At 45.8% G+C, this 141,133-nt stretch overlaps 1 protein-coding gene across 3 annotated transcripts; it reads left to right on the forward strand.

Annotated features, from left to right (window-relative positions):
• The first annotated feature begins 59,005 nt into the window (after nucleotides 1–59,005).
• mvb12ba (multivesicular body subunit 12Ba) lies at nucleotides 59,006–120,724 on the forward strand. Of its 3 annotated transcripts, XM_088940526.1 has the most exons (12): nucleotides 59,006–59,284; nucleotides 66,967–67,089; nucleotides 72,674–72,781; nucleotides 76,217–76,313; nucleotides 77,213–77,342; nucleotides 78,075–78,203; nucleotides 91,144–91,238; nucleotides 103,122–103,177; nucleotides 104,142–104,201; nucleotides 118,171–118,381; nucleotides 118,644–118,695; nucleotides 120,618–120,724. In XM_088940526.1, exons 2-11 carry the CDS (start codon nucleotides 66,979–66,981, stop codon nucleotides 118,670–118,672), a joined length of 1,026 nt encoding a protein of 341 aa, XP_088796652.1. In that variant the 5' UTR covers nucleotides 59,006–59,284; nucleotides 66,967–66,978; the 3' UTR covers nucleotides 118,673–118,695; nucleotides 120,618–120,724. The 3 variants fall into 3 exon arrangements, with proteins under 3 accessions (XP_088796652.1, XP_088796653.1, XP_088796654.1); XM_088940527.1 differs by lacking the exons at nucleotides 118,171–118,381; nucleotides 118,644–118,695; nucleotides 120,618–120,724 and adding an exon at nucleotides 111,175–116,075; XM_088940528.1 differs by lacking the exons at nucleotides 59,006–59,284; nucleotides 118,171–118,381; nucleotides 118,644–118,695; nucleotides 120,618–120,724 and adding exons at nucleotides 59,458–59,511; nucleotides 111,175–116,070.
• Nucleotides 120,725–141,133: the final 20,409 nt, after the last annotated feature.

The following is a 141,133-nucleotide window of genomic DNA, read 5'->3' on the forward strand; positions in this document are numbered from 1 at the left end:
TATGTTGATTGATGAGATTTACCCCATCAAAGGGACATTCTTATCCTCCTGGGTGAACGCTGAGCGTGTACGCCAGCACCCCTGACAGGCCAGTCAGGATAGTGCCGGACAAGGGCCATTTGCCCTCCAGAGAGTTCCTGGCTGGAATCCCTGTGTGTGGTGTTGGAGTTATCGGGGGGGTGTCCCGGCTCGGGTCCTCCTGGTAGTGAGGTGCCTCCCCTGCTGTCCGGCACTGCTGCAACACTCCTAGCCTGGCTCTGGGGCTCCAGAGATTATATGGGGCAAATACAAACCTTGAGAAAAGCCTAGATACCGTATGTGTGATCCAGGAAATAATGAGGCTAATTGTTTAATCGACTACTCGAGTTGGAAAAAAAACCCAGAAGATGCTGGGACAGGGTTCGAGAGCCCTGGGATAAAAACTAACTGCGCACTGGACTTGAAGGCACCAGGCGCTACCAGCAGTGCAGAGGTCTTACTCAGCCGGAAAGCAGACTTGCCAGCGATTCCTAGCATTTTCCCTTCGGCTGATCTTGGCTTAACAATCTTAAGCAACAATCTTTTCAAAACACAAACGATCTTAGCCAAATGAAGCCCCTGCACATGGCCTTCCTGGAGCTCCCGCCTCTGCCAGTGAGCTTGCCGAGGAAGACGAGTGCGGGTTGTGAATGTTAAGTGAGCTCCTGCAGATGAATGTAACCTAGGACTCCAGGAGAAACACTTAGCAGTATGCTTGCAGCATCACACGTTTCATTTCTTAATTTTAAATATTCAGCCGCAGTTAGTAGCCAGAGATCTCCCACTTTTGCAAACTGTGCATAGCGAGCAGAACGCACTGCATGTGTAGTTATCTTCCTCTGGTAATGGGCTCCAGCTGTAACCATGCCTTCTGGCTCTGCCACTGGGGGCTGGGGGCGCGGCTGAAGAGTGGCCAAGTTCCTCAGGTCGCTAGGCAGCCGCTACAGAGCTTCATCCACCACAGAGGAAGTGAAGGAGCTGGGGGCAGCTCAGGAGAGTGGAGAGGAGGCCTCTGGCTTCAAACTGACCCATTGGCCGTGCTGTGGTCAGCCCATGCCTCAAGTCAAATACCATACACCTGGGGCATTTAAAACCCTCACAATGTGGTTTCTGTAAAAGAAGGACTTTTATTCATGTACTTGGCTGTAACCCAGCAGCCCATGTGGGTGGGGGAAGTCAGAACGATCAAGGTATCGCCCCCCGTTACTGTGGGAATGGTGCTGGGAAATGGTCTCATTCAAGAGCAGGTTCTGACTGCGAACCGGCGGAAACGGTTTCACCTGCTTTCTCGTTTCAAAGTGCGCAGTGTTAGTTGTTCGCCCAACGTGCACAGTTACTGTTTAATTTTCTAGACCGTACCATTGAAGACGAGCAAGGCGACAATGCAAAAAGGAAACCCAGAAGAGAAGCTCAGACCTGAAAAGGTGAGAACAGAGGTTAAATAAGTCCCGTGAAAACAAACAACACATCTGTCACAACCGCTCCGGCTGGGCTTTCCCCTGGATTCCACAAGAACAAGTTCTGTAAATTAACGCCGCCACTTCTGACAGAGAGGTCTGGATTTATTATTTTCACAAGATTCTAGGGTTACATATCTGTACAAAACGAAGGAAGAACACAAATCCTAGCCAGGGAAAGGCGAAGATCGAACACAGAGCGCCGATCGAACACTGTCCCATCGCAGGCGATCGGAGAGGAGTACCTCGGGCCTGGAAGTGCCTCTGTATTCAGTGACCACTCTGCTATTTCATCTTCTCTCTCAACTATTTTTCTAGTTTGGGGAAAACACTTTCTATCAATGTCAGGTACTGCGAGGATAAAAACTCCCGCAGCAGGATTAGCTGTCGAGGAACTTCACTGCAGCCCCAGAGTAATAAAATACTAGGAGCAGGGGATCCGCCACAGACTCAATTGCACTTACTCTGTAAGTCGTTTTATTCTATTTTTTTTCCAGGACTTTAATAAACTGCAGACCGCTTGTGTTTATTCATGTACCTGCGTGAACCGTCCCCCTACAGATCACAGGGATGAAAGTGGACAGGGCCCTGATTTCCGAGGGGTGTCCAAAAAGCCCGAAACAACGGCACACACACACACCCTTGTCTCGGCGCTCGCTTGCGGCGTCACAAGAAATCATGAGGCGCTTAAATCCCGTTTCGAGAAGCCCTGCCGTGTTTGGTTTCCGCTGCCGCGGCGTTACGTTCTCATCTGTGGGCCGGAGCACGTTACGGGGCCAGACGTGCAGCGCCGCTGGCGATGACAGACGACCCGTGTGCGCGCTGATTGGCCCGCGGTGCTGACTGGGCCTTCCTGGTGCTGGAAGCCCGGCAGGAACGAGGCGGCGGCAGAATATTCCGCGCCGGGGTCCGCAGTACGGCCAGCCGCTGGGGGTCTCTCTTAGGTCCTTCCATTGCGCTCTGCTAAACGGCTTGTCATCGATTTCCTCGGCGCGGGGCTGGTGTCTGGTTCTGTACCGGACACGAGGCAATGCGCGGTGTGGACTCGCGTGGGCAGCAGCATGGCCTGGCACTCTTGGAGGAGGAGCTCTCTCAGTGCCAGCGCGTTTCCTCTCCTCTCTGAAGGAAAAGCAGGTTCGGGTTTGCCTCTTTCCCAGGGGCGTGACCGGTACCAGTTACCAAAGTACACCAGAACCAAGCCGGCAGAACCCCATATCGGCGCACGAAGGGCCTAACGCCTGTCCTGGCGATCTGTTACGACCTGCGGACCCCTGTCACCTGGGGGAAGGGGGTTCGAGGCACTGTGTGGGCATGAGCCCCGAGAATGAAGGAGAATGCCCACACGATAACTCAGCTCCCGGCCTCCGCCTCCACAGAATCACAATAGCACACAAGCAACCCAGAAAGCCACACATATATCAACACACTTTAAGCAAATGAAACCTTTATACATTAATTTGGCCATACATACATTATTTTTAAAAAATATCCTGTTTGCAAAATCCCCAATCCTCTGTTACAGAAGCGAGAGGCTCATTCCTTTATGCACTGAGCCTCAGCCCTGGAGCCTCCTCAGGTTTAGAGTACTAATACGCCCGTTCAGAGCCCATCTTTCAGTGCCGAGTCTTCAAACAGAATTAAACAAATTCTCAGGACTTTGTTGGAAATATTTCTTGCTGTTTTATTTTCAGGCTCGTATTTTTTTTCTCCTCTGACGTACGTAGGAAACATGAAAACGCAGAGAACAGAAACAGACATGAAAAGCTTCAATCTCTTTAATTAAGACAGCTTGGCAGAGGCACCCAGTTGCTGAGTATTTAAGTTAATTACAGTATTAATTACAGCATTAATTAAATGACATAATTGCCATTCAAAACAATGACTCCTGTGATCCTGGTAAGGTAAAGGGTTAATTTACTAAGGAACCAGCCATGCATTATTTACACGGTCTAATGAATAATACATTTAAGTAGTAGGCTAATAAATTTCAGAACACAAAGCAAAGCAAAGCAAGCAATGATTTAAATATATGCCTGTGATGAATATTACTTGAGTTATGGTTATGGCTCTGTGGGAGACCCGGGTTCATTTTTACACCTCTGTCTGAAAAAAAAGGAGAGTATAAACTTCATTTGTTTCATTTAACAAATAGTGGGGAAGTTTGTGTTGGTTTAAAAAAAATGGCTGGAAAATAGTGCATTTGTTTTGAGATTTGAATTCAAAAAGCAATTTATTGATATGTTATAAATATAAATTTGGAAGGTATGTTTTTTTCATGAATTATAACAGCATTTATCATTTACTTGATTAGGAACAAATTAACGTCGAATAACTTTTTGCCTTCAGTAGCTACTACAAGAAATCTGATAATTTTTTATTAAATTGGGAAACGCTTTCTTAGAATACTAGATTGGGATGTGATTTTTTGTTAAAAATGTGTTGCTTTTGTAAAAAAAATAGAGTAACGTACAGGGATTTCAAATGCATTGGTTTGGAGTAAAGAAATTAATCTTTACTGGGGAAACATAAAAATTAAAAATGTACAAACTCTACCATCATCAAACACTGTATGAATTCCTAAAGTGGTGCAAAACAAGCCCCAGAATTCTGAAAAACGACCATTGGTGCAATTTTAAAAATATTTATAGATGTAAAATTTGTAAGATCTCTCTTTGGTGTTTTCTTCTTTTTTTTTCACGCTCACATTCAGAAACATAAATTTAAAAAATCAAGCAGAAGAAAAAGAATAAGCGTTCAAATATTAAATTTTACAAGGAGAATCACAGACAACAAATGACCCTTTCAAAAAGATTCATTTTTTGATGTGGTTTATTTACTCCTCCACTGTAGCCCCTCTGTGGTTTGGGGTGAAGACAACACTCTCAGAGGCGGGGAACATTTACCCTGCTTCAGGCCAGACAACATCATCCAAGTGAAGTAGCTGAATTTTTGGAAAAATTGTAGATTTTGTTTTTTTGGTTTTGTTATGAAACTCTAACCTCAGGAAAAACAGGCAGGGCTCAGAAATTATATCCAAACTGAGCGATCTGTGGAAAGTCGTTCAAGTGACACTGGCCCTAAAAATCTAAAAAGTGCAATAAGACATCCAGCTGGCTTCTTCCGTGAAATAATGTGGAACAGTTTTAAGCAGATCGGAGAGTTTCTAGAAGAAACAATGTCCCCTCGGCTTTTGGAGAAATGCAGCCGAAGTCGGTAGCTGTGAAGTTCCGGAAGTGTTGTTCCTCAAGAAAGAAGGAAAGGGAGGAGAGCAGGCAAGAGCATGTGTGATGCAGCAACACTTTCAATTTCCCAGCCCCAGACATCTGAAGAAAAAAATTACATTTCAGGCTGACGAGTGACTAATCAAGGCGAGCGAAATGGTGCTGCAATAAATTACTCCACAGCGAAATAAACCACACAAACAGACTGATGATAATAAATGTAAATTATTTCTCCGAAGAAATTTTCTTGGTACATGAGTAATACGAACCATCAGGAAGGAGTCTTCCTTAACATTAATTACAGAAAATGACAAGTGAGCTGACAAGTAGGAAGGCTCATTATCTGAGAACATATTCACAACTTCGCAATTTGCGCGAGATGGACTCGAGCTAAATTAATCTCCCTTCTTTGCATGAACCCCTTCTAATTTTCATGTTATTAACAGGTTTGCAGTATCACTCAGTGCTTGTCACTCTAATCAGGTTTTCGGCGTGTTCGAGAAACCGTGGTGTCATTTGAAAAGGATCAGCCCTCATAATGTGCTCCCTTTCACGTGCGCAATTCTACAAGGTTGCTTTTAATAAGGTTCTTTAATCATCTCCCTTTACCCGACTTTTGGCCTGGTTGTTTTGTCTTTAGGTTTCTTTTCACCTTTCTTATAGAGAAGAGTCATTAGGTGAGACTGAAGTTCATCAAGATGAGAGGAAGGGATGGTTTTGGGCTCAGTGTGGTCGCCTGCCTCTTCCCTCTGCTTGTCAGCTGGGTGTTGTGTCGAAAGACAGAGTGCAGAGGAGTAAAAACAGAGTGCAGTGGAGTTAAGACAGACCAAGTGGTAAAGACAGGGTACAGTGGCGACTATTCCCATCAATTCCTAGGGAACGAAAAACAAAACAAAACTGCCATATTTGCCAGGTAAATAAATGATACGAGAGGAAGTAAATACGAAAACTCTGTCCCTTGAACTGGTGGTAGTGCTATCTCCTCTCCAGTAGGTTTCAGGTTCAATTGTGCCGTTCCGGTCAGCACCACGTGTCGGTAACCAAAGCCTTCTTCTTTATGGCTGGCCTCTCCGCCATCTATCCATCACTGACTCCTACTGACCCGGGAGGATTGGGTGATGGCGTTCGGCTTCCCCGGAAGGGCAGTGGAATGGGGGTCCCGCGACGTGGATCTGAATGACGAGGTGTCAGAGCGCCTGGATCTTCAATGAGGGTCAGAGCTGCTTTTCTCCGAGGGTCTTGCAGCTGTTCTCCCAACAAGAACTAATGCTCTTCAGTTCCATTTAACTTGCCCTCACCTGTAGACATGGGGTCTGGTCCTCTCTGTCTGGAATAATATCCTCAGTCTAACAAAGAGACACTGTTTGTTATTTATCACTGAGTACTTACTCATCCCAGCTAGCAGTAGGTCAGAGGTTCTAGTGGGTGAATTAGTTCATTTTTCTCATTTCAGAGACTATGGACATTTAATAAATAAGTGTAACTTGACAACCAGTACATATTAAACCTAACGTCCAAGAGAATAACTTTTTTTACGTACAGGCTGCTGTAACTGTTTCTGTTTCTTAACAATGCAAGTGATTATTCAGCAGCCGCAGTGAATCCTGGGTGAAGTGAGAGGAGGAATGTCTCTGCGAAACTTTCATTGGCACTAATTCGGCAGAGCTGTCTCGCTGCAGGCTGCGTGCTTAAACAGCAGCAGCATCTGAGCTGGAGTATGCAGCTTCACCTCTGTGCAAAATGTTAATGGGAATCGAAGGCTTGTTCCAGCCAGCTGCTCCGTCGATGGCATCCAGTAATCCAGATGCAGACATTCACCCCATGTGCGGAAATGTCCTGCGCTGTGGTAGACTGCATGATGGTTGTGTGAATGCCTTATACCCCTTTGATACACAACACACAGAGGTAGCCCTGGATGACTGTCGTGGCTCAGCCAGTCCAGGTGATGGCATGGGTCACAGGTTGCACTCCAAGACTCTGATTCCCGAGTTCGAGCCTTTCTGAGCCACAATTGAAGTCCAGTTTAGCTTGGCCTCTCATTAAGCAGGGGAGGGGCTGTGGTGAGCTGGTCACTTCTCCCACCAGTGTGGCTCCTCCCACCAGCACAGCCCCTCCCCCCATCAGTGTGGCTCCTCCCACCAGCACAGCCCCTCCCCCCATCAGTGTGGCTCCTCCCACCAGCACAGCCCCTCCCCCCATCAGTGTGGCTCCTCCCACCAGCACAGCCCCTCCCCCATCAGTGTGGCTCCTCCTACCAGTGCGACTCCCCCTGATGAAGGGGACGAGTCCATGTGGGTGCAGGAGTCCCTCCTGGAGGTCTACAAACAGATCGGGTGGGAATATAATAAAAACTGGTTGTTTGGTCGAAATGAAATTAAATAATGCGGACGAAATCTGCAAGTGATTATTGTACTCACTGTTGCAAGAACGGCAGAAGTTGAAGGTGCTTGTGGAAGTGAAATTCACCTATAACAGTGTGGAGAATTTGCAAGACATTTTCTTGCTATTCTCATGCCTCTGCATGCCTCTCATGTTTTCCTTGTCCTGATCTCTTGTGTTGTGTAGCCCTGTGGGCCTCACCATGTTTTTGCAATGATTTCAGGCTTTGCTCCACGTTGTGAGGAGACTTTGTGCTTCTTATGGGAGCTCAAGATTTGCTATTATCTGTCATTTTGAGAACAACATCCCAAAGTTAAAACTATGGCAATGTTTCCATGGAGATTTGCCCCAAAGGCAAGCCACCGTTCAATCTGGTTATTGCTAAATCATGCTAACAATTCTTGACCTTTACGATTTCATTTCGCTGGGGGCGAGATCTGAAAAAGGTAAGTATAAATAACGTGTTCGGAAATAACACCTTCCTCAGGAACACAGAGCATAACATTGCTCACATTGACTCTACGGCAGTACAATAGCGGTTCTTTAAACTCTTTGAAGCTGTTAAAATGTCCCAACATCCATTAACTTCCATGTTCGTGGTGCAAAGAGAGGTGTGTGATCGCTGTCGGAAGGGCATTCCATTAGGAATGAGAGGCTTTGGCATAACAGACTGATGGATGGATGGAACAGCATCTTCATTTTATTCTATACTGTGATCTCAGGAAGACACACAGACTGTGCCCCACTGTTGAGGTGTGGTGCAGGCAACACAGAGATAGATCTCGATATCTTCACTGGCTTTTATAAAATTAGTGAAAAATCACAACTTGCATCGATGCAAAAAGCCCACAGTCTCCCGCTCACTGGTGACCCCTGCAAAGCAGCACTTCAAACAGTAACTGTGTTCTGTGGTGTACCGTGGTAAAACCACAGCAGCTTGCGATAATACCTCAATGATGAGAGAGGATCGAGAGGAGTATAGCAGAGTCTGACCAGACAGAAGCAGATAGAAAGTGAACAGTTCCTCAGCAGGTTTGGTGGCAACCTGTCATGAAGCTGTGCTCTGCAGCAACATTTCAGTTGGACACCAGCCTGGGAGAACCCTACAGCTTCCAGTAGCCGGAACCCCAGTTTTGAAACTGTGCTCACCTTTCGTCTTTCAAGTGTGCAACAACCACTTATTAATGTGTAATAAACTCGTAGTTGATACTGAAGTATTCGTTTGCATTGCTTTAATTTAAAAAAACAGGAAAAACCTCTGGAGTTTTAATAAGCCTGTGATTCTATGCATCTGTCTATTGATAGATCTTAGTTACAGTGCCTGTTTTATTTAACTGTCAATCTATTCATCATTGGAAAATCACATTCTTATATCCATTAATATAATTCCTTCTTTCCCGTAGCCCGGCATGTGGAAGAAATGCAATTGTAACTGATGTTGTGAGTTTTGTTTTGCTGGAATTAATAAATCACAGAGCATATGAGATATCTGCATGTCTGAAATGTAATCTGCGAATTTGCTGTATATCAAACCCTGTTTAATTCGCAGGTAGCCTCATGATAGCTGATGCAGAAACGCAATATGTCATGCAAAATTAGTTCAGAGAGAATAAGTTTCAGGGGAAAGCAAAATATTACAAGAGGGAGCCCATAATGGCATCGGCTGCCTTATCTGAGCCTCTCTCTCTTACTCTGTCTTTAATTACATTTCACAGATTGTACTGCTACAATAGCTGCTTGTAACCTTTAGAGAATGTGCTTTTTAATAAATGCAAAGTACACATTTTCATATCTATTTTTTTCGACACAGTTCCCATTTATTAATTTGGCGAACATAATAAAAAAAGAATAGCAGTGTCTTTGCTCAAAGGACACAGACAGAGAGAGGAAATGGAGAGTCGATTTGTTACTTCTTATTTCAAGAGTTCCAGCTCTTCTAGAATCCTTGTCAATGTGCTGAGCATTTCAGGACTGGTTTAAACGAGTGAACAATTAAAAAATCCAGACACCACTTCACTATACTGACAAAAAATACATTTTAGAAAATAATATCTAAACTTAGAACAATACATTCATCTTTAAAAACGCCACAGGACCCAATATGTTATTGATTATAAATGCACGTTACTTGGCAAAAATTCTGTTGTATTGACGTAATTTTCAAGGAAAGCAGACAGTCTAAGGTACAAAGGAACAAGTAATAGGTTTATTCCATGCTGAAAAAAAGAAGAAAGAGAACACAACGTTTCGGCCGTGGAGCCTTCTTCAGCATTTCCTGAAATACTTTTAATCCTTAGGAAATCACATGGAAACATATTGAATCATAAATCAAACATATTTTCTCCGTAGTCTCTCTTACTTTTCACAGACGCAAAAACATCCCCTCTTCTCTGTGAAAAGTGCAGATTTGATATCTGCACTGTGGTATCTTGATGAATCTAACAATGCCAAGTCAGCATTCACCACCTTTTATTTGGTAGTGATAAAAAGACATTCTGTTTTTCAAATCTCCAGTTAATGGTACATGCTCTGCTGTTCTTGCCAAATTCCAAACGATAACTAAAGATCTAAGACCTAAGATCTGAGACCTCTCAAGGTCTTAAGTGCCCTCACGTGCTTCCTGTATGGCTAAATCCCAACAAAGACGTTGTTCCCAGGGTTAAAAAATACACAGGAATTTCCATCTCTGGAGAATTCTGTTGTGAAATCTAAATAGTTTCAGAAGTGTAATAGAGGAAAGGTAGGATTCGTGTCAGTAAGCCAGTCAGCTTTGAGGTCATACAGCTTTCTTGAATGTTAAGTATGCCTCTAAATAGGTACTGTGTGTTCGTTACAGACCACATTCAAAGCATTCCTAAAAAAGCAATGACAGTAAAGGCTACCACAAACAAACTGAATTGCTTTTCATCACATTCTCATGTAGAACGGCGCATGCAGCCGCCAGCTCAGTGTTATCATACAGGATTCTGGTACAGGCCTTAGCAGGGCCCTCCTCCAACTCACACGAGGTCTCTGTGGCAAAGACACGATCCAGTATAAATTCACCCCACTGCCAGGAGCGACCCCCAGGTTAGGCAGGATGAATCCCTACCAGGGTGAATCCTGCCTTGCGCTCTGATGCTTCCTGGGATAGACTCCAGCTCTCCTGCCACCCTGAATTGGATGAAGCAGTTAAAAAGAGGGGTGATACCAGAGATCTTTTTAGCACTACACTTAAAAGATAAGGCTTTACAATTAGCCTCTTAAGTGCACAGTAAATGCCAACTTTATTTCTTTAATGAGGATTATACTTTTTAATTTAGCTGGAAGGTGATTAATTTGCTGGCAGTGGTGACCTTGGCAAATGCGATGTGGTCTCAGCAATTTAGGTGAACTTTCCTGCCCTTATAACTGATGCTATTGAACTGTCTTTTTTTCAGATGTGTCAGGTAGGAACAGAAAGTTCCCTTAAAAAACCCTGACTTGTTTTCATTACAATGGGAATAAATGTGTGGGGGGAAATAAGTACAATTTTCATGGCATTTGAAGCTTAACAATACGTAGCGTACTTTTTAAAGTTTTTTAAAGAATATAGGTCTGGTCCGTACGTTGCACAGAACAAATTGGAACCTGAAATCCCCAGACAAATGCTCCAGATAAATGGTATTTCACAACACACTTGCTCAGAAGGATGCGGAAAGGCTAGCAAGGGAGTTGCTTGGTGCTTTCTGTACGCATGTAACCCAGACACTTTAATAGAGAAAATTAGTAAATTAGAAGTGCATAAAGGCAATTTGCAGGATTTTACTACTCAGACAACGCCACCTTCGTCGGTGGTGTAGAAAACCTTACCAGCTCTATGCAGCGCTGAAAATAAAATATATTCTCTCCAGGAAACCTGACACACCTGCCAGCTGTGTAGGGTGACACACATAAGTGACAGCGGTGATGTCACATCACATATGTTACAGCCCCAGTAGCAGAGTCTTCTGCAGAAATGTCGAGCACAATACTTGCCTTATAGTTTGGGAGCTAAAAGGAATAAAATGCATTCATGCCCTTTATATTCTCCATGTATAACTGAGGACGGAGAAGCCGGTGAGATAAAGCACTGTAGCTTTCCTGCTATCTCCTTGATTTTGTTTTTCATTTTGTTTTCCTGTGGTCCAAGGATTATTGTAAGTTTGGGCACAGTTTGAAAAGACTGATGACATCATTGAATGTGATCACATAAGCACAATAGAACGGTGCTCTTTTCTCTCAGGATATATGCCTAGGTGATACACATTTGAGATTGCACATTTTTGTGGCGCAGAACGGTAGTAATCACAGAGCTGTGCTTTAAAATGGCATGCAAGTACAAACACAGTGTACCATTTTGTCTGTTCCATTTTCTCTGTAACAGCACATTGTCTTGGCTTTTCAGCTCCTTGATCATAAAGAGTTTTAAGGAAATGCATCATGGACTTGCAGCGATAATGAAACAATCGAACTCCCCCCATAGCCGTGAAAACTGTTGTCTGCCTCAGCTTCACAGCATTTAAACTTGTCTGTCTTCCCTGATGGGGAAACTGCTGCCTTTTTCCCTCCTTCTCCCTTGTGACTCTGCATTCATCTAACTGTGTGCGAAAGGTGCATTTAAATGTCAAAACTTAAGTAGCGAAACAATAGATCTTAAGTGGTTTAACAACCTTAACAGCACACTTCAACCAAGGGAATGTGCACAAAGTCGAATAGGACTTTTCTCCTCTCCATTAAATGAAAAATACACAAACAATTCTAAAGGGAATGAAGGCTTTTGTCTGTTTTTTTAAAAAGTGGATGCTTTCTCTGTAAATATTAAAACAAGAAAGAACCCTTCTCGTTTTCATAATGCAGTACATCTAGGAGACAGTCTTTAAGGCTTATAACGAGCCTAACATTCTTCAGAAAATCTTTTTTGAAAAATATTACCTATAGTATATGTCATTTAAAATGAGGAACATGTTTGCCTTTTTTGCGAATTCTGCATTTTCATTGATTTCTCGGTTTAGTCTGTAAGTGCTTCACAAGAATAAAAATGCTTGAAGTATTTTGGAATAGTTTGTTTATAAAATACAGAACCAATAAGGCATTAGAGTCAGTGATCTAACTGACTGTTTAATAAACAGACCGCCCACTAAGGATTTTACAGGCTACTAATGAATATTTAATCAGTAAAGATCTATTGTACAGTTTAAGTTAAAAATCCTGAAATGAAAACTAACAGCCCTTGTAACTGACAGGATCACACATTAGGCTGTAACAGTAACTCTAGTTGATGAACTCATGACTTGTTTGTAACTCGTCTGTATCTCAGTAACCTGGTGCGTCTGCTACACTTCATTATTTAAGACTTTTTTGTCGCCTAATACGTAAATTAAGAGTGTTTAACATTTCTTCCTGTATCCGGCAGCTATATGTTTCCTCATGTTGGCACTTGGTGATATGTTCATCTTGCAAATAAAATATTCAGTTGATACAGATCATCCATGGTAGCTGCTACAAGGCCTTTTTAATTGAATGATTATTGTATTAAATAGCTGCTTTTTAATGGAGCGTGCACCTCTACAATTATGTCCGCTTAAAGATGTAGAATCGCAGAGGGTCATTCAAGCCAGAAACCTTCGCTCTGCTAGACTGCTTGTCTCATCATGTCTGTGATGTGTGGCCTTCACTGTCCATACAGTCACCTGTCCATCTCCTGCTGGACACTCCCAGCATGCCCTTGTGCAGGCACGGTGCTGTCATGCCCTCTGTCCCTCTGTTCAAATTACTTTCAACACAGCAGACCCAGGAGATGGGATTGTTAAAGCACACCTCATTGTTGTGTCCTGCTTATTGTGAAGCCTGTCAATAGACCACACATCTTTACTCATTCCTGAAAAGGCATCACAGCACAAAAACCATCAAATGAATTATTGTTTCCAGAACACGGGTCCAGGCAAGACCATATGAAGCTGAACTAATTTCCAGCTTGGCCAATTAATAAGACTTCTCCAAGCGAACTGATAGAGAGTGAATTGCTCTTCCTCTTTTTAAGTGTTGTAGTATTAATTCTTCCTCCTCGTCGTGATCTGTCTATCCATTATGGCCTTTTTTGGGGTGCTTGTACCTGTTTCCACAGTGGACCCCAAAATAAAAAAGATTTAGATTTTCAAGGGATTAATAATGAAAAAAAACATATACTAGAATAGTATCCAACAGATTGTTTTGGCTGTTTCAAAACAGAACAGTACTGTTCTGGTTTGAATTGCAAAGGACTTTGGTATCCATTTTCCTCTGTTTATATACACATTTAAAATGCTGCATATTAGCTGAAGGTACAGCACAAGGATAGATGCCATATGAGAGACAGAGAAAGCAGCAGATCTCGTTCTGAGTGTGCTAAGAGCTGAAGAGAGACAGAGAAAGTGCTGAATGTAAAACTGGGGTCTTGTGACTTTAATTAGGTGCTGCACCCCTGCTGCATGATAAGCTGCTCCCTGTTCAGTCCTGAATGTCCTGGACTTCTGGAAAAAAACAGTGGCAGGTGGCAGGGCTCTCAGCGGGTTAGACAGGGTGCCCTCTTCCTGCGCCAGGTCCCTCTGCCCAGCAGTTAAGGTCAGGCCGCGGGTGGGGAGAACAGCGCCTGGGTGAGCTGCCTGCCTTCACAGCTCTCCTCTTCCTCCAGCAGGCTGGCGGGCGAGAAGCTTCTTCTGCTGGGGCTTTATCTAAGCTCGCAGGCCAGTGTTTCAGGCTGCCTTGTGCCGGGCAGAGCTGACTGCTTGCGCTTTCTGCCTGTCGGGAGGTAGCAGAAAACTAGGCAATGCTGTGGAGGAGATTGTCATATACAGACAGATTATGGGAACTGAACCTCTTCGGGCTCGAACTGTAGGGACTGAGAGCAGAATTCTGTTCTAATGTCCACTTACAGAATTGCATGATACCAACACCATGTGTCAGGCAAGACCTAGAACCATTGATCCCAATATCCCAACCTATGGAATGCACATCACACATGGAAGAAAAACATCTGTGCATCTCTATACCCATCAAAACATGTGTTTAAAAACAAGAGGCTCACAGTCTGAGAAGTGTGTCTCCAGTTCATCTGTATTTGATTCGGGTGTTGCTTCCCGACGAAGGGAATTGCGTGGGGAAACCAATATATCTGTCAGTAGCAGAGTGGGGTAGACACAGCGGGCAGAGAGGGAGAAACAAAGAGAGGGAAAAGACATTAACCACAGACAATATTATTTCCTTCCTCTCGCTCTCTGGGTCAGGCAGGACCCATTTCCCTGTCTTTTATTTAATAATAAATCCATACTCTGGAAAATGAGAAACACAAGTGATCGCTTTCTTACTCCTGGTCCCTGCTGTCGCTGCCCTCTCCTCTCCCCCCCCCCCCCACCGACGTGCTCTCGCGCACCCCCCCCCCCCCCCCCCCACGGTGCCCCCCAGCCCTGAAAGCACCAGTGGGGCTGCAGCGAGCCCACAGCCACCCGCCTGGTCTCCCAGGTGCCTGAGCACCACTGGGCCTCAACCGCGGAACGCTTGGCTGGGATGAAAACCTGCACGAAATTAAATTCTCCACTTGGCTGGGCTCAGGGTGACTCGTCCTGCTCCGCCAGCCCCTTCCTTCATTATTCCTCGGCCGATAACTGACTTGCCTGGATGTCTTGTCTGTTTAATGCCAGCTCAGCTGCTTCATGGGAGGAACGTGCTTGTCATTCTCCGCTATAACACACTGTATTACCATCTCCACTTCATTTATTTCACACTGATTTCACGGGCTTGTGCAGTCCTCGTCTTCCTGGGGATGCTCGCCAATTTCCCCGTCGTGCTTTTTTGCTCCTTTTAGCTGTTTAAAGCTACAGCGCTGTTCTTAAGAAAAGATAAAGCAAAACTGCAGAAACAAAGTAGGGCTGCTGAAAGTCTGAGATAAGAACTCCTGGAGTCCCCTGTCTGTCCGTGACAACTTACTTTCTATTGCTATAAAAATGTGTCCCTTTTTCTTGGGCGGCAACTTCCAACTGCTATATTAATTTCGGAAGAAACTGAGACAGGCCTAGAGACCGACTAAGATACATTTAACCAGGTGTTGCGTGTGGGCAATTATTTGTGAAGTCAAATATTAGCTCTGTTTCAGGCTTTCAGAGCCGTTGTGCCTAAATGTTAGTGTGGGAATTCAGGTTGTTTCCAATCTCTAAACACGGTCTTGCGAGGGATCTTTGGCAAAATCGTATTATAAGTCCAAAACAGTGGTTTCAGCATATATCTCGCTTTTAGTCAGGGGGAAAATGACTCCACGCAAACAGGTTCAGCTGCTGACACCTCCCTCTCCCGGGAGTGGCGAAGAACAGGCAGTTTCTGCATGAGAAGACTCCATGATTGAGTGTCTGGGGATGAAAGTGCCTGTAGTCTCCTATCGTCAAAGACGTGCCTCGTACTTGACCCCCAGAGCACTCAGCGTGCACCCCAGCTCACACCAGTTGAAGAAGTGCTCCATTCTCCGGCTCTGTCGTCTCTCCCCTTCAGAAGCTCTTGAGAATGTAAATGAAGAAATCCAGCCCTTTTGTGAAGATGCAGATTGGACTTAACAGCCATGTCAGGAAGGCGTTTTTGGTGATCTCTTTCTTTCTGATAGGAGCTAAAACGTTTCTGAGGGCTGAAAATCTCTCTTTTTTCCAGTCCGCTCCCCAGTGTTGGTAAACATTTAAATCCTCATCCCCAAAGCCTATCTGATTCCTTAAAAGACCAGTGCAGAGGCTCACACACAGTAAGACAAGCTATTATTCTCGCACAACCCTGGCACAGAGCCAACTCGCAGACACGCGCCAAGGAACAAATCATTTCATTTCGGAAAACATTTCTTAAAATCAAAAGGGGGCCTGATTTTCAATGTCCTTGTGTTCGCATTACAGCCTGAATCACAGTGCAACGTGATGTTAAGAGAATTGAACCTTTTTTCCTCCAGATTTTATTTGAAAACATTTAATCTGAGCCAGGTGAAACACGTGGTCCATGCCTCCTCGATCAATAGCGTCAGGCCAGAGGACAGAGAGAACAGTAACAATTTAGAATCTAAGAAATAATCACAAGGAACAAAACCAGTCAAAAACAAAACCAAGCAAAAAAAAGCCCTGAGAAAGTTTCTGTTGCCTGTTGTGTTTAGCCAAAGCAGTATACTTTCACAGTTTTATTCCAAACTTGTGTTGTTACCTCATTCTCGGTTCCCTGTTCCACGTACTGTTCAAGCCTAAAACTCAACTTCTGAAATTCGGGACATTCCATGGAATCAGGGAACCAGAGTGACACATGCAATCAAGAGTATCTGCTCCTTCTGTTAGCCCCTCTGTATTTTCAGCATTGTCATGATGAGGGGCATACCGTATGTACAGGGTAATTCTGTGGCAATAAATAAATTGCTTATAAAAAAAAATCTGATTTGCCGAATGTGTCCATCTTCTACTTTTTTTTCTCCCTTTGCTGGTAAAGCGCATGAGTCAAATTTATATTTGAGCTCAAACTGCTCCTGAAAAGGAAGTAAGAACAGAAGAGGTGGATTCGATTGGACAATAATCTCCAGTATTTGCTATCCCTTGTGCGCCAGCACGCTACTGTCCCATTAAACAGAATTGGCTCTTACAGTAAAAACAATTCAGCAGCAGAGTAATTGCGCATTTGGAAGTCATTAAACTCCCAACACTGACTCACTCCGTGTAGCCAAAGAGCCAATAGCCTTGTGAAACAAAGTGCTTTCTGATGTGACAACTGATTGCCTTTCGAGGCAGTTGTTGGTTGATTTCATAATTGGTATAATTTTTCACAAGTGCCCGAACGTCAATCGAAGATGGGCTCAGGAATTCGTGCCCTAATGCAGTGCCCTTCGGTTCAACCTCAGATCAATAACGTATTAAAACCGAGTGCTTATTAAAATAATAGAGCCTGTTGCCTGATGGGCTTTGGAAGAGAGCGTCCAACAGAGGAGGCTGAAGCAGACATGAGGGTGTCGTCACAGTGGTTTGATGGCGCTGTTGCTGTTGCCCGTTCAGTAATAATCCCCAGGTATCTGAGCAGAGAACGGTCTGGGCTTCTGTTCGAAGTGTGAAAATCGAAGCCCACAGGCAGGAGCTGAAACGGAAGCCTCACAGACGCCATGAAACAGCAGCTCTTGGGAGGAATTCAGCAGTTCCGGAAAGAGAGCGCGTGGCAGGGATGAATAAAGATGCAATTCCAGGTTAACGGAAAGGCAGAGTCTTCCCGCATTGCTCTGTTTTTCGGGATTGGACAAAACAGATGATCAGTGTGGAGTAATGAACAGGGCCAGATTTTGGTGTTCATAGGCCCCAGGCACTTTCACTCCTATTAACTATTATATATATAATATACCTGTATAACTATTCTAATGCAAAACCACGTGATTGATGGAGAGATTCGAGCAACCATCACTTCGATACCTCTAGTTTCTAGAACAGCCGCGGGATAGAGTGTGATTATTGATTTGGAGCACCAAGAGTTGATCAGAAGCATGTTGTTTCAGCTCGTTTTTCATTAGTCACTAGTGTTTCCCTCCTTTGTAGGCGCTAAAAATTTAGTAGGATGGGAAATCCGGCACTGGTCATGGAAGAGAGTCTGTCGGCGCTGTGAGCATGACTTCCCTCTGGTATGACTGGACACAGGAATGCAGGCGTGTGTCAACACCTCAGTGATGGTGTAGGAGAGAGACCCACAGAACAGACAGCCTTTCCAGCGGATGTACAGTAATACCAATCCTGAAACTGTTAACCTGTAGTACACTCTCTGTGGCAAACTTTGAAATGTGATACTAGAATTATTAAGGATCACCAAGGGGGAAAAAAAGTTTAAATTCAATCATTATTCAATGATTTATTTCAGGAGGTCTCAGAGAAGAGCCCTTCTGCGGCTGTTTGGAAAGAAAGTCTTTACCAACAGTTTTCTGCAAGGTGTCTTTTTTCATTGTAAACCAGTACTGAATGATTTTTTGTATTCATTCAAAGCCATTGGCACCACATGAAAACTTCCTTTCTTTTTCAGTCATTTATCTGTACATTGTTGTAGTACAGTAGGTATGTTCTCTTCCCTGTCATTCGGTCAGGCTGTGTCTATGTCAAAGGAGCAACACCCCCTCTCGTGTTTAACAACCTGAAACACCCCGCTTATGTAACATTGGTGAGAGAGAAATAAATTATGTGTCACCCCAATTATAGAGTGAGGATAGGCTGTTCTGTCTAGACAGAGAAAGATCTGCTTTAACACTCTGATTGTGCAGTTAAGTGAAATATTCCCCAATTTATTTAGAGCTTCATCTCAATGCATCATAGAAACAACTGGCGTTCCAAAATGTTAATAATATGGAAAGCGCCTTCTACATGGGAGATACTCTACAGGATGAAATGCTGCCACTGTGTATCAGTAATTCAAGATTTGCTAATTACTTTTAGTTGCTAAGATGTCAAGAAATGTGTCTGCTTGCATATTCTGAGGTGGCACAGGGTTTAATTAAATTACGCAAGGCATTCTAACGTGGTGATGTGCATTCAGTCGTAATGCAGAAATCCCGTTTGTTTGTGCTCAAGCACAGCAGTCTTCACTGAGAGGGCTTTTCAGCTCCTTCTTGCTGGGTGAAACGTGAGGTGTCTGCTGCGCATTCATGACTTGCACCGTGGAAATTAATAAGGGCCGCACTCCATAATAACGCATTTCATCATGGAAGCATTGCAAGCTGTCTGGGGTGGTGCTGGTGAGGGGGTGATCAATAAAATTAATAATGTATGTTTCTCACAGGGCTTCACAAAATCTCCACTGAGCTTTATTTGAAGTTCCAGTGAAGCCTACAAAAATCCCAGCCCTTCCACTGTGTCCTCTCCTGCTGACTGTCTGAGGAAATACAGTTATTCTGCTTTTTCTTTGCCTACCGCACTGTACATATCCATATCACTGGAGAAAACTCTGCTTGGAGTGAAGTTTAGCCTTTCGGCACACCTCACCACTAACAGCCATGACTCTCTCAGCCTGCAAAAGGACAATCAGAGCTTAAAAACCGCCACTCTTTTTTTCTTTCGCATATGAATCAACAATTTTGATGTTGTGAAAATGCCTGTTACGCACGTCTTAGCTTAAAACTGAGGTGGAGATACAGTAACTCCCTTCTGACATGCATTTCTGGATCAATAAGTCTCACAGCCAGGAGTCCCTCCATGATTTCAAGAAGTGGGCAGTTTTCAGATGCTCCTGCCATCAGAGAGTTGTTTCAGCAGCATTGCATTCAAACAAAGATGTAAATCTGATGAGCAGCTTCCTTCTCTCCACAGTCATTTTACTTTGATGTCGCCCATTTCTCTTTGACAGTCAACTTTGTTTTTGATCTGGGTTTGATTTTTTCCGACAGATCTGATACATGTTATTAAAGCGATACATTCCCTCTGAAACGCGTTCGAAATCTCTGAGACTTTGTCGTCTCCGGAATGGGGAGCAGGGTATCACTTTTCCGCATTTTTCCACATCAGGCATGAAATCTCCCTCTCAGAATCATTTGAGAAGCACTTCACAAACTAAAATTAGTTTGTAAAGTTCTTTTTTTAAACCTTCTGACAGGCAGGTTATTTTTCAAAATCGTGTCAGTAATAGACAGAGGGCGAAAAAGAAGCCTATAGGAAAGAGGAGAAAAATGTGCCCTTATTTTTACAACAAAGGGATCAGAATTTAATTCTGTAAAGGAGCATAACAGAAGAGCAAAAAAGCAGACAACAGTTAAAATCAAGGCCAAATAGGAAGGCTGGTTTGAAGTGCAAAACTAAAATAATACAATACTTGTTACATCTCTGTGACAAGTAATGACATCAGATCCCATCTCTACAGCATAAATGACAGAGTTCCAAAAGAGGGTTCCGACCAGACCTGTAACAATTCATCCGATTTCCCCTGCTTACACGTCACGCCATGTTCAAGCACAGAACCCAACTAACTGCTTAAAAAGCAATATTAAAGCACTGAAGACTGATGATAGCTAATAGCTACACGATAATAAAACTGTGAAGTCATTACATAAAGTGTATAATGCTAGGTATTTTTGTTTTGTCTTTTTTTTAATTGCTTTCCCAGAAAATGGTAATATATCTAAAAAACAAATCCATCAATTTTAAGTATCCATAAGCAGCCCCAACAACAAAGTTTTCTCACGATATAATGGAGCTCAGAGGAGATCACAATTCCCCAAATTGTTGAATATTTTACAGACCATCACCATTCCTTGCTGTTTGGAAGTCAAAATATGAAACTCTTGGTGGTCATTATAAGTTTTATGTAAATCCGGCCTTTAGCTAAATGCACCTTGCAGTGCCTTTACTGCGGTGCTTGGTGTGTTTCTGACCGTTCGCATATCGATACCATGCACTCTGCAACACTACAGACATTCACACTTGGAATGCACTATAGAGAGAACTGCAATCAACAGCCTCTATTATTATTATTATTATTATTATTGTGGTCATCGCTAGCCTTGTGCTGGTTGTGATTATTATGAAGAAGAAGAATAGCAGGCGTAGCCCCTGCTGTACAGAATGTGAGGAGGTTGGGACCGGAACCCGGGGCCAGTTCCCTCCTGCTGTTCCCTGCAGGGAACCACCGCCAGTTCACACTGACGGTGAGGGCAGGTGCAGCCGATCGAAACCTTTCTGACAACCGAAAACAGAGACATTTCTGATTCAAGTGGTCTTCCGTGCATCCATTCCCATTCAGCTCAGAAAGAACCGGCCGCTACTTAAACCAGCATTTTCTTTCCTTTGTTTTCAATATCTTTTCACCCCGAGAGCATCTTGAGGTTGTGTTTTCCAGCCGTCAGTGGACTCCGGGGCTATTGTCGTGTGTGTGTGTGTGTGTGTGTGTGTGTGTGTGTGTGCTGGGCAAGAGGAGGGGCTCTTTCCTCTCCATGACAGACCTACGAATTGAGCAGAGCTCTCCTGACAGCAGTGGGAAAAGGGAAGAAGTCACTGTGCAATTTTCCAAAAAGCAGCGAGAGCGACAAATATGATTCCTTCTGTCCTGCTGCTGAAGACCAGTGAAGATTCATTTCCTCATCAGAATTCGGCGGGAGGCCCATGTGATCTTTGCTGTAGCTTCAGCGTGTGACCAGTCCAGCGCACGTAACAGCACACTGATGCTGGCCTGACCAGTCTCCTGTCTCTGCCTCATTACCAGATGCAAATGAAACTGGTGTACTTGTTCAATATTTAGTAGCCATGCAAATGTCAGGCTTGCATGAGAAGGAATTAAACAGCACTGTCAGCGTATGTGAACCTGGGGCTTTCTCGGCTATTTCACTTCATATTGAGTTACTGTCACAATTTATTTCACAGCAACGGGGTGACTAGTGTGAAAATTCTCAGTGATGCCTTTAAGGAAGGCTATGGAAGGAAAATGATTGTTCTGAAGTGGCTCTTTATTTATAGAACGCTTTAGTTTAGCTAATCCCGGCGATCCCAGTCTCATAACACAGTGTCATCTGCACCCACCAGTGGACTCACAGAGCTGTAGCACTATAATTTAGGTCAGATGGCTTTTCTGGTTGAGAGAGCCCTGATGGTTTGGCAGTAAGCCATTCTCATCCGCAGATATCCCGAGCATGTATTAAGATTTATTTTCTTTTGTATTTAAAACAGACCCTAAACATGATTGTATTTGAAAATGATGACATTTGTCCTCTGAGGAATCTCTATAGAAATTGCAGAATGCTCTCTAATGTTTCCCCCATAAAGATACCAGCACTTACTTAGATACCGCAGTCATAACAATACTGTGCATGAGTCGGATTTGACAGTGATAGGCTGGGAAGCAGAGATAAAGGTTTATGCTTATTTTAATCAGTGAGAGGCTCTATTGGGACTTAATTAAACAGGCTGGACTAGGAAGTGCATTAGAAAAGGGGTTTCTATACACTCTCCTGAGCTCTCCTGGAAGTTTCTAGAAGGTTTTCTTTCATTTTATGCCTTGTTTTGTTTTATAAATTGTTTCTTGTGTCCAGTACGCGTCTGGCGCTGTTTCATTAACGCCCGTCTGTTTTGTGAGTTACATCACTGCGGTGGGGGGAGGGCGGAGGTGGGGGCTCATTAACACTGATAAGCCTTCGTCAGAGAAGATCGCCCACTGCAGCGTCTCTCTCCTCCTCGTCTGTTAATTAAGCTGATGAGTGGGCGGCGCACTCGGGGAAGAGGGCTCCAAGTTCGCCCAAGGCTGCCAAACACCCTTGTTATGCTGTTAACTAAGTGCGCAAAGCTGTGCATGCACCTTTCTACAGGCACGCAGGCACAGCTAGCGAACCGCGCCCCCGTGCTGGACTGAGAGCAGCCCGGGGGTCTGTCGCTCGGCCCCTGCCCGCTCCCCGATCTGCCCCCAGACTCCAGCGCGTCTCCCACTGAAGTGCAATCGCAGGGCTTTGCTAAGGCTGGAGAAAAGAGACACGGGGGGGACAGGGTTCGGACCGAAGCCCAGCCACGTGGGCTTGACTTCGCCCTCCCGGTCAGTTCTGGGTGTGCAGGTCTCGTCAAAGAGACAGCTTCCTGCCAGGTCCAGCTGGAGCGCGCCCTGGGCTGCAGCCTTCGGGCACGCTCAGACGTGCAGACACATGTGTGTTTGTGCTCATCATGAAGAACATCCCAGTGGGAGCTACACAAAAAAAACTCTCGAATTAACCAGCTTCAAAACACCTCACAACGAAGTCCCACTGAGTGAACCTCTTTGGACAATTTAGAGTTAAAAGATGCAAGCATGCTGCTGGCACCTCTCACATTACATGGGGCTGAGATTCTACTATGAGCACAGCTGAAAACCATGGTTCCTCTCGATGCCATTTTAGGTCACCCAAGTTGTTTGAGAGCGACCGGCTGCAACTGAAGGCACACAGGTTCATCAGGGGCCCTGAGTGCAGCCTTCTGATCGATTACCAGCCCTCCACAGGAAGACACCGGGGAGACAGGAAGTGAGCATGGAAGTGTGGTCACACCACCCAATCAACAGCATCCTCCTGGAGCTCCCTCTGACATGGAAACCACACAGCCCAGAAACCCAAATGAGGCTCTGACCTCATGAACCCATTAGCCAACTCTCTTTCAGTGCATCAAATACTGTAGCTCAAATACAGACAATAACAGTTTCTTGCTTTCAAACAATCAACCAGCTAACTGCAGGCCAATCTTGACACTCTTGTTCTGCTGTCCAGCACTTTATACAAGTAGTAGAGCCTCAATTAATTTAATTGACCCTGTTGCTGAATGACAATTAAGCAATTAGGGAGAGGAGTGGGAGAAAGAATGGCAGTGGACTGGAATGAAAGTGCCAGGAGCTCATCTGCACTCTACAGCAGGGGTGTTCCAACAGCAGGCCTTCCAGTTCATTCTGAGACACACATTGCAGAAGAACCAGTGTCTTAGTGATGTGACTGGGAACATCATGAATCAACGAACGACTCCATAACCCAGGAAGGCTGCAATCCAGCAAAGGAGCAAATTGGAATATCCAATTCACCATGATTGGAGCTGTATAAGATGAAGGAAAATGGAATTTTGATCACAAGTGAGTTGATGAAGGTGCCACTTTTCTGGAGCGCTCCAGGACCCAGAGCTCTGAGGGATAAGGGCACAGGAACTGGATCTCATGAGTCTTGATCAGGGAAGACTGCAATGATACCTGATTCAAGTATTCCAAAGGCACGGACAAAATCGACCCAGCTGACCTCTTCAGTACTAACAGTGAAAGCACCAGAGGGCACAAAAATGGAAGCTACAGGGAAGTGCATTTAAAACTGAGAACAGGAGACACTTCTTCACACAAAGGCTTGTGAGAGTCTGGAACAAGCTGCCCAGCCAAAATACCAGCTTCTTCCAAGAAACAGATGGATGAGATCCCTGGATCATTTCTTATTTTTGACTTTCTTATGCTCTTATAGAAAGTTTCTACATCTGCAGCTATGGTTCACAACAATGATGAGCTCTTGTAATGAACCAGACACTGCTCTCTCTGTAAAAAAAGGCTTGCTGGATTATTTGGGGGGTGTCAATGCACAGTATGAGCTCTGGCCTCTTAAGATAAGTATATTTTGTTGATTAAATCTAACAACATGCTAAATAATCTGAACTAAATTGAACAAATTATTGGGAAAATGAAACTTTAAAAGTTTGTAATTGAAAGGCAGTTGGCAACCTCCAATAGCCTGGGAAATGATATTAACATTTTATTATTCTAAGGTGAGCGTTTTAAAACAGAATTTTAAATGTTACCCCGCTGTTCAAGATCATGAAAACCTTTAATTTTATGCAAATGAACAGCAAGGAGCAGAGAGCTTAATGTAAACGAATGCTTCTTTTGTACGGGTGACGAGGAAGGGGGGAGAGGGGAAGAGGGAGAGAGAGATAGAAAGAGAGAGAGCCCAGAAAAAAATTCCCCAGCATTCTTTAATTGCTGTCTGAAATTATGTAAATCCCTCTGCTAGGCAGAACGCAATTATCCTGCGCCGCTCACTGCCAGCTTTACTAATGTCTAACAAAATATCGGTGGGTGACATTTAGACGAGGTAATGCAAATGAGAATTAATTTTTCTTCCAAGACAAAGGGTAACTAAAAGATCACATCATTCCTACACAATAAGAGCAGAGAAAAGGAGAGTCCTTGTGGTGGAAAGCAAAGAAAATGGCAGAAAAAGAAACGAGTGAGAAAACCTAAAGGATAAGCCACTAATGCAACAGCCTTCAGATGGAGCCAAGCCTGTGATGATCTAAGAGCCGCACTGATTTAGTGTGTAGAACAATCAGGTGTACATTCACTTCCCTGATGCGTATTCATCAACCTCTGAAGGTTTTGATGACTTTTGATATTACATATACTGTATATAACTAGAACATTTGTCAGAGAAGTTCCATATTCATTTACCGGCTCATCTCCTGTCGCCTTTTTACATTTTTAATCTTCTCATGAGGAATATTGGACCTCTCCTCCGAATCAGATAGTCTCCAGCAGCTCCTGCTCACACAGCCACCGATCTGCTGCCTTCAGACCACAAATGTTCTACCCGAGACCAGGAGTACCAGCGAGGAACACTCTTTTTTATGGTTGTTGTATCACTGTCCAGGCCTGAGCTTCACAACACAAGACACGTTTTCTGGGCTACAGTAACCTGGTCAACTTTACAGTCCATCAGTTCCTTCCTCAGCTCTGACTGTGACACCAGAACCAGAGAACACAAGTCAAACCAGAGTAGAACACCTCCATTTCCATTGAACTCCTCTCTCAGCAGACACGAGCTGTGCCTTTCTGCTCCTGACACACATGGTGAGGCTGTTCTGACACAGTCTGCATGTCATCCAGCTGCACCATGTCATTTCTTGCTACACTGCTTTGAGTTCTTCTCGAATGGTGCTTCTGCAGTTGTTGAATCCTGGTCATGCCAGAAGTTACTAAAAGTTCTTCTAGGGTGTGGATCATTACTCTTAAACACTTTTTCTAACACATGCACAAATACATCTTTGCTGATGAAGTTGTACTGAGAGTTTTGATTATACGTTCAACCACCTTTCAAAACTAAAGACAATCAAGGTGTCTTCCAGAAGCTTTGATAACCGTTCTGAGGCTTTGTGAAACTAGCAGGCAACTAAAAGGCCTTAGAGGGGTACATTTACAACACCTGTTTTCAACAGAGTTACTGGGCATGAAAACATTTGAACGTTGTGCTTTTACAAAGGTGTGATTATCTTTTACAATTATCCTGTAGCTGCATTCAGTATTCATTGTCATGCATGAAACTGAAAACTCTTGATGCACACCTGAATTTTCTTTACTAAATCAGCATTTCCCCATAGCTCCTCAAGAGCATAAACAAGTTGATGCTGCTCTCATTACAATGTGTGACAAAATACAGGCTTGAATCAGTTGTGTTTGATACTTATATTGGTATCAGTGTTCAGAAGAAGACAATAGCCATCTGGTGGGCAGAGTTGAGACAGGTAACATGCCTGAGTGAACCCTGTGTCAGCCAACAGGCAGAAGAAGAAGAAAACAAAACTGAAGTACTACCACACATACAAAATTTCAATGAACCAAAGAGAAGACATTTTGTTGCCCAGGAATCCGAAGTGAAAGGGGGGATGAAGACAAGAGGAATGAAATAGGATTTTAAAAACCGTGAAGAACAAAACTCCAGCTGCTTCAGAGTCAGCTTAAATCCAGACCCACAGCTGGAAGGCAGCACTGCCTTGCAGAGCTCAAGAAAGGTTTGTAAGAACGCTCTTGCTAAGGAAGTGATGGGATACCCCAGCAGACCATTGTGCTGAACTTTCCTGCTGCTGCCACTTGGAGCTTAAACTCCAGAGTATGCAGATAAACAGATTTAAACGCAAGCTTTTACAGCACGAAAATGAAATTTTAATGCAGGCGTCTGCACGGGAAATCTCCCCGTCTGAAGCCTCTGCATTTTAACCAGACACTCTCAATCCATAAAATTTCAGGTGAGTGTCACCTCCGCGTGATTCATAACTACTGCAAAAGAGCTTAGTGTTACCGGTATGCACAAACTGTAATGGGGTCATCAATCATAATTCTTACTGAGGGTGCGATATCATTCAGCAGTGAAATGCCACACTGGTGGCTGAGTATCAAGTGTGCAGTGGGCTCAGTGTGTGTGGATGAGTACAGGGCTGATCGGCGATCCCCCGGTGGCGCTCTGTAAGTGAGCAACACAATTCAGTGGCTCGAGCGAGCAGACATGAGCCTCCGAAACAGAACATTGGAGAACTGCAGAGGCAGAGTGGGATTAAAGTCACAAAGTGACAGGCCACAAAACAAGTATCATCGCGGATATAACAATGTAAGGACAAAAGAAAGGCCAAGAAATAAGAGGAGGATGATCCAACTTGTTTAGGAGCTGATCCGAGGCTGTGAAAGGAGCCTTGGTATCTGATTCAACAACACAGCTGGGCAGCTTGTTCCACACCCCACAACTATGGCCAGCAGCCATATCACCCACAACTCACCACTGGCAGCCCCACTGGAGCTCAGCAGCTGTGAGCCTGGTCAGTACCTGGAGGGGAGACTCCTGGGAAAGCTGAGGCTGCTGCTGGAAGAGGTGTTAATGGGGCCAGCAGGGGGCACTCACCCTGTGGTCTGGGTGGGTCCTAATGCCCCAGTATAGTGAAGGGGACACTATAGTGTAAAATAGAGCCATTCTTCGGGTGAGATGTAAAACCGAGGTCCTGGCCAAATTTCCCATTGGCCCTTACCAATAATGGCCTCCTGATAATCCTCATCTCTGAACTGGCCTCATCACTCTGCTCTCCTCCCCACTGAGAGCTGCTGTGTGGGGAGCATTCTGGCGCACTATGGCTACCATCACATTATTCAGGTGGGGCTGCACACTGGTGGTGGTGGTGGAGGGGATCCCCATTACCTGTAAAGTGCTTTGAGTGGAGTGTCCAGAAAATCGCTATATAAGTGTAAGCAATTATTAACTCTTTGTGTGGAAAAGCCTCCCGTTCTCAGTTCTCCATGCACTTTCTCATAGTTTCTACCTGCAACCTCTTGCTTCTATTTGGCTGTTCATTCTGGAGTGACTTTGTCAGGGCCTTTGAGGATTCGGAATACCTGTGTCAGGTCCGCTCGTAATCTCCTCTGTTCAAGACTAAGCTCAAAGAACTGCAAAGGTTTCACAGGTCCAGTTCTTGTAACTCGTCAGTGCAGGATGCACTGTTCACTCTTTCTGTATTATTTCCAGCTTGTAATATGGTGACCAAAATGCCAAACACTTGTTTATACTGTTTGTGTTGGTGTGAAGTTGACATAAACAGCCATTTTCTTACACTTTCTCGTGTTGTACATAGGGAGTGGCAGTCTAGCCATGCGAGAAGGGCAGTATAAGAATACCAAACTAGGACTTACAGTGATAAGCTGTCTGTATAGTTACAGTAAGTGCAGTGTCAGAGAAAACATACTGACACTTCATTCAGAATAGTCTTACTGGCTGCTGTTTAGTTAAATCTGTTCTAGGTGGCTGCATTGGGTTTTTTAAAAAAACATTTGGGGCACTGCTGACTTATAGTGGCAAAGTACAGCCACAGGAATACATACTGGCTCCCACATCTGAGACAAGTTTGTCCACTGATTTCCTCAATTCAATAAAATTGATTGCTAAAGTACACTTGACATTGGTCATTTATCGAACCCTGATTCATCCTCGCTAATGGCAGTTGAAGGTCTTGAGGCCGGTCAGGGCACTGAAGACGCAGGGCTTGCTGACCAAAGGTCTCTCGGTCCCGGGCAAGAGGGCAGGTGAAGAGCCCCGCACAGCCAGGACTCTCAGAGACGCATAAATCACAAGCCATATTGCGCCTCACAGCGGAATAAAGCACACAGTAAAAAATCAAAAATAAAATCAATAACCTAACTAGAAATACATAAAAAGGGATCGTGATTTTTCTCCTCTGGAGTCCTGTAAAATATTTAAACCTGTCTCAAGTATTGCTGAAATCCCAAACTGCCTGAAAAGATTGCCTGCAATTTCCAAGGCCCATAAAATAAATAGATTTATTCCCCCTCCGATGTGTGAATTACATGAAAATGTATAGCGGCATAAAAACCGAGGGCAAATTTGGGTTGTATTTACGGTACTGTGTGTGCACATATGTAGATGTGTAAATATATACAGTTCCTCTATAATCTGCAGCCTTTGGACTGAAGAGTTCTGCTCTATTTTGCGTATTTATTTAAAAGCCCCACATACAACCGGATTGTACACACGCACAGAGCTCAAACAGCATGTCTTCAGGAGTCCTGTTCTGTAATGTAAGGCAAAGGACCGAGCACTGTTTTGCTGGCAATATTTTTGGAGAGCAGACAGAGCCTAAGAAAACGTTGTTTTTTTTCCTTTGTGTTAGTGCAGCCTCGCCAGTTAGCTGGAAGAGCATCAGGCTTGTTGCAGCAGTGATGTCGGGTCCAGATATTTAGCTCCATAACGTTGTTTTTTTTCTTCCTGGGAACACACAGGAACAGCATCGAGTACTGCTGCAACCGCCCCCTGAGGTGGGCGCGTTCCTCTTGCAGAGACACGATTGATGTTAAAATATGCGTTCTGTATCTCCCTGCTCCAAAAAATACACACACACACACACACACACACACACACACACACACACACACACCCGCCGGATCTCCCTTATGTGTTTCTAATGCCTGAAGTTAGTCAGTCCTACTGCTGTTTGTCAGGAGGAAGCCTGGCCGAGCCTGGAGCTAAAGGCTGATCAAAGTGGAATACACTCAGCACTGACCCGGCGTTTAGCCTTTTCCAATAAACATTTCCAGAAAGGTCAGTAAATGCCTTGTGACAACACGCAGGCACAAGTCCCTCTCTCTGCTCCCCGGTGTCCTACCTCTTAGATCATGTCATCCGCGCGGCTTCTCAAAAAATTTTACTTAATGAGGCCGTAAAACTACATCACAGCACAAGATGATTAAGGTACTACAGGATGCTGTGTCTGGACTCGTTTCTGTCAAAGCTCCGCTCCCACGGCTTGACATTTTTTTTCCCAGTGTGTGAATTTAGACGTGCGTCTTTCTTCTGTATCTCCACTACATCGGCTTGAAGTCGCGGACACTGATACTGCTTATTAGCGCAGTCTGGTTGTCTGGAGAGGAAGATAAGATTTAAATGAAAGGGATTTTAGCAACACGACAAACCAAGCGAAAAGATATTTCTGTTGTTATTTTACTCTGTGGAAACTCTGACGAATCCGCCCGCTATGTCACAGAGTCACAGAGATTACCTGTGCATCAGTAGTGGCTTCAGTTCTTTGTGTAAACGCGCAGGCACGACGGTGCTAAAAGACTTTAAAACACTTAAATGTCTGTGACATTTTTTCCTGCATTGACATTCTGGAAATGTTCAAGAAACGGCATCAAACGTGCCTGGAAATAGGAGCGGTGTATCCAGTGCAGTTTCATGCTAATATCCGAGAAAACCTCCGCTCTGCAGGTCTCCTATTCATCAAACCCTGTTTGCCGATTTTTTGGTCCGTACTGAGTCGGAGCAGCTTGTCATCTTTTGTAAAAAGCCCTTGCGCTAAAAGAAAAGACAAGCAGATATAATGCGCAATTCATTAATGTCCTCCACAAAAAGTGAGATAGTGTAACGAGAGGCACCATTGTGCTGCTCCAGATATGAGTGTGTAATTAAACAAAAGCTGCTAATATTAACCTAATCTGCTGTGATGAGCACAATGCAGTCCGCGGCGCTCTCTCCTACCGTTTCCATTTCAAATTGAATTCTTGCCGCATCTCGAGTTCAGCCTCTGCCGGCTTTTGAAGCCTGGAACCGAGCGGGCAGGGGTGCGATCTTTCTTACACGAAATTATTGTAAATGAATTCATTCTTCGTTGTGGTAAAGCTAAACGGTTAGTGCTACAATTACGATCTGGGGCAATAACTTTAAAAAAAAACCATCCGAATGGAGTCTGAGGCGGTTTGAGTGCAGTCCGTGGCTTGCGTTCATATCACATGCTACACACGGAAAAAATGGACATGCACCTAATTCACTGGAGAAGCACTCAGCATTTCAAATGGATTGGTACCAAGGCTCTTCTATAGCGTAGACGAAAGACTGGTCTCATTACCTAAAGTGATGTTACCCGTGTACGTCGCTCTACAGCTCAGACTCAAAAGTCACGCTACAACACGTGCTTCAAGTTGCAGTCCCGTCTTTCTCCTTTCTTCTAAAATGCGCGTTTCTGAGCGCAAGTTTTAGAGACACCTTTCAATCTGGACCAGATTCAGACCTGGAAAAGAGCGGATTGGTCTCCTTCTCCACTTCATGGGTGAATTAAGTCATTAAAGTCTGAGGTGAACTCAGAAGTGCAAAACTAGGGGGCTTGGCATCTCTGTCCGGGTGTGTTGGTGCACCCATCAGCGATGCTCCTGCCACTCTGATGATCAATGGAAACCCAGCCCTCTGTTCTCTCAACACGACTTCCCTGCCTTTGAAACCTCATCTCTCCGTCTCTACCTGTCAGGCCCTACATCTGATCTTTAAACGCCTTTAAACACATCTAACATGATCGGAATGATCACAGAAACGAGGCGATAGCTGTTTTCAGTGACTTTTCAGGCCCGTGTGAGTGAAGGCAGTGTGGGTGGAGAGATTCGTTGGAAAGGTTCTAATTACAATCCCTCCTTGACACGGATCATGGTCATATTGTTCCGAACAACAGGCGTTGGCTGTGTCACCCGAGTCCCTAAATAGAGCCCGCTTGAGCGTTACTGCTGAAGCAGCAGCCAGTGCAAAATAATAAGGGCGCATTTCGGTATTGGCGTAGGCGTCAGCGCGCTGTCCTGGAGGAAAAAGTTTTCCGGAGTGCAGTTGCTTGTTTGTGCGCCACCTTTTCCAAAAGGCACGACTTTCCTACAGGGAAAGAAAGCGCCGGCTGGTATTTGCTCTTGCCCGGAAGGGACAGCAGTCCGGGCTGAGAAGTCACAGCTCGGGCGACTCGGGCGCCGGGCGGCCCCGCTCGGCTCCGGCCGCCACCGGGCTGTCACGTTGCCGGGTCCTGAGGTGGGGGGGAACCTCTCTTTGCCTCGTCTGCTCGGAGGTCGCTCCCGCTCCGCCTGCGCCGGCGTCAGGCCCCCTCCAGCTAACGCGAGCAGACAGATCATAATAACAGTAAGAGGCCTTTCCTGTCCTGTGTCATGCTTGGAAAGATTAGTTCCTCTTCACAAAACCGAGGTAATTTTCTTCCCTGAAATACATTTGTAGATGGCACAGCTCGGGTTAACCTCCACACGCGTCCTATCCTTCGCCGTGCACACTCCGTACACAAGCAGTCGATCATTCCTCCTCCAGCATAGACCACCGCGGTTTAATAAGATTTTTTTAATCACACACTCGTGTTATTCTCATTTGTGCAGTACATAGTTTATATATTTGAGTGGGTTTCCTTAGACTGTATATAATTTATTTATGGTGTTTTTATTACATATTTCCCTTCTGCTCTTCACACACTGTGTACAGACAACAGCTCAAGAGACTAAAAGACAGAAAATGACCAGGGGCTAAAATCCTTGTGTTCTCCTCATTAAAAACCATGTCCAGAATTTAAAGGAAACATCTTACCTGTTTAGTAGGTCATGCGTATTTCTAATAGGAATACGGTTGCAATGCATAATGGCTGATTCGAGCACACAACGGGAAATTTCATTTTTCTTTTAATAATTGGACTTTAACTGTAAATCGTGACTCAACTCCAGTCTTTCGGAGGGCTCTTTGCAACCTATTATAAAATACCAGCCTATAATTCGCATTCTGAAGACGTAGCAATGCAGAAACGTACTTTGAAAACGCAGAAATGTGCTTTGCTAAGAATTTTGCAGGCTTTTTTTGTGTAAGATAGCATCTGGTCTTGTTGAAAACCAGTAAAACAAATCTGAACAGTAAAGCAGGAGCAAATCACTTGTTTCAGTGCCAGTTTCATCTAATACAGTCAGTACAGAACCTATATCAATAAATAATAATTATCCAAATGGATTATGAATAATCATAATATCCCAGTTAAAACAAACAATAAACAGTTGGCACAAACATTGTAGCAGTTGCAACTTGTGATGAAGATGCTCAGATGTACTTTTTTTAAAATAAGGACTCCTTCTGAAAAAAGCTTTTTAAACTGCCTTCGGATTGGTCCTATTTTAATTAGATGCAGCTGTTCATGTTAAACAGTACAGTGGTTTATATTTTAATGTTGATTATTGGCTTTTCAAAAACTCTGAGTACCAAGGAATATGTCTTTCTTGTTTTTGAGGATGTCAGTCTTCGTTTTAAATCTGGTATCATGTGAAAATCCTGGATAAGGAACATTCCATCAGACTGTGGAATAAATGTATCTCCCTGTCCAGATTAAATCAGCCCCTGTCAGTGGAGCCTGTGCTTGGCTCAGGTTAGATTCAAAGGAATATTTTTTAACTAGATTTTTCCACCCAGAAGGTTGTGCATAGAGTAACAGGTTCCTTGAGATATGCAATGTGTTTGTGAAATGTGAAAAGAACATCTCCAAATTAAAATGATTGTTGTAAAATACAGTTTGGTCAAATTAAACTCACTTGTTCTCTAGTGAATTAAATGCCTGAATTCTGTAATGAGTGAGGAAAGATGAAAATTCCAACGACATTTAATGGGCAAGAGACACAGAGATAGATATTTTCACCAGACAGATGCACCAGTAAAACAGATCGAGCCGTTTTACTGATCTTTAGCAGTCCAGCACTCTGAGGGTAATAGTTTGCTTTTTGCCCCAAGCAGGAGAGGAGACCTGCCCACTCCATGACACAAGAGGTCAAACACGGACACATAGTTCCTACAACACTCTGAAGTCTGAAGACCCTCAACAGGCTGACGTGAAATTATATCAGAAGGGGTTCAAATCCAATTACAATTTTAAATATTTGAATGTAACTGAGATCACCATTGTGGGTTAATATTCATGTGGGAAATTTTTAACAGATCAAAAATATTTTTGGAACTGTTTTTTTTTTAATTTACAAACACTCTCAGGAAAATCCCCAAAAAGAAATTAATGATTTTGGCGAATCGAGCATCACTATGAAAGTGGCCCTTAATTTGTAAAGCTGTAGCTTTTAAATCATATTGTTATTAATTGCTGCATTCACAACATACTACTGCTACTACTACTAACAATAATAATTAATCATGATTGTTATTATTTTATTTTATTATTATTATTCCTTGGTTCACAAAGGAAGCTGCTCAGCAGAGAGACAGCAAGAGCTTTTGTTCCTTCCTTTTAAACGGTCTCTCACTTCATGAAAATATACATGTTTATTTTAATGGATCCTTAAACGAAAGGCGATATGTAAGTGCCTGGGTTTCTTGTGCCGCATATTGAAACCGAATGCTTTATTTCATTTTCCTTCCCGTCCGTAAGCAATGGGAAATTACAAGTCACATCCTAAAGCAGTCTTTTCTGTTATTGTTTAGAGAGCAGTTAGCATGCTGGGGATGTTCCAAATACAATTTTACATCCACTTATGGAAATCCATTGTTCCTTGACCATTTCCCCATACAAACCAATATATGCTCTTGTAAAAGGTCTGAGACCTCAATTACATCAAAGGCAGTTTGTCCCACAGCGCTGACGTTCTCCGGAGCCTCCGCACAGCTGTGTCAATACTACCCCCTTGTGACGAGAGGCGTGCAGGAGCAGCTCCACTCCGGGAGGAAAGAGAGAGCTCCAGGCGCTCCGCCTCGCTTCTCCTGTCACCGCCACAGCGCAGAAAAGAGCCCAGCCGCTTTACCCACAAGGGAAATGCTTTGTTTGTTATTGTATTTCTCCAGGATGTTTGCATAAGAAATGTCTGAATCTGCCTGACCTTTTTAAATGGAAATATTATCTCTTTTGATGTGCATTTGCGTGCCAGCTGTGTAATTCAGATTAGTCCTGTTTAACAGTTGCAAATAGGTATGAGCCAACTGAATGTGCTGACTACAAGTACCATATATACTGTATAATATACTCATATATGCACAAATGCATATATACACAACATGAGCAGGAGCTCTTCTGTGATTTAATATGTGTGCAATAGCTCCTTAGTACAGTTTACACAAAGCCTAGAGAGGCAGATGTTAGTGTAATATTCTATGTTGATGCAATATATTTTTCTAAGGCAATAAGCAGCTACACAAACGTTATACAGCAAGAAACACAAAGAACAGGAATGCTATTCTGAATTACAAAGCTGAGTTAAATGAAAAGGCGAATGCCATATATATGTTATTTGTTGAAATTATAAATTTGAAATTGCAGTTTGGCACCTTAAGCCTGTCATGCTAATATTCAGGGACCTATCTCTGAGAGACAGGCTGGAAAGAGGGGCTTTTCTGGACTGCTCTCTTTCGGCTTTTAAATTATCACCAGTCGGGAGCGTGCAGCCCTTCATTGTGAAAAGAAGAAAAGGAATAATTAGACTCACACAGATCTAATTTTGTTCCGTAACACAACTAGCTTGTCAAGAAGAGAAACAGCTGAAGAATCCTCAGAATCCCAGCCTGCCAAAGGCCTTTCACTCGGCTGTCTCCGTGCCTTCAGAGCTTTCAGCGTTGCGAAAAGTTCTGTTATTTTCTTTCATTTTTTTAATAGCACTGCATTAAATTCCTAAGTATAAATACTTAGGAATTTATATATAATACCTCATGAACACTAATAACAAAATGCACTAAAAAATAAAAACTCAAAGCCTCAAATAAATCTTTGGTCCTCTGGGTTTATCATCACTAACATGACCGTGACGTAGGAGGTGTTCAGCGCAAAGATGCATACAGTATGTATGGAAATACGCAATTTTGATATCAGCTTGAATTTTTCTTATATAAGAGTGGAAGAGAGCTGGATCTCCTTAGATTTCACAACAGAAGCTGTGATAAGATAGGAATTGTCCTTTCTTGTGCTGAATTTTGGCTAGAACAGCGCCACCCCCAGGCCCTCGAAGGGCAGTGCGGTGTGTGTGACTCCTGGCTCTATCAATCATGCACACGGGGTCTCTTGACCCTCCCTCTGCTGTCTCACTGACACTTTGCATTGACTTTTATTCAGGCACGTCAGCCGACCTAAACCATTTCATTAAGCGGTACTGTGAGCTGACCCTGTAACGGACAGGGTGATTTGCGATCTTCAGTGAGTCCCATTACACAGAAGACTCCTACCTCCTTCCGTATTTACATCATACACCCCCCAGAGCCATAGCATACGGCTGTCATAAACCAGCAGCGTTGGGCGTGACTCGGCCCGACAGGAACCACAGATTAGTGGTCAAGAAGACTCCCCGGCTCCTCCCACACAAACAGCTGGATGACATCATCACGTCCAGCAGTCGCTGGCCACCCTCAGGCCCTGGATGTGCCGGCCGGCCTGCTCCGGCGAGCCTTCACAGTGAAGACGCGTTCTTTCCAAGTCACCTGAAGGTCGGATTTGGGCCTTGCCACATGGAGAAAGAGACCGTTCCAGCTTGGTGGTGTCACTACGGAAAGAGAGGAAACGGAAAACAGCAGGACCAGTAAAGTCTACCTTCAGCAAAAGAAATGAGGAGGTTTTCTGCAGCTCCCCTCGAATGTATTTTTCCAAAGGATACCAAGACACACACGGATGGTACCTCTTCCATGCACGCTAGCTCAACAGTTTCTGTCACTCCTCTTTATTTATGTACAGTAATCATCCAAAACCCCAGAGGTACCCGGTGCAGATATACACATGTAGCCAAAATACATATTGAGATTTATTTGCCTCCAACTGTCCAATAAAATATATCTGGCTGTTCTTTCCTGATCACTGGTCCCTCTGGGACTTGGAGGCAGGAAGTGGTACAGTCCAGTACTGTACTGGTGCTTCTGTGCTCAGAAAGCCCGGCTTGGAGCTGCACTCAGCGCTTACCTGACGAGCAGCTTCTGCACTTGCACGGCACAGGAAATGGGCTCCGTCCCCAAAAAGCCCCAAGGGGCTCCTCTGCCAAGCCCCAAGTAACGTGCAAACATCCCAGATTTATCACAGGCTGCGTGGAACTGCATTACTCCCAGCCTGTCCTCGGTCTCTGTGCCTCGTGGAGAAGCACAGACACGAGCAGGCTTGCTGAAGTGATGCCTATTATTAAGCTGCAGGACTGTCAGGATCACATACTTTTTGTCTTGCAGTTTTTTTCCCTAGGTAATGCATTGGAGATGAATAACTCTGGACTTGTAAAAACACGGGGAAGCCAGTTCTGCAGGAGAACTGTGGGTTTAACACGTGTTCCGTCTGAGCATTTTACCCATACCTGAGTTTTCACTTCAGTATTTTCCTGCTGTATCGGTAGTGACAGGGTGTGTGTACAGTATGTGACATTAGCATTAGTGTTTTCCCTTGTTTTCTGTATTTGCGTTGTTAGATGGACAAGATTATGGACATTTCTGTTGAATCTTTTTTTTTTCCACTGTGTTCCGGCTAGCGTGCTGTAGGCTCTTGCAGTGGAAAGGCATCTCAGAGTTATTTAGTTTTTGCAGGAAACACAAATACTACAAAGCCATTATTAGCTCAGCCATTATCTCACAGCCCGTCACTATCCAATGGTTTCAGCGCTGAGCAACATCTGGACAGGAAAATGTGCAATTTATTGAACACAGCGACTGAAAGGCAAAAGGTTGCACCAGATTGCATTCTGGGGGGATTTCTTCTGCATGCTTCGCTTCTTTCAGCCCACGCCCAGTCTGTGGCGGCTTTTTTTGAAATTCTGGATCGACTGACACTGCCGGAAGGATTCCAGGAGTGTACTTTTGAAGTTGCAAGGGGGTTTTCTTTCGAAACAGAAAAACCTCTGGGAATTGATCAATGAAAAACTCTTTCCGACAAGAGCCCCGCCCAGGTGTGGCACAGCATGATGAAAGTGCGATCCAGGGCGTGGTGGCTCGTGGGAGAGCTGCTCCATCACTACGGAAGGAGCACAGTCTCTCTCCACCCTTCCTCAGCAGCCTCACGAGGTCCTTCTGACTTTCGTTTCTTCTGATTTAGCGTGTTGGGATGTGTGTCGGGTTTTCCCACAGGGAGATGGAAAAAAACGGGGCACAGATTCACACACCGGCTTCGCGGGCAAAAACAATGTGACAGTTAACTGCAGATGAACTGCAACTATGCCACCATTCCGGAGCGCAAACTGAGTTTTTTTACTTTGCCATGCGTGTTAGTTTGGGGATATCTGTGCCTATCAGGGGTTTCATAGTGATTAGACACAGTAACTGTTACTGTTTGTTAATGGTTGCAAAGAATCCTTTTTACAGTTTCTTTCATAATTGCATGGGGGGGGAGTTCCATCAGGGGAGACCCTGAAGTTGGCATCGATTAGATTCAGTCCTTTCTCTTCTGACCTGCTGCTGCTGCCCGTGACTCATTCGGTGCAGCTCAAGTCTGGAGCCGGAGTCTCTTTGCTGGCCAGTGAGGTGGGTGATGAATGCCAGAGCAGGGAGGAATTGTCCACAGCCCAGAGGGGTCCGACTAATGGGGGGATAAACAGATGGGGTGTTGTCAGAAAGCCTGGGGTGATTCCAGACCAGGACAGTCTGAGTCTCTCTGCTGTCCCTCCACAAAATCACACAGACCCTTAATAACTCCCTCTCACCAGTCTGCAGGACGATGAGCTACACGTTGTTCTGTTCTGATGGAAAGGAGAAAAGCTAACCTGGTTCCTCAGAGGTCAAAAAAGAACCTCAAGTCTTTTCTTACATTTCTTTAAAAAAGATACAATGTCAGTTTTTCCACAATCAGGAGTTTTCTTCTCCGCTCCTCTTTGGAGCCATTTGAAACTTTTTGGGGACTGGGGAAAATAGAGGGGTTGTGCAATAGATCGATCAGATTGGGAGGTTGGGTGGGGGGGGGGGTGCTTAGCATTGTACCAGCAGCCCCCCGAAACAGGTCCGCGCTTCTCCTCAGTCACCATTGGAAAAAAACTGGCGCTTCGCCTGTACAGTTAATTGAATCAGATGGTAGGTGTTGCAGTCGATGTGTCCTCTTCCTCTTGTTTTATGTAAACAGGCCCTTTCTTTAATATTACCTGTCAAGGCTCTGGCAGCGTGTCAAGTCGACATTTAGCGCTGCCTCCTCCTGCCTGTGCCGTACCACAGATGTCATATCCTGAAACGCCTCCTCCACTGGGTGCAGACAGCCCTGAGGGAGCTGGACCTGTGGCTGGTCCAGAGAGGGGGGAAATTCCTGTGTTCGCCCGGCTGGCCCACTGGGCGTCAGCACACCTGACCTGTTCCCCCGGAGGCCCAGCGTCTCCCAGCTCCGGTCCTGTCTCCGCCGTGTGCGCCGGCCCGCAGCCCGCAGGGGTTTGCCAGCTGCGCAGCGAGCTGATAAATTGATGTAATAATATGTAAATTGAAGATCAATAGGTGCTCGATAGGAGGCGCTCCAAAGAAAAGGCAAAAATCAAAACATACTCCGCCAGAGTCATTTCACCATCCCTCTGGTCCTCGTGGGCTTCAAGCATTATTGATCGGATATTGCATCACTATTGACTTGTGATTTGCACATTATTGGACCTCAGCAGGACAGGAAAATGGATGGCTGGCTGGGTAGAAAGACGTCAAAGGTTAACTTCACCGAAAATACTGAATAAAGCTTTATCGAAGACAGGCCGAGAGGTAAACATCCCTTACTCTCCAGGGTTTCTCTGTGCGCCAGAGGCAGGCTGACACTCCTGGCACCAAGAGGAAGGGGGCTCAGCTCTGGCGGCCTCTGCACTCCTCTCCTTTCTAAAAAGCCGTGCCTGGGAGAATTGAGGACCCCACAGCTGGGGATTGTCGGGGTTCTCTCTTTTGCTGTGGAGGCGTCGAAGCTGATGGGCTGGGGGGACGAGGGAGCGGGGACGTCGGGGGGAGATGTCAGGTGTGGGGCAGGGAGGTGCTGCTCTTAATCATGTGGTTATTTTGTGTGACTGTGCATGAAACAAGCATGGTTACAGATGCAGAATGCAGGGGAATAAACGTAAAGAAGGGAAATGTTCAAATTGCACAGATAAATTAACAAAACATCCTTCTGAAATTGCACTGCTGCAGTGACAATTTTATTTTAACAATACTGTTCAGTTGGGTTTAATAGATTGCACGAATAGAACGTGTTTTTTTGTCATATAGCTAAATACATCCTCTTCTTTTACCACAACTGTGCACATTTTCATTTTAGAATGTCTCAAATGAATGTGAAACTTGCTGCCTAAGTAAGTGCATTTTTTTTAGCTTGAAATAATATCCCAGTGATGCACATTTAAGTCTCTGTAATTGGAAAGTTTCTGTCTCGGTTGTGGTTCAGTGACATCTCGCTGATAACCGCATGTGCACTGTCACGCCCATTTATAGCCTTCTGTTAAAGCACACTGAAACAGCTTTAGGAATACTCCATTTAGCTGCCAGAAACAATGCGACATGTCACTTTTGTGTCTGGTTTTGATTCGATAGGATTCAACACACAGATAATTTGCTAATGTGATGAGGGCAACCCATTAGAGAATACAAAAACACAAACCAACTGTAAAAAATTCTGTGATAAACTACAAGATAATTTGCCCTCAGCCTCGTGGCTCCAGAAGTGGGTGTGTGCAGAGGAAAAACAGTAGATGGTTCCACCAAGTGGGAGGAGAGTCTTGTTAAGGGATCTCTGAACAGGGCAGAGCAGGTGCAGTGGAACCACTCATTAGAAAGATCAACAATATTTAAAAGAAGGCGTGCAGAGAGCAGCCCTGCACTTTCACATACAGTACCATACTTCCTTTAGAAAGAGAGAAAGCAAATGCAAATAATTTGAGTTGTTAATGTCTAAGGATCCCATGTATATTTAGGGAGAAAGGGGAGAGGTATCAGACAATACTATATTTCCACTTGTATTTAGTCTTTATCAGATCGTTGGCATTTAGTTTATCAGCAAAGGTGGAAGTGCTTTGTGGGACATTTCATCTTCTCCCTCGTCAGGCCATGTGCAATCCCAAGAGATGTTTCCTCACTAGCTAGGGGTCCCCAGCCAGCGTGTGATTAGGAGCAATCACCGAAGATTGTCAGCTTGTACTAAAGACAATTGACTTCGCATCGCCCCTGATAAACGGTCAATTAAAGCGATCGGGTCAGTGTCTCTATTGGATTTGAAGCAGCGGTGATAGGCTCTTCAGCCTGCGAGGTACAATTCGTGCATTCCTACATGATTTAAGAAGACAGCGTGCAAGCAAAGGGCCTCACTTTTAATTTAATCTCCCGTGTAGTCATGCATTTATGCAAGAGTTAATGAAGGGAGAGTCTGAAGCTCGGATCAGAAGAATTTGATTTATAGTTTATGTTGGAAGGGTGGATACACAGATTTTTTTTGTTCACTTTTCCCACCATCAGGAAAAGATCTCAACAAACTATGTGCTACACCCTCTGTTACAGTTCTCAATAATACAGAACAGTATCATCCATATGCTCATCCTTATCTCCAACAGAATCATCCATATCCATAACTACTGCGATCCAGGAGCTGCGCTGCTCTGTGGTGCAGTTTCAGTGTATCAGTGTAAACTGCAGTCACTGGGGTCATACCTCCGCCAGGGCATTGCTGTATCAGTGTCTGACATTAGCACAAGTTTGGTATTATTATTGTCAGACTTTCTGTGCAAGTCCTTGTTAATCATTACATCGTACACCGAATCCTGCTGCCCATGTGTTTCACCACCCTACTGTATTATTAACTCCATTGTTGTCAAACATACCTGCCTGGGCTTTTCAAAATGGCTTTCCTTAAAATTATATGCATTGGTGTGCTGTACCAGTGTTTCTCTGGGGTATACGGTGCTTTCCCTGGTCTGGACTTTGTCCTCTCAAAGTCACTTTCAGTCTGGAGTTTTTTGCTTGACAGGAAACATGCTCGCCTATTTTCTGAGCACAGTGTAACAGTAAAACGCATAAGGTCAGAGTTAAAGGAGGCGTGTAAACAGAGAGAAGATTAACTCGATTTTTTTTCTCTTAAAGGTCTGGATCATTGCGTATTTGGCAATATATAAAGTGAAGCAATGTTTTTGTACAGGAACACATTTAAAAGTCCTCTTGTGAGCACCAGGAGCAGAGATTTGGCTCAAAATGTAAAAAGAAGTGAAATAAAACCCCAAATGCCTGTTCCTGTTTATTTGTTAAATCAAGGTCTCACCCATAGTTATGAATAAAATGACAATAGTCCATAAAATGGATTGCGATTCAATCATGGTGCCTCTTCTGAGGGCCAAAGGTTTTCTGCAGGATGCAATCAAATCTCTTTTATTAAAATGTGTGTCGATAATCTAACCCACCCCTGTGAAAAGAATGAAAACATTTGGACTTGAGGTCAGAGCGTGATGTTGTGATAAATGAGACGGTTATGTATGGGTTGACAGACTGTTCGCACTGCCCACAGGAGTCTGGACAGCTCAACCCCTGAGCGCCAGTCTGTCAGCACTCAGCCACACCCTGCGATAACTCCCACACTGAACTGCACTACCTACAGCAGTCCTGCACTGGGGAATGTCATTCACTGGAAGACACATGTTCTGGGTGTGTGCAGCGCGTTCCTGCTTCATAAGACCCCGAGACAACACCCCATCACTCACCCTCCCCTTCAGGAAAGACCATCGTCCTCGACCACGGGGGTCAGCTGATGACACTCTTGCACATTTCGGCATCTTTTCATTCTGTTTTTGTGCCGCACCTGCATTGCGCTTCTGATAACAACGTCACTACAGGGTGTACTTGCTATCAGCCACATCACCCTGCATCTCACCACTGGCAGCCCCACTGGAGCTCAGCAGCTGTGAGCCTGGTCAGTACCTAGAGGGAGACCCCTGGGAAAGCTGAGGCTGCTGCTGGAAGAGGTGTTAGTGGGGCCGGCAGGGGGCGCTCACCCCACGGTCTGTGTGGGTCCTAATGCCCCAGTATAGTGACGGGGACACTGGACTGTAAACAGGCGCCGTCCTTCGGATGAGATGTAAAACCCAGGTCCTGACTCTCTATGGTCTTCAAAAATCCCAGGGTGTTTCTCCAAAAGAGTAGGGGTGTTACCTCAGTGTCCTGGCCAAATTTCCCATTGGCCCTTACCAATCATGGCCTCCTAATAATCCCCATCTCTGAACTGGCTCCATCACTCTGCTCTCCTCCCCACTGAGAGCTGGTGTGTGGGGACAGTACTGGCGCACTATGGCCTCCCAGCACAGCCAGTTAAGTTAAAAATGACTAACATTTATAACTGATGGGTCAAATCTGCTCTGGCCAGGACATTGATTTCTCCACAGTCTGGCCTTTGAGGGACATTGGTCCTGCTGGGCGTCTGCTTGGAATTCCTATTCTTATAGGCGCACGGGTGAGACTCTGAGCAGGTAATGTCTGGAGGCCAATAGTCTTTTTTTTGTTGAGCCAAAGTCTCTCTCACTTCTTTTGCTGTCTTTAAAAAATCCCATTGCTGTTGCATGGAGGCCATTTTCCACACAGTCAGACTATTCCAAAGCCACCGAATCGCAGTGCAAACCACCAGTGTGTGTTGCTGAGGGTGGGGCTTGACCCCGCTGGCTGAGAGTGACGCAGAGGGGACCTGCGCAGTCCTCTGCCCCAGTCCTCTCTTTCCACTACTCCACTCTCGTGTCAGGAGCGAGTTCTTCCAGCATCCTCAATGAGATGCGGACCGGGCTCCGGATTCACTTCCTATCTTCGCCACATCCAAGGCTGTGTTTCTGGACATGCACTCTGAAAGCTCTGCACGCCGTCCCGATTCCCCTGACAGGACTTTATGCTGCCGTGTCGCCCTGATGGTCCGTGGGCAAGTGCAGCCCACTGAATGATTTGTTCTAATCTTCCGAAATCTAGAATTCATATCGAATTAAAAAGATGTTTCACTTTCATTGCAGCCACACTGTTCTTGTAAGTGCTGTAACAGTCTAAAGAGCTTTGACATTGTGCTGTAGAATCTAGTTTTGCAACTGAGCACCAGCAGTGCTGCTGATGAGTCCAGCACCAGTGCGATGTTATGAGATCACTCCTAGTTATCTCTGTGCTCCAGCCTTGTAAGATGATAATCCAAGCCTAGCCCACTGACAGACTACAGCATGATTCACTTGGACAGTGACTGACTGCACATCCAATTTGTTTCAACTCCAGAGCACCAGCTTATTATCTGAAATGCATGAGTTGTCTGCAGCGAAATCTATGATCAGCCTGGATCTGCTGGGGCTGGTGAGAAAGTAATCAATAAGGAATTGTCTCTTGTAGTTTAGCCGATGTGTTATGACAGTGCTGAAAATTAAACAGGCACATATTAATAATAATGGAAATCAGTGTGGAGGCTACTTTGGGAAAACAGAACTGTGCCTAAATCCCAGCCTGGAATGTGTGCAGGAATGTGTCCTTGTTGCTCGGATGTACTGTAGTACCCAGCTTCTCAAATGCACAGGCTGTTCTGGTAGGGTTCTCCTGGGGTGTTTCAGCAGCCCAGAAGAACATTCCAAGTACTGTAAATCACACAAACAATGAGGGCATGCCAAAAATTGTTGAGTTCTGCTTGTGGCATTTGATTTTCACTCGCCTTTTTCTTACAAAAAAAAAGACCCTTCAAAAAAATATGTGCCTGATGAAGGTGCAAATGAAATTGTTCATTTACCCATTCGCGTGTATAAAGTATTCACATTTAGTTTTGTTTTTGTAACATGTTTCGTACCCCAAATGTAAAGTGTTATAAAGTGCCTTAAAACAAAAGCAGGCCCTGAAACACCTTCATATTGAGCTCACGAATTAAAACCACAAAACGTGCCGAAGTTTATTTGTTTTCGTTGGCTTTCCACTGCAGTCATTACAAAACAATTTCCCCCTCCCCTCGGAAATGGCGAAGATCGCTGTCTTGCGGAATGGCCCTGCGTGAGCCGGGGGCTTGGGCTCTCCAATGGTCTGTGCTCACTTCTGAAGAGCCGTGGTCTGTTTCTCTCCATTATTCCCCATTCTTTCCAATTTGGCTGAGGCTCAGGCACATAAACCCGAAACAGCTTCTGGAGAAGAATGCTTTGAACGTGATGCCCAGGCTGCTCTGACAAGGGGCTCCGTGTCCAACAGTAATCAAGAGGCAATCCTGCACACATGGTGCCGAAGGAGCCGTGCTGTTTACTTTGCTGCAGCTGCTATTATTAAAACGGAATGCTTGCTCTGTGCATAATTTGATTTAAATTAAAAAGTAATAAGACAGAAAGGGCCACGCACAGCGGAGTGGCCTGACAATGGGGGACAGACCGAGGGGGCCGAGTGTGGGCACGCTCTTTCCCGGCTGGGCTGCGGCACTGGGGTGGGTTTGCGAGTTGCAGCAGTTAGAGGAGGAGCAGTGCTCAGAGGCTCAGGGCTCCAGGCTGCAGCTCTGTGACTTCGGATCTTGGGTGAGACTCCGCTGTGGTAGACCAGGGCGGCGGGCTTCACTCAGACTCCATATGCAGACGGGCACAAGCAGAAGTGCTGCTGAGCTTGAAAGCATCCGAGGAGAAAACGAATGACTGATCGTGTAGCGTTTTTAATGTGCCGGTTTCAGTTGAAAGAAGTGGAACACTGTCCACGACGTCTCTTTCTCCATCCACCCAAAGTCCCCGCGATAGTAACATGCAGACTTAGACCTCCAAGTGGCGAAAATATATTCAGCTTCCCACCTGCTTACGGTCGCTGCTGGCGGACGGACGGACATGTGTACTGTGTGTGTTGGCGGGGGGGGGAGGTCGTGCGTGGCTGGTCGTCGCTGTATTACAAGGAGGATTTTTCCCATAAATATCGTTCCTGGGATAAAAAGAGAGACGTCGCGCCTGGATCCAGCGTCCTGCGACTTCACCTGAGGCTCCGTATGTGACAGCCTGGAATTCAGTGAGCGGAGCCGTAATGAGAGCCGCTTTGAGCTCATAAAAAATATATAAAAAGAATAATAATAAAAATGGAAACCAAGAGATATTATTTTACAACCTCCTGCTTGCCGGCTCCCTGCAAGTTTTTTTTTCCTTAACCTATCGTTCTTGTGGGAGTTTAAGCAAACAGCATTACAGGCAATTTGGAGTTGCCATGTCATTGATTATTTACGCCCTTATAAAGCTGTGGGCTCCCTGGTGAAGCGTGCTTGTCCTGATAAAGGGCCTGTGCTAAATCACGCGGCTGGTGAAACTACGGTATATATTGCATGTATATATAAGACAGAGCGACAAAACCTCCTGGTGAATATTCTGCCACCTCTGCCTCTCAGCGTATCATCTGCTCCGTTCGGTAAATCAGGCCCGTTCAGGGCAGCCGGTGTTCGTATCGCCCTGGCCTCTTATTAAACTAATAACTCAGCCAACATCTTCTCTCTGCTCTCGCACGCGGGGTCGTCGATAGCGGGGCCTCGTCGGGGCAGCCCGGCTTTCCTGGCAGGACTCTGTAATGAAAGATTAGTCTAATTGCCTGAGCTGCTGCTCTGGGAGGGACGCCTGTCTGAGCGATAGCAAACCCAACAACCGGGCGACACGCCGGGCTCCCCACTCCCACCCTGGGCGCAGTGACTGAGGTCACGCCTCTGGCTCTGCACACACACGCACTTCTCCCCCTCGGCACACGACTTCGAGCGGTGTCTAGGAAAAAATGCAATGCCTGGTGTTTAGAGGTATCAGGGATTATTGATCATGGGGGTGTCTGCTGTTTCGCACCCGGTCGTGCATTTATACTGCGGACACTTTCTTTACAATTAGCTCGGAGTTAGTTCGTAGTCGTTTGCAAAAACTATCCCGGTCCACAGCATCTGGAGTAGCTGCTGGGGAGATACCCCACCTCCGCCAGGGACTTAATCCTTGAGTGATGTGCACGTTTCGCACCGAGCAACCGGCTGCTCAAAGCACAGAGCAGCCATCATTAAAATTGGACTTTAATTGTTAGAAGTAGTGAAACATCGCTCGAGTCCGCGCCGCTCGGATTACAGCTGATTTATCAGCTCGGCCTGGCTCCAGACACCGAACACTTTCCAGACATGCCTCCCTGTCTCCCATGTCCTCCTCCCTCCTTTCGATTTCCTGCTGCTCGCTGGGAGCCTCCGTGGGCCCCAGGAGCAGGAGAGCTGCCCGTTCAACACGTGTCTGGGCAGTGGAGACGGCAGGCGAGAGCCAGAGAAACCAGACACGGACAGGACAGGCAGTGCCCCAGTAAAACACGAGCTCGTCATGCAGATCCTGTCTGCGGCGTTTCTTTCATTTCCTTCATTCCGTTAACCCTCTGTAAAATAGAAGCCATTTGTGTTCCTGTAACTAGTTATCATTTCAGTTCATTTCTACTGCCCTTTAAACTTCGTTAGTGGACGAGCGCGCTGTAGCAGGACTAATAGAGAGGGTCTGGATCTGCTTCAGCCCCAGACGACAAGCCAGTCTTCATTAATTAATATTGATTGCCCCCCCCCTCTAAAAGCCTTCTTTTGTCTTAAAGACATGGACTGTAATTTAGGGCAATATTACCATTACCATATTGCTTTAAAGGAAAAGTTCGATTTATCTCTCATTTCCCTGCAAACAGTCCGTCTTCATCTGAGCAGAGTGTTATACTTCTTGTCTCCTAATGCAGAAGAATGGCAGGTGAGCTCCAGTGCCCCTTAAGTACCCTGCCTGGCACAGGGACCCCCCCCCCCCCCCCCCGCCGCTTTGCACTGATACCCCGCTGCCAAAGGACAAACACGACTCCTCGAAACTCGTTTTCACAGGTCGGCTGAATGTGAAACGATCCGTCTCTGCGAAATGAAATTTTTGCAGATTGGAACCTGCTTTTATTGGGACATTTTTTATCTTTGTTTTTTTTTTCCTACTCAAAGAAATTGCACGGCATCAGTAATAGAGTTCATTTCCTGCACGGACAGGCCAAAGTGGCGGATTGGGTATCAGCAGGAAGAGCAGAGCTGCGGGTCAGGAGAGCCGAGATGCTGCTCCTGTGTTCAGGTCCCTGCTGAGGAGCAGAGCAGAGGCTGGAGGATGTAATTAGAAACGTCCGAACAATCTGGAAATGTCTGCTCTGTTGTGCCTTTGGGCTGCAGCTCCGGCAGGAGGAAACTTGTGTTTTTAGCCTGTAATGTAATTTGGACCCGTCGATGTTTAGGCAGAAGGGGTGGCGTTTTGTGACTTACTTTCAGGGATAGGAGTTTCTTGCCTGAAGAAAAGGGAAGAGCTTGGTAGTTCAGTATCACAAACTGGAAGTGTTTGGAGTTTTTGGTAGATCTGCCTAAGCTGTTCATTCTAGCACTGTAAGCACAGGGGTTTTTAGGAGGTAAACAAGAAACTAAGTCTCTCTGTCTGGGTAGTTAAATACCAGAGTAGTCTTAAGGAATAAGGAAAGGGATGCACAGTGTTACCCACCAAATGTTTTACAAATGATGTCTTAGGCCGTGCTTATTCAGTGATCTCTTAACAAGCGGTTCTGGTAACAGGTTGTCTCCCTCTGCCCTTCAGGGCTGCTCCAGCTCAGGCAGAGCCTGCAGCCCGGTCCGGCCCGGCCCACGGCTCGGCCTGCGGACGCAGGGAGTCCGAATCCGGACTGCAGGATGGGGACGTCTCTCTCGGACACTGGGCTGGTCGACAAGCCTCCCGTGCACAAACTGAGAGGAGTCGGAGTCAAGAGCTGTCTGACACGGGCTGCTTACTTCAAGCCCTGGTTTCAGGGAACCCAGCGGGTCGCTAAACAGCGTGTCCTGCCCAGCACGGCGCAAGCACTGCCAGAAGCAGGGGACAGGCTGGTGCAACAAGCAGCCGCAGACAGCAGGGGACGTCTAGCGGCTTTGTCTGCACCCTGCTCGAGCCCAACAGACCCGAGCAGACCAGCGCTTCGCTGAGGGCGTTTTGTATTTTCAGCAAGATCTATCTTCACCTGCATTTCACGCGAATACACCCACGGCTCGTTCCTGTGTTTGTAATGCTCTCACTGTTCTTTCCCCCCCCCCCCGGCTATGGTAATACCGCAGTTTACTGCAGCAGAAGTTTGCAAGGGCACTCCCTGGAGCTGCTCGTCAGTGTCTGGTTTCAGGCAAGAGTAAGGCAAGACTAACAGATGGGAACCGTGGCCCTCGTGCAAAATGGCTGCTTTACCCCTTCTGGAGGGGCAGCAGCAGAGTCTTTTATGTTACCCACAAATTTATTATCTTCATATCTAAATCCAAGGGGAAAAAAAACGGTGCCCAAACCCCCAAAAAAACCAAGAAAAAAACAAGCAAGAAATGGAGCTTGTGCGCCGGAGCAGGCGGTGCCGGGGAGATGGCGCCTCTCCCTCCCTCGTCTCCCGGTGACAGGGTCTAACTCGAGCTGTCTCCCCAGCCACGATGTTGATAGAGCTACAACACGAGCCGTCTCTGCGGCTGCCGCAGCCAGTCAGACGTACACGAGCGCCGGGAAACAACTGACACTCGCGCGAGCCGCACGCCATTGTGACAAACGCTCACTAGAAAATAATGAAGTGGCAAAATAATTCCGCATCGGACACACTTACCAGAGCAGAAAGAGTCTGAAGAGGAAGACAACATCTTGTATCATCTATCTTCCTTAAATACCTAAGCTGCGACAAACTGGAATGAGAAATTATGATAAATGATCAGATCTATTTAGTCAATACCTGGATTTCTTTCTCTTCTTTTCTATTTCCCTTTTTTTTTTCCACTCTCCAAGTGGGTCTGTTTGAAAGAGAAATAAATGAAAACATCCCCAACCCCCGAGCCCACAATCTGCACCCCCCACCAAAAAAAATATTTAGCATCTCTCCTGTGGAAGTCTTTATTGCAAATTAGTACTTCATTTTCATAAAGCCCGTAATGAAAGCCCATATTGTGATCTAAATTAAAATGGGCGCATGATGGGTCAATATTATGGTCCCTACACAGAGACAAATCACCAAAGGGCCCTGTGCAGATTCTTGTATCTCATTTACAATTGGGTTTTTTTAAAGTACATTTTCGTATGGCAAACTAGCACAGCTTCGCTTCCTGTTCATAACCGGCCTCCTCTCATTTATTTTACTGCCTCATTTGAATATGATGAATACGGCAGTCATTTATTTGTTCACAACAACCAAATAATTGTGGATCCATGGATTTCAACGCAATTAATCACGTTTTTCCTTCCCCCCCCCACCCCCCCCGGCGGCGGTCTGCCCAGAGCTGAACAAAAAAAAGTGCATTAACCTTTGCATTTTAAACAAAGGCTCTGTTTATTCACAACCTGAGAAGTTATTTGTAGGTATTCATTGTAATCATTTGGAGCCGCCAGATGTTTATGAATGGAGGTGTCATCTTGTTTCTGTTCCTCTCACCCGCGAGCAGTGTGTGCTCTGCTGTACACAGTGTGGGAAACGCAGATGAGCTTTACTGGAAAAAACGCCACCTTCCCGTTCCTGTGTATGAAACAGCAGGGTAGCCTTGATAGTAGGTGTCATTTTAAGGCTCCAGAATGCCAGTGAAATTCAAAGACAGCTGGAATTTCACAGGAAACTCAATTAAGGACACAGTGCTCAGATCTTCATCTCCTCGTGCTGGGGGCACCTGTTTGGGATGCCAACGGTCCCGATTCTCTTCCCGAGAGATTTTTCCGGCCACACCTTTTAGACCTCTTAGCCCAGCTGGGGATGATAAGCCTGCAGAAGGTCTTTTTTTTGGGAATCTTGTCTCGGAAGGTGACGTGCCATTCTCTTCGGGGTCTCACGGGCCTGGGCCGGCAGGCCATGTCTCCCCTGGGTGTCGGTGACCTTGGAGGGGCAGGGGAACAGAACACACTTCTCCTTTAAGGCAGCTGCAGAACCGGGCCCCTTTCTCACCCGGCAGACACACAGAGCCCGATCCCTCACGCACACGTTCATAAACCTGACAACGCCTGCGTAGCATCCGCTAAATCCACTTCACGAGCAATATACAGCACATAGAGTAGAGAACTCTGCCTGCATTTATCATGTGCAGTGCAAGCTGAGGTCATGCGTTTACAGATCCCTGTTGAGTGCTTACAACATTCTCAGGCACAGTCCTTCGGCATGAGGCTTCGTGTAGCAATTCCTTACCAAAGTTGCAGCCTGATTGCATTATTGTAGAATATTTTTATTGCGCTATATGTCAAATACACTCGTGCATAACGGTAAACTGCAGTGTTTTACCACTTGATTTGATTTGAGACTTCGTCTTCAGCCTTCCACCAGGCAGACGGAGAGAAAGATAACGGCGCGTCAATAACGGCCGCAACAGGTCCCGGCGCTGAACGCCGAGCTGAGCCTCTCTCCGGCTGTACAACAGGGATCCCAGGAAGGGAATCCAGTGGGTTATTACATTTCATCTGTTACACCCGGTCAGAAGGCAAAGAGCAAAGTGAGACAAAGTGAGTGAGCGAGCGGGCGAGAGAGCAAGAGAAAAGAATTACACTGTCCAAAAAAACATTTGCAGTACTGATATCAAACACTGTTGTAAGGTTACTATTTATCTCATGCAAGCCAAGTTGGCATTCACATCTGGCGCTGGGTACTTAGTGCAATTATTTATGATTTCCTCCAAGATTTAAAAGCTCTTCGCCGGCCTTGTAATGCAGTAACTGATTGCGCTGCTAATGTAATTAAGAAAAGATTATGATGTCCACGTGGCACTCCAGATGGTGGCATTCACAGCAATCGGAAGGCACAACTGGCACACAACTGCACCGGGGCAGCGAGGCGCAGCCGCGCGGAGCGGCTCAGCTCCCCCAGCGGGCGGGAGGGGGCCGCTCGCCAAGGTCCGGCCTCGGCGGGGGCGCCCCGCGGGTGCCCGGGCTGGGGTTCGAACGGAGACGAGGGGAGAGCAGCCGAGAGCTGGCAGCTGCCCATCAAGCCGGATTCGCTCGCTCACCGACCGCCCAGCTGTAAGTATCACGAGGTTGCCGATGACGGCATCGTTCTCTGGCGACGCGGCCATCCGCTTTGGTTTCCCCAGCAGGGGGCGCTGTAGCTCACACCAGGGGCAAGTATGCAAACCCGCCTCCTCAGCTGTTCCCAGAAACCACCCTGAATGACTGCAGTCCCTTAAGTTCTGGGGTTTGGGGGGAAAAAAAGGATCTTTTTTTAATTCTCTTCGGCATCGAAGACATCAGACCAAAGCAGTATTTCAAAGTCAGTGAGTGGCAGGGCTCTGGTAAATCCTATGGCGCAGAGTTTAGCTGCTAGTGGAAAGATTTCGGAGCAGTTTCAGAGCAGGGTGTTCTAGTGCCAAGAAAACAGATGGTATAAAAGAAGTGTTTAATGGTGTTTGGCAAAGCCAGCGCACTGCAGGTGGAGAGGAAGGGAGACAGAGGGAGAGGGGTGGAGAGAGAAAGGGAGCTTCAGGGGAATCTAGAGGGATTCCGTGGTGAAGGCTGCACAGGAGCTAACCCACACTGACCTTTAATTACTCGCTGAAAAACATGGATATTAGATTTCTGCTCTTTCTGCGATCCTTTGGGTGCATTAGGTTGGGCTTTTTTTCTGAAAAGTTATTATAACCTTTCAGAGGGATGCTGGGATTCTTTATATCCAGTCAGGAAAAAAAAAATCATATTTGAAAAGAGACCCACAGATTTCAGCACTGCCTTCTGTAATGGGTTCACGGGCAGGAGAGGGGTCTACACTTCCCGATTTCCCTGGTCGAGACGAGAATATTACTGCTCCACGTGATGAGGGAAAATCTCCATTTTCGAGGAAGTCCCAGGACTGGATGTCAGTAAATTAGAAAACATGCTGTATGACCTTCTCAAATCACACGGAAAGAAAAGCTATTTTTGTGCACGGCCTACAGCAATTGGAAGGTTATTAAACAATGCAGGAGAAACATTTTATTGGCAACAGGAGCCAATGAACTCACCACTGCGGTTGCAGCAGGTTGGTTGAGATAAACGTTGTTGGTGTAACGATGACGTGAGGAACATTCCAGCTCTCAGGTGTGATCCTGTCGGTTTTTGTCAGCCTCTTCTGAGTCAAATGGCCACAGGAACCATCTTCTTGCAGGTTGAGAAGAAATCCACTGGAAGCTTTCATCTCAATATCTCATTGTCCACTTTTTACCCAGTTTCCAGGCTGTCCTTCAGTTTGGTTGGACAAGATGGCGTGGTATAGATGATGACATATTTAAAATTTCATGAACAAATATCAGAAAAGTAACAATAACCTGTAAAATAATTAATTCAAGCTGTAGAGTTAAGATCAGGGATCTGTGGGGCAACTTTAGCATATAAGTGGATTTAACTGAAATCATGGAAATGGAGAGATGGCGAAGACAGCATTAGTGGATACACAGCGTCCCACAGAGACAGGAAGAATGAAGGAGAAGCAGTGCTATACATCAGAATGGCACAGGACATAAATTTTAGAGGGTCAAGAATCTCAGAAACTGTATGGGGCAGACTTATAGAAGACATTCAAAGGGCATACTGTTAAGAAAAATCTACAAACCACCAAATTTAGATATCAGTTTTAAAGTAATGTATACAAGGAAATCAGGAACATACAGTATGTGTAACAAAATGACTGGAAGAAATCCTTAGATCAATTAGCTACTAGCAACAGAATGAACTAGAAGGCCTAAACAGTCTCCTGTTGTTTGTGATCTTTCTTGTGTTCCTAAGGAAACCTGACAACTCAGGAAGAGGTATGTTAAATATTCCTTCAAAGCCAGGGAATTGTGCTGTAATTAAGGGTGAGCTCAGCCTCTGAATGAAGTGTTTCTGCACACAATTTGTGCAGGCACCACTATACAGCATGTAGAATGGTTATTGCATATTTATACAAATGCTCAATTGCCCAATCTTTGGCATCTGAGTCAGCCTGAGATTAAAAAATACCTTTTGGCTGATGAATGCAAACAGACTTTAGAGGTGGGGTGTGATGTTGACATCAATGAATTTCTCAGCAAGTGTTTCACAACCTTTTCCGTAGCAAGACATTCTTTAAACAAAAGGAACATTTCTGACATTTTATGTCCCCTGTGAATCTCTTTTATCAGCTGGGATAACATTTGGCCAAATCCTCCTCCTGAAGCTGAAGCTGCCAATTCATGACATCCTTCAGATTCACCATTTTTTCTCTTTATCACCTAAATATACACAATGATAATGAAACACCTCCACAGCATTCCAAGGATTCCGTCTTTTATTCTGATAACGAATGTAAAAACACTCAGAGCAGCGGACAGCAGAAATGGAAAACACTGTATTCTACTAATTCACTGCTGAAAACTCATTCCCATCATTACAACCACCCCACCAAAACTCCTCTAGTCCAGTGATCGGTCGTGTAGATGCCATCCATGAACAGCAGGAAACACCTTTCCCAGATTGTATCCTCTGTAAATGGCTTTAGCTGAAAGCACCAGCCAGATAGGTTTATAAGAAATCATCCCCTTTTTAAATGCAGCTCTCAATTTTCTGGGGGGAATCGATGGAGCCTCGACAATACTTTTCACAGGAATCTGACTGCATCAGCTTCGCCTTCATGAACATTCACCATGGCCCAAAAACACGGTGTATTTCTCACACTGCGCGCCCTGCTTTCCGCGGCTTTTCTGTAGCTCGTATCTCGCTGTGCCCCTCTGGGCTCTGCCCCACGTTAACCTGATCTTAGCGAGCCTGGAAGCCTTCACTTGTGGACACGTCTGCCCCAGGGAGGGGGAGAGGAGCTGGTTGCCTGTGGCGCTTCCCAAACCCACAATGTGAGTCAGTTTTCCCAGAGCCTTCCCTGTGGGACAGCCTCTCCAGGCAATCCCACGGTGCTCTCTAATGGTATCCTTCGTGGAATAAGGACTCGGAGCTGCAGCAGGGGAGATGACAGTAATCCTATTAAGACTGGAAGGGATGCCTTGAGCTCATTTGTGCTGGCCAGCACTGTTTCACCAACACGAAACAGAGGCTCACGGCTTTAGCTTTGGGTTATATGCCCACTGTAACACCTTTACCAGATTATTTACTGATTAAAACGTAGACGCAGCTATTATGTGTCCAGGTGCCATTCTGAGACTGGAAAAAAAATCATTACATTTCGTCTTTACAATACATTTCTCAGAGTGGCAAGGATCACACACCCACAATTCATAACACTCCCATCAGGAAGACAGAAACTACTCCATGAAGGTGTGTAAATGTAGTCCCCCCACTCCCTATTTATTTATCACATACTGTTGTCGGGATTTCATGTGATTTAGTGTGACTCTTATGTTTTGCTTGTGTGTTTTGTACTTCTGTGGGAGATGCCAAAGACAAATTTCCACAGCAGTGGACAATAAAGTATCTATCTATCAGATTTGCAGACGTGGTCACATAAAAACCAGTGTGCCCAAGCCGGGATCCCCCATCAGGATCCATGAACGTGAGACGGGAAGTCTGCTCCATGTTTTGGATTTAACCTGCGCAATACGAGGGTGATTAAGTCTGTGTGTTCGTGATCGGAGGCTGGGATTTAACCATGAGTTAGTTACAGAGTGCAACCAACAGTGGGGTAACTCAGCCCAAGGCAGGATGTCCCATCCAGAACTGCTCTCGTCCCAGACCAGGACTGGACGGGTGTTTCAGCACAGCACAACCCCCCTGGGGAATTCAGCTCTGCCGCTGTCATGACAAAGTGTCGACTGGTGCCTTCTTACACCTTTATGCCTGTAGCAGTAGCTCCTCCACTTTCATGATGTAAGCTCAGCTCTTTCACCACTTTCTGAAAGCAAATGCTAGATTTCCGGTGGCGGAATCAGACAGTGTTTTTTTTTTTCTAGTTTCCTTCTAGTTAGCAAGAGGTTGGCTGTGTGAAAAAAAAAGTGGGAGAGCATCAACGCCGGAGCAAGAAGAAATGAAAAGCTGCTAAAGTCTCCATGGCAGGGCGACAGGACGCAATACACTGGAGACACGCACTTAAGCAGGAAATCATTAATTGTTAACAAGAAAACTCCAGAAAAGAATACAAATCTGACTATATTCTCAATACAATCATTAAGCATTTAGCATTGCAGCTCTGATATTTCTTGTCACTTAACACAGAAGAAAACCAGTTCTCTGGGGACACCTTGGTACTGCGTCTCCTGCTTTAGAGAGCGAGTCTGTTAATTCTGCTAACAAGAAAAGGTGGCAGAGTGTCCCTTGGCCTTCATTAAGCCTTTGACATCATTTTACTGCTTTCAGTACTAATAACCCTGCCCTTTCTAAGAAAGAAGAGAATCTGGGCCTTGACCATCACCAAGCAGTTGATGAGAGGCAGGCCGCTCAAACTGCTGAAAGGAAGGGTGAGATGCTGGATTGCGGGTCAAAGATAAAGCCTGAGAGTCAAATCAGGAAGAGCAGACCCCACAGGCCGTGTCCGACCACACTAACTTCCACAGCTTCCGTCCTTCCTCTTTGATCCCCAGCAGATCGAATCCGGGGGGACTGGAGCGTTGACAAACCCATTCAGCTCCCTGCCAAAAGCAGTTTTCTCCCTCGTCGTCCACAGCGTCTTCCTCAACCCCCCTTTGAAACGATCCAGTCAGACCTCGTCATCGCCCGAGCAACAGAGATGAACACGAGCGTATCAGTGAAATCGCAGCTCCACTCCCCCCCCCTCGGCTCTCCTGCCGATCCCCAGGCTCACAGGAAGTGAGGAGCAGCCGGGAAATGTCTGCTACCCCAGGTGAGGAGAGCCTGTGGCGTACCGGTGTAAAAGCACAGTGCGGTGTAGGGCAGCGAAGGGAAATCGTGGAGTCTCCACAGTTATGGAACGCCATGGCAGAGAGAGGGCAGAGGCACAGCACAGGCCTGGGGAGATCAGAGAGCTCTGCCCAACGAGCTGCCTGACGCAGGGAAATTTCAGAAGAGGAACACTGAATGAGCACGCAGGGGTTGTAACGTTTTTCTTAGAGGGTTTTGGAAACTGTACCTTTAAATCCTGAGGAGCTCGGGTCCTGTGATGCCTTGACAGGGGATAAATGAACGAAGCAGGGCAGGAATTTCTCTCCTGCGGGGGATTAGGTATAAATGGCACCGCAATGTTCTATCCAGATTACCAGTGTCAGGCTGTTTATTATATTACCAACCAACCGAGTCTTGTTGAGATCATCACAAAATGATTTATGCAAGCATGTCAGTCTTGTTCTGCAGCTGTAACAACCACAAATTTCCAGATTCCACTGTTCTTCCTCTATTGATTTTATTTAAAATCCTTCTATCAGTCAGCACAACGGGATTCAAGGTTTAGATAGATTACTTTGTGTGAATGCATTACTTCACATCAAGATTTAATGTTTCATGAGGTAAATCAAATGTTTTCATTCACCTTCATCTCAAATTGGTGCTTTTAGCTGCTGGGGCACATGATGTATTTACGAAAGTCTTTCAGTTACAATACTGGTGAACCACGTGGGTCTTACTTTAGTGCCAGGATGAGCTAATGTATCTTTCTAACAGGAATATTTTTATTAATCTGTTTATAAACTTCCTGTATTCACTGCACTTATTTTTTTTTACATGAACTGCTGCTGCTGTCTTTAACAGGGGTTTCTAAGAGAAGACTTATCTCTGGTCTGGGGCATTTAAAAGTCTATCTTTACTGTATCTTCCCAGGAATAAAGTATAAAGTATAACAGCTAGCACAAGGTTTATTCACTAAAAGTTTCTTGGCCCTCTTTCAAATGACTCTCTCCAGGAGCTCCTGGCTTATTCCAGTGTGGTGTACCATCAGATCACTGACCCAATTTCAAAGGGTGCATTGCTATAGATCTATTGATCACAGCTCCACGTTGGCATTTTCAAATGGGCCCAAGCCTTGATAACATCACTAGACCTCTCCAGACATGACACCCCATAACAAGAACTCAACACAGATCTTTTCTGTCAGTCTACGAAAACTCCCAGCCCTGCCTTAACGGGCACAGTTTTTTTTCTCTCTCAGTTTTCTTTTCTTTCCTTTTTGATTTTTATTTTGTGGTGAAGGAGCTCACTACGCCTCTTCATCTTCCTGAGCTGTTAAAGTTTAAGGGCAGCCCTTGTAGGATGTTTGTGGTGTCTGAGAACAAGTCATACTTTTACACTCAACAGACATGGGGCCCATCTGGAAACATGCTTGCAGAGCTCAGAGATGTTTGTTCAGCTGGACACTCTGGGGGATCTCAGTGCAAGCTCTAGAACAAGTTCCCCAGCTCTTGATAAAGAATGAACTGGCTGGGCTCTGGTTGCAACAGGAACTTAAATTTTACATACAAGCAGAAGAAGTTTTTATCAGCAATATTAAATGTTAAATATTGATCATTCCCATTCTTAAATAACAGTCCAGGATTAAGGTCACAGGGTCTTTTTTAGAGAGAGTGGTGTAATTAAGGTCTCAATTCACTTAATGGCTAAATAAACATAATATTTTTTTTAAATGGAAATATTTATCATGCGTTTAAAAATAGTTGGCATGTGATCTGCCTGTCTTTAGGTTTTAGACCTATGTAGCATCCTTTTGAGTTTGGAAAGAAGTGTCATATTTATATATATCCATGCTGAAAAATTCCTGGAGCTCAATTAGGCAGTTGGCAGCTATGTAGGAACAAACAGAAAATGCCCAGGCTGTCCAGAAACCTAGTTTGAGGCCTTGTGTAAGTCAGTCAAATCCATTTCTTTGGGATAAACCTGTCCTGCACTTCAGTAAAGCAATGTCTCATTCCCATCACCCTGAAGTCTGGATTGCAGTGCACTTGAGTTGTGTAGTGGTCAGATAGCTCTAACTGGCATATGCTTCCAAACAATGAGTTGCACTAGAATTGCAGGGTGTACCCATGGTGCAAAGATGCTCTCAAAACATCACTCCCCTTATTGTGATGCTGCCGATGTGGAGGTGAAGTGATGTCACCTCACTAGCTGTGTCTCTGTTTGTCACTCACTGGAACTTGAGGCTCATTAGGACTGCAGACTGACACATTGTGTCTGTCGGCCTGTCCGTCACTGTTCAAGTGTTATATTGTGTGAAGTAAACACGACAGACCCCTTGAAAAACAAGAAAATCTACAGGTCACACAGACCTTAAAATCAGCATTTGTGTGTCGACTGCATTGGAGAAGGTGTATTCTGTCAATTGTATAATCCATTAATAAAGGTGCTTTTTAATGGCATTTGTGGGTGGGTAATTTTATTTGAATGTCTCATTTATATCTATAAATAACAATCTATGACAAGCATGACAGGATAACAATTCTTTTATTAAAACATAAGATGTGCATTCTGAATATGTAATGTACACTCTTAATTTATGTACTAGTAATAACTGAACACAAAAAATGGATGTGTATATTATTATTAAGATTATTTTTGTTGTTCACCTTCCAATATAATTTCTGAGGTCCCACTCCCGTTTTAATATTTTTCACTGGTCCGAGCTGCAGAAATGTGACTGATAATCTTTTTCTTTTGATTCATGTTCGGGAGGGAAAAGGCAGTAGTTCCGCGTCTGCAAAGCAGGGGTCTCTCTCAGTAACTCCTAAATATCAGCTGTTTCGATAGGAGCCTCTTTAATTGTTAATGATTTCTAAAAAGAAACAAAAATCGGGATTAACAATCCCGGAAGGGATGAAGGATCTGCGGCCGTGAGTCGGGGAAGGAGGGAGAAGAGGAAAAACGAAGAATCAGTAAAAAAAAAATAAATCAGAGCTTGTTCTTGTGAGATTAAATTGTTGACTTCACGGGGTAAGAAACTGACGATGAGTAACTGCTTTTCCTGCTGCTGCTGCTGCCTCCCTGCTTCTATCCTCCTCTAGCGGGGGTTGGCTTTTCCCTGCAAGCCGCCCTCCCCGTTACCTCTCCTCGTTGCGGCCTGTAGGCGAGTCCGAGGCTTCTTCTGTCTCACAGCTCCTCTGGCAATGAAAAGCTGCTTTTGTCTGAGAAGGACGAGGGACGAGGTGCCGCGATTAACAGTTAAGTTGCGAATATGTAAAGAAGACTTAAAACTAACATAAATCCGAGATCATCTCGTCTTTTAAAATATTTGTTTTCAGTAGGCCAGCGGGGGGGGCCTTTCTTATATTGTTGAAAGGTTTACTAAATCCTACATGAACCCCGGTCCGATGCCCGTAGTTCACGATTCTCTATTTTACAAGATTTGATCAGGGTTGCCTTTTTTCTTGCCTTTTATGGGATGTTAAAAGAGTATTGTAGTAGTAATATATTACGATGACAGTGTTATATTATTCTTTTTGTGTTGTATTCGCAAGGAACCGTCTTAAGTGTATCGACTAGTTACAGGATCTGCATGGGCAAAACGGCTTTAACTTCTAAACTAAGAGATAAAAGATATAAGAGTTATACATCTAGCGGTCTCCTTTGTAATAATGTAGGATAAAGCTTTTATTTCAAGTTTTAAAAAACGAATGAGGGGGTGCGAATTATTCATCCCCTAAAGTCGTCTGTGTTAAATCCATGTTTCTAGAGACAACGTAGAGCACGAGTCCTACTAGGATAAATTAAATTATCCTAAATGTCCTTCTAAATGTTGCTGTGAAACAAACAAAAAAAAAGTTTGATAACCAGAAGTCAGAAGTGTTCACTCTTATAATAATAAGTTGCAAAGATTTCGCCCATTCATTATTTTTATGGTTTGTTTACCCTGCAGTTAAGAGTTGGGTCACTCATTGAAATTTTGAGGCAGTGTGGTTAAATGTAAATTATACGGTTAACCTACTAACTAAACACCCAGAACACAGCCTGTTTTATGTGTTGGAAATCGTTGTTGTGAAAATTCTTTATATTGTGTGTTAAGAAATACAAGAGTGTTTAACATTAAATGAAAAAAAAAACACAATTCGTGACACGTTTTTGTCAGTACAGCTTATTAGCTCTTTTATCTTCTTGAATATATAGTATATGAAACATTTACTAAAACTTATTGTTTCACATATTGAGTTTTGCACGTGTTTTTCCTTGACCGAACTCCAGGTGTTTGAGGGGGGCTTTGGATTTTAATGTTGATGGCATTTAATGCTCATTTCTTAACACAAATGACGCAGAAGGGACCTTTTTCCACGGCATTGTCTGCTCGTCATTTCTTCTGACAGGTCAAGAGCGTTTGTCTCCTTCAAATAAAAGGTCTTGCCATCCATTCAAAGCAGTGCCAGCGTAACTCCGTCAGGTGCTGAACAGTTTCATCTGGTTTGTTCTTGAACCCAAGCAAGCAGCAGTAAGAAACCACAGGATTGTGCTTTTGATCCATTTTTGAGATTTGACCCATTCAGGGTTTATCTTCATGTAAATTAAAGGACATATTGCTCTGGGCTTTTAATGATGACCAGGATTGGCACCACCTTTTGCTGAACTGTGTAGGAGAGACACTCTTGCCACAGGGATGTTGCACTTTTCTTACTGCTGCACAGCTTATCTTCCAGTTTGTGAATTCGCTTGAAATTTGTGCCAAAATGCGACGGAGCAAGTCAGGTTTTTAGAGTTCCTTAGAAGTTCCTCGGTACAATACTGTGTCATTGCGAAACTGTTAACGTTAGCATTTTTAGCACATTGTACATCGAGACTGTGGATTTATCAGGTCTTTGTATGTATTTGAGGTGGACATGCGTACATTGTCGGATGTCCTTGCAAGGACTGGAAGTTTCCAAACTGGAGGACTTGTGTCAAGGTGTTACTGACTGCGTAGTCCATATTCTGTGTAGGTATTCAGTATTTTTATCTGGTACTGTAGATCATTTTAAATGACTGAGTGTTCAGAGTAAAGTTTGTAAGGTGAGTTTATCATCAGCACTGAGTCCTCGGATTGCACATCTGAACATGCATTTTTCAATGAAAGCCGGTTTGCAGCAGAGCTGCATATCGCATTCGGGTAAAGTCAGATTGATTAGGAGGAGAATAAATGAAAAAAACACTCTCTTCCTGTAAGCTAATTTGTAGTCCTTGGTTTCTTTAATAACTCTTCCAACTAACTTTTCTAAACAGAGAATTCCTGCCACAGTAAATCCTCTAAATTCAATAAATCTAATTACAATAAATTCAGTAAACATTGAGATTGAATGCAATAACTGTGTCATTTACTCTGCAAAAATACTTTAAACCTAATTTAATAATACACAGAGGAAAGCTCTGCGAAGTCACTAATTTTCTTACCAGGACTGCATACATTAAACTAGATGTACTTCAGACAGGCATGGAAAAAAATAGGTTCCATTTAGTGGATTTCTCAGCAAATATAGGATTGCCACACATTTGTACTGGGCTTGCCTGTCATTTGTTAATGCAGGGCCCCATGTCTTTTGAAGTACTGCTGTTGGAAAACTGTAGCTGTTGCTGGCTTGTTTGGATAGACTTGAATATGCTATTGCTTTGAAATGAGAGGGCAGAAGGCAAACGGAGAACCTTGTGCTGCATCCTTTTCTTGAAAGGGTGCACGTGTAGGCCTGTGTGCCTCTGGGTCTCTGCAGTTAGAGCACATTCAACTGAAGCCTGTAGGCCTGCTTTTTAAGGTCCTTTTAGATGTTCAGCTACGGGTTTCTTAATGTTATATGGATTCAAAGGGAAGTTCCTCTTCTGAGACAGAAGCAATGAATTGGACCTGTGTTTTGGAAGTGGACTTGCTGCAATAGGGTGCTTTCCTTTTTTAGGAGTGTAATACTTTTTTTAGTTGCATTGTCAAGCAGCCAACTGTCAATTTGCTTTGATACAGGGGGACTGAATTAAACACTTATTCACCTAATAATGTGTTTTATTAGCCATGAATTGTTGCCCTACAATTTTGTTTTATTAAAGATGGGTTATTTAAAATGGTGGCAGGATACAGTGTGTTTGTATTAAGTATGACAGTGTGTACAGTATATACATCTGTGTGCAATGAAGGGATAAAGTGTGATTACAGGGGCTCGGGGTGATTGTGGGCGAGTACACTCACGGCTTGTGGTGAGCTCTGTGGATTCCTGTAGGAGTGGTGCCTAGTGATTGTAGGGGCTGATGTCTTTTATGTAATGTGCACTTGTACTGTAAATACATTTTTGTTGAACGTGTGTCTAAAACATAGCTGCTTAGATGCAAAGCAAATTTCTGAGAAATCAGACAAAGTGTTATCGTATCGTATACAGTATGTAGATGAACTGATAAACAGTTGTTGCGTCTAATTGGTTTGGATTTTCTTACTGCTGGGCAGGTTATCTTCCTATAAGGGTCCAGATTCCAAGAATTCCATCCTTTCCCATGGGTTACCAGTCTTCTGGTCCTTATTGCGCCAGAGCTATTAATTACCCAGGTGAATTCATTTATAGGGTAACAGTCTCCGGGTGCTCAAAAGAGGCTCTGCCCAGTCCTGTCCCCTGAGAGCAGGCAACTTCTCCTCTGTCGTCATGCAGCCTAACAGGAACGGATTGATCCATTTCCTGAAGGAAGCCGGGTTATCCGTGTCGACAACACGGTTGGGCAGCCTGTTCCAGACTCACCCAGCGGTTCCCATGCTGTGTCGGTGCGGGTCGAGCCTGGTCCGGACAGGCCCTGGGAGCAGGGACCTGGAGAGAGAGGCCAGGCAGGGGGGCCCCGTCGCTTGGCTGCCCGAGAACCCTTCCCAGTTTGTGAGCTTCTTGTTTCGGATGCCTGGATGCAGCGAAACGGGAGGGAAATATCCGACTTGTTCCTTTCCCTGTCCGGTCTCTCCACGACCCGGATTAAGAGTATGCACTTGTTACACGCAGCTCCACAGTTTCCCTTTTTTAAAAGGGTGGAAAAGAAACGCTGGCCCAGTCTGAGCAGACCCTGAAGGACTAACTGACTTGAATGTTAAACACGAGCCTGATGACCATCCAGATCCGTTAAATACCATTGGCATATTTGTTTTTCTCTCCAGTGTGAACAGCAGCGTTTGCATTGCTAGGCTGTGCCTGCAGTAGCAATCCTTCCATGTGCTGGACGAGGGATTTGCAAGTACCTCATATTACATATTACTTGAGCTATCAGACTAGAAGGCGTGAGCTTTGTCCATGTAGGATATTTTTGCACCTCCTGATCACTTTATGACCCGTGTTTTACAGTGCACATTTTATTATTGTGATTATCGCTGACGTCAACACTACATCTGTAACCTTTGACATATCAATCACAGCACCAGCACAAGAGCCTACCAGAGCTAAAACAGTCAGTAGTTTAAAAATCTTTTTTAAAGCAAGGAAACTTAAGTAATGCAGTTGCTATTATGTACTGCAGTTTAATTTTAAGACCAACATGTCAGTTTCCTGCTGCTTTTATGTTTTATTGGTATCTACAGGAAACCCACACCTACAAAACTGGAGTGTCTCAGAGTGGATATAGTAACTTGTTCACATGATGGTTATCTGTCAGGAAAAGGATTATTGGATTGAAATCACAACTCCTCAAGTATAGGCAAGAATTCAGAGTGGCTGTAGGAAAGCAACACAAAGTATCTTCAACACAAAGTATCATTTTGTTTTGGTGTGATCAAAAGCACGCATGGTATCACACACAGATACAGCTCTAGTGGTACTTACTCATATTACTCTCATGATCACATATACGTTCTTGACTGTAAAGCAAAAGTAAGTTTGGACTTTTCTGTACCGATGCACAGGACACAGCAGCTGCCAGAAAACAGGACCGTTCGACTCTCTTCCTGGGTTATAAATAGCTCATCGTGTTTTGTCAGTTATTTGCTTTTTTCTGTTTTTGTTCAATTTTTCGGAGTGAAGCAAAAACCAAAACCTGTCTCGCCCTAAGCAGCACGAACAGGTTAGCTGTTCTCGCCCAGCTTTGCTTAACAAATGCAGTCAATCTACCCTTCATACTTAAGGAAACAAGATGTTTTTTCATAGATCGTTAGCAAAGCTCTCCCAGCTGTGGGCCAAGGCATGGGTAATACCCACTGACCAGAAAATTACTAATGTAGCGTCCATCCGTGAAAGAGAGTGACAAAACTGAACCACGAAATTCTAAAAAAAGTCTTCCACTACAGAGCAAGTGATGGTAATGGCAGAATTGGTTAGTTTTGCTTTAGATGATATTAGCTGCTCTGAGTGTATGATATAATACTGTATATTGGGTTTCTCAGGTTGCAGGTGGTAGACATTCAGAGTGGTGCTTTGTATTTGGATTGTAAACTGGTTGAGCGGTAGAGATAAGGTTTGAATGCTCCAGGAGGGTGGGTAAGTTATAAGTAGAATACCACAGGGATCTGTATCAGGGTTCCTACTCTTCCTCACTTAGATCAGCGATGTAGAGTCTTGTATAGTTAGTCAACTAATCAACAAAATTCTACCTAAGAAGGAGGATTAGCAATCACTGTTGAAGCAGCAGAGGAAATTAAACAATATTTATTTAAACTTGCAGATAACATTTAATGCACACTCTGTAAGTGCAGAGTGGTACATGCAGGTACTAAAACTACAAATACAAGATGAAAGGTGTGAAGAAGACGCAGGAAAAAAACTGTAGGTGTTTACGTTGATGCATTATTTACCTCTAATATGTCACTGTGGGAAAGCAGTTCAAAAGCAAAGAGAATGTCATAATGCGCAGTTAAAAGTCGAATTTAGATCAAGGGATGTTGTGTTAGAATTGGACGTTGCTTCATGTAGAATACCGTGCGCGGTTTTGGCCACCACGTCACAGAGAGGCAGTGGCAGCTCTGGAGCTGGTGCGGACAAGAGCGATCAGGTACATTCCTGGGGAAAGACACATCCCACGTTGACAGGTTTACAACAGCGCGGGCAAGCCGACGGACCTCTTCAGGGCCAACAGTGAAACTCAGCCGGAGCGCATGGGCTCAAGGGAACTGGAAGTGCATTTACAACTGAGAGCATGAGGCACTGGGCTGGGTTTGGGTTTTAGTCATTTTGACCTGCACTCCTAAAACTTCATTCTCCAGCCCAGTTCTGTGATTCTGGTGGAAATGTTCTTGCTGCAATGTGCTTCTTGAGTCGGGGGGGGGGAAGCAATGTATTGTTTATACCTGCTTTCGAACTGGTTCAGGTGGAAAAACGGATCGTGGAGAATTTGAATTTCTCGAATAAATTTCGAGAAGGTCAGCTGCTACAGTGGGTGTCCGTCTGCGCTGTCATGGGTGGAGAGCCCCGGTCTGGTGGTGAGATGCAGTTCAGCAGGTCTCATAGATCAGCCCTCTTTTAATGCAGTGTGCAGTCAAGGTGCTGCTTTGGATGGATCCAGCAAAGCGATGTGTTTGCACAAATGATGGGAATGAAGCCCTAAGAATTGGGGAGGTGTTGTAGGCAGACGGATTGGGCTGGCCACCTCCGAGACGCGGTGTAACTTCTTGCTGGCAGTGCCCAGCGCAGCACTGCGCTGCACGTCCATACTTGATTTTGACAGCATCTTCTTCCATTCCTGGCGGCCCAGATGTAGCCTTTCCAAAGTCTGACGGATGAGAGGAAGGCATCGGATCCGCTTTCCCGGCTAGGCCCGGCTCCCGGGGCGCAGGGCGCATTCCCCTCATGACTGCAAAAACACGGCAGCAGCTGCATCATGGAAAAACACCCCCTCGCTCTTTCCTGGGATTCCCCCAAGCAGAGCTGGTGCCCCAGAAATCTGGGCCAGACTCGGGATCTGACTTGTCCGTGGGGCCGCGGCTCGGTGGCAGATGAGGATATTTTAATTAACCGGGCAGTTTTCTTGGAATCGGCATGCGTGAATTTTGTTTTTGGAGAGAGTGCATCGGTTTGGCTGTGGACTACGGCCAGTTTCTGAAGATTTTGTTCTCCAGCTGCTGCTCTCTTTGTGGGGAAGGGATTGTGGTGTTCGCTGTTCGCGAGATATTATCTTAAATTGGAGCTATTCAAGAGCCATCAAAGCCTCCTTTGTAAAACTTTAACAATAAGAAATAATTAATTCCAACATATTACAAACAATTAAAAATGAGGTTTTTGTTCGACTTTCAATGGCGCGTTTTAAAGCCAGTGGGATCTGGGATAGCAAGAGTATAATTATAAGGAGGGAAAAAAAATTCTCTTTTGAAATTCTAAGGATTAAAAAAAAGGGAGGGGGGGGTGGGGAAACTAGGGCAGTTTGATTTTTCTCTTAAAGTAATGTAACACAATTTAGATCCCTTTCTGTCTCTTGCCAATTAAAATGGAAGCGTTTTGCCATTTTTTTCCTGCATAGCTGGTTGGATCCCAGCATTTGTATCATTTCTTTCTTCTCTGCTTTTTGTAGTTTGCTTTGGTCTCGCTGCGTAGTTGTTTTCCAGCTGCACTAACCTTTTCTATCCCCATGAGAAGTGCGTGGTTGGTGCCCTGTATATCTGGAGGTCCAGTGCAGATTGGCAGTGGTGCCCTCGGCAGTAAGGGCACCTTCTCAACTCCGGTGCCCTTGGAGCCCATTCCCAGCGCTGCAGCCGCCTGGCGCTGACTGTCCTCCCTGTGTTCCAGAGCCCCTCCGAGATGCCCGAGGTCCGAGACCTGTCCGACGCCCTGCCCGAGCTGCCCCTGGACCCGATCACCGGCGTGGGAGTGGTGGCGTCCCGGAACCGTGCGCCCACGGGCTACGATGTCGTGAGTCCTGCTTCTTCTCTTGTTTCTCTTGCTCAGTGCGAAATGAGAAGATCTGTATCTGGGGCCAGGGACGGAGAAAATCTCATGGGGGCCTGAAACTCTGACCAGGTTTGTCAACAAAACAGGTGCGTTAAAAAGATCAGAAGGCTTGCTCGCCAAGTAACGTATTACTTCTGCCAAATCACCCCAAAAAACCCTTTTGTGGATGGGATAGGCGCCTGCGTTTTAGAAGTGAAACTCATACAAATAATCAGGCAGCTCTTCTTGTTCTTCTTTTTGCTGCAAATGTTTTAAATAGTAGGAAGTGAAAATCTTCTCGCATGCCGGACTTCCCAGTTCTTCCATGTCAAGAAAAACACTGATGTCTCGGACACTGCAGCCCTCAGACAACACGAGTGCAATTATGAACAGAATTACTGCACAGAGGTTTGTTTTCTGTCAGTCAATACGTCCTGCCTCTGAGTTAAAGATTTGTTTTTTAATTCCCATTAACCAGGATTTGCGGAGCCCTCTGATTGATTGTGATAGACTGCCAGCTTCACCCAGGGCTAATTACTTACCAAACTGTGTGGCGATTACCCATGATGCTTGGCGCTTGGGCTCCAGCTGCTTTTTAACAATTTAGTTTCCCCGTCAGGAACAAGAAGTGCCCTGTTGCACGGCGCTTCAACAAGTTCCTGCAATTAACTGCGGGGAAAAGTAGGGCAGCTGCTGCGACGGCCCCTGGGAACAGGAGGCCGTGATGCTCGGAGTTGGCTGTGGGTTTAACAAGGTGCAAAACAAACAGAAAATAGCATACAGCGTGGAATGGGCTCTTAGCTCTTTCTCCCTCTCCCTCTCTATCCATTTCTCTGTCCCCCTTGCTCTCTCTGGCCTATTTCTTTCCGCACACCTTGGGTACCTGCAAGCCGGATTTCGACTGCGTGACAAGTCAGAAGGAGGTAGGGCGGACCTGTCGGTGCTGGGAGAATGGTGGAGGGGGCCCGGCTGTGTCGCCATCGTGGTGATGCTCCCGAGTCCCAGAGTCTCCCGCGTACGCCGGCAGCCTCCGCTGCGTGTGTCGGGGCCTCCAAGGCTGTCTCCCGCTGTCCCAGGCCGAGATGACGGCGCCCGAGTCATGGGTCTTGGCGACCGTCTCTGAAAGAATCCTTTTGCAGATTCGATCCTTGATGGATATCGCAAGTGGTGCATGAAGTGGTTACTGACTCTGCGGCTGCGTGCCTGCAGGGCACCTGGGTTTGAACCCCAGCGGATCAGAACGCAGCCCTGAGAGCCGGTGCAGTGTTGCAGGGAGCTGGATAGGGCTGGCCACCTCCGAGACAGGGTGTGGATCCTGTACATCAGGAAGTTGGCAAGTCAGGATGTTTGCAAGGCCCAACGTGCCCGAAACGGCACCTTCAGTGTGTGGAATTCCCCATAATGCACCCTGGTTTTGGGAGAGCCGGTCAATCCTCTGAGAAGTTAAGTGTCTGAATCCCTGGTGGAAAATATCCTGATGCACATTGTCGGGAGGGTTGTCCTTGGGGAAAAAAACTAGCGTACGACCGATTTAAATGGGGGCAGTGTACGTGCACCTGTGTGCTTTCTTTAGTGGACTTCGAGTAGTGTCGAAAAGTCAATAACGCCAGATAAACGTGTGTAATATTTTGTGGGTTTTCGATTTGTTTTAGTCCTCAAGAAGTGAAACAGCATCAGAACTAATTTATAGAGGTAGCATTTCTAATGATATTAGCCACAGATGATCATTAGGTAGAAAGGTCACTGTTTCTGCCCAGGCCGAAAATAATATCTCCAGCAAGACTGGTCTTCAGATTTGAGATCTGATATGCAGTCCCACTCACCTGACAGTCCCCATAGCCCACTTTTACTCTTCTGCATGAGATTAACATCCCTGTGCTCCTTCGCAGCTGGCCTGGCGATTGAGCTCCCCTGCTCTTATCTTCTGTTATTGTGTCGCTGGCTTAAAATTTTTTAAAAACTCTTACAAGTTCATCTTCGTCTTGCTTTCGTGCTTGAGGGTGCGTTCGGAGTAAATGAGAGTGCAGGAATTAGAGTACAGAAATAAATGAAATTCTACAGAGTAGGAGACAAATCCTGACATCGTGTGTGCTGTGTCTAATAAGATTACCAATTGCAAGAAAAATGCTCTCTAATTGAAGGACTTGGCTACATTGGGAACGTGTTAATCACACAGAAGGGACTGGCGTAGTTGGTGTCAGACGGCGGTTTCTAAAACGGAATTGTGTCAGGGCTGGCGTTCTGAAGAAGACCAAGCTGTTTGAAAAACATTTGGGGGCATTCAGAAAACAAACAGATGTAGCAAAACACTGGCTCTGAGAAACCCTTTTGATGAAAAACAGATCTGCGTCCTTTGAGAGAGTTAAGGGGGGAAAAAAAACAACAATTTAATTGCTTTTTATTCTGTGTTAAGCCAAAGATTGTTTTTATGTGCGTGTTTCTTTTTTCATTTTCAGGTTGTTAAACTGTCTCTTTTATTTGAATACGGGTTTGGATCTCGGGGACGGCTTGTGTGGGTGGGCCCGTCTGGATTGGATTGGGTCACAAGTCTGTGACAAGCCCAGCTCCTCTCGGAGTGGGGCGCTTTTTCATTTCCTGCTGCTCCAGTTTATTGCAGCACTTTGATCCTTTCGCTGTTTTTTTTTCTTTCCTGCTCCTCAGAGGTGTAGGGGTCAGACTTCTCGTGGCTTAAAGGGGACTCCTTCTGTCCGTTGCGAGAGGTAGCCAAAGAGGCATTTACCGCAGAAGGCTCCCATCCGTGGTTAATTATCCCGTCCGGATCATTCAAAGTTGTGTTCCGTTGCTGTGGAGTTTGTCGGCAGCCACAGTTTGATTATGATGTTCATAGATCCCCCTTTAATCCGGAGAAGATGAGAGCGATTAACTCCTTTGCCTTCCTTTTCTTGCAGTAGCGGTTTTTAATGCAGGAAGCTGCTCCTACACAAGGAGCCCAGCACATCAAACGGCTCCGCTGGGATTCTCTGCTGTTCTTAAGCTACTGTTCTCGCCCAACATCAAACACTTACAAGCATGCCGAGACAGAGCGCATCAGTCACACTTACACTAGGAGGAGAAATGGCACTTCGTTTGTAATCTGGTGCCGCGTGGAACTTCCTGCTTGTAACTTTTCACCATTCCACTATTCCTGCTTGGCGGTGCTGTTTACAGACCTTCGATAAGACTTTCTCATCGGGGGGGCTGCAGGGGTCCCCTTTTCCTTGTGGGGGAGCAGGTCTCCCAGCCCAGGCAGGGCTCCCCGGTCTGCGGAGGGAAGAAAGGATCTGAGTGTGGTGCTTGTCGCCCAGGTCGCTTCTGGATTAACCCCGTTGTCCGAATGGCTTCTTCCTCAAGGCCTGTTGTTCCACGGGCGCGATCGGGGGGCAGCAATGGAGTGTTTGTCTGCTGGCACCACTGGGAGAGAGCTTTCACACGAATCCCCTCTTTTCCATTAGGTCGTTGATTTCCTTTCAGCTGTTTCTTTTTTTTTTAACCTTCCAATGAACTGTGTTAAGCAGAAATTAATGCCTGAACTAAGCAGCCTAAACCAAAATGATATACTGGGATTATTCCTTCCCTGGGAATGGTGCAAACAGGAGGCGATCGTGCCACGCAGGCAGCCCGCACACCCGCCCACTGCTGCTCTCTCCCGGCGCCCCCTGCCCGCGGCCCCCATGTTTCATTCATGGCGCATCGCCCAGCCGGCCCGCCTGTCCGGCAGCAGGAGCGCTGGGGTATTGCTCCCGTCCGGAGTGCGCGCGCGCTGCCCTTATTAATCCCCGGCTTGACTTTGCTTCTCGGAGAACAATCCCTTTGTTTGCTTTGACAGGTTGTGGTGTCTACTGACCTGGAAAAAGTGCCCAGGACTGTTTGTCTTGTAAGAAACCGGGGGGGTTGATGGATGGCTCCTCCAGGGACTGTTCTGAGGATTGGAGGTGTCTGCTCTCCCCGGTTTGCATGATTTTCCTAAACTTGTTCGCCTCCCCTAATCATGAAGGGTTTTTTCAGGCCGTTCATCATTCTTGTCGGCCGGACAGTTCCAGGCAGGAGTCTTGCAGCATGCAGCTTCTCTTTCCTCCCAAAGGTTCGGGAGCGAATAATTAAAATAGATCTCTTGTTTCCCATGACAGCGTTTTGATGATAATTTAATCAACATTTGTTTCCGCTCTACATCCTTTTTTGTCAGCAAAAATGTGTTCTTCTGGAAGCTGCTGCCTTCAATACTGAAAATACTCTGTGTTTTTCTGCAAAAGGCTGCTGAACTTTTTCACACCAAAGCAGAGCTTCAGTGTACGAGCTGAAGCGTCTTGGCCAGCTGTGAAGTTTGTGTGACCGCTCTCCCGAAGCCGTGTCTTGTAAAGAGCTGTGGGCGCAGTTGTGCATCTGTGAATGAGAGTGGGTACTGCTTGCTTGAGTACTGGTGCACTGTCCTCGCATCCCCTCTCTCTCTATGACCAGTGTGGGTTGTGGCTCTGGATTAGCTGTCCAGCACCGGCGCAGAGACCGGTGTGGCTCTGGATTAGCTGTCCAGCACCGGCGCAGAGACCGGTGTGTGGCTTTGGATTAGCTGTCCAGCGTCAGAGCAGTGTGTGGCTCTGAGCAGACTGCTGAACTGCCAGAAAAACCTGCTGCTGTATAGTGTCTGTCTAGAATGTGGGCTCTGGCCGTTTGCTTGATAGCACTGAGTAAGTGGTCATGGAAGCATTGCAGCAGGCCCTGCGCCCAGCAGATCTTGTCGTGCTCACAGCTGTTGTGCCAGGCCAAACCATAGTTCGTCAGTATTGTTTTTAAGTGTAGAAGATTTTGTCTTTTTCCTTATTGTTGTCAAAAGAGCCACGTCTAAGCTCTTTTTTTATGCTTGGTTCTTTCCACAAGAATTAAGCCAGCGGTTGGAGTAGCTGCTTTTCAGATAAAGGAAACAATTTGCATTTCACTTGGAATGTCTCATTTAACATTTGATGAAAAACCCTTCGTGCTGATCACAGTATCACCCTTCCGCCCCCCGCATCAGAACTCGGATATGTTTGTACATGTTTTTCAGGATGCCTGCCATTTCAACACCTATGGCTGATGCAGGAGAATAGCAACGTCAGTATTTTTTTTTCCTTAATGCATGTAAAATTTCACGTGCCATTGGGGTAGGAATACATCAAACGGAGTGCAAAACCTTAACGAACACGCTAATGAACAGCTTCGTTTGCTGCCGTTTTTGTTTTTTTATTCAACCAGGATGCTCCCCCCCACCCCCTCCCACCTCGGCGAGTCCCATCACCCTTTCATGGAGCATTCGCAAAAAAAAAAAGAAAAAAAAGTTTCACTCTCCTCGTTAGACCAGATCTTTGTCAGGCTGTCTTTAATCACCGTAGTCTCCCGAGACGATATTTTTAGCTCCCTTTTTGGAGTTGGAGCTCTCTCGTACCTGGTGCAGGGAACTAATGAGATGCTGCGAGAGCCCAGGCAAGCGTTAATTAAGTAAAATATGCAAGGAAGAAAGCGCACACACACACACTGCACATACATTAACTTTTATCCCACCTCACACATGCACTTTCCTCCTTGTTTTTCACAGATTTCACAAACAACAGATGGCTTAGACGCCGACCTGTGGAAGGACGGCTTATTCAAATCCAAGGTCACACGGTATCTCTGTTTCACCAGAGCGTTCTCCAAAGAAAACGTAAGTACCACCGTGCGTCTGCTTGGAAGCTTTGAGCGAAGGCCTCGGCCTCTTGTGGGGCGGTCGGGCCTGGTTTCGCAGCGGACCCGGGGCCTGGGTGTGTCCACAGGCCCGGGCAGCAGGGCGCTCTGAAGCCTGGCAGTCCGGTTTGGAAACCGCAGGCTTCTCATGAGATGGGTTGAGTGCACCGGGTTCTGCGGCTGCCGCGCTGGTCTTCCTGGGCACGGGTAAACCAGAGCCATTGTCCGGCTCACACACGTACAGTTTTCCCCAGTGGGTTGCCATTGTGGTTATTCATGGGGGGAAAACAAAATTGACAAACTGTTTCTTCTTTTGGTCTTTTCCATTTTAAACCTGCGCCCTGTCGACTGTTGGGACCCCTCCCAGCGTTTCTTCAAAGATTCCGTCTGACTGGGGGGGGGGGGCAAAAAAGAGAACGTTGAACATTAAAGTCCCGCGTTATCAGAAACGACACTTCAAACGTGTAACCGACGTGTAGGACAGAGTGTCTTTTGTTCTCGTTGTGCTGGGAGTCTTGTGTGTGGGCAGTAATCGGAGTGCTTCTGGGGCCGTGTGTGTGGTGCATGCCAAAACATGAAACCCCAACAGTTCCTGAACATCAGCTCAGAGGTCTGTATGATTGGCAGGAGATGGAACAGCCCTGATTCTTTTTTCACTCTTTGGTCTGCAGTAATGTACAAGACATCCTCATCGTATGGGGAAATCGCTCGTTCCGAACTTAGACTCAGTCCAAGCTGTAATTATCGATTAAGAGTCGACCCCTCCTCTCCGGGTCTTCGTTTTCCTCTGCTCCCTCGCTCTTCCAGTGGGGGTGGGGCTCCGGATGGCAGGAAGCATGATGTTATTTTAAGATCACATCTCGGTTTGCTGATCGTTCCAGGGAAGTGCTGTGCGGAGGGCGAAAATGAGCCCCTTGGGCTAATGAGCATGACAGACATGTTAGAACTTTAAATTCATTTTATCACACGGTGTCAGCGTTACAGGGGACATCTGGACCTGCTTTCACACTGGGGCTCTTCAGTCATTAGCATACATCCCTCATTGCAAAGCTGGAAAAGCTGCAAGCTGGTGGAAATCTTGGCACATTTTAACCCTTCAAGGAACATGCCTTTTCTCTGCGGGGGCTGTTGGGCCATAACTTCGTTCAGCGCCTTTTAGGAAAAACCAAGGTCAGATTTAGTGCACTATGACTAAGACGATGCAAGCTAAATAAAATACCAGAGGATCATCAGAATGTCCTTTAGCCTAGAGCTTAACATTGCAACTCGGCTTTTTTTCTGATGTGGAATTGTTAAAACAGGGGGGGATCAACCTTCTCCTCTCTGAACTGTAGAACAGTTCTCAGAATAATATAATACGATGTGTTGCAAGTTGAGCTCCACCTGAAAAGTTTTTTCTCCCCAGTGCCTCGTGTGTGACGGGCTCTGGCACAGTGCTGCACATGGCCCTGTCACCTGTCCCATCTCGGAAAAGCCCAGCGTCCTTTACTTATGAAGGTGGCTTTCCATGTTCCGCATTGCAGCATAATCCGTAATTCTCACTTCTTTTTCCCTTGGAATCCTCCTCCCGTTAGGATAAATTCAGTCGCTACATATCCTCCTTAAACTGTGACCCTCTTTCCTGGATTGTGGAACGTCACAGCCCTGTTGCTGTTATAGGGAATCAGATTCCTCCTAACTGAAGCTGAATTGGTGTGATAGACTGGAAACCTGGACAACACAATGGGGAGGGTCTGTGCTTGGCAGAGCTTCTGCACTGAAGACACAAACCTGTGGCGACTGTCCTCCTCTCTGAGTGTTTCAGTACTCAAGTCTTTCAGAAGATCGATCTGATGGCTTTATGCCAACCTGGTTTATTGGAAAAATGCAAAATTATGCTTTTGCATTTTTTTCTGTCCTCCCTTATTAGGCCTGAATTAAAACTCTGGCGCTTACTGCAAATCTCCAATCCCCAATTCCAAATGCAGCACCTCCTGACGGCTTCCTGTTGGCCTATACCTGCCCTGTTGTTGTTGGGGGAGTTTTCACTGAATCTGGTCATTGGTTGTTTTGTAGAGGAAAGAAAACAATACCTACCTGCGCTTGAGTGTCAGCAATGTTAGTGGCGAAATGGATTGAATTTTTTTTTAAGCGCTTTCGTCAATATGATATCTGGGTTTCGAATTGTTACAGAATTGAAGTTCTTGTATTTATAGGGAATGTGGTGGAGGTGTGGAGTCATTGAATAATGAGTGTTGAGAGCTTGATGTGCTGCTAAATCTTCTCATCCTTGAAAACACTTAAGTGCGGCGTGCCGAGAGAGGTCGATCTGAGCTGCAGAGTTTTAGTATGTATCACACAATTGCCATTTCTCTTGTGTCTCTGTATCATTTTAAAATGAGCGTCCATACCAGTTTAAGGACTTTGATACAAATAAAACATGACAGTACCATCAACAAAAGCTATTTTGTCTGCCAGTCAATATTGCTCCTGCTGTAATTATCTATGACAAAAACAGATTCTGCAAAATTAGCCACTGAATTATGTGGTAGGAAGAAAACAGTTTGTGATTTATCATACTCTAGGTTGGAGGTAGATGGCCCTTTGTCAGGTCCTGATGGGAGAAATCTTTCTTCTTGTGTTGCTTAAAAAAATGGTTTCATGCATAGTAATAACATTCATCCGTATTCCGCCTTAAGTCTGAATAAAAACTATGAATAAAAAATGGTTTTAATGGTAATGACTGCCACATAACACACACAGCGGAATCCAGAGCTTCGAACTCGTCATGTCATGGCTAAGTTGTTTCGCTTCCTTGCAGAATGCTGCGGATTATTGCAATTTATTATTGCAGAAATGAAACCCTAATGAATAAAAAGCAGGTAGGCAGACTGTTTGAGACGAGAACAAAGCTTGAGGCGTTGGCCGATGCCGGGGGTTTTAAGCAGTGGGCCCAGGAGCGCCGTACGGCGGGGCTCTTCCGAACCGTCCGGCAGCCCGACGGTGCTTTTCCTCCTGCTCCATGTGGGATTTCTGCCAGTCTGAAAGAGCTGGGACAAGAGGGCTATCGCCGACGTGTCCGTTTAAAATCCAGAACCATGCCCTGCATCATACGCTTAGACCATAACCATGATAGGCCATCACCTTATCTTCTTATCGCTCGTGAGCGTCCCTGAATGTCTTCACGGTAACTGAAGGACCCGTATTTGTCTGCAGACGATATAAAAGACCTAGCCCAGCTGTCCCCTACTTTGTCAGATGTAAGGCAGTTAACCCCAATCAGTGTCTGTAAAAAGATTTTCACCGAGATTTTACAAGGAATGTTTTCTACCTTCTGAAAGATGTCAAACCCATAGAAGACATTTTTAGGGGAGTCCAAAAACCATTGCAGAAAGCCCTGGGTTCTTGCTGACATGCTATTTTTTCCTTTTTTAAGAGCCATTTGGGTAATGTGCTGGTCGACATGAAGCTGATTGATATAAAAGACACCCTGCCAGTGGGCTTCATTCCTATTCAGGAGACGGTGGATACACGTAAGCAAGCATTTTCCTAGAAATGTAACATCACGAGCCTGTTTATTTATTTCATTTTGTTCTGTTTTGACTACCTCAGACAAAATGGTGCTTATTCCCTGAAGACAGCTTTGCTTGAGATGCTGAATATTTTATAGCACGAATTCGGCTAATTTATGAGAATCTTTTGGGATAAAATAAACATATTTTTCCCTGGAGGGAGCAAGGAGGGAATCATGAGTCATTGTTTATCTGAGCATGAGTGATGCCTTTCGTTATGTGGGATTTATTTATTTATGTATTTATTTTGGATGAGTATGAGTAGATAGCGGTTATCTAATATTAATGATTCACGCGTTCCCAACTGGATCAGCGTTTTCCGAGTTCTCTCTTTTACTGTATCCTGTCTCTGCCTCTACAGCTCAGTGCTTAAATCCTTTGAGTTTTCATTACCAAGATAGAAAGTAATGCTGGTTATATCAGTCTCGGTATGTAATGAAAGATATGGTGTGTGTGTATATATACAGAGTTTATATTTATACATGTCTCCAAGGGTTGGGGAATGGGAAGAGCCAATTAATATTCATTTCTGTAATATATTAAATATGATTTGTTACTAATAATGCAAAACTTGTTTAGTTGTACAAGAGGTAAAGTCAATGCAACCTTGTGGCCAGTAGCAAAAAAATAGCTAAGCTTGTGCATTTGGGTTACTTCTTTGAAGCTTCGGTGTGTTTGTATTTAGAACCGCTATTGTGTTAACATAGTTTTTGTTCAGACGAGCAAGGTCAGTCCGCTTGCAGGAGCGGGCTGGGTGATCAGAGCTCCAGAGACGTTCACAGAGGAATCCGGGCTTTCACCTGGAAGGTGGATCAGAGTCAGGAGATGGGCCGCTGACTCATTGCTCGTTTTGTCCACAGAGGAGCAGGCTTTCCGAAAAAGGAGACTGTGTATAAAGTTCATTCCTCGGGACTCGACCGAAGCCGCTATCTGTGACATCCGAATTCTTGGGAAATCTAAACAGGCTCCCCCGCAGTATACGTTTATAGGGTGAGTAGTTTGCCTGCTTAATGTGTGGTAGTTGAGGGTCGAGCTGACCACATGTTCTGCTCGCCAAGGGAATGCAAGAAAACTCACAAGTCACCGTGCCCAGTAATCAAGGAATGCAGCTGAACTGCTGTGTTCTGTGGTGTCCAGGTGGAGATAATCATGTGGAGGTTTTAGGTTTTCTCTTTGGATGCCGAGCCCTGGTGCGGTGACTCTGAATAGGTTCCAGCGTTCTTCTTGTTGTACCCTCCTGCTTCAGTCAGGCTTTGATTAGGACTGACTGGGCAGCGGGCAGCCTGGGCGTCTCCAGGCTCCAGAGCAGAAACCTGCCGACAGCCACGCAGGTTGGCTGGGAGAGCTGGTTCCCTGTGCAGCCTGGGGCACCTGCGACTGCCACATTATGGCCAATGACAGAAACTTTGATGATCTCAGTTAGATTCTGATTTTTTTTATATGCTTTATAGAGTTAATAAACTAAAACATGCGTCTTTGGTTATAACCGGACACAATCCACTGTCTGTGACAACGCAGGCTTACTGACCATCGCCCTGAGGTAAGATCTTCATAGCACTTCTCGGTTTACAGTGTTCATTTAAATACATGACCTTGTTTAAAGTCTCGTTTTTTTGTTTACTGTCTAATGCTCAGCAAAATAATGACTAAGCCGAGGCATGCGACAGGAGAATGATGGTGTTTTCAGGGTTAAATATTGGTTGTGTGCCGCTTGTCTTGTAGAGAGCTGAACAACATGGGAATCTGGTACCGAATGGGTAGAGTACCGAGGACACAGGAACCTGCTCAGCCTCCGACGCCCACCTCTCAAACAGCCACCACTGCTGCCCCCCCAGGGCCCAGCCTGCCCAGGTAGGCACAGCTCCTGCCTCTCCCCTCCCTGACCGCTGTGCACGGCTCCTGCCTCAGGCACTGAGCCCATACCAGGCACTACAGTACCTTGAGAGCATCAGTAATTGTGATCCATCACTATTGAGGAAGAGCCGTGTCTGTCCCTCTCATAACTGCAGGGCTCGTGGTGGGAATACACTAGGTCTGTACCTGAATATTGCCTGTCATTTCCTCCTAAAACAGTGCACAGCAGTACAATGCTAAATTAAAGCACTAGCAGTGAAAAAGGTCATGTAACTTAATATGGTTGTGCAGTGTCTGGGACAGAAGGTAAGTCAGGCTTGCTAAACTGCTGCTTTTTGCTGTGACTCCTGGGAGAGGGCAACAAGTCACTTTCTGACCGAGCTGGAGGGAGCACAGATGTGGTCAGGACTCGGCCCGGAGAGAGAGAGAGCTGGCCAGGGATGTGTTTGGCTAGACGGAGTTTATAGCCACTTAACCATGGCGTTTACACAGGCTGCAGGGATGGAGAGGAGCACTTTGTACTCCTTCCAGATCAGACAGCTGAATCATTTATGAAGAGGAAGCGCTGACAGTTTGTTAAGCAAATTGTAAATAAACAGTTGCAAAACCGCACAAGAGGAAAAACGCTCATAGTTGCCAGACGAAGAACTTGGCTCCTCCTCCTCAGGCACGCGTGTCGGACAGCTGTGTCCATCATGCCCAGATACAGCTGCCTATGGAGGGTTTGTGTTTTGATGGTAAAATCTACAGAGGGGTTTCCTGGGACTTATGCTAGTTAGTTGGCAACGCTTGAGTCAGAGTGTTGATCCTGTGACCCTTCACATTAGGGCTCATGCAGTGGGTTCACTTTGGTCTCTGGTTCCTGAGCCCGTTAATGGTTCAGCATTAATTACCTTACTATACCTCTGACACTTACTGGCCCACTGGTTTGACAGGTTAGACAGCACCTCTGTCTTCTCTGTCATTCAGGTTGTATTACAGGTGTATTACTGCATTACAGGTGTCTGTGATGGTCCCCCCCCCCCCCCCCCCCCCAGTTCTGCCAACTCAATGCTTTTGATGTGCGCTTTCAAGTTAGCAGGAGCTGCAGAAACAAATTGTACCTTGGAGCAGCGCTTTCTCTGTGAAGCATGCTGAGATCACAGGCTGTGCAACTTGGGCTCGCTGTATTAAAATTCATGGCCTGCTCTAGGATGGTTTTACATCCATAAATACATATGCATACATGAACAGAAATAGTCTCGGACACCCTGAAATGCACTTAAGATATGGGTACGTGTATAATTCGGCTTAAGAGAAACATGATTTTTTTAAGTTTAGTGAGCAGAAATAATAGAGGAGGTTTTTCTTGACAGATGGAGTTGGATGTTTTATTTTGTTTCTTGCAGTTTTTCATGCTTGTGGGTTTCACAATCACCAATCCTCCTAATGATGTGAAGTTTCAGTCTACTTTTAATCACCTTCCCTGCTTACAGAAGATATTGTAATGCGAGCGGTACTGGCTCAACAGAGCTGATGAACTGGAACTGCATCATGGTGAGAGCCAGGGAAAGGCAATTTTAGTCTCCAGTGTGCCTTTCTTAAACGGGCAACCAGCAGGCATTGGACATTACCGGAATGGGCTTCGACCAATCTTAATAAATGTGAATTTAAGATCAAAACTGTTTTTCGAAAACCATTTTTCTCCATATCCTTTTTTGTTTCTTTTTTCTCTGAGATATTTCCCTCCCCCATACCTCTAAAACCATCTTTGCACATTGAAGCGTTAAAAGGCAACAGTTTTCAGGCTGTTTTTGGTCTTTTCTACCAATGCTCTGGGTCCGCGGTCAGCCACGGTGTTTGAGAACTTGAAGCCTGTGGCCTTCAGCAGTCCGCTCTCCGGCTGCAGTAGAGTTCTTGAGGCAGTCGGTGAAAAAAAAGGCACACCCTGCTCGGGAGAGGTCGTTAATATGGTGGGAAGAACCAGCAGAACAAAATGGCGCCCTTCCGGTATTTTCCTGAAGTAGGCAAGACCACTTTCACGAAGCTCTTTCCACCTGTCGAAACTCCTGCGTCCGGAAGATGACTTCGTGTGCCGGGCCTGTTCGGGCCTTGCTACAAACCGCCGGCTGGCTCATTTCCTTTGTCCGTTTGGGCTCCACTCGGCGGCCGCCGCTGTGTGTCTGTGTGTCTCGTGGAGAGCAAGTTGGGGTCTGCGAAAAGACACATTTCCTATTGCAAGAAATTGTTTATGGCCAGTAAAGTGATCTTGTCTTATCCGTCTTGGCCCTCTTGGTTTTGCTCATCTGTTGCCGCCTGCAGTTAGGTGTGGAACTTTGCAGAGCGGTGTCTGAGCCCTGTAGGAGCTGCGATCTTCAGAGCGTTCCACATTTAGCCGAGAATGTAGGACATGGAGCCAGGCGCTCTGCTGCTCTTGGCTTCGCTTACAGAGCTGTCCAGCAGGCTCTAGACAGCCTTCCGAGAAACTGTGAGATCTGCTTTCTTGTCTTCTCTCGCCAGCTCATCGAAGAGTTTTTTTTCTCCCCCGTTATTATGAAACCAAACAAAACGAACGCAGGTCGCCTTCTTCCGAGGCATTGGTAAATATTTGTCCAGGCATGTTTAAGTGGTCAGTCTTTGCAGCTGTCCACGGTGTTAATCTGGTGGGAAAATATGTTGGGTTTTCTAACCATTGCTGACAAAAATCATTATCCCTGGGCTCTCCCTGGTTAAGGGGCAATTTATTTTCCATAAGCCAAGTATACAGTTTATTGAAATTCTGTCATAAATGGCTCTGAAACTCATTTGTAATCTCAGCTGATAGCAGAAAAGAAGCGTGCATTTGTTTGGCTTTTAAGGAAATATTTTGTTGAGTTAAAAGTGTTTGTATGGCATAGATTTAGGTCTACCAGTTCTTAAAGTAAACAAAAAAAGTATAATATAAGCTGTTAAAGACAAAGTTATTCACGGTATCGACTTTTTCAGGCATTTATTTATTGCAAAAATCCACAGTTAGGCAAAACCACAGATTCCCAATTGCTAAAACAGGAGGAATCACTCTCTGAAGTGCGACTTTTAAAGGGGAAAGATTAAACGTCAGTGAAGCCAGGATTTTTTTAAGGAGTTGAGTCAAATGTAGAAAAAATTCAGCTTGAAATCCATGAAGGTGAAAACCCCAACACTCATTTTAAGATGGCTAATAGTTTCATCCAGACACTCTTTTGTTTTTTTCCTGTTTTGCAGATTGCTATTGTGGAATAAGAAATAAGGTGGAATTCTTGAACATACACTCATTTAAATTAATATAGCGTTGTGTGAGGCTTACAAGATGCTTGGTTAATCAATTAACTGCCCATGCAAATACGCAAATTACAGATAATTGCATCAAATGCCGAAACATTTCATAGCTTAACACCTTTTAGGACACTACGTAGAAGTGAGTTGCAATCTTCAGCTGGGTCTTTGCTGCTGAAGTTAAATGAGAAGACGGCGTTGGGGCGACGAGGGAGCTGCTGGGAAAGCTGTGCAGGAGCTGGGGTGCTGGGATGCTGCGGTCAGCGTGCAGTTCCAGGCTGGGTGCTCGGCCGCGCTGGTAGTTACCGCGCAGCTCCGCGGAAGTTTGCGAGAGGAACGCTCGGGTCAGGGGTCAAGGGTCAGGGGTCAGTGAAGGGCGCGTCGCCCTCACAGGGTTCAGAAGCTGAGTGCGGAGCATCTCGCTCTCCGGCCTCCCATCTTGACAGGGCCTTTTTGATGTCCGGGGGTGTGGAAATATGAATCTGTCTGTCTCTCATGTTTTAGAAGGTGACTGATGAGCTGGGAGTCCACAGAACTCAGGTGTCTTTGGTCTCTCATTGACGGAATGCAGCCGTCGCTCTTTATGATAGACAGTAATTTAAAGACCTGTCTTCCGAAGTACATCTCTCCCTTTGCTTGCCAGAGGGCCGTGTGCTGCCCAGGGCCCTGGCCAGACTTGGCAGTCATCACTCTGCGTCGCCCATTAAAGACGCGCCTGATCCACAGGAGGTTTGATTCTTCCTGCTGTGGGAGAAGATGCGCTTTTTTTTGTGGGCCTTATTCGGTTTTGTTTAGTCTTTTTCATCCCTTTATGAGGTCGCTGCTCTGTATGAACCAGTTTTTGCAGACGACGATCTCGCTCTTGAGAGTCTTGTCTGTAGACTTCAGAAGAGCCGGTGCAGGTTCTGAAATATCTTCAGCTGTGGGCGCCGCATCCATCTTTTTTTGTGAGCCAGTTTTTATTAATATTTTAAAAAGTTCAAAAAATAAAACAAGAACAAAATAATAACAAATTTCTCTCTTCCTGCAGTGCCTGTGGTGCTTCACTCTTACGTTTTGACCAAAGCACTTTTATAATAAAGTCAGACAGCTCTGCTAGTGCTGTAATAATTCAGCCACGTCAGCAGCATTCCAAGCCTCCTTATTCCACATAGTAACAGCTGCTTGTAACAGAAAACTAATGGGGGATACGCAGTCCTTCTCCTGGAGGGCCGGTGTGACTTGACCAGGGATCCCCCAATATCTGTGCGGGAGGACTGGTGTGTCTGCAAGTTTTCAGTCCAGCTGGGTTCATGAAGACCTGAATCAGCTCGTTAATTGGACCGTTTGAGCAGCTCCTCCAAGCTCTTCAGATGCTGGGGACAGACAAAGCGGGACCAGCACTCCACTGTTTTGGGACACCTTTGTCTTCTCCCATTGCATGATAAGTTTCATCGTTGCTTCCCTCTGTCTCTTTGATCGCCTGGTCCTCTGCATACTGGATGAATGCATCACTGGTTTAATTCAATTCTGGATCAAAACGTTTAATTTCCCAATCTTTAAATGGGAATTGGGAGTGGATTGATTACCTATTTTATGCCTGACACCTGGACTCAACTTTTCCCTTTCATGTGACGTTGCTGAATTGTGCTTGTGTTTCCCTGCTGCACCTTCTTTGCTGCCATGATGCTGCCTCTTGTATTGGTCTTCCTCCTATACAAGAATTTGTTCTCAACTAACTGATCCAGTTAAATAAATATGGTTTTTGTACAGATTTAGAGGGCTGTTAGGTACTTCCGATTAATATCTGAGTAAGAAAATTCAGACAATATTTGAGTGAGAAGGTTGGTCCTGATGTCAGTATGTCTGGCGAGCAAATTTTTCTTCCTCTTTGTTCCTGGCGCCACATTGTCGCCAACATATATCAACATATTCATGTAAAAACACAAACGGGCACTGTTATTTGCAGCAGCCAAGCACTTTGGTCCAGCATTTTTCTGGCTCAAGACTGGGGCAGCTGCGTCCCTCGATGACAGAGGATGTGACGGATTCAGAAGAACGCTAAACACGTACGTCTCCTTGGGCAAGCCTAAGGCTCTCCCTGGACTAGAACACACATCAGAATATTACTGCATCTCCCACTCAGAGATGGGGTTGATGACGATATCCTTTTCAAGGTTGCATGCCCCGCCCCCTGCTGGTGCAGGCGTCCTGATGCCTGGTGTGACCTGGTACACCCCCGCCCCCCCGCCCCTCTGTCCAGGCCTGGCTGAGACTGACCGGACTGACCAGGTGCTGATCGTGATGCTCAGTGGCTGCACAATGATCCATACAGGTTCTCTAAAGCCCCCCTCCATCCCCCGACACGTAACGTGATTATCAGTATGCAGTCTGTTCCCACCGCCCTGACAGGGAAGATGGAGGAATCCTGGAAGTGAACATCCTGAAGCCGGGAAGCACGTTCATTTTTATTATGGAGACACGAGCTTGAAGAGAATTGCAAAAATGAGTCCCATCTGCTCGAGTCAGTGTCTGCTCGTCTAAAAGTGTTATTAAAGTTGTTTACTGTGCTGGAATGTACAGAAGAGTAAATCTGCAGGGCATCCGAAGAGTTTGACCACTGGCCCCGCTGGGGGTTAGCCTGTTTTTTCCACGCTGCAGACGAGGGCTGCAATACCAACTCAGTCCAATTAATTTTATACCCTGATCGAGCGCCGAAACCATCAGGTATTGTTAGCAGATTAGGCTGGGAGTGGGAGACATTGTCTACGTATAACAGTATATCATTGGCATAATGCGATGTGCAGTGCGGAATACTGTTAACTGAAATAGGGGCAGAACACGAGATTGACAGACAGCTTGAGCTAGTGGTTCCAAAGACGAGGCAAAAAAAAAAAACGAGGTGAAAGTGGGCATCCCTGACAAGTGTCCCAAGAGACTGCAACTGGAGAATGAACACACTTTCTCCCGGCTGACCTCGCTGCTGAAGGCTTGGCGGGCAGTATTAACGGGTCAGGTGTTAATGAAACCTGTTCCCAGACCCATGTGATCAAGCACTGACCCCAGATCTTCCCACTCGTGCTGCTTGGGAAGACCAGCGCCCTTTAATTGAGCCCAGCTGATCGCTGTGTACTAATTTGGCCATGAAGGTCACACAGTGTACAGCCAGGCACCAGAGGAGATGACAGGGATGCCATCCCTCCGTGGCAGGCAGGGTAGGGTACACTCTGGGTGGGACGCCAGTCCACCGCGGGGGATCTCCGCCTTTTTCAATATTCGGGTTTTCCTGTTCCTCGTTAGCGGAATGCAAAACGGGACCTGATCAGGTCCGGAAAGACGCGCGTCAGGAGTCACGCTGTTAGAGCCAGGAAGTTCACCCTTTTGTCGTGTCTCAAACTAGCTACTCGAGCTCAGACAGGGATACAAGCAACTCCTCTATATCCGTCTCTGCAGGACAAAGACAAGATAAGTGACGACTGACAAAACCTTGTACAACTTTTCCTCAGCAAATCCCGTCTGCTTTAGAATTAAACAGGTAAACTGTATGGTTTATCTGCATGGGAATGGATATGCATTACACCGGTGCTCATCCAACAGCAGAATATCTGCAAGGCATTCACTGCTCTTAAAGTCTGTAAATAGCAGGGACATTAGCCCCTGAAGTAACCGCTTCTATCAGCCTTGTATCAGAAATTCATCACTGTGGATGCAAATTCTATCATTTTCTGTCGAGGTTGATTTCCAATGTATTGGTCTCATAAAAAGTTTGGTGGACTCTAGAATTTGGCTTTCCAATTCAGTAATTTCACTTAAATGAAATGTATGCAGTTGTGTGGCAAATACAGCAGAATTTACTGAAGCCTTCAGTTGCTTTCCATATAACGCAGAGTTCTTTGACCAAGTCTTGGTACAAAACAATACATTCCTCAAAATTTAGCTTGCGTTTAGAACCCCATCCAAAGTGTCTCATTTTGTTGTGGCACAGTGTTGAAATGGGCAGTGGGCACGTTAAGATTTATCAGCTACAGAAATTAGCATATTTATGTTCAGTTTCTCGGGGTATTAGTCTCTTCTGTTTGTCAGCTTTGTGATTTGTGTCGGCATTCGTATTTGTGCCCAGTATCACAGTAGCCACGGTGAGGTCCAGCAGGGATTTGGTCTGGAGATCAAAGAAAATCTGTGGTTTTAATGTAGAGGTGAGGTGTGAAATAAAAACGTGAAACTAATGTGAAACTAAAGCTAGTTTTTTTTTACCTGAAATATTACTTTTCAAATATGCCAGTCAGCTCCTCATCCTCAATGTAGAAATGTAGAAATCTTAAAACTCCTTCATAGCCACCCTTTGTTGTAATGACTTGCATGAAGAGTACACATGACAGCCGCTGATTGACAACGGAGAGACACAATGACAGGGATAGGAATGAAATCCTTAACCTTTCACTTTAACAGGGTACCACACTCCCCCCCCATCACCAACAACAACAGCAACAGAATGCCCCCACCTGCCCAAAACACCCCTACGACCCCTGATAATGCACACAACCTCAATCTCGGAAATAAGTGAGGGAATTGAAAAAAGTCACACGAATTGCCACATGCCTTCATTGGGAAGTAAATGGGGATAAAACAGTACTATTCTTCTGAACTGCCGAAGAACTGTTATAAGACAACTAGGATTGTACCTCGTAAAAAAATATCTATTTCAACAATCTCAGAGATAAGTGAGAGAGTTGAAAAAATTGCAGAGGGTTCGAGTCACCTTGGATGACATCTGACATGGATACCCCTTCCCATTTTCCAGCAGAAGGACCTGTAAAGAAGAAATCGGATGGCGTGATAGGCCACTCAGTAAAGTTTGAACCACATCAGCAGCAGCCCTGTCTGCTTGCCCAGCAACATGAGCAGTAGGGGCTCTGTGTAAGCAATCCCAAGGCAGGACAGCAGAGGGAAGGCACAGGCACAACATACTGTCAGCATCTCTGAACTGCAGTGGTACACGCCAACCAGATTCATCGCCACCTTCCCAAGAGCATCGTCTTTCAGCAAGAGTCCTGAGAGAAGAATATCCTTAATCCAAATAGTGGCCAAAGAATAGGATATCCATTATTTCCACCTGTAGACAGCTGGTCCATCGTGTTCCCTGGGCAGATTGAATGCAAGGGATGAGACTAGCTTCATATCGTAATGACTACGAGGGGCTAGGAAACCTAATAGATCTATTAAATATTAGGCATTTTGGAAGCTAAGATGATCAAAAACGCAGTCCTAAGAAATTTCCTATTCCAAATGTAACTTATGTAAGAAGTGTGTATGAAGCCTGTGATAGAAGAATACAACCAGAGCAAGTCGATCTCTTGGTTTTGCTCCTGAGATCCATTAGATCATGCATTTAGAGAGGTAAAGTGATTGATAGTACCAATAATGGAAAGATGTGGTTTAATTCTGTCTTATCTGACACATCGAGCCCTTCGGGTCTTGTGATTTCCTCCCATTCCAGCACCGAAGTAAGATACAGTTGAGGTAAGAGGGACTATATGCCAGCCAACTCCGCAATCTCCTCACTTCCAGGGACAAAGGTCTGTTCTGGGCCATCGCAGAGCTAAGCAGGCCAGACCTCATGGCGTCTTTCAGTGGTGATTTTGCAGTGATTTTGGGGGGCTAATTGTGGCTTCCAGAAGACGATGGGACACAGAAACATTGTCAGCTGCTCATGTCCCAGTACGGTTGTGCCAAAGCTGGAGACCACACAGGAATTGTTTCTTTTATAGGAATGCGCCGGGGGCTGCCCTGCTCCGTTCATGCTGGCTTACCTTCTGTGCAAAGCTTCTGTTTTGCCATCTTGCGTTCCAGGATCACCGTGGGAATGTTCGCACCCTTCCTCTGTTCCCTTGTTTCGCCAGAGACAGTCCGGGTTTTGAAATCTGTTGCCCAATGCTAGCGGTCGAGTCTGATCCTATCACAGCAGTGTGCAAACTCACTGCTGCGGTCTCACGGATAACAGGCTGCTTTTTCAGTGACCACTCGAGCAGCTCGGACGTTTGGGCTAGTTTTACTCAAGAGTTTTGTGTTCTTTCAGTTTGTTCTTAATTGGTGCAGAAACTGAAGTCTCTGATATTCTGCATAAGACCCCAATACGAAGATAAGTGAATGAAACTTTGAACTAAAGACATGCTGATTGTTCAGTAGAATGGTTTTGTTTTGCTTTGTCAGAAACAGTGGTGTAGGTTCATGGAGATCTCAACAGGCTCACCTGTTTTCATCATTTCAGTTGTTGCCTTAAATGGGTTGGTGGTTTACGAGTTAAAACCTGTAATTGTTTAAATCTTCCAGGCTGTGCTCCCAGTTTTGTGGTAATTTAATGAGGAACTACACTGTAATTAAATATTCAAATTAGAAATAAGTGTCAATATGGCTTCTCATTGCCTAGAATGATGATTAATTGTATTCAAAACTCTAGTGGCCGACGTAATCTGAACAGAACTGCTGCTGCTGATTATGTAGCAATACACTTGCCATGTTTTTGTTCTAAGAATTAGACTGGTAATTGATTTGCCATATGCAACCCCAGCAAGCACGCTTAACAGATACGTTTAGAAACCTCGGGATTAGGTCCCGGTAATTTTCTGTTCTTTTTTTAATTGTTATTTTTGTTCTTTCTTCTTACGGGGAGATGAGCAGCGTAGCCATTACATGTACAGTTCTGGCAAACGTTTCTCTTTTTTAAATCGCGCAAGGATTGTGCTCCTTGATGCAGGCTGGCCGAACCCTTGTCCACTGTTGTCCCTTCCGCTCGTGGTGGGTTGCTGCGCTGTGAAATTGTCCCAGGCTTGATTGTTACCAGATTTGCACTGTGGGTGTGAGTGATTGAAGTGGTCCCGAACATCTGATGTCTTTGTTTAAGACTTTTCTGTTCCACCTAGACAGACTCTCTCCTGAAGACTGAAATCAACAGATGTCGCAATCCATTTGCTAGCTGATTCCTTCAGTGACTCAAAAATTGAAGAAATTGGTTGGAACTGGCTGGCATTCACTCCCTGAACTCCATCTAAAAAGTAGCGCAAGAAATTGCCTGTACAGTCTGTGCACGTACCATTAAGCAAGCATATTGTTAATTCTTTTATAGAACTGCAGGTTTTGTGAAAGTGGCTGTGAATTCTGCTTAAACCGTGAAAACATAATTGGATGGGTAGTAGAAACTGGGGTTTTAAGTGCATTGTGCTGTTTCTCCACCTGTGTGTGCACACAGTAGAACCACAGAGTTTAGGAACAGCTCACCAGTGGAGGTTGACTGTAAAGCCGAAGTGTGTTACAGTAACAGGAGCAGTGATCTGGCTTCCTTACCTTGTTAAACCATTTGGCTTAAGGTTCCCTTCATTTTGTAAGTGCCAAAGATCCTTTGTAATGAGCACAAGTAGACCTGTGTGTTAGTTTGTAAGGTCCTGCCTCCTCCTTTAGTCATGGAAAGACAGAAGAATAATAAGCACACTCACCCACTTTAAGGACAGCGAGAAAATGGAATGAGCTGTCTGTAAAGCTATTGAACTGTGTCCTTACGAAAATCCCCTGCACTGCATCTGCTACCACTGCACTTCTGGCTCTGGGTGAGGGCTTTGGGTGAGTGGTTAGTTCATAAATGGGGTGTTCATATCCCTGAGGCCCTGCTGCACAGTAAATACATCGTGTCTGAGTGCTTCATATCCCTGAGCTGCTTCGGTACGATATAAACTGTGTGTATGGGTGCACGTGTATATATGTGTGTGTGTTTTCATCTCTATGCTTTGTGTATTTCCTATCTTGGACATTCTGCTGTATAGTATATAATGTGCATGTATATAAATATGATGTGTATTTGTATACACATCTTGATGGATAACTCTTTTCCGTGATCGAGATCATTGAGCAATTTAAAGGGTTCTGCCGAAAGAGCGCGCAGGCATTTCCCACAGTTTATCTGTGTTTGTGAAATGTCTCGCTGCCTCCTAGTCATGTCATGTGTTTTTATGTTGGAGTCAACCTTTGCATTGGAAGGGAAGTCTTCATTAAATGTGGCAATCGGTTCCACAAGATTGATGCCAACCTTTTAAAAATTCACCACTGGCCTGGATTTTACACCGCCGAATGCAGATGTACATGGGCAGGAGAGAGCCGACCCTATCACGCAGAATAAATCTCAGCCTCAGACGTCTGTTCATAAATGCCGCAACCTGTCAGGAAGGTTGTTTTATTGTTATTGATATAAATTATTTCATTTATTTATTTAATTAATTAACACCCCACTGTAAGGTGAGCGAGCCGGATCCGCTGTCTGGCAGTAGAAAGCCAAACCTGTTGGGAGGCTGGTGCAGAAGTAATTTCATTAGTCTTATTTTCAGCAGAGGTAGTTTACTCAGAGGAGCTTCGGGAGGTGAGGCAGACAGAACAGAATCAAATGCTTTCATATTTAGTTTTGCTGGGGGTTTTTTTCCTCCAGCTTTGGGGCTCATTCCTCATCCATTGTCTGCCCGACCTTAAACATTACTCTTTTGTGCAAATAAGCCCAATGCATATTAAATCCCAGGATTCTGAATGTCATTTGACCTGGACTTAAAACGGCTTCTTCAGCTAATTTCCTAGATATGTGTTTTTGTGTTTTTTTTATTTTTTCCATCTTGTTGTTGTTGTTGTTGTTGTTTTTGAAGATGGTTGCAGGCATTCATCTCATCTTCAAAGCATGTCTAATACCTAATTCTACAGAAGGCACATTTCTGAATAATACGCTCGCTTATTGCATTCTGTAATTAGAGTGCGTGGGATATGGAGTTTCTTTCATGGTAACACCGTTAATGTGCACCAGTAGCTCTGCACATTTAAGTACAGCGTGTTAGTCATTTGGCATATCATTTTTATGGAGAATTGAGCGAACAGTTCGCTGTTGTTGATGCTCCCAAAGTAAATTCACACATCTACTGTGAAAAAGGACTCGATGTACATCCCCCAGTTGGCATGTTGACACCTGGAACCGACCTACCGAGACGAACATAAAAAAGGCAACTACTTGCCAAAATGTAAAAAAAATAATATCTTAATAGTAATTAACAGTAATAGTAACAGCCTATTTCAAATGGGACTTTTGCAATCGGAATGGAAAAGGTTTGGTGCATCTCTAAAAATAGTTTAATAAAAGTGCATTTTTTTTAAAGGAGAGGTTTGGTCCATATCCACCCTGGCTAGAGAGCAGTGAAGAGAGTAATAAGCAGGTGTGCAGGACACCATCGCCACAGCGCTGTGCATGTAGCAGCTCCTCACGGCTCAGAAGAGCCATCAGGGGAGGATTCTGCCCGTCGCCGGAGTCGCAGAACCAGAGCCGTCTCTTCTGTGATCATTAAGCTTGTCGTGTTCAGAACCCAGGCTCTCAGGGGGTAAACATCAGAGGCTGGGCAAAATCACTAGACAAAGGGCATGTGTGTGTGCGTGCGCAGACTGGTCCACCGAGTGTCTCTGGCCACTGTGGGGTGCCTGTCCCCACCCCGGCCAATTCTGACAGCCCTTTAATCCAAGAAGGGATACAGAGCCATGCAGAGCAAGGTCTCCATTCTCTCCAAATAACGTTCTGATTTCTCGTAATGCTGCACCAAGCGTGTAGGCAAATAGTCGGCTTTGCATTTTTCCCTAACTACATTTTCTTGTTCTTTTGCTGTCACCACAGGCACATATCTATGACGCTTCCTGCTTGTTTCCGGGGCAAGAACAGCACCAGGCCGGACTACGAGCACCAGAACTCCAGCTTGTATGCCATATCCGGTGAGCTGAACACAAACCCGCCTTCTTCATTATCCACTGAAACATGTACACATCTACCGGCGTGCATTCTGTGTGCCTTCCCTGCGCGGCGTTTTAATGAGTGTGAGAAAGGAGGCTGATTAGTATGGGCGCGTGATTCTTCATTGATCTCCAGCCTGCTTTCCCTGAGGTAGTGCTGGGCTGTAAGAGCCATTTGCATTACTGTACACGGTGAGCTGCATACCTAGCAAACGCTGCTTTTTAAACCCATTTAAGCAGGTAATGTGTTAAAATATTAGCAATATTTTAGCAAGTGCAAATTTACATTTGTACCATGGCAGACCAATTGGAAGCACTAGGCCTAGCTACAAATGGAGGAAAACGCAGCAGTTTAGAGCTTGTTCCGTCCGGCTTGTAATATGCTCCTACGCCAATTCCACAACTCCAAAGGCGCCCGAGTTAAAAACAGCCTGGGACCCGTGGGGGTGAGTGCAGGTATTCAAGCTCCACTTCATGTCCGCTCTGTGTGGACTGGTAGCACAACAAGGCTCAGTTTCTGCTGTAGCTGGAGCTTTTATCCAGCCGTAGAGAGACACCCTGTGGTGAGGAGTTGTCATCTTTCTCCGTGATGCTGGAGCGAGGAGATGGAAAAGAGCCCCCAGAGCCACCCAGCTCCTAAATTGTGCACCCTCCCATTCTGCTTTTCACATTCAATTTGAGGGCGACTCAGAACTTGACACAGTTAAACGTTCCACAGCCATCGTAAGGTTAAGCGGATATTACAGTAATTAGACCGAATCGTGATCTCCCTATTTGAACCAAATGGGAATAGTTGGTGCATTAAGCTCCTGCAGCATGTTGCATGATTATTATTATTATTAATATGCTTCCTGCATTTCCTCTGTGCTGATCTGGTTTAACCTGAAATAAAAATCAAAAGGATGTTTGTACAGTACTATTATGTGCTGTAGTTTGTGTTAATTACATGCAGTTTGTTTTCTGTTTTGCTTAGATTAGCAGTGTGATTGTGGAAAGATCTAACAGTCGTTGCGCAGATAAGCAGACGCATATTGTAAGTGTTTTTCTTTCCACAAAATTCCCTGAGCAATTGGGTGCGAGACAGTCCTCAGACTGCTGCAGTATTTTTCCTTACCCAGGTCTGAACAGTATCTGTAGCAATAACAGAGGCAAGAGAGTCATAAACAGCCTTTTGCAGATTTTCTCTGGGTGTCAGGTGAGTAATTTCACGGGCTGTAATGTAATTGTACATTAGTGAAGTGTTCTAGGAAGTGGGCCATGCTGCCCTCTGCACATCGAGGCGCAGACTGATCATTTCACTGTTGACCCAGAACGGGCAGGAGAATGAGAGAAGGAGGAATTACACGATGCTGTAGTTTCCAGCAGTGCAAGCTGGCCGTCAGTGCCGAGCGCCGTGTGCGAGGAGCAGAGGAATTCTTGCAGTCTGTAAATCTTCCAGGCTGTGTGACATGGCTGCGATCATGACAGCCTCACTGAAGGCAGAGGAGCTATTGATCGGTTTTTGGGTTTTGACAGTCTCCATCTGAGTTAAAACTCTGGAAAGCCTCACTGTCTTTAAATCTAAAGGATTTTTTCAAACCAAATTCTCCACAAAAAGAGAGATGGGTCTCGTTCTTAAAATGATTACTTTTTGATCAATCCCATCATAATTTGCCCTCAGTAAAGATTAAAAGCAGAACTGTATTTTATCTAATAATCACGGAGATTGTTCTAATGTTCTGGCCCAGGTCCTGTTTTGCACACCATAAAATGTGCATTGTGTATTTCATTTTGTCAGCAGCAGGGTCTGTATTTTAGGGGTTAAAATCAGTCTTTGCAACTTGATTTCATTAAAGCAAAAAAAAATCCTAAAGAGAACAAAAAATTGCAGGCAGACGGCTGATGTGTGTTAATTGTGAGGTGTATTGTACGTGCTGTACAAGTGGAAAGGTGTGTTGACAGGTGGCCAGGTTCAGTCTGTATGAAACCATGTGTGCTCTGTCAAGACTGCGCAGGCAGCTCTTTTACGATTGATGAATTGCCTGCTTTCTTGATTAAACCTTCCGTCACTTAAAAGCAAAACAAAACAGAGGAGAGGGAGGAGATAAAAAAAGCCAGCGCTTACCATGGCAGAAAGGAGCATGTTGAATCTCTTTTTCTGCCTACAGTATGTGCAGATGTTAAGCACAGACTGTGCGACATTTATCACCAGAATGTTATTCTGCACCTATTTGGTTGTGGGGCAAACGAAGTGTGCTGACCAACTTTCATATACATTAATATCACCCTTTTATTGTTCAGTAGGCATAATGATAATAATAAAATGAGTAAAAAGTGTTTCTTGCTGCTTGTCCTCCTTTTCACAGATAAGGCCAAAGCCACAGTACACTGTCATTACGCTGCAGTAATCGGACTGAAAGAGAAGAAATATTCAGACAACTTTCAGACAGTATTTCATTATCGTTAAAAAGATGGGCGCTTATCAGCTATGCAAGGGGACACATTTTAAATTAATAAAATGAGAGAATTGCAAATTTACTTGTATATCCTAGTTTTTACAGCTTGGAATTTGTGTTGAACCTTCAGAGGAATGGAGGAAGTCTCTGTTCTGCGAAGTGGTAGGGTTAGGGTAGTAAGCCATATGGTTTCAGAAGAAAGTTTGTGGGCGGACCTTTGAATAAAACTCTCAACACTGTTCCAGTTGTGAGTTGGTACATAGAAATAATTAAAGTGCTAAGAAACCATAAGTGTTCTGCCTTCCTTTTTTCTAGAAGACATTTTTTATGAGGAGAATTGTTCTCGCTGAGTTGAAGGTATCGTCCTCAGTCAGTGTTTCACACACTGTACTGGGTAGCCCCAACACCTTTAATCCTGAATCGAGCGTCACATGTAGCTTCGAGATTTTGGAGTCGCCTCAGGGAATATTAGGTGTGTAATAAAAACAGACCTGATGAAAGTTCAGGCATTAACATATCTATTGCATTAATCTAAAAAGCGAGAGATTTGCCTTTCTGATTTGACCTAATATGAAGCTCAATTATTTCGGTATCTGTTAAAAGAAGGGCAATTAACAGGAACGGCAGACAGTTCATCCTTTCAGAAAAAAAAAATCGAAATTAACTTCAGTTTTGCAAAATATCCCGGCAGAGCGATGACAATGATTTTTGATTTCCCTGAACCGATATTAGAATCCTTATTAAAGTATGGGCATCTGCTTTTAATTTGCTCCAAATAATTGGAAAATGCGATGAAGCTTTCCAATTAAAGCACAGCTTTATGCTGTTTAATAATACCCCCATAATATTATAGCTTATGAAGTGACAGGTGAGTTGGTGTATGAATAAAACATAAAGCAGCAATAAGGGGCACAAAAACTGAGACAGTTGTTGGGGGCTTTTAAATGCTCGATGTAATTTGCATATATTAATCTTCTCTTTTCAGGCTTATCAAGCATTCTTCAGTATTTGAAGTTAAAATAGTGATGACAGGCAAGGGTACGCTTCGTTTTTTCAAGGATTTATTACTTGTATAATTCCGGATCTTTAATAAGCCGATATGACTGATCCTCGTAGTTCTGTAGAATTTGGTTAATTGTTCCAGATGGTGCGCGCTGATTATGCAGAATTACTTTTTTTTTCTCCTCACCGGTTTTTGATTGACTAACACAGACGGAAGAAAAAAAAAATAATTTTTTTTACAGCACTTTCATTAAGTGGCTTCACATCAGGTTTCAAACAAAAGTTACATCTAATCTTCTTTAGCAGCCCAGTGTGTGGCACGGGGTTCTGCAATGTAGCAATTTGTGCTCAGGACAAAGAAGTCCTGGAAACAGCAGTTTCTTTCATTTTTAACAGTAGTACAGACAGCTGGGGTCCAGGTTTGTTCTCTCAGTGTGTCATACATCATTTGCAAAAGTTCTGCCATATTTTAAAGTAACAAAACGTCTTAGCCTGAGGGATTAGAAAGGAGCCATCCCGGTCAGTGACAGAGAAGCCATCAGCCCAGTCTTCCTGCTCTGGCTGCTGTCGAGCGCTGGTTTTTCTGGTGCCGGCTGTTGATTATTTTTTTTTTTTACCACCATCCGTGCATTTTTCAGAAGCAGGAGTCCATTGAATGCCCGCCTGGAATCTGCTTAGTATCAGCTAAGTTGACTAAAATTAATTTTCTGTGGTTTCCTCCTGGTGGGACAAGGAGCAGATTTATCGGCTTTGTTTTAGATTAGATGGCACAAGATCTATGTCGTGCAATTTTGGTGCCATTAAAATAACCCTACTAGGAACTCTGAACCGGAGCCTGGCGCTTGAAGTGTTTAGTCGGCTGCCTTCAGTTTCCTGTCCGGGAGCCTGTAGGGAATCCAACTCTGCAGATCGGCTGGGGAAGCTGAGGGGGAGGCGATTGTTCATGTGCTTGTTCATATAGACAACCACTCAGACTTTAATTTGTCCGCATATACAACACCGTCCGTCCTTTTCGCAGAAGTCTTGTGCTCTGAAGACGCTTGCAAATGCGTCGGCACGTGTGCTTGTTAGGACTATCGTATTTGAACGTATTTTAGTTTGGCATCGTCTCGCAAAATCACGGAAAACATGTTTGGCATGAAAACATGCGTATTGTTATCTATTGAGCTGCAAAACATAATTACTGCTGGAAGGTGACAGCAGTGACAATTCTAATTATTAATTTTTAAAGAGGAATTGATACCTTTTTTAAAAAAATTGACTCCAGATAGATTTAGCTGTGGTGATGGCTACAGAGTTTGGGAGTTTCTTTTTTCCAGACTCTTGTATTCTGTTTCTTAAGCATTTTTCAATATTCCTTTAATTTTTAAAAAAGAACAGCAGCAGAAGACTTCACCCTTGCAGCAGATTTGGACAAATTCCTCACTTAATCAATACTTAGCTGACATAATGTGATAAAGTAACAACTATCCCACTAATTGATCTCTGTTTCTCGTGTACTGACTGTATTAAAGACCAGTGACATGAACTTTGTGACCCTACATTCCTTTTCTAGCTACGCTGCAACGATGCAATATTCCCAGACATAAGTCACCTTGAATGGCAAATGTCTGGATCTGGAAATGTCTCTTTGGGCCCCAGAGATGTCTAATTTCTCATTAGGTTAGGTATTCTGCTCTCTTAGCCAGAGTAATAATCTTGCTTCATTTTTATCAATAACCCGACAGTGCTCACTCAATAGATGGGGCCTGTCAGAGTTCTGCCATTCCATTCCATGTAATGTGGGGTGTTATCTAATTTCTAATTATAATTTGATAAAAATGTTTCTTGAAATCCAGTCATTAAATATAGTTTAAGGAGATTTATGTTCAAATATTCCTTAAAGATCTTTTAATGGGTCCGTTCACTTGTTAAGTTTGTTATTAATGAGCTTCTAATACATACTGTGATTTAAAAAGCACAATGAGATTCTGTAAATGAAGTAATTTTGTGAAAGGGCTTCTGGGGCCGAGTGCAGCGCAGCACAAGCTAGATTACAGCTCCCGCGGTCTCGGGGGTGACGTGGCGGGGTACGCCAACAGTGGAGTTTTATGAAGAGGGGGGGCGGCTGCACCTCAAGTCTTCATGAGCGTTCAAAGATCACTTTTTTTGGGGAGGGGGGGGTTGAGATGAGTTGCTGCAGGTGAACGGTGTAGTAACTGGTACAGCACGGAGGGCAGCACGGAGGATACCCGGTCTCAGAGGGTTGCTATTCATGGGCAGGTTGACTGAGCCCCATTTGATTTCAGTCAAATACGCTTATAGGTAGACAAGCACCTAAGGGGTGTAGGCAGGGAGCTATGGAGAGCCCGTGTTCAACACCTGCCATGAGTAGATTGTTCCAAAGCCTGCGTCTTTCTTGCAAGTGCGTCTCACTCCAGTGGCTCCTCTACAGGCCCCAGCCCAGTCCTAGTCAGAGTGAAAGAAGAACTGACAGAGCATTGCTGGGCGCACAGCTTCCTCGCCTGGGGTGTGACTCACACACACACTCTCCCCGCCTGGCGGGGCGCTGGGGCAGGGTGCAGGGACGTCTCGGAGGGGCAGCTGTAACGGCGAGGCGGCAGAGAGCCGGCGAGTGGCAGAGGCGGGCTTGTGCAGCCCGATATCCCTCGTCCCATGTGGGCTGGGTCTCCGCCCCGCTCTCTCGCAGGCTCTGTAAGGTGCGCATCTGAAGCAGCCGGAACAAACCCGCAACCGCCACGGTGTCACCAGAGAGTAATGGTGTGCTGATTAGCATAATTAATGACAAATGGTGGAGCGGAATTGGTGGATTGGTTTAGTGGATGATGAATGAGTTAAAGCCTGGGTTAGTGTCTGCCAAGGAGGCCTCTCTGGCTGTCAGCCCCCCTGTTTCAGCCCTGGCAGACCTCATTAGTCACCATGTGAGATGCCAGTTTACATTCACTGGTACTGTGAACACAGAAAACTTAATAACACCAGCACCTGTAGTATGCCTGCTGTTTTATTTAGAGTCCAGAGGGTAAGGGGATGGGGAGGAGGGGGAGTTTTAAAACCTTTTTTGGACTCCTTTAAGCATGCCTGTGCTGGATGTGATCAGAGCTCTCTCTCTAGTTTTTTATTTTTAATTTGACAGTCTTGTATTGAGCTTTGGTTTTTCTTGCGTGTGTGCATGTGTGCGCCGTTTCCTTGTTTTTCTGTTGCTGCTCTCAGACATGCATCTAGAGAATGTGTTTGGGTTGAGACTGGGGCGTGAGACAGTGTGAGAGAGCGAGCAGTAATGTTGCAGGGCTTGTTGTTTTCTTTGCATATTCCCTCAGATGTGTGCAGCTCTAGTCTCTGTAACAGAGCCTGTAAGAAATCTGCATTTATTTTCATAGTCACTTGCATGTAATTTATTAAGTACTAAAGTGGAATTATTGCAATCAATGCTAAATGCTGGAGAGCCTGCTGGCTATGAGCACGTTTCTGCTTTCAGCCTGGTCTCTGCACATGTGCACCTAGGAACCAGGTTTTTCAGGCAAAGTGGGTCACAGCCAGCTGGTGACAGAGCTCTCCTCAAACTCTACCAGTGCAGCCAGCAGTCCAGTTTACTGGTCAGGTCATTCAGGATCTTCAAGACCAGAGCTGTGCATGTCTGCGAGCTTCCTTTCGAGCAGGCCTTGTGTTGCCCGAGGCTATCGTGCGAGCAGGCATGCCACACATGTTCTCGGGCTACCTGCTGTACCTTTTCAGCACACTGATGGTGTGCTGGCCGACTGGGACTTCTTCCTGGCTCTGAATCCAGCAGCAGATTTCAAGGGCTGCTTGTCACACAGATGGAAAAATAACACATTTCCCTCCTTGCTAAATACTGTTCAGTTTTTCCCCCTCTCAAAACAGTTTGAAGTTAAACAGGTCTGCGACAGTACCCACAGGAAAGGACTCAGGCAGAAGTGTATTGTTCTAGGACATTAACTACACCTCCACACTTGCAGAGAACAGTATTTAGGTTATTTTTTACATTTTTCACGGAAATCCCAGCGAGCCTATTCCAGTCTCATGTTTTGTGGGATTCTAGCCCTCTGCACTGCTGAAAAGTGTGTTTTTAAGGTTTGAAGCCCCCTAGTTTTGGGGGAACATTTATTGCACCCCAGAACAGATGACCTTGTTTGACCACTGTCGATTTGCAGCTCCAGAATGCAGCTGATTCTGGTGTGGAGTTACAAAGCACATAGATATAAAAATTGTAAGCACACTTTTATCCTTTTTTAATAAGGATATTTTGGGGTTTTTTGCATTTGTTTTATCCCAACAGCAGCAGCGCCTGTCCTGTCATGTAAGAAAAGGACACCGAGTTAATAAATGCCTCCTGATAATTAGTCACTCTCTGAATGCACTCAGCACAGACCTGCTTATTCAGAATTTCTGATTTTACACGCCGAATTCTTCATCTGCACTACCTCACAAAAATAACTTTGCTCAAAATATGGAACAAACAAAAAGATGTTTATTTCAGGACGTTAATTGCTGGTGACGATTTGCTTGAGCGCTGGTCTGCAGTGCCGATAAATCGACGGGCATTTGATCTTTTCTCAGATTGGCTTTCCTTCACATTGCAGAGATCTCAAACAAGCGCATCGCCGAGCTGTTTCTTAGGCCATTTTTAGGGTAGATTATGTGGCCGGCAGCTGAATTTTTATACCTCACTGCCTCGCAGGATTTAAAAAAAAAACCCACAGAGCCACAGAGTCGTTATAATAATCTGAAAATAGCAGCTCATGATCATCTGTTCTCATAGCATGGGTCACGAGTTCCAACACCTCCAAAATTTCTCCTGTCAGGGTAGGGGGCGATTTTTATTCTCTCTCATTAGGCAATTTGACTAATGACTCGCTGTGGCTGCACAGCTACTCGGGGACCTGCCGCCTTCCTCCGCAGCCTGCAAAGACAGCCTCCGCTGCAGTGGCACAGATGGCAGTGCCCGGACGACAGAACCAACTCCAATATGTCTTAGAGAGGCTGTCAGGCCCGGGCGCCATTCCTCCCGTCCCCGCGGTCGAGCGCGGCTGGAACAGGGAAGAAGCCGGCCTCGCCCCAGTTCTTGGTTTTTTTTTGCTTGTTTAATCTTTCCCCTCTCCCTCCCTCCCGACCGTTTTTTTTGGCTCCGCGAATTCCCTGATCCGACCCGCACCGCCTGTTCCCGCAGTCACCTGTGTGCTTTTGCTTAGGGTGAAGGAAATCCGTAATCCTGGAGGTGTGAGGTCTGGGGTGTGTGTGCGTGGGGGAGGTGGAGAGCGCGCCCCCTTGTTTTTAAACATGCTGCCTTTCTGTCAGCCAGAAGATCACAGCAGCCAGTCAGCCTTAGGCCAGTCTAAAGACTGCTGCCCTTGAGCCGGGAAAACACTTGGTCTGTGGCGAAGCAATTGAGCTGTCCTCAGTTTAGATTCCATGGATCTAGTATGGTGTGGTTCCCTGTCGAGCGCAGTGATGTGTGGTGAGTGTAGGGTTCGTTGCCAAAGCCCTTTCGGCCAACACTGTGTGCAAAAGCACCACCTCTCACGTGTCTTTTGGAACCTGGGCTCCTTCTTGCTTTCTTCCTCCTCACAAGGTGAGCTGCTGTGCACCTGTTTGGCTTAAACGTGGAGATCAAACAGATCGCCTGTGGGGAGGAAAACTTTATTTTAGGCTAATTGGCAATACTGGAAGGCACAAGGCGACTGGCTCACGTGAGCAACATGGGTGTTCAGAGCAGAGACCAGAATTGTCCCAGAGAGACAGCTGCGTCCTGCCTGAGGCTCGTGTCCTTCCTGTTCTGGCTTCTAGACAGTCCATCCAGCAGTGAGCACCTCTTTTTCTCCATAACAGTAAAGGAAATAAAAGTTAAGTGCCGTAGATAAGCAAGCCAGAAATACAGTTTAGTATCAAGACTTTTTTTTCCCCCAGCTCGAAACTCTCATAGTAAATATTTCACAGCAGTGTGTGTGAAATCGTGAATGAATAAAAGGTTCTTTGTAGAGTAATGGGCAGTAAGCAGGCAGGGTCCTAATGAACAGGGGACTGCTTCCTAGGTGTAGTTTAAAAAATGATTTCGCAGCTCTGCGCTGGAAACTGGGATGTTTCCTTGGGGCCTGTAGGTGTGTAGAGTCCTAGATGACAGTGCGTTCCAACAATAGAGGTGTGAAGGATTAGCGCTCAGTGCAGCGTAGAAGTGGAGCCCTCTGAGTCCTGAAACAACCATTCGTCTATACCCAGGAGCTAAATATGACAATGTTAGCATTTTTCACTGCCCTGACATTACCATTAATAAGGCAATGATCCAGACGGGGCTTTGCTGACTCTGTTCTTTATGCTTTCATCGTTCACAGCGAGGTTCTTGCACATGGGATCGTTTTTTGGTATTAAATGACAGTAAAATCCTAAATAAAAATAAAACTTAGGGATATTGTTTTTGTTCCTGTAAGGGCTAGACGGACTTTAGCATGCTGGGATAAAAGGCTTGGGACCTGTAGATTTTTAGGCACCTTGGAATTTTTCTGGTTTTCTCTGAAAACGGAGCAGGGGGAAAGCTGTGCAGGCAGGCTGGAATGACCCCAGGGCTACCTGGTCACTACGACAGTTGCTGTGCCCTTGCCGGGTGAGAGCACTGCGTGTGGCGGTTTCAGATTTTAAAACCTAGCCTCATTGTGCACTGAAGTGCAAAACTGTGGCTCAGCTCTCAGCTCTCCAGTTTATCCACCAGTTAAAGACGAGTCGGGCGGCGTTCCCTTTCATGAAGTTTCTCCCCCTCTCCTAGGTATCGATTCCGATGCGTTCTCCAGACTGTTGGTCATCTTCTTCCTGTTGCCCCTGACATTGCCACAGTGCCTTGCCACTCATTCGGATTGACTGCTGCCAGGAATAAAAACCAGGCGCTTGTGTCCTTTCAGTTTCGGGGGGCCGCGTGCCTCCCACGGCCCTGTCGGTCTCGGGAGAGATTGAGAGCGGCTTTCTGTTTTCCGTGCGAGGAGCAGTGTTCTCCTCTGTGTCCAAGCAGTCCGTAGTCACAGCTTTTGTGAGCATCTGCCGTATCTGCAGTGAAGCAGAGAAATGGGTCCTACCTGCAGCCTCAGGCCCATGGCATTTCTCAGCTCGGCTCGCCTTCGCTGCCGAGTCAGGTGGTTTACACGCGCGCTCTAGCCCTGACAGGGCACTCTAGTAGTGGAAGCTTGTGGAGGGAGGAAATCGGGGTCTCGAGTTATGTTGCGTCTCGGACGGGCACGCGAACGCGCACCTGCACCCGAATTCATGGCATCTCGGCTGGTCTCGGTCGTGCTGTGGTCCTCGCACGGGACTAGTAACTGACTACGTGAAGCACAGCACAGAATCTTTAAAGCAAGGGGGGAAAGGAACAGCTGAGCGAGGCCAAACCCGAATGTTATTTTTAAACGAGGCCTCCGGTAGGAGATCCGCTGGGTCGGGCTGTTTTTTTTACCGGCGAACTCAGGGGTTTTGGTTCCCCAGGCAGCACAGTGAGAGCTTGACCGTGACATCTGCGGTCCTGCTGAGCGAGGTGGCACGTAGGAAGATTCCCAGCCATTTCGAGCCCTGTCAGTGTGTGCCACCCTTAAGAGCCCCATGTGATTAAAGCCCAGTGATAGGAGCCAGGCAGATGAATGGGCTCATTGTATTCCGATCAGCAATCGGTAATTTATTTTTTAATGTATTTTATAAACAAAGAGCAGTGCTCGAACTTGACAGTCTTGACACGTTGATTCCTATGTAGGCTCTGTTCAGTGTGAGGTTACAGCATTAATAGCCCACTTGCACACATCACACCATTTTTAACCATGATCATTATGATAAAGGGCATATACTTAATTACAGGCCTCCTTAATTATAGCTCTGTTGAAGCTCGTTTGTTTGGGAGAATGCTAATTATACCACGGAATTCCTGGCACCTCCTTGATCCTCTTCGCTCTTCACCACTGTGTGCGAGTGGCTTATTCTTATGCAAATGAGGATCCGGTGGTGGATGTTTCGCGTCTTCAGTTTTATTTCTTTTGTTTTGAGTCTTCTGTCTGGCTAACGAGGAGCGCCAGGAATAACCGGGGACAATGAAACTGAAAAGGGGGCAGAAAAGTAGAAGTTGGACTTCCAACTTCAATAAAGCCCTCACTGTTCACACTGAGACTGCTTTTCAGACAGAGGTTTTAGAAATTCCTGCTTTTTTGTCAAAGGCGTTATTAATAAGTTTAGGCGGTGTTTTTAATAGCGCTAGTAGCTTGTCTTCCAAGCGAAATGAAATGGCGGTACACTGATAATTTCACGTGTGGGTGGGCTGGGGATTCCAGAGCTGTAGCAGATTGTTGTACAGTCGAATGAAATGACTGCTTACACCCCTCAAAGTGCTTCTTTAAAGTTATTCTCTGTGTTTTCAAGCCGCTGTGATGTTTTCTGTCCTGTTTTTCAGCAATGGATGGCGTGCCTTTCATGATTTCCGAAAAATTTGCCTGTGCGTCGGACGACGTGAGTGTTTATTAATTTCTTTTTCTTTGACATCCTGTTAGTCAGCTTCAGAAATGAATGTATTATCCATGAATCTTTCTCCTCTTTATAAGCCCGCCAGCGGGTGGGCTTTGCCGTCATTTAAAAATGAAACTTCTGATATTAAAAAAGGATCTCCTGCCTGAAAAGACTGGGGGCTGCACGTTGATAGCAGGTGGCCCGTCCTGTGTTCCTCCCTGTTCACATCAGGGCATGACGAGAAGGTAAAGGAGGAGGAGTAAAATCTCCAGGACTGTAACAGCCTGACACCTCCTGCAGGATGCAGACACCAGAAGTCCGAGACGTCCCTTACAGCAGCACCCGTCAGCTGCTGAGACGCAGGAGCCAGCAGAGAAAGGACAGATTAGAAAAATGAGTGTTTACTTTGTTGATTGGTCTTTTAGACAAAGTGCTTCATTAACATGCATTTAAATCACAGAAATGAGCACTAGTAATTCACAGCTTGCAAAGAACCAAAAAAAACTTCACTTGAGAAAAATTGCGTTTGTGTAAACAACTATGAAGTCAATTATTTGCATTGTTATATGCACTCATATTGAATGATTTTTAGTAGCTGGCAATGGAAAAACCACGTTACCTTGTATGCACTTATTATCTGCTGTTGCATCACGGAAAAGGGTTTGCAAATCTTCGACAGGAGAAACGGCTCGTGTCCCAGTTGGGTCACTGTGTGCTGCTCTGCAGGGACGGCACTGCTCGGCGCCTGCTCAGTTCTGTCCCGAGCAGAGGTGCGGATTGGGTGACAAATGCAGGTCTGTGAGTGTGTGGAGTCGGGCAGAACAGAGACTTGATGCAGTCCATTTGCCTGGCTGCAGTGGGCACGGCAGCCCAGACGCACAGCCACAGGAAGAGGAGTCACTGCTGTAAGCATGCTGACTTAGCCACGCGTCTAACCCCCTGTTTTTTTTTGGCCTTTTGATTTCAGATGCAGCAAGTTGATTTAATGGGCATTACGATCAAATCCCTGGCAGAAATAGAGAAAGAAGTGAGTACCGCTGTAACGCTCTGTGGCACTGATGCCATTGTGCTTGAATGCAAAGCAAAGATTTTTTGGAATTAAGTATCTTAGACATGTTGAGCCATCTCTGCTTGACTGCGTCTCGATTGAATTAGATGAGGCTGGAACTCGAAAGCACTTTTGAGAACTGTGTCACCGCCTGGTGCTCTGGACCTGTTCACATTCTAAGCGAGATGAGCTGGTCTTCTTTTATCTTTAGCAGTAAATTCCCTTAAATCTCTCCCCCGCTCGTCCTGTTAAGCAGTGATAGCGTTTTCTTCCGAGTCGAGATTTACATGCTGGTTCACAAATTTAACCCTTTTTCTGTCTCCAGGGTTTATGTGAGTGTGGAAAGAAATGTACATTTTAAATATCCCACCCAAAAACTTAAGTTCCAGTCGCACTAAATCTTTTTGATATATTTTAGGCTTTAAACAAAAAATAAATGGGGATAAGTGGAAATGCATCATAAATAATACTGAGGTTTTGTCGTCTGTTTTGTGTCTTTTGTGTCTGGTATTGCTGGGACGTCTCAGGTTGCGGTACTGCCCGTCTAACAGAAATGAGCTTGTAAGCTGTGTTTGCAGGGAAAGCTTTCCTGCAGCACCGCCTCACAGCTCCCAGTCTGCAGTGATGAATGTTATTTCAGTAAATGTAATCTTTATTTTATATAACGCCTTTCAGGACACATCAGCTCCAGCTGCTTTGCAATTAAACAAAGCAGAAGTACCAACATCAGAAACCTGTTCATTCAGCTTTTAATAAATCAATTAAACACTTAAACAGCAGAGTGTGAAGGTGAGTTTTCAGACAGGATTTATGATTTTAATGAGTTCTGTGAAATCCACTTTCTTAACGAGATGCAGATCTCAGTTTTCAGTTTTCACGTCTCCAGCGCGCGTGTGCAGTGCCTGTGTCTTTGTGAAAACACGTTCCGCCGGGTTTCCAGAACAAAGGCTCTCGTGCCGATGCCGGGATGTGCGGCTGTGCCTTGCAGGTGTCTTCCTGGTTCGGTGTCTGGGAGCGCTTTGCTCTCCCGGAGCGCGCGGGAGCCGGGCCCTGCGGTTCCTCTCGGATACGTGGGCTGGTAGTGCCGCAGCCCAGCCTCGCTTTGACCTCTGCTTCAGGATTTCATGGGGATCCCGTTGACCCACAGCCCGGAAGACGAGGGCAGTAATTACTTTGTAAACACTGATCACACCGCAGGCCGCGCAGAGCGGCATGCAGGATGGGGACCCCTAGCAAGGCTCCCACAGGCTCCGAGCTCACACGGGGACATCACCCCAAATCGCAGTCCTGACACCCCAGAAGGCTGGAGTCGCCTGACAGGATTGGGCCACTCGTCCCCTGCGACTCTGGGGCTAGTGCTGGTTTCCTGCCTAGAGCGCCACGTGTTTTCAGAGGGAGGTTTTCTTGGTTGTGTCTTTCATAACACGTGATCCAGGTTTAGGGGAGAAATTCAGCCAATTCCACAAGTGAGCTGAATTTATTTCAGCACCTCCGTAATCGTAAGTGTTGGTGTCTCTGGGGACGTATTTAGGAGGTTTGGGCCTCAGGGGGTGGGTCATCAGGGGGCTTGGCCTCAGTGGGCGGGTACTCCGGTGGCTGGATCTCGGGGCGGGCTGTGTCTCAGGGGGTGGAGCCTCTGGGTGGGGCAGCCATAAGGGGGTGGAGCCTCTGGGTGGGGCATGGTCTCCAGGGGCGGGGCCTCCGGGCAGTGGCTGTGACCCGAGAGGCCAAACACGTTAGTGCGTTTTTGTCAGAAAGCCCACCCACCAGCCCCGGGCTGACCTGGACAAACAGCTTCTTCTTGGGGTCTGAGCCACGCAACGCTCTGTGGGAACGTATTCATCTGTTTTAAAGTCTCGTTTATTTTTCTCCAAGAAGCTGAGTCCTTGAACATTTTGAGGACCTGGTTCCAGCCAGCTCCGCATCTTCCTGCCCCTCATTTTTGCTCTTTTGCTTCAGAGTGTTCCTGTTCTTCCTAACAAACGCTACTCTTAAAAAGCTATTTATATTCTTGAATTATGTCACGTGTTTGGAGATAGCACTCCAATGAGAGGGACATTTGTCTCAAACCCTAAATTGGAAGAATCGTTCTTTTCTCAGTCCCCTGTGGGTTCAGGCACCGCATTTTAAGAAAGCATGCTACTTTGCTGAAAGATTGCAATGGTCAGGATAGAGAACAATACAAATAGATCCTCTGTCCCGCCTAATGCAGTGTGAATGGATTATGAAGAAAAAAATGGAACAGGATGGAAGGAAACAGGTATTCTGCATGTAGGAAAAGAGTAGTTTTCTAGGACCTGCCTTTGCCCTTTACTAACAAAAAAAATCATTTTCAGAATTAAAACAAATGTAGATAGGCTTTCCATATCCCTCTCAGTAAATTGGTTATGTTAACTTTATGAAATTCTCATGTCTCTGGATGCATCTAGACTCGAGTTGACAACGTAGAATCAAATTCTCCCCAAGAGTCTCCCCCCACCACTCCACTGCTGGATTTCCAGTGTGGGAATCAAATTTGGTTTTGGGAAGAAGGAGGGAGCCCCGCCATCATCCTCCATGGCAACAGGCTCCATATTCGGAATAGCTAGAGTAAACAGGTTATACGCTAGATGTTCATGAGTCCATCATGCATAAATGACATGTACAGTATATAGACACACAGCAGCTCTGAATCAGTCTGAAGAAGGCACAGACTATTTATAAAGTAGCATTTATTTACCGGTGTCCTCATCGTGGTTTGAGACAATTCTTATTAATAATTACCTAAGAACTAGATGGCTGTTGCAATGATATAATCCTGCTCAGGTCTGTTCATGGGAAGACCTGCACTAGCGGTGTGGCTCGTGCAAGGGTGTTCTTCTCTGCTGTAGCATGACCTGAGGCCCATGAAGGTCACAGTCAGTTTAAACGGGAGCAGTAATGCTGCACCAGTGCTTGCCTCTCCATTTGTACTGCAAGCCCACACTCAGAATGTATAGAGTAGCACTAGAGGTTGCAGATGTGGGGTTTGCATGCTGCTAAGTCCACCTTTGTACAGATCACAGGCTGTGAGCGTGTGTTATTATTGACGATTACTTGAAACAATATATAATATATGTTGTAATTTTCTTTACAGTGAGCTAGAGCCAGATTTTTGCTGGCATTTTTGAATGAAGAGCTGCAACACCTAAATGCAAGTTCAGTGCAGTAAAAAAATTGTTGGCTGTGTTGTTGGACGTTTTGTTGAAATTCATGGCAAGGCAATACCAGTGGTGAGATCTGTGCAAACCACATTATTTCTGCAAACACCAGCGAACAAAATCTTAAAAACTATGCTTAAAATCTTAGGAGTTCATAATCCCCTCAAAATAAGTCACGTGATAGGAATGAAAATATGGAAGTAATTTGCATTGGCCGATCAAAGCAATCCGGCTGTGAAACGAGCTTTACTCCAGTGGTTTAAACTCCTCTGATGAAATTCAGGATTAATGGGAACTTTTTATTTATTAACTTTTCATCAAAAGTCCTGTAAGTGTGAGATTTCTGTGGGTGTGGGTATCCTTCAGGGCACGCAGGGTTAACTGGTAGTGCAGGCAGGTCCTGTGCAGATAGAAGAGCTTTTGTGAAGATACCAAGATATTACATCTTTCTAGAAGGCTCTGATTAGCAGCAGGACATAACAAGGGCTAGAGAAGTGCCCAGAGTATCATTAATTATAGCTATGCTGCAAATGATTAAGTAAATGTGAGGTACAGTAATGTGCTGGATTTAGTGAACTGGAGGACAGAGAAGATTAATGAATTCAGAATGCAGATTGGGCTGAAGTCACAGCTTCATTTGATAATTACTTTTGTGCTTCAGACTCGGCATGAAAACAAACCTGCCGTTAACCTTTAACAATTGATTTGCTCACACGTTTCCACTAATTTTTCAGTGCAACACAGATGTATTTTTTCTCTAGGATTTGATATTGACACTTCTAATCCGTGAGTTTAGGAAACACTGATAAGCAGCGTTTTAGTGTCTTGCATTTTTCTGATTGCGGAGTTCTGCTTGGCTGCCCTGGGTATGGTTGAAGACGGTTTCATGCCATCCCCTTATTTCAGTGCTCAGTTGTGTAAATATCCAACCGAGCCATGAAGCTCTCGCTGTCCAAGCAGCCCAGGACACTGGGAACAGCCTCCTGGGCTGTATCACCTGTGTGGCGTTTCATGACTGTTTTTGGCACCGTACCCTGGGTTATCTGTTTCCTCTTGGAACAAAGTGAATTCAGAGGTGTGACAGTGTGCACCGTGTCCAGTAGGGGTCACTGTTCAACGTTCTCATTTTTTTCTTTCCATCTCTGTTTTTTTGCCTATTTTTTTTCTTGCCATTGAAGGGTGATGAATTGACAGGGGTCAAATAATTAAAAAAAAATATTTTAATGAGGAACACATCATACAGAATTGATGTGCACCTGTGTGCAGCTATATATGTGCATGTTGGTGTATGTAGATATGTGTGTAAGGACTGTGTGTTGGAGGAGATAACCCTTCAGTATAATTACGCAATTTTTTATAACAGAACATTTGCGAACTGACATAATTTTAGCTTTTTTTAGTTGCTGGTTCCAGCAATTAGGCATTTTTTTCATTTCCCAAATGACTTGAGGAACTCGTCTAGATTATAATTGCTCTTAGCCACGCATATCTAATTTGTGTCTTTTTAAGTGTTAATTAGTAAACGATTTGAACTGACATCTTTATGTATTTGTGTTTTGAGAAATGAGGCTTGTTGCTGGCTGGCTCGGCTGTGACATCACGACGTCGCAGGTGGAATTAATGAAGACGCACGTGTCACGTTTCCAGCGAGTGAGAGACAGGAAATGAAGTCCTGATCATCTCAGCGCGGCTGCCGCCGGAATTTTAGATTTCGCTGTCCTGTCACAGCCTTGTAAACGGGCAGACAGTGATGCATGGCCTTCATGATAACAGCCCATTGCTCTCCCATCGATCACTTCTGATTTTTTTTATTTAATAATTTATTTTTTCAAGGTAATTTCTGTTCTGTTTTTAGGAGGAAAAAAAAAGAAAAGTGCCAGTTGTGACAGGTTTGCATAAGCGCTGGTGCCCCCGGAGGCTGGAGGTGGCTGGGCAGGGCGTGTGAGTGTGAGTGATCCACACGGTGCCTGCGATTCCCTTGTGTGGTCCTGCAGCCCCACCTAGTGGTGTAGGTGATGCGTACATCAGGAGACGAGCTAGAGGTGGAGAGAGGAGTTTACTACCATGTGAACACATGCACGTTGGAGTTCTTATTCGCTCTGATCTCTCGGGACATACACAGTACAGCAGACGACACCACACAGTGTACTTTATAAGCGTGATGAATAATAACAACAGAACAATAAAGATGTCGTAGTGAGAGGGGAAAAAAACGTGCATAGGCCTGATGTGTATTGAGTCTGAGGCATTGCAATTAGCTGTTGAGAATGTGTACTGGAGTGGGGCACAAATACTGGTTGAATTATAGAGAGGACAGCAGGATAGATAATGGTTAAAAAGTGAGGATGTATCGATACTGTATGTATGTCTGCCCTGTGCTGCCAGTACTACAAAAGAAAAGCAACCACTGGCTCTAGCAAGCCCAGAGGAGTCACCCTGAGCTTGAACTGCATTGTCTTGGTATTATAAGTTACTCCTGAGTTTTTACCTCAAGAGTAACTGTTAATTAATACCGCAAAGTTGATTGGTTTCTTGTCCGTTATACTGCTGGACACTCTTGTTTATCGCTTTGTTCATCAGGTTCCGACTTGCTGAAGTCTTTGAAGGTCTTCTGGTTCGGGAACTGCGTGCGCAGTAGCCGTGGGAATCGGCGTGTGTGTGTGGATTCTGAGGGGGCTGTGAGCTTTGTTGTGTGTGTGTCCGCTTGGTTTGTATCGCTTATTTTTCCCGTAATTTTCCATCACTCTTGGCGAATCCCCTCCCATTCCACAAGCCCGCTTTTCATGTCCTAATATCCGTCATCGGTCATTGTGGGTTTGCTTCGTTCCGAAGAAGGGATCAAGAAAAACCGACGATACGGCAATGATTTTCATATTGGCAGTAGTGTTTGTAAAATCAGTAAAGTTGCAAAGTTTCCAAATCAAGGCAAATCTACTGCAAACCTGCTACGTTTTTTTTTAATATAGCCCAGAAATATAACAGCTGAATGTGCTGCTGTAGAAATGGGCTTTTTTTTTTTAGTTCGCCCAGGACCTCATCCAAGTTCTGTTTCTGTTTTAATGAGAACTTTTTGTTCTTTAGATGGGATGTTTGGTAGTTTTCAGACTTGGCATTCTGTTGTTTAAAGCCCCAGTGCGCCACTAGGGGAGAGCATTCCACTCGGGAATGCCATACCGCAGTGCACCACTAGGGTGCAGTGTTTACCCAGAAATATCTCATACCGCAAAGCACCACGAGGGGTCACTGTTTACTCTGGAATGTGTTATCACACAGTGTCTTGTCAGATGTTTATTTGTGAATTGAAGTTACATTTAATAGGTTTTGTGTTTGGAAAAACCTGTACTCATTGAATCTTCATTTTTCTGTTGTTTTTTTTGTTTCCAAAATGTTTAATCACACAGCACTGGTTTCCAGGTTTTACGTTTTTTTGTGTGCAAACTTTGTGTTCAGAAAGGTGATTGAATATGATGCTTTCTGAGGTATATTTTGTGCTGAGTGGCTCTGAAAAACAAAATTCCCTGCTAACATGAATATTTCTTTTTTGGCACAGCATTAAAATGAAGGTGAAAGTAATTAAACAGTCCCCATAATGACCAGATCAAGAGACGTACGTGCTGCTGGTGACGTGTTGTTGAATGATCTTGACTTTGTGTCCCAGGTGTTTGGTCAGGGGCCAGGGGGGCGCATTCCTGCTGTCCAGCTGGCCTTGTCTGTGCAGAGCTGAGCTCGCGGTCTAACCCTCTCCCCCTCTCCCCGCCCTCGCTCTCTTCCAGTACGAGTACAGCTTCCGCACGGAGCACAGCGCCGCCGCCAGGCTGCCCCCCAGCCCGACGCGGGGGCCGCCCAGCCCGGAGGCGTGAGGCCAGGCCGGGCCAGGAGAGGGCGCCGCCGTGCGCGCGCCCGCTGCGCCGAGCGGGACACACCCTGCTGAGCACGGGCCGGCGAGAGGCAGGGGGCGCAGCCATTACCCCTCGCCTCCCGGACAGGATCCCCGACGGGAACGCTCTCGGACTCGGACGTCTGTTTCTGGCAGAAAGCACCACAATAGAATAAACTTCCTCATCTGTTCAGTGTTAAGCCCGAGGGACAGTTTTTTTTATGGAAGTGCGTACTGTAGGTCACAGGCTGCCGTTCACTACAAACGTCACCTTCCTGGCACAGTGAAAGAAACTGGACTTTTTTTCCCCCCTAAACAAGAGTTTTTTTCACCTGTGAGGTACAGTGCTGTAAGCTGAGAGAACTGTGAGCCCATCTCCTCCTAGAGACGAGGACTGTCTTCGCTCTTTCCCAGCCGGGGAAGGCTTTGCGCCTGAGCAAGACCGCCGTGTTGAGTTTGGGGTTTTTTGTGCTCCGCCCTCGATCGCGAGGAGAGATCCAGTGGCACCGGGATCGAGGCCCCGCTCTGGAATCTGCTCGCTTGCCCCGGCTCCTGTCTGTGTGTGCGCGGCGTGGCCCGTGCGGCACCCGTGGGTCTAGCCCGCGCTGCCTCGGGGGGAGCTGGAACCCGAGTCGGCGCTTCTGAAATTGCTGAAATAGTTTGTTTTTTGTTTGCCCTTGTTTTCGGTGCGGTGCTCTGCTGTCTGAGAGTCGGAGCCCTGCTCTTAATGATAACTCTTCATGAGAACTGCGCCATTTTGTTCCATGTCTCTGCCTGCTGTCACTCGATCTCATACCCGCACACTAAATCTGCCTGGAAATGTTACAGCAAATCGATTGCCGAGAGTCGTGTGTGCAGCGTGGGCCAGCAGAACGCTGCTGGGATCGATTCTGCTCCTGACTCGGGATGTGCGTGAGCAGTTTGGGTGGCAGCTCTTTGGTGTGGTTTGGTTATCGGCCGAGCGGCCTGACGAGGTTGCGCCCACCTTTTAAAGAGTGTTTTAATCTCAAGGTCGTGCTGTGCCTTTGTTTTCCATGGCGCTGAGAACAAGGTGCCAGCCCGAGACCAAATCGCTGCAACAGGAGTAAGACAGACTGAAGGTGCTGCCACGCCAGTCTCTCGACTGGACGCAGGTCGTGATTCTCTGCCTTTTGCTTTAGAATGGTGTAGCACCGTTACTGTTGATGTTATACAAGTACTCTTTGGTTTGCTGTGGTGGGACAGTGTGGGCCCTGTGCAGTCCCCAGTGGGAACAGGGTGGACTCCTGTCTTTCTGGATGCTGCGCCCATTTGTGGGAGATTTCAGAACCTCTCGGGCTGCTCCCGGCCGTCTTCAGCAGTGCTGCTCTGCCTGCAGAGACAGGGGCTCTTCCGGGTTCCCCATCACTTCGGGTCGATTAGTACTCGTTCCTCTCCAGAACCAGGAGCGCCGAGCCCTGTTGTAAAACAGTCAGCGTCACGGCAGCACGATCGTTAAAAAACATTTTTCCTACTGCGTGAGCATTACTGCTCTTTATTCTCAGTAACAACCATCGCAGCTTCTTCATGTGGAAAGCTACATTTTGATCCCAGTGTTTAAAATGAGGAGGATTTAAACTAATAAATTGCAGCAGATTGTAAAGACCATTTAAAGTAATTGTTTTTTGCCATAAACTTATAGTTTGATTATCATAACCTCGTTTAGATCTTTATTAGGCTGTTAAAATGCACTGAACTGCTTTGCATGGTTTGTCAAGTTGTGTGTTGACTCTGTTCTTCAAGGGCAGCAGGGAGCTGCTTGAGAAGAGAGCTGTCCCTGTCTTTCAGCTCGCGGTCGTCTGCGGTCGGCTGAAAAGCGAAGATCTCGATTTATTTTCCTGTGTGCCACCCCCACCCCCAGTTTTAATGAAGCTTAAAAGGTTTTGTACACTTTTTTAATGGAGATGTCATTTTAAATTGTACTGCACTTTGAGCTGCAAGGAGATTTCTCTGCCCTTGTCCTGCCAGACCGCTGTGAGGGTAGTGGACTGACCCCCCCCAACCAGCTTTCAGCAGTCATCATGCTGTCCTGTGAGTCTGGAAACGGTGCTGCTCTTTCCTTGGGTGAGCTCGACTCAGGCGGGCTCAACCCAGGACATATGCTGCGTATGGAGCGTTAAGGGAGAGCTCCATTTCCCTGGCGGCTCCCTAACCCAGCTCTCGGCTGCTCAGGGGTGCCAGGCTGCCAGGCTGTGGCCCTGGTCTTCCTCCTCCTGCGGGGCCCAGGGCAGCCCCTCTGTCCCAGCCGAGCAGTGGAAATTCACGCTCGCGGCTCTCGAGCGCGCTCTCCTGCCCTGAACGCTAGCGGACACTCGCTGACAAGTGTTAAAAAACCGTCTCTCTGGTGTTGGCGAAACCCTTAATGAGCGCGGCTTCGGACAGTTTTACATGTTTTAATCTTTTTAAGGAAGTTCAGAACATCATGGGGAAAAATTTAACACCCAAGTCAACATTCTGACGTTCTTGACTGAGAAAAAATAAATGTAAAAGGGCTGCCAGACTGCCGTTGCCAGTATAAGCCAGTAGCCCTTTCCAGTCTGCGCTCCAGCTGAGGACAGTGCGGCCACACCTCCCCTCTCCCTGGCCCTGAGCCGCGCGCCGGAATTGTCCCCCCGACCGAGCGCTCAGAGGGCGCTGTTCTGTGACGCGCGCGCGAGCAATGGCAGAATTTTAAAAACTCTGGACGACTGCGGTCGCCCCTCTCTCGGTGCTGCTCCCTGGCGCCCCCTGGCTTGTCCGAGGAGCCCTGCCGCGACCCCGCCGTGGCTGGCTCTGATTCTCTCCTGGGTAACCGTTTCTCCTTTCTGGTTTCTCTTCCTTCCCTTGGGCTGGGAAGGCTGCTGTGTAAATACTGTCCTTTTTAGGACGAACGGAGGTCTAGCGGACTCTCCTGGTGATCACTCGTCGTGCGCTCGAGCAAGCTGTGAAGAGTGTTGTCTGTTGGTATGTGATCTGCATGCGTCGTGAAAAGTGCCCGATTGCTACTGTGTTTTCCTACCCCTGTCAAAAAAAGACATTTGTTCTGGAAATGTGTGTGTGTGTATATATATACTTTCAGTCTCTGGTGGTAAACCATTTTTTTTTTAAATCAGGCTCTAAATTTGTGCCGACTGTTACAAATGAGTTTAATGGCTTCACTTGTGTTTCTGTTTCCCTGGTAATCAAACGTGTTTAATAGCAGTGTGCACACATTCTGGTGTTCTCATGTCAGTGCCACCATGGTAGTTTTAATTGAAACAGTAAAGGCCTCTGAACATCATGACCATAAACCACTGGTACCGCTCTTCTGCCAGTGATCGCAGTCTGCCCTCTCCTTCAGTGTTGCTCGCTGTGTGTGATACAGAACGCTGACGAGTTAGGTCTTTCTCTTAAACGGGGGGGAAAACGCACAGAAGCGGTCATCGTGTGCTACACCCACTCCTTCTGATTCATTCTCCGATATCAAAGTGTGGTTTTCATTGTGTTTATGTGGGAAAGCAAAGCCGTTGGTATTGAAGTGATGGGGGATGACAGAAAGTCTTACCTCAAAGTAATACCGGAACCCAGTGCTTTCTTACCTCTGAGTGTACAAGAGCAGGCTGAGCTAGGTGCAGCACACAGCCCAGCAGAGATCTCTCTGGGACGCAAGCTCCCCGCTGAAGCCCCCGCATGCTAACTGTACTGTGACCGACCTACTCTTGCAGACAAGATGTGTAATCATGCAGTGAAATGACTAACATGCAGAAAATTAACGCCGGTGCCTGATCTGAGCTGCATGTTTTCAGCTGGCTTGTGCATGATCCCCCCTGAAAAGCAGATGAAGTGAAAGACAGAGGAAACTGACTCCTTGAGTTTTGCCCTCGCAGGTCCCCACTGGTCCCTGCACTGCGATGGGGACAGGGGTTGCTGCACAGCTGTGAAAGTGACACCGATTTCTCACTCGTTTTATATCTTTTTAATGCTAAACTGCTGAAAACAGCTGCTGATTAACAGTGGAGGACGTCTTGCTCCATTTCTCATACAAACTCAGTGCCTTCGCAGCGCCGCTGCTTGAGCAGTGAGCAGCCCCTCTGCTGAGCTGGGCTGGAAATAAGTCTGAAAGTTGGTGCAGATCATGGTGCTACCAGACATAAAAGATTCAAGCGAAATCTTTTGCAGACAATTTCCGGTTACGGTGCAAGGAGTACAAAGCCATTTTAACTGATTTTTACCAGGCAATTAACAGGCTTATTTTTTATGTCACAGATTTTGTACTTTTTCCGTTTGGAAAGGGACCTCTTCTCGTCCCAGACGTTGTAGGTCTCTGTGTGGTGTAGTCCGCAGCACAGCGAGGCGAGCTCGGCCGGCTGCCCGTGTCAGGACAGAGCCGCTCTTGTCGCTGCGCCTGAGGACACCAGTCCGCGCAGAAACTAGCCATGTCTCCCTCGAGCTGTGCTCTTCCACGGGCCACACGACGCGCCTTTCTGCGTGCGGACGGCTGCCATTGCCGGTTTTTTACGAGTATTTTCTGGTGGAAATAAAAAATCACAATGAAATTTGATTTCACCTTGAACAAATGAGAACATCAAAACAAGTTTGCACATTTCTACACAATAAAAAGTGCTGACAGTGTAAGTATTAATTAAAACGTTTTGTTTGGCAGTTCAACAAAAGCTTCTGTCAATAATATCTGTAGGTGTTGTAACATTTGTTTTGTATTTATTTTAGATTTTTTTTCCTTATATTTTACAAAGGGACGTTTTCAATGTGTGTTCACTAGTCTGTATTAATATAATTTGAATAAAAGTTTCCTCTAATGATCGTTGCTGTCTTGGTCATGAGTGCAGTAATTCCAGAGCTCGGACACGTCTTGGTCTTCTGTGTTGCAGCAGGAGGAAGATGTTAAATTTGATTAAAAAAAGAAAGTGCATTGTGCATTTACACAATTCTCCATCTGTCCACTAGGGGGAAAGAAACTATTGCCAGCATTTTGCTTAATTTCAGAATTGTCCAGTAATTAATATTTAGCACACAGATCAGTACAGGCTTGTTTTCGTGGTTTTCTTTCCTTATTCCCAGGAAAGAGGCTGTGTGGTTTTTCCTTTGCAGCGAGGGCAGATTTAGTCTTTAATGAGGGCAACACCCACGACAACTGCAGGGTGTGGGCAAGCTTTGAAGGTGCTTTGGGGACACAGAGAGGAGTCTCAATGAGGCAGAGGGGCTGCACAGTGCGAGAGGAAGGCAGAGCTGGGGGGCCGCACGGGGGGTAGACTCAGTGAGGTTGGGGGGCCGCAGGGCGCGAGGGTGAGGCAGAGCTGGGGGCCACACGGGGGGTAGACTCAGTGAGGTTGGGGGGCCGCAGGGCGCGAGGGTGAGGCAGAGCTGGGGGCCACACGGGGGGTAGACTCAGTGAGGTTGGGGGGCCGCAGGGCGCAAGGGTGAGGCAGAGCTGGGGGCCGCAGGGCGCGAGGGTGAGGCAGAGCTGGGGGCTGGGGCTAGAGGCCGATTCTCTCAGGGTTGTAGGAGCCAGAGCTGCTTCTCCGGCTGCACAGGCCTCCTCTCCGAGCTGGATCAGAAGGTTTCAGTTTCCCACATTCTTGGCTGTAAGATGTAAAACTCAGACCACATTATAAATAATTGAAATCCTTTATTCAGCTTATTTTTTTAACATGTGTATACACACATTTCTGCCATGGGTAGATGAACGGGCTTCAAAATAGAGATAAAACCCATTTGACACAACACCGAGCACAAAATAGAGCAGACACTAACACAAGTGGTGTCAGCCGGCTGACTTCAGACAGGGCAAAAGGGAAAAGGTCATTTCCCAGTTTTGGAGGGCATGTGTTATGTCAGGGGTCTGTAAGTGCTTACTGTACAAGCAGCCCATTTTAAAGACTTTATAAAGACAGTTCAAAGAATAATGTGGAAACATAATAAATGCTGAGGAACGCACTACTTGTGCATATGTACTCTAGCTGACCCAGAAAGCGTGCAGTAGAAGGAGAGGAGTGAGCACATATATACCCAAAGAGAAAGAGGGAAAAGTTACATTTGGATAAAATTCAGAAATTATTTTGTCTCAATGAATTAGATGGATTAAGACTGCATTCCTGCTGACGAGTGGTAGTTAGCAGACTCCCAGTCCTAACAAGATCAATCCCTAATGTCAGGGAGCAGTGGCAGCTTTTCTTTATTAGCGCTGGGCAGTGATAAACTCATCTGCTTCCAATGTGTACAGGAATACAGAGAGCCATCAATCCTCCTGCCTGTGAATACGACCATCTGGGATTACTTTCTATTTGATGTGTTGTGGTTCCATGTTCTCTACACAAATAAGCAAAGAGGGCTATTAGTGGGAAAGGCTCGGGCTCAATCTTTGAACAAACTGGGAAAAGAAAATCTGGATTTCTCAACTGCAGGGAGGCAGGACTGAAATATGGGTGACAGTGGCAAGAACTCGTGCATTTTAAATTCTGTAGCTATACATAGCTCTTACGGATTGTTTGTTTTTTACTCTTAGTTGGTTCACTCTTATCCCGTGTTTTGTTTTGGAATCAGCCTGATATTCCGGAGCTCAGTGGTGTCTGGTGCTCAGCGTGGAGGTGGGCTTTGATTCCCCTGTGATTAAGGCCAGACGTGCTGCTGTGTCTGGTGGCACCAGGCTTCGCCCGTCGAGCTGGCAGCACTACCCAGGCCCCTATGCCCCTCCTCCAGCTGGTGCCAGCGGTGCAGTGGGCTCTGTGGGAGGCCTGGTCCTGACTGGGCAGCTCTGGGGGGTGGACATGTGAGTCAGGGCAATTTCGCAGCTTTGTTAAAAAGGGTTTAAAAAAAAGCCGATTCCAGAAGCCCGATCCAAACAGTGTTAGCAAGAAAGAATGTGACCAACAGGTGAACGTGTTTCATTGATTTCTAGTTGCTAAAGAAAGTTGGCTTCCACTGGGCAGGACGGGGGAAGGCTCCGTCGCCTCAGAAGGAATCCGGTTCTCACAGACGCCTCCGGATGCACTTGCTGTCCTCACTAGCCTGGCCGGGGCTCCGGGCGAGAGCAGGTCTCGCACATCTCCAGCGGGAGGAAGGGCAGGGCTCGAGCGTGTGCTCTGCTCGCAGCTCCCTCTTAACGAGCGGTAAGTGTGCTCATGGGAGAGGATATCAGAAACATCTTGTTTGACTGGGGCAAATTGCAGGGTGAGTTATATCAAAGTGTTTGGTTAGTCCTTTTATATGGGCTCTCCTCACTGCGAAAATGTTTCAGACATATGAGTCGGATTACGGTAATTGACTAACGATGGAGTATGGTGTTGGCTGATTTTTTTGGGGGGCTTTTTGTCTTCTGCTTGTAGGCAAGATGACCGAGCAGCCTCTCTCTCTCTCTCCCTCTGCTTGCAGGACGTCACAGGCCCATAAGAGCTGAGTGAAGTTCTCTCCAAGGAGATCAAAGGTCTTTCTTCTCCTTCCAGACGTTTGCCGAATCTGTTTCCTAATTACTCCTGCAGTGTGCAGTTTTAATTGTCTGGTAATAGAAGGCCAGCTGAAGGCATTGCGGTGGAACTGGTTGGACATGTTACTTGTTGGTGAAGGGTTGATGTTTTGTTTATTCTGTCCACCTCCTTTCAGTTTGTCTCCAGGGGTCATGGTCAGTCTAACCTGGCAACCCAGAACACATTTTCGGGTGGGGGGGAGGTGGGGGTGCGATTTACAGAGGTCAGTTAACCTCGTCAGCATGTCTCTGGACTGTGGGAGGAAACCAGGGCAGCCAGAGAAAACTCACATGAGCACAGGGAAATCACGCAGACGCTACACAGGCTGGATCGTGGCAAAGTGTTAGCGGCACTTAAAATCTCATCCACAAATGTGATGTTTAAGCGTTCAGTTCGTCCAAACACGTGAGGAAAGATCACAGGGACTGCAAATCTTGTCGCTTTTCCGGACCCGTTACTGTCGCGTACAGAATCGTAAGAAAGGAATGTCGTGACGAAAGCTGGGAATATTCAACTGAGAACTTCAGCATCCACAAGTGAAAGTGTTTTGTTTTGTTGCTGTTGGTCAAGACCTTTAGTGCTTTTGGAATTTTTCATTTGTTATCTGAATAAAATCAAAGATGTTGTGTTTCCGCTGGCAGCTCTGGGGTGCTGAGCAGATTTAACAGCTCAGTCTTTTCATTCTGGGGTCATTCCGGCCCGCACCCCACCCAGCGCTCCGGATGAGGGGGAGGGGGGAGGGTTAATCCCGGCGCCCTGCAGAGCAGGAGGAGGACAGCGAGGGGTTCCTCCGGGGGCTGGGACAGGGGCTGGGGCAGTAGGCAGGTGCACTGACCCCGTGCCCCCTGGAGGTGTGACAGTGCTTTATGGGACATTTATTGCCAGGCAGCGCTTTCTACCAGAGCACCTGCATGCGATAAAAGCCATTTCATGTGTGAGGGCCTTCTTGAGGAGCAGCCAGCAGAGCCCCGAGGGAGGTGCACTCAGTTGAGATGTTTATTAGGAAACAAGTGGCCCAGTGGGAACACGCCAGCTAGCGGGAGAGGGACTAACAGCGGAGGAGAATCCTTCTCGTTCGGTACCGGCGCAGGCTGGACCTGGTACCACCAGCTGGGCTCCCCGGAGTGCCTGAGCATTAGGAGAGAAGACAGCCGTGTATTCCTCTTCCATCAGAGGGGAATTGCAGTAAAACCAGCGTTGTGTTGTCCTGTGTGAAAGGATTTCGGGGCAGAGTGTGATGTTTGTTTTTTTAGGGTTCATTTAAATTCAGCTTCTGTTTCACTTCTGTCACCATCGTTTTGCCTGCTTAACACTTTAACGTATAACAAGACCAGAGTCATCCAGGAACAGTTTAAAACATAATTGGCAACTGAATGTGATGCACCTATAGCATCATCTTCAGACCTCAAAGTCCAGAGGTTTGTCTTTTTGTTGAGAGAAGAAACCGCTTCAAGACTCTGGTTCTCCGGTTCGGAATGCAGGCCGAGTGCAGATCTGGACAGTTGCCTGCCTGCACGTTATGATTTCTGAACATCGGAGCCCCGGCTCTCCTCTGACCTGGGCTGGATGAAGCCGCAGGTCCAGGCCCAGTAACCGCGGAGCCCTGAGCGTACGGTTAGTGTAGCTGTGCGTTTGTGCGAGTACTCCTTGACCCCTTCAGATGCCACTCGCTGAAAGCCTGCTCCTTGCTCCAGGTGGGGTGTGCTAATAACTTCATTTAAATTGTTTTGCAGCCCTTTGATGAGCGCAGAGCGTCCATTAATGCGTTCATTAGACTTTATGGGTCTGTTCTGGCTTTCTCTCTTTGACAAAGGCCAGACCTGAGTCCTCCCTCTTTCTCTCTCCCTCCCTCATTCTTTCTCTCTCGCTGTCCCTCTCCCAGTTAATTTGGCACAGCTGTCCCCTCCTCTCCCCCCCGGCCTTCAGCCGCAGCCCTGAGCGGACTGGTGTGCTGTCTGGAGCCCCGACCCAAGACCGGCGAAGGTCCGGTCCGCAGTCAGGGACAGCCCACAGCAGCTGGTCAGTGAGAGTGCTCTCCCTCTGCTCTGGACTGGTCTGCAGGGGTCCTCTTCTGCTGCTCTCTTTGAAACCGGGGTCCTGCGCTCACCTCTGGGGTTCTGACTGGACTATGGGATGCCGGACAGTGCTGCCACCCAACAGGGACATCGAATTGAGATTGCTGTCCAAAGGCTGGCGCTGATTACAGCTTTAAGGTGTCTTCCAAGAAAGAGCCCGGGTGATTCAGAATGAGCAAGACTCGTCTAGACTCAGCCCTGGTCTGCGATGCCTATAAAAAGGCCTTGGGTCAATGTTGCCTATAAATTGCAAGCTTTATCTGAACAGGATGCATGCTGACACTCCAGTCTGAAGACACACATCTTGCAGTTCATTAGAAAGCTTCTTTGGTGGTTGTAAAAACTGAGGCGAAGGCAGGGAGACCGGAGAGCTCTGGCAGCTGAACCAGACATAAATCTCTCCGAGAGAAGATCGTACATCTAAAACACTAAAGCTTTTGGACCAAGACGTTTGCCCCAATGCAGCACGCTATAAATTTAAACCAAAATAAAAACACTGCTTGTATCTCCTAATATGAACCGTATTGGTATGTTACTGAGTTTTCATTGGATCCATTAACTGAGTAAACAGTACTTAATACAACTGCAGTGCCCTATCAGCATATCTGTGCTGTTATCCTTTAAAAGCTCTCTGTAGAGGATTACGTTTTCAGCAAGCGGTTAAAAAGATTGACGGATGGCTCTGGCTCAATTAAACCGAAAGCAAAATCAAGCCACACAAATGCTGACGGTGTCATTAGAGGATGTTTTCTCTGGAAGAATTTACAGTGCAGAGTTAGGAATGACCACAGTTGGAACCACATAAAATAAACAACGGCATGGATGAGTGAATGGGCGGGTGAGTGAGCTGGCGATGGAGGAGCGCAGGCCCGTCTCCGCCGTGCGCCCCGTCGCCGAGTCCTGGGGAGGTGAGGTCCGGGCTGCGCGGAGTACAGGGGAGAGCGCCGCTGGTGCAACAGGATCCCAGAGCAATAACCGTTTCAATATTCAATTTCCTCCTGCTAAAACTGTCAGGATCAATCTGGAAAGCCATTTGAAATTTTTCCACACCCCCCCCCCCCAAAAAAAAAAGAGAGCCGCACTGTATGCTTCGGAAAGCTTTGGAAAATAAAATCTTCTCTCTTGCCGAGTTTTACCGTCCTCTGGTCGAGCCTGAGCTCACCCGCAGAGTGACTGAGAGGGTATGGAACTGGAGAGCCCAGAGCCCAGCTGAGAGCTGGTCTGTCGGTCAGGGGGCTTTGCCTACTGCAGCCGTGTGGCCTGCGTGTGCTCTGCCCCCGAGGGCCCGCTCGGAGTTTCTTCAGACGCCTCGTTGATTTTGTCTTCTCCTCGTTTTCTCTTTTCAGCTTGCCCGCACAGATCGCATCTGATTTCCATATTGAAAAGTGGGTTGTTTTTTCTTAACAGAGCTCCGTGCTGCAGTGTTACGTGTTTACAACACCTCAGGGCAAAGGTGCGATTTGTTCTTTTTAACCCCAGTATTTTCTTCCTGACTTAATGTTACGTCATGCTCAGCCCTGGAGACACTGGAAACTCTTAAAACCCGACTGAGATGGCGCCTCAGAACCGCTCAGGCCGAGTTAGGATTTACAATCTGCTTGGCGTCACCTGTCACGGGACAGTTCACACTTGTGTCTCTCAGAACAAATTGAACATGCAGACCGTTTCTTACAGTAGTGAATATAGTGGTTTATTTTCTTCCTCAGTGCGATTTGTACAAGGGCAATGCTTTGGAATGTGAATTTCACTTCAATCCCTGGTTCAGCATCTTGAGTGCAAATATCCCCCGATCAGGTCTGTATCCTCGAACTCACAACACCGCTTGTAAGAATGCTGGGGTGTTGAGATTTGAATACGGGGTCTCGTGTGTCTTACCAAAGCCCTCTCCTACGCCTGAGGTTCCAGAAATCGCTAATTCACTCATCATTTTGATATGTTTGGCCAGTTTGGGGGTTGTGTCATATCTGAAAAATAAAACTAACGCCAGTCCCTCAGCAGCTGGAGCGAAACAAAGCTCGGTGGGGCTGGAAATGTTTTCCACAGGTCTGTCTTGTACTCGGGGTCAGCAGATGGAGGGATCAGCGCTGTAGTGACCGCAGAGGCCACAGCCGGACTCTGCCTAGTGTTCGTGACAGATTGGAGCAGCTAGCCCCTGACAGACGCTGTGTAGATCTTCATTCCCAGATGCACCCAGCTGAGGAACATCTGGAGCCCTGGACTGCACAGCCTCAGAGTGTGCTCTGCTAAGTGCTCTTCTTTAATTTATAGGTCCCTAACTCTCATCTTGCAGTGTGCACCCTAGCAATTAGCCAGCACAGAAAACAGGCCATCAAACAGATTAAAGTGGCTGAATTTAGCCATGCTTCGTTTTTAATACTAAGCCATTTTGTGAGTGAAGTTTTAGTTGTGTTTTACACTTTTGAAAGCTTTTTTCCATACAATGTCTTGCACACGAGCCTCACTTTGTAAGCAGTATTTCTGGTTTATATAGCTGGTGCCCTGTGCTTATTCTGCGATCGCTCACTGTAGTTATTAGCCCACACTTTTTAGTTTTTGCCCACTCTGCAGCCCAAGGACGTCTCCGAGTTTGTTTTCTAGCGCCTCTGGCTCAGAGCGACTCCAACACCTCTGAGGATGAAAGGGTTTTTTAGGAACCATTGGGATCTTGAGGAAGACAGACGTCATGTCACTGGGCTTGACTGATCTTTTTTTTTTCTTCTGACGACAGGAAGCTGGGGTTTCGGCAGCCCAGATGTTGCCCGCACGCAGCACAAACACGAGGCATCCACACTGCACGCAGGATCCAGCGTCAAGAGCAGCCTTGCTCTGCTCAAGGCAGTCTCTCTGCTTGTCATCTTCCTGTCGGCTGCACTTTGCCGGCTCACGAAACCTAATCGAACCCTCATCAGGCTGCCTCCCCATTGTCCTTCCCCAGCAGCTAGGTCTTTGATTGGCAGGCTATGCAGGAGACAAACAGCCCCATTGAAACTGCCAGTCCGCAACCATGAACTAGGCATCGGAAAACCGGAGTGACTTCGGCTCAGTTCAGCCTTTTGCAGAACACTCATAGAACCAGCAGGTTGAGATAAACAACAATTGTTGGAGTTTGTGTCAAAACCAGGGCAGAAATGCTTGTCAGCTATTAAACCTTGGTAAGGCGCTTTCCTCTGAAAACAGCGAGACAGTTCTTGAAATTCCTGGTACTTGTTCTCCAAGTGATGCCAACTGGTGAGGTCATTTTCCCCCTGATTGTACTGTGTGTTTTGCCATCGTTGTGCGAGAGATTGGTGGTAACTTGAACGCCTTGTGATTGTTTTGCAGACAGGGGGCGGGACTGCCTTCGATAAGTTCCGTCTCTTGAAACGGTCTGGGACTCTGCACGTGCCTTTCTTCTGGAGCAGACGTGCTCGCTGCAGAGCAGGCGCTCCTGTGTGCTGGTTTGTAGAGGAGGACGTGAGGGCCACGTGATGTTCCTCGATCGGAATGAGAGGACAGAGTGGGTGACACGACCCGTGTTGTCCGGGTTTCTGCATGGCCAGCTCCAGACTCTTGAGCACCTTGTCTCCCTAAGATGTTGCAAAGGCTTTCCAGAATCCATCCGGATTAATTGCATTTTCCAGGAGCAGCAAGCAGGGGCCTAAATGGAAATAACCATCTCCCATAAATTCCTAGGAAGCAGAAACATCCCTGGCAAGGAGAGGCAGCAGCTCAATAAACTTTCCATTTCATTGCTCTGTAAAATGAGCGTTGGAGCCTCCCGGCTCCACAAGCCCCAGAAGGGCAGACGACATTCCGGCATTCCGGAGAAGACACGCTCCAGCTCCTGCGCCGCCACCAGTCTGAGGACAGGCGGGGAAGGTTCCCACTAGGAACGCGCCACGCCCTCCCTCTCCAGAGCCATCAAGCTGTGTTTCCAAACGAGGAAGGACACAAACCTGGCCGATGGGGTGAGTGGGAAAATTTGCATTGGACGTATAGAATTGCACGGACTGTATATATCTGTTCGCAAGAATGAAGGAAGAGGAGAAGATTGTAAAACAATGCCTTCCCCTGACTTTCCCTTTGGTGAAGTTGTGCTCTCAGCAGTCACTCGTGAAAGGCCGTGGGTGCTTGGCGGCTCCCCAGGGCGGTACGGGGCGAGAGCAGCACCAGTCTCTGACCCACCCCCTGCCCCTGCCCGTGCCTGCGGGTCACCCCCAGGGGGCGCTGCTGTTCCAACTAGCCAGAGGACATGATGGCGTTGCCGTCAGCGGAGATCACTGAGCCGCGGTGTTAAAACCTCCAGAGTGACGGACGGGAGAGATAATAATGATGTCATCGCTCACGTCACACCTCCGGCGAGTCGGGGAACTTGTGGGAAGAGCCTGGCAAAGCTGGAGTGACGAGAGAGGGAAGTCGGTAACCTTCGCTGTTTCCTGAATCCTTTCACATTCCTAGAGAACTTCCAGTTGAAGCGGTGTGCCCTTAAAGATCTCCCATCCCTCGTTGAGACTGAAATTACAAAACTGCAGAGCTGCAGCCCTTCTCCGAAGAGAAGCTGTCTGTGCTCTTTCAGGTGCATTAGTCTCTTGCAGATGTCTCAGCCTTGGCAGCACAGCCTTCCCCTCCAGCTGGCTGCTGTTTTCATGCAGCTCGTGGTCTGAAATCACGCTGCAGCCGAGCTCAGCTGCCTCCACTTCCTTCTCTGACCCACCCGGGTCCTCAGGCAGCCCCGTCTCGCGCCGGACGGTGAGGCTGGCCTCCTGCGGCCTCTCGAGTTATACCTGTACAGTTCCGTTTTCCAGGCCAGTGGACTTCTTTTCAAGAGCCGGTTCCTTTTCCACAATAGCACTGGTGCTCCTCGGCTCTAGCAGTGGAATATGTTTCTTGCTGCACGACAACCTTTCTTGCTGCTTCTAAAGCAGAACATTCTCATAGCTGGATGTTCAACCCCGCAGCCCTGAGCCGAAAGGGCAAGAACGCGCATCGTCATTCACAAACACGCCTGGAAGAAATGCAGGCTGCGCCTAATTTGGGATTAGAGGAAATAATCTCTGTAATTTGTACAGTCATTGGTTTCTTCTGTTTCAGGGGTGCCAGTTGAAACACACTTGTTCAGATGATGCTAATAACACATTATCTGAACAAGATATAATAATAAAGAGCTTGTTCTCATACAGGGTTATAGCATCCTGTCATTTTGGCGGTCACGTTTAGCAGATCTGACTCTCTTGGATTTCGGAGTGTTTCAGTAATTGATTCTGCCCTGTGTACTGTTTATTGTAATTATACTGTAGGCCTAGATCTTAAACCAGCATAATGTTAAGACACTGCTAAGACTTTCCAGAGCTATTTAAGTTTCTTTTGAGTTCAGCCACAGGATGCATACATGTAATTTTAAAAACACACACTCAATTCATTTCTCCCCACATTATAAAAGCAGCATATGTCTGTTATGAATGGCACATATCCTAAAATCATACTGTAACCGAAAAATATATATTTATGTTTGTTTCCTCGGGCTTGACGCGGGGAAGTGGATCAGACTGGAGACGGATCAAATGAGCAGGATGACCATCGGCGCAACTGTGCAAGAGTCCTCGCTGAGCCACAGAGCCCTGCCGTCAGCCCCAGTCCACGTGCTCCCACCACGCAGATCCGCGCCGGCGGGAATCTCGTCTGACGGCTCCAGAGGGACGTTCCCCAACCACCAACGAGAAGGACGATCCAGCAGCCATCTCATGTCTGGAACTGCGTCCCCCTGCCCTCCGAGGTCACGGGGGGGGGGCTTCCCAGGACAGGACAAGGGTCAGAGCTCCACGGGGTCTTGCAGGAGAGTTACCAGCTTCTCTTGATGACATCACAGCCTCTCTTGCTGACATCACTGCAGGCTCCTCGGTGTCCGGCGGGTCCCGGGCCTCACAGACGTGAAGCGGGAGGCAGAAGCTCTGCTCGGATCCTGGCGGCTCTTGGACAAATGCAGGTGGAGAATCCTGGTGTCGGCTGGCTGGTGACACGGACCGATTCGAAACCTGCCACATCTCGAAAACAGCGAGAAGCACTGCCCTTACTGCTCCCCCTGAGCCGTTTCTCATACATGGCATGTAAAGACACTTCACCTAGTCACTACGGTGTCTGTGTGCTGTGCCTCAGTGCCACCATGGGCTTTAAAGAATGGCTTTTCTCACCTAGCTGAAGCACTCAAACGATACGTGCGTAGTCAGTCTGTTTAAAGAGCTGTTGAGGGACATTAGTCGCCTTTCAGATCTAGTGAAGGCTCTATACTGCAGCACGTTAAGGGTGTGTCTGTTCAGCTGGCACAACCTGACAGCGATCTAGAAGCAGAAATAAGAGAAAATACCTTTTCTTCTCCCGCCTTCTTTTTAAAATATTCGCTTGGGGTTTATAAATTGTCTGTGACTAATCCTTGTACTTCTGCCATAAATAACGTATGCTGCGCTTTGACATGGAACTGGGCAATGTTGTGATTAACTCATTACAGGGCTACTCATTAAAGATGAATTGCTCAACCCTCCGCTGAGGAGGGTGAAGAAAGAGGGGGGGTTTCCCAACGGGGCACCTCCCTCTCACCTCCCCATGGGAAAGAACCAGGAGTAAGAAACGGAGGAAAACAATCTGCTGTTTCAACCGCCGCAAAAAAGCTATAAAAGTGTGCTGGCTGATCTGGTAAAGAGCCTCTTTTAAAAAAAGAGCAGCTCAGAGCACTCCTTCTGATGAAGTGGTTTCCAGCATTTAAAGCCTTCGCCTGATTTATCTCTGTTGCCCAAAGGTTACCCGTTTCTGGTCCCCAGACCTCCTAAGCCAACTTCAGCTAGAAGCTGTTCCGCTCTCAGCCGATCGCAGTGCTCCTCCGTGATGATCAGGCTTGTGCCGCGGAAGCGCTACCCTTCTCCCTGACTGCAGCGATCAGGTCTCTCAGCACGGAAACTTCATTCATTTGCACGGGTCCGCAGCACTTTGTGTTGGATGCTTCGTGCACAGGCAAGGCTGGCCGCTTCTTCGGAGGCCTATTAATTCCTCAGAAATGAAAGTATGCCGTTTCCACTGTTGCCTAACTCGACGCTAACTGCCGCGGGGCCACCTGCCTGAATAACCTGAATGCGCCCGAGTGCGAGGCGTGACGCCGCGTACTGTCGATCCACTGTGGTGCGCAGCTGCTGCAAGGCCTGTCGGGGAGAGAGCCCTCTCGCCCACGCCCACGGGATCAGCACAGCCGCGCGGAACTGGTTAAACGTGGTGTGAAACTTGACATGAAGTGTAATTCCACGGCGTCGGGGGTGGGGCTTTCTCTTCGGTCTCGGAAGCTGCGTGAAAACTAACTGCAAGCCGTGAAAGCGACACGGCGGCTCTGCAGCCCCTCGATCTGTGAAATGAGTGGGGGGGCAGCACTCAATGCTTCGCATTTAGAGTTAAACGTTTGCAAGTCTATCAGAAGCTTGCGAGACGACTTCAGCCCTAAAATGAAATGTTCAAGCTACTTTATCGCTCTGTGCTACCAAGCCCACCAAGCACATGTAAGACTGTGGTCAGGGGCTCCCCCCCCCCCACACTCCCCCTTGTTAAAAGAGTATTTATGTAATATCTTCCATTAGTAAAAACTTAGGTCTCGCCTTAAGACACTTGAAGCCAGCGGGCCTGTTCGCCTCGAGTCAGCACGACTGCCTTTGAAAGGGAGCAGATAAGTTTATAGCGTGAACACGCAATCTCCAGTAAGACATTAGGCACCGTTCGCAGTCTATAAAAGCACTGGTAAAACCCCTTATTTACAGTCTTCAGTGCTGGGCTCGCTCACATTCAGCCTGTTTGATCCCAGCAGTGACTTAACTGCCAGCTTCCGGCAGCACTTCAGACGCGCAGAACGCGCTGTCTTGAAAAGAGTGCAAAAGGAAAAGGCTGAGCTGGATGTTTACCTGCAGCTCTGCCGGGGGGACGTCACGCTGCTGGGGAGCTTGTCCTATGCGGTTCACTGGCATGATCACAGCCGGACAGCCGCTGGGTGACACTGTGGCGAGTCAGTGTCCCACGGACACTGTTCCAGGTATCTGCAGGCTTTGTGGAAGAGTGCGGGGCGAGAGCTCCTTCTCCAACAGCCCCTTTCTGTCCTGCAGAGCCTCCTGGCAGCCCTGATCCAGGGTCTTATGAAACAGTCGTGTCAATGAACAGCTCTTCTAGAGATTAGATCCTGGCGATACTGCAGGACTCGTATCGCCACTGTACGGCCGGAGGCTACTTGTTTCTCTTGATTCCCTCCGCCCGTCTCAGGGCAGCTCCTCACTGCTGAGCCCTGCCAGGGACGAAAGACATCAGGTCAAGGCAAAGACTGCCTCTTAAATCCCAGCAAATTTTTAGCAGTAATGATATCAAGGCACGTCTCCTTCTTGACAGCGCCTGGTATGTTTTAAGCTCTCCTGAATGGACCAGCTTTTAGGTAAACTGGTAAACAAAAAGGCAGACTGATGCACTGCAATTACTGGATAAAAAGATCGACCGCAGAAATGAATAATGACGTTGATGATGACGACACCGTCCGTGTTGTTAATTTGGCGCTTCTCCAGCAGGTGGCGCCATGGGCGTGCTCAAGCGAGCTCACAACAGCTGTTGCCGATAAAGAGAGAAAAGGCTGTTGTTAAGAAAGAAAACAATTTGGGAATGAGAATGTCTTTGAAGACCTTTATTGTCTGTTCTCCACGCCATGTTTCTTGGATATACACGAAACACATTTTGACATTTACTGAAAATATGAGACAAAATGAAAAATCTTTTTCTACCATAAACTCCATGATATGATGAGTATTGTATTGTGTGTGTGTGTTATTCACAAAGCAATACCAATATATAGTTCATAGTTTTGGTTGCCTAAGAAACAACGCAGAGCACTTTGTATTCAAAGGTTGAATAAAAGACGATGAAAATTGCACACAACAGATCTAAAAACAACATGGAGCCTTAGAACCTGATTCAGAGATTCAGATGCCACTGGGAGAAATTCCGTCGGCCCAAGGGAAGCAGCTTTTCACGCGCTCGGAGCGGAGCGGGCGGCCGGTCGCGGGCGGATGACGTTTTGTGCTGCAAATGAACAGCAAACCGGAGACTTCAGATCCAATACCTGAAGCCCCAACGAGAAGTGTGACGTGCGAGGAGGTCTGCTGGGGTAAGATGGGGCTGAGACAGTCAAGGTTTTGAAAAAGGGGAATTTTAAAACTCGTCTGAAGTTCACCGGCAGCCGGGGCAGAGAAGCTAGCACAGGGGTCACAAATCCACAGAGCTTGTTTTGTTGTTCAGCAAAAACACAATTATGATAAGCAATATAATTGTATACGTTTAGGGTTGTCTCAAAGTTTGGGCTTTTTCTCAGATGAGAGTCTAATACACGCCAGTCAATTCAGTGAGACCCCTTTTTACAAAAAGCTCCAAGCTTTTTTAAAAAATTCAACGGTCTTTTTAACACATTGTATCTTAAGACAACATTAGTAAGTTTATATGTCTAAGTACGTATATAAAGGTCGTGTTTTCTCATCCTAATAAGTGTGTCTACAGCACGACGCCGTCAGATTGACGTGCATAAGGTTTCACGTGCACAGGTTTCGAGCTGGCTGCGTCAATTGCAATTACTTGTAGTGCTTTTAGCCCCAGAAGCACACTAATCCAGCACTTCTTTTTTTCTTGTGTGAAATGTGTCTCTGAGATCAGTGCACATCGGGCCCTTTGAACCCAGCGCCTGGGTACGGAAGCGTTTTTCTTAACCGCGCGTCACCTGTCTACAGAAATGTGTCCGTACGCCCATCAAAGCAATTGCATTCCACACTGAAATGAGGTCCTGTCAGAGAGTGTAGCTGGCAGCAGTGTCTGCTTAATTAAAACCAGTTTGGCCATTGCCTTTTTAAAAAAAAAATGTTATTTTTCTGTCAGTAATTATCGTCTACGTACATAAGTCATCGGCGAGATGGGTCGAAGGGAGTTGCGACCAGTAACTAGCGATGCCAAGGCGATCTGGGCTGACGTCTGAAATCGCAGAGCACCTGTAATATATCAGAATATCAGAATGGAATCCCCCCTTGTTTACAGTATTATTACATTTCAGAAACTTAATCCTTTTCTTCCAGCCTCGGTTACTGTAGCAATGAGGCATACTGTGATTAAATGTTCTGGGAATCAGCCAAGTTCAACTGTAGGTGGGACAGCAAGACGGCTTTTAAGCTAAATTCTCCTTTCTTGACAAGAGGGGGTTAAGTGCTTTCTCATTTAAAGGCGATTTAGGACTTAAGATGACCGCTTCATCTTGGACTTACTGTACACTCATGAAGTAATCTATCAAAGAAAGAGTTTCATTTTTCACTAAGATTTTTAAAGACGGTTTAAGTCTTAACACGATGTCTTACATGGCCCAGCAAGGCAGAAGAATGTGCCTTGTTTCTTCTGGTGTGATTCTTTAAAAGAAGCGCCCGCGGGGACTGTTGAATTACAGGTCTTGAGAGGCTCGTTATTGACGGTTTAATCCCTCATATTAGACTGCGTTTTGTAATCGCAGAAACTAATATATCTGAGAAATAGGTAAGTTATATTACTAACACCAGTAGCAACAGTCGTTAATTATGTTTGGCTCTTGCTTTGAAAACGCCATTTCTAGCAAAACACGACAGTCCAGTAAAATCATTTTGGAACGCCAAGGCATTTCTTCACTTTTAAACTTTAAAGTTTGAGTTCTTGAAACTCATATCCGTCTTGGCTAATTTAAGAAATTAAAAAAAAAACGTTTGTTTTTTTTTGTGTTCAGCGTGTGGCACATCGTGACCCGAGCCCGGCAACCCGGGTCGCAGAAGGTTCGCTTCCCAGACAAGGCGGGTTAAGCACCGGGCTCAGTCCACAGTTTCTCCCATCGGAACCGCGGATGCGGCTGCTGGGAATATTCCCCTCGCATTTAAATTACACTCGTGTCGCGTTTAAATTGTAAAGCACGCATTAAATTTTATTAGCAAATTATTTTAATAGCAAACAAAAGGCCAAGCTTACCTGCGAACACCACTTTCAACTTTAAATTGTTGGAACTTTGGTCTTTTTTTATTTTATGTTTGAACGACTGAGATGCAAAATGCAATAGGTTTGGTCACTATAAAACACGAATGCCGTGTAATTTCCTGTTTTACACTTCATTATTATTATTATTATTATTGCTATATTATTATTGCTAATATGTTTGTATATTTATCTAAGTTACAAAGAAATAAATGTTCCTCACTAAGCTCGACCGTTTACGTCCATTTTTATTTAAACGAGCCAAGTTGCTTTCTGCTCTGCTTTTAAAAATATCTATTGCTCTTAAAAAAATCTAAAACGATACTACGAGGGAAAAAAATAGTTAAATTCAAACGAGTTTAGTGAATCACAATTTTACAAAATGGAAATGTAAAGTCGTTTAAAATTCAGAAATAGTTCTGAATATTTGAGACAGTCGGCAGTAATTCGGAGGAAGGAGACTGGTCTTGAAGGTTGCGTCCGGCGCTGTTTTCCTGGTTGCCTGCGGGAGCTTCTTTAATAATAAAATTATAATAATTATAATATAATAATAATAACAATTGTTATTATTCTATTATTGTTGCAAATATATTATTTCTCGTTGTAATCTGATGCAGGTAAATGACTCCCCAAAATCATGTCAGTATTCAGATAACGAATGATAAGCCCGAGCTCCAGCATTTCCTCACGATAAAATAAAGTTCATTTACTCCGACAGCGAAGCAGCCTGCTGTTCCGGATTGATGTGCTTTGGGATTCGGTTTGTTAAATGTTTCGATTCGTTAACGCAGTTTTGCGTTAGCAAACCCAGGCTGCCGCGCTGGGGGTGGAAACAAACCGCAGCCCCTCTCTGGACGCGGGTCTGTGCGGTGTTTTCAACACACTCGGCGAGGACGCCGTGAGAGAAATCGAGTAGTGTATAAAACGTACTCGACAAATTGAATAATTGTCTTAATTGCCTCGTTTACAGGATTAAGGTAATTCCTTTACTGCAGCGTTGCTAAAACCCATGCGGCGAGTTTCTCCAACGTGCTTGGACGAGCGCGACTAAAAAGGGTTGCGCTTGGCCTGAAACCGAGCTGTGGTTACAAACGCTGCGAATGGAACCGCTCGCTTGTCGTATTAATTTGATTTAGTATGTTACCGACCAGGAAAAGTTCTTTGTTAGTCCTGGGTCAGTTGCCAATGGAAATCGCTGATCAGCGCGTTGCTCCAGCAAATGAAATAACACGAAAGGCAGATGGTTTATTTCACTTTTTGTTTTCGGACACTTTAGGGTCCTCCCAGTGGTTTAAGTTCTCCACAACCACTGTCCGTTCCCCTCTGATTTTTTAAATAATTGTTTCCCGTTTTTTAGAATTGTAGATGTTGTGCGTGGTGATGATGACGACAACACATGTCAGTATTGTCTATTGCCTACGCTCTGAATTTCTGAATCTGAATTTCAAATCCCAACACTGATTCGACGAAATCGCTCCCCTCGTTTTTACTGCCAGACTGTGATCTCACGGCACCTGGTTTTTAAACGCCTGATCTTTGAGCCGGGCCGGGCCGAGCCGAGCCGGGTTAAGTCTTTCAGGTGTGGTCAGGAACGCAGGGAGTCCAGTTGTCATCTCATCGTCGATCGTATTTATTGGGACTAATTATTCGGGTCCAACTGAACTTTACTACTTGTGTACGAGATCTGGCGAATTCGAAATTATTGTTATTATTATTATTATTATTATTATTATTATTAAGCACATATCTTACACTCTTTGGGTTGGTCTTGTAGTTCACGTTTCTGAAAGAGGTTAAGTCTCCATTGTAGTACTTGAATTACGAATGGCGGTATTGTTAACAATGCAGTGTAAAATGGAGTCTGTTTACTTACTTTTGTTTGAATATCTGTTTTTTATTTACTAACACACTAATACGCCTCAGGCTAATTAACAAAACGCGTTTAATGTTATTCGATCGACGTGAAAGTTTCTATATATTGTAAATTACAGACACGTTTAGTTTTTCATGAATTCCATTTGGTACAGAATATCATTTTTAAGTAGACGATAATACATTAAAAATAATGTCAAGGATAATTGCACAAAATGTATAATTTTAAATAAAGCTTTGAAATTGTTATTGACATTGTTATATAATAGTGGTATGTTATAATAAATATTTATAAAACATGTTTATTCTGTATAAATATAAAAAATATTTATTCTGTATAAAGCGTGCTTGTATTTGAAAGTACTTGTCCAGTAACGCCGTATCAGTGCTTTATACAAAATCCCATAATAAGAAACCTAACAGCACTATAAAAATACAACGGAGACTGCAGTTAAACTTGTGAGTTTATTTAAGATGGGTATTTTTACTTTTATGGAAATAACGTTGGTTACTTTTATGAAAATATCGATCCATTAATTTAAATACATCTGTATAAGTAGCTGTATGCAAATTGACACTAACACAATCTGCACTACACCGACACGTCTGTGTTACAGTCCACTCTCTGTGACACAGGTTTGTTTCTTAAATTCGTGTCGGGAACTTGCACAATCGAAGAAAGACAAACATTACAACGTCCCCTACTTACATTTTAAATGTTAATATGTAAAGTTAAATTAAAACATTGTTGTTGTTGTTATTATTATTATTATTATTATTATTATTATTATTGTTGTTGTTGTTGTTGTTGTTGTTGTTATTATTATTGCTGTTGTTGTTGTTGTTAATAATAATAATAATAATAATAATAATGTAAGAACAATAAGAACACTCCAAGAAATTACCGTTTGCTTTAAATGTCGTTCTATACAAATGTTCATATCGCTCCTATACTTTCAGTTGCCAGAAAAAAACGTAAAAAGAAAAAAAAAATTAAATGATGGATTTCCGCTTATTCCTGTTTTTTAAGCCAGTGTGCAGTGAATTGGGGTAACTCATGACACGGCAGTAAGTTTGTTAGGAATACATAAAGGTAGGGAAAATATTTATTTTGGCTGAAATGCCTTTAGAATTTGAATTTCAGACGGAAATCTTTTATTGCTTGTCCGACATCCGGATAGACCTCTCCGCGACACGTTCCAAACGAAAGAACGGCGGGTTCGCCCCTGCTCTTTCTACACACGGAAAGAGCTTGTGACATTTTGGGCTTAAAGCGCGGTGGTATCGTTGCGTTATTAACAAGGCTGCCATTGTAACGTGAAAACGTTATTTCAGAACTAAATCGAAGAACGTTAATCTTAATCTTAATCTTTTCGTTTGCCAAAATGCGTTAATTGGTGCCATTAATGATAACCCATGGAAAATCCCTAGAAGACTTGAAGAAACACGAGAGAAACTTCCCGAAGGTATTTACCCAGATGTGCGGTAGACGTGCTCGCCTCCGCGGATTCCCTGTGATGCAGCAGGACCGGCCCGGAGAGAGGTTTCGCTCCCGGTCTCTCAGCGCGCTCATTAGGGATTGTGGGGTCTGTGGTTCGGTGCAGCCCCGGAGTCAGTGGAGTCGGGGGTGGGGGGTGGGTGTGTAATGACCCCCCGTTCATCTGTACCGACTACACGTGTCGCGCACCTGCCGAACTGAGAAGCTGCGGGTTCAGGAAATCCGCTTACCTGAGATTCTGGAAAAATCCTCCAACTCCAAAAACACGCACGAATTCATTTACCTTGACCATTCGTGCGTTTGCCGTGACCTCCGATAACACGCCTGGACTGTGTGTTCGTGTCCCGCGCCCGCGAGGCTGGGGAAACTGGGCACTGAGCGAGCGGCCCCCCAGATCCCCACTTACCCATCTGTGCACCTGTGGCTGGGGGTCAGCCCGCCACCCCCTGGACTCACAAATTCTGTCGGGGTTTCTCCAGACCACTAATCGTTAGCAGATGATGACGCAATCACCCGGCGATGGCTTTTATTTCTTTATGAAACACTTTTCTGAGGACGCTCGTACTGGGGGAGGTTTGGATGGGATGTCCTGGAATGGTCACCTCAGGACAGCGAGCGCAGAGACAATTCCAGAGGTTTCCGCTCGCGCTTAAATCTTCATACATGAGGATCTGTGTAGCTTGGTGTGACCGCGGCGGTCAGGGAGCCTTTATCCCCGAGTTAGGGAGAGCACACCGCAGCTCTGGGGACAGAAATACAATAACAATAACCAATAAACCCCGACACATTGTAAGAACACGAGGAGTCATGCAGAACGATTACGGACGAATGAATTCTACCCATAGGAGTACACCTACACGTCCATCACGTATTGACACCGGGGATCACCCGGATATAGTCATAGAGGATATCGCCAGTTCGATTCCTACGGCCGTTTATTTTAACTCAGGAATCGGAGCAACAGAAAAGGCTGTGGCCAAATTCGCATTTCACGCGCGGTCCGACTGCGCTTCTCGGGTGGGAGTCCATTAAAGCTAAACCCCCAGGAAGCCTCGTGGTTTAGGTGGGTCAGGGTTCCTCCAGCCACGCCAGTCTTTCCCAGATAAGGCCACCGCTTTCATCGCTGGAGACTGCTGCTTTCCTTACAGCTGGCAACTGTCAGAATGAAGCACACCAACACCTTCCTGTACATGTGGCCAATCAACCCGGGGTACGCGTCAGGCGCGCCGGCGCGCTGTGCGCCGCGGAGTCACCGCCGAGGCCCAACTGCGAGTTCTGTGCGCAATTATCCGGCTTTTATTGAACCGAGCGCAACGGCTAAGTGGGTTGTTAGAAGCCAGCTCTGCCTGTGTCTGATTTTCCACGGCCTAGACAGCCTCTAGATGAATAGTGCTTTGAACTCCTTTGACTCTCCTGCGTCTTGTCGGACTCCATTAGGGCTCCTTGGCAAACACACTCGCTCTGGAGTCCTGAAGTTCCCCCTGTCCCCACGGGACACCCTTCACGGTGACCTCCGCCGTGGGATCAGGCGTGTAGTATGTCGTCACGACGTTATTGGCTCCCCCAGACCGGTTCGGTGACGGCAAGCAAGATGACGTGTGACGTAATCAGTGGGACCCAGTACGTACAAAGCACGTGTTTTTATATGAATGAAATACACGCGTGGGCTTGGCGTCCTTGTGGAAGTGTCCACCGTGGTGCGAACGAATGGGGTCGCGTCCATGTGCTGTCCTGGGGGGGGGGGGCGGGCGCGGACGTTCCAGCAGCGACTGCAGTGACATCACGACCACGCAGGACGCGAGGACGCGCGTGGACGAACTGGGAACTGGGACAGAGAAGTGCAGGATCCAGGACGCGCGCGCGAAAATTGAATTAAAGTCAGGCGAGGACACTGTATAGTTAAATTTCCCGTACCTCAGATCACAGCTCCATAACGCAATGGACGGGCAGATAAGTACGATATGACAGTGATCAGCGCGTTATGTACCGGACTACGGGAAGATATCGATGCATCCATCATACATTGTACACAACTCTTTTATGGTACCAGAGTAGAGACCCACCACAAACGCTATTTTTAAAAACCTTAGTACAAGCATGGCTTTTGTGCGATTGTTTTCTGTGATTCCTTGTCTATCACTGTACTGATTAAACGATCGACCGCCCTGCTCACTGTCCCGCTCACACGTCACGGCATCACGGCATGCGGTTCAGTCAGCTGCTCGCTGCCGGGCGAGCTGCGCGGCTTGGCTGCCTTCCTCCTGCAGATGTGATCGTGATATCTCATTCTACCCCACACCCGGAAACAACCGCCACCTGCTGCAGTTCCACGCCTCACACGTAAGAGGGCGTGAGACGCAAGTCCAAGAAGCCTCCAGCCCGCCGGCTCCCGGCTGGAATCTGGCGCAGCAGCCCGCCGCAGCAGTACAAAGGGAACCCGGCAGGCTTATGGATGCGAGGTAATGTGAGATTCAGCCTTCAGCTCCTTCTGTGAGTCTCCGAGAAACGCTGTTCTTCTTAGATTTTAAACCTACCGATATATAGAAGAATGAATATGATATAAACGTTTCATTTGTGTCTGCACACCAGTCTAATAACAACAACAACGACAACACCACCACCAACAATAATAATAATCATTATTATTATTTATTATTATATAATAAAAATAATTGTTATATAATAATAAAAATAATAATAATAACCACCTGCGTACACTGGCTCTTCATAACTGCGAACCGTATTGCTCAATACCATTTCCTCCTGTGTTTAAAACCCAGCGAGTCGAATTGAATTGGCCGTTTTCCTCCGGTAAACTTGTTAGTTTTCTTGCGCGCTCCCGCACATTATATATGTTCTGTACGCGTGTCCGTCTGTTTCCTTGTCGTTGCTGTGGTGGTCTCCCTCGCTGCGGAAAAATAATGAGCATATTGCAACAGCAAACGTGTTACAGCACCGTGTGGAGTTCAAATGTTTTATGTGCAAGAATATAGGTGCGAATTTACAAGACCACTCATTCAAAGGGAAAAAAAAATCCACATTTATATTTTAATTCGTTTTTATGGAAAAATGCAATACCCACTCGACCCTTTGCTGTGTATTATTATCATAATTTAAGAAGGTACTTATTTTGTCGTTTATGTTATTTCCTTACAATTACAAATGTCCTATTCTGGATACAGCAACGCTCATAATCTCCGTGATCGCGTGTGATAAAATCATTCATTTCTGTACTACTTTTGATGAAAGATATTCATTATATTAAGAGCTCTATAAATAACAGGGAGACATCACTGGTGACAGCGAGACGTCCTGTGATGTATACATACATGTTTCTTCTTCTGGCACACAAACTGCACCGGGTTCCCTGAAGTTGCCCGTTGCTCAAATTTCATTTTTAATCGGGTGATCTCGTTGCAAGAGCAGAGCCTTTTCTATTTGACGGTATTAAACGTAAAACAAACAAAAAAAAAACTTCAACTTTTTTGTTTAGTGTTTTATTTATTCGCTTTTTCGTGGGGCTAGAACCGTTTTTTTTTTACAAGCCCCACAGCTCGTCTTGTCGTGTTCCTCGACAGCCGTAGAACCCGGGTCTCTCCGCCGTCTTCCCCGACGTTTGTGGGCACAGTGCGCACGGCCCTCCCGTAAACCCGAAGAATAATAAGACTCAGAATAGACGAAAGCGGGTAATACCGCGGTATTCTTGTGCTCAGGGGCTGGTACTCCGTTTCGATGTTTGTTTGAAATTTCAACAGCCGTGTCAAACAGCCTGCAATACAAAAGGATTAATATCCCAGTGCTTTTACAATGCATTGCAATCTAGTTCTGTCCAGGGCCCATACAGGTTAATTGGTTTTGAGTGTTTCATTCAGAGGCTATCGAATTATAAAGTTGCGTTTGCTATACGCCAAATTTGTTCTGTTTTATTCTGTTGTTTTTTTTTTGCAAGAGGCAATTCTGGTTTCTGACTTCATCAGATCGCTAAACCCAGTCCGGGTTCCTCCCGCGATTTCATGCCTGATCAGGCTGGGGTCTAAGCGGCGTTCACGGCACCGACCCCACAGAACGGCCTGCCCGAGCCGGACCCGTGAAGGGAGCAGGAAACTAGAGACGAGGATAGAGACGAACGGCGCAAGAATTTACAGCAGGGACGGAGCTAATGAGCTGAAGCAAGAGGGGTTAGTTACAGCGCTGAAGAAAAGGTGTTTGACTTGCTGGCTGCCTCCATAGTTCCTAGAAGCAGGGTCTCTGGAGAGCTGGGAGTGGAGCGGCACGCCTGGAGAAGACAAACCCCTATACCGGTCCCTATAATTAGAGGCTCAGGAGCGCTTTCTGCTTGAACCGCACAAGAACAATCCCAGCTTTGTCCTTTTATCTGCGCTTCAGATAATCAAATGCCTGCGTGCGCGATGGCTGTGCTGTGCACCTCACCGACAGCCGGATCTGAAAGAAGTTCTCTCTTCGTATTGTTTTTTTTTTAATTATTTTTGCATTTTACGGCAGAAATGCAAACGTTTCGTTGTCGCACATTTACGCAGTTATGTCGCTCATACCAGCAGCTTCGCCGTTAGGATGGTATCAGGCCAGCCATTCATGTTGTCGCCAAGAATAATTCGATTCTAGTGTCTGTCTCATTGTCTTCAACATTAAAAGTATTACACGGCGTAGTCTATTACTGAAAAAAAAAACTCAGTTTTTATTTTAATTGGGAATTGTCTAAATATTATCGATATTACCGGCAATCCGATTTTAAAGAATAATTCGTGTCAATTAATTCGTTAACTTACCAGCACCTTGGCCGTTTCGCGGATCTCCTCCAAACCCACGCGTTATTCACGGCACTGGAAACCGACAGCGAGAGGACGTTAACCGAGGAAATGCGCTTCTTGCAAGATGAAAGGAGAGCAAGAAAAGGGTTTTAAAGAAGAAATGAACTTTTTTTTTCCCCTCCCAGGTCTTAATTATCTCTTTGAAAAGAGCTTGTTTGCTTCGCCTTCGGGTTCCGACGAGATCTGGCCCTTGGTCCCAGCAGCTGAGGACACGTGCAGTTAATAAACTTGGGCCAAGATGAAAGGGACAGCGGTGTCGTTAATTCATTAGAGCGCTTTAGACATCAGGCCAGAAGCGGCTGCTCCTATATAATTAATACTTATAAGGCGATACATCAGTGGGCACTCAAAACACAATAATAACACAATAATAGGACTGCTGAATGCCCGCGTTCCCATTACCTGTTTATACATCTACCTGTATTCGGAGAGGGTGGGTGGGACTCGTGGCTAAATCTTTCTGGAAAATATTTGTTCAGTTATGTTCGACGGCGGGCGGTAAATATGACCCGACACACAACCCAGGCGTGCGTCTTCAACGACACCCTGCTTCCCGTCGCTGTGCTCCCGAAATATTGTTTCAATCGTCTTTTTGAAAGGGAACGTCTGGTCGCTCCATTTTTGTTGTCTTTATTTTTACCCCCCAAACAAATTCGGTTTCAGTCGTTGCGATCCGCATTCCAAACAGATAAAAATGTGATTTGTTTAACCTCCATCTTTTTTTTTACTTCTTCTCGGGCTTTTAATTAAAAAAGAAAGCGGGGAATCTGTGATGAAAGAGTAATAAAACGGAGACAAACAGCCGCCCGGACCGCTCGATAAAATAAGACGGGGCTGAGATGGATATCTCCGAAATGAATTTGAACACAGCCAAAAAAGAGCTGTTTCCTTATGAATTTCAAATAACTTTCTTGTAACACGCTAGAGATACAGTATCCGGGAGAAAGAGGGGGGGGGGGGGAGACGAATGATAAATTGTTTCATTTTAAGCTCAATGATATCTCGTGTCTGATCAATGAATTTATTAGCGAAGCAAAGGCGGTCTGTAGCGCCGGTGGTGCGGCGGCGAGAGCGCCGCTGCTGCCCTGTGTCTCCGGAGCGGGAGTCTGGG

The sequence above is a fragment of the Atractosteus spatula genome, chromosome 23 (genome assembly GCF_055471065.1).
Source record: "Atractosteus spatula isolate fAtrSpa1 chromosome 23, fAtrSpa1.hap1, whole genome shotgun sequence".
Classification (NCBI taxonomy): domain Eukaryota; kingdom Metazoa; phylum Chordata; class Actinopteri; order Semionotiformes; family Lepisosteidae; genus Atractosteus; species Atractosteus spatula.

What these genes read in the sequence shown, in the direction of transcription:
- mvb12ba (XM_088940526.1), top strand. Translation starts at nt 66,979, where the DNA reads ATGCCCGAGGTCCGAGACCTGTCCGACGCCCTGCCCGAGCTGCCCCTG. An exon ending in CCAGGGCCCAGCCTGCCCAG is followed by an intron (nt 78,204 to 91,143) that starts GTAGGCACAGCT and finishes CTGTCACCACAG; the next exon opens with GCACATATCTATGACGCTTC. An exon ending in TGGCAGAAATAGAGAAAGAA is followed by an intron (nt 104,202 to 118,170) that starts GTGAGTACCGCT and finishes ATTGATTTCTAG; the next exon opens with TTGCTAAAGAAAGTTGGCTT.